Below are 141,658 nucleotides of genomic sequence, written 5' to 3'. Positions count from 1 at the left end.
AAGCCCACGACCAACGTCAATGGGTGTGTCTTCTTCTGTGTTTAGTGCCATCGAACCAGGCAAAGCCTTGCTCTGATACCACTTGACGCAGCGGAATTCACGAGAGATTAGTTAGCGTACTAATCCAAACGAGATAAACAACTCGTCGCAACGAGCAAATCTTGCGCACAAGAAAGAAAGAGAAAATCTCTGCAATATTATTAATCAAAAAGCTTCATAAACTCTAGGTTACAAACCCTTAAATAGGCTGAAACCCTAGAAACCCTAAAAATAAACTTGGAAAATAAAAAGTGCCATAATTTGGGGCTTTTCCTAAAACTGAAAACGGGAAAGAAAAACAAGACTTTCCCAAAAAGAATCAACTTAAAAGGAAATATGGTCTAAGAGTTATTAATGAAACAAATCTTTCCTAAAACGGCAAAATAACGCAATTGAAGGCCTATACGAAGGAATTAGGCCGAAAAGCACCATCGATCATCAACTTAGGGTTAATGAGTATTGACCGGAGCGCGAAATTAAGTCAGCCCACCAAGTTTGGGCCTATTCCGAGCTCGTCCGAATTTAGCCAATTTGGGTAATCTGAAATTAAACACCGTTTGGACTTTCGGGGCTTGGCTCGGTCCAGCTGATCATGGAATTGGGCCTCCACGTGTTCTATATCAGTCCCCTCTTCTTCGAAAGAACTCGACCTCGAGTTCAAGTCTGGATACAGCGGCTCCTCAGCATGATACTCAGATAAATCAGCAACATTGAAAACCTTTGAAATCTTCATGGAATCAGGAAGATCAATCACATAAGCATTGTCACCAATCTTCTTCAAAACTTCATACGGACCATACTTCCTGGGCTTTAGCTTGTTATATGTTCCCACTGGAAACCGCTCCCTGCGCAAAAACACCATCACAAAATCCCCCTCTTTGAACAATTTCTCACGCCTGTGTTTGTCTGCAGCCCTCTTGTATTTCGCATTAGTCTCAGCTAGCTTCTGTTTTACTTGCTCATGCACCTCTTGAGCCTGTTTAGCCATTGCCTCAGCTGCAACGCTAACCCCGGGACCCCGTGAGAGACGAACCAAATCCACTGTATGCTTTGGAGATGTCACATATACCAAGGAAAAAGGTGATTTTCCCGTGGCACTGTGAACTGCACTATTGAAAGCAAACTCAGCTTGCGGCAAAGCATGATCCCACTGCTTCGGTTTGTCACCACAGATACTGCGAATCAAATTCCCCAAACTCCGATTAGTCACTTCAGTCTGTCCGTCAGTTTGTGGATGTGCAGTAGAACTCCTCTTCAGCGATGTTCCAAACATCCTCCACAGAGTCACCCAAAAATGGCTAAGGAACTTCACATCCCGATCAGAGGTAATAGACTGTGGCACCCCATGCAATCGAACTACCTCTCGAAAGAACAATCGAGCCACATGTGAGGCATCCGATGTCTTTCGACAAGCAATAAAGTGCACCATTTTAGAAAACCTGTCAACTACCACAAATACAGAATCTACACCTCGTTGGGTACGAGGTAGTCCCAACACAAAATCCATAGACAGATCCTCCCAAATATTATTAGGCACAGGCAAAGGAGTATAAAGACCAGTATTTTGAGACTGACCCTTAGATACCTGACAAGTATAGCACCTCCGCACAAAATTTCCAGCATCCTTCTTTAGTTGTGGCCAGAAATAGCGCTCCTCCAAACTCGCAATAGTCTTATCCCTCCCTAAGTGTCCACTTAACCCTCCACCATGAAGGTCTCGGATTAAGCCTTCCCTTAAAGAAGATTGAGGAATACAAAGACGATTGCCACGAAACAAGTACCCATCAGTAACATGAAAGTCACTAATAGGCCGGTTCTGAACGCATACTGCCCAAATTTCTTTGAAGTCTTCATCCTCTGGATACAGCTCCTTTAAGAACTCAAAGCCTACAACTTCATGGGCCAAAGTCACCAACAAATCAGCCCGACGACTCAATGCATCAGCCACCCTATTTGACACCCCAGACTTGTGCCGAATAGTGAACGGAAATTTCTGCAAGAACGTAGCCCAGCGCACATGCATACTGTCCAACTTCTTCTGGCTATTGATGAACTTCAGCGCTTGATGATCAGTGTACAACACGAACTCCCTCTGAATCAAATAATGCTCCCAATGTTTAAGAGCGCGAATCACAGAATAGAACTCCTGATCATAAGTGCTCCACTTTTGTCTAGCTTCACTTAGCTTTTCACTAAAGAAAGCCACTGGTCTCTTCTCTTGGGACAAAACAGCCCCAATACCAACTCCACTAGCATCACACTCAACTTCAAAAATCTTCTCAAAGCTAGGTAGAGCTAATACCGGTGCAGTACAAAGCCGTTCTTTAACCAGCGCGAAACTTTGCTCCGCTTCACTTCCCCACAGAAACTTGCCCTTTTTCAAGCACTCCGTGATTGGTGCTACGATAGTACTGAAATTTCGAATGAATCGCCTATAGAAGGTGGCCAATCCATGGAAACTTCTCACTTCCGTAACAGATTTAGGCGTTGGCCAATCACGAATAACTCGAACCTTCTCTTCATCCACATGAATACCTTCAGAACTCACCACATAGCCCAAGAATAATAAGCTGCGAGTCAAGAAACTGCACTTCTTGAGTTGAATATATAGCTTATTTTCTTGCAGCACCATCAGCACTTGGTGCACATGCTCCACATGCTCCTCCTCAGACTTGCTATAAATCAGTATGTCGTCGAAATAAACGACAACAAACTTTCCAGTGAAAGGCCGCAGAACCTGATTCATCACCCTCATAAAAGTACTCGGCGCGTTAGAAAGGCCGAATGGCATAACCAACCATTCGTACAGGCCATCCTTAGTTTTGAACGCCGTCTTCCATTCGTCTCCCGGTCGGATACGAATCTGATGGTACCCGCTCCGCAAATCAATCTTCGAAAACCACTTCGACCCATCCAACATATCAAGCATATCATCCAGGCGAGGAATTGGAAATCTATACTTGATGGTTATTTTGTTGATGGCCCGACTGTCCACGCACATACGCCAACTCCCATCTTTCTTTGGCGTCAACAAGGCTGGAACACCACATGGACTCAAACTCTCCCGAATGTGCCCCTTCTGCAGCAACTCCTCTACTTTCTCCCTCAGAATCTCATTCTCCTTCGGACTCATCCGATAATGTGGTAGGTTGGGCAGACTTGCCCCAGGCACCAAATCTATCGCATGCTGAATATCTCTCATTGGAGGGAGCTCATTAGGCACATCTTCAGTTACAAGCTCCTCAAATTCCTCCAATAATGGCTGTATCTTTTTAGGTATAGGAACTATCAGAATCTTTGCTTTGTCCCTTTCCTCCACAACCAGAGACTTTACCACCATAGCATAAACCTGTTCCGACTCCTTGAAATCTGTCACAAATTCAGCTTCGGAACTAGCAATTGTTAGAAACGAAGACCCTTCTGTTTTAGGTGGTTTGACAGGCTCCTTATGACTGGAAGGAGCCATAACAACCTTACGTGACTCCCAATTAAAACTATAAGTATTATCACGACCCTTATAAACAATATCAACATCAAACTGCCAGGGTCTACCTAATAGTACATGGCTAGCATCCATCTCAATTACATCACAGATAACTTCAGATCTATAAATTTTCCCAATTGAAAGAGGAAGTTTACAAATTTCAGTTACCTTCACCGTAGGGCCTTTCTTTATCCAACCGATGCTGTATGGAGAGGGATGAGGTTCGGTTGGCAACTTCAAATGGTCCACCAGTCTTTTTGCCACAAAATTCTCACAACTCCCACTGTCCACGATCAAGTCACATACTTTCTGATTGATGGAACAGTTTGATCGAAAGATGTTGTGACGCTGATTGGAATCTTCTGCTCTCGGCGCGAATAACACCCGTTGCACCACACAATTCACTCGTTCCCCATCCTCTTCTGCATAATCTACATCATAAGAATTTTCTTCTGGCCAATCCTCTTCAGGCCCATCTTCTTCGCCACCCCCTTCTACTAGGCCCACCTTCCGATCTGGACACTCATTGGAGCGGTGTCCAGGCTTGCTACACCGAAAACACTTATCTCCAAAGGGTTTGGCATATGGATTAGGGGCTTTAGTCACGTTCCTGTTATTGGAGCTACCTGCCTGATTAGCTCCTCCAAATTTAGAACCACCACCAACTGTAACTTTAGGTTGAAAAGGAGGCACTGTTGGCTGTTTCTCTTTCCCCTTATCAGCAGCAGGAACAAACGACTCTCGACGGTATCCTGAATTGGCTGGTTTACGCTCCATCTGTTCGGCCTTAATTGCTAAGTTAAGGGCGTCATCAACTTCCCAAACAGGCTGCAATCCTATCTTTTCCTGAATTGAGGGTTTCAACCCGTTCATGTACCTCGCTACTTGCTGACCTTCAGTCTCACTCAGATTATTACGTTCTGAGAGTCGATTGAATTCAGTCGTGTAATCAAAAACAGACCTAGATCCCTGCGAACAGTTCTGGTATGACCGGAACAGATGTTGGTCATAGTCAGACGGCAAAAACCTCTCCATCATAAGCTGTTTCATTCTGCGCCATGTTGTCACAGACTCTTTTCCTTGCCTCCGTCGTCTCGCCTGCAATTGGTCCCACCAAACTGCAGCGCCGCTCTTTAGTTTATAAGCGACCATCTTTACTTGCTTCGACTCAGGAACTTCCATCATATTAAGGAACCTCTCAACCTCTGAAACCCAGTCAAGAAACTCTTCCATCTGTAAATTACCGTTGAACGTGGGAAGGTCCACTTTCATGCGGTAATCATCGAACCGATGTTGTTGTCGCCAAACGAGACGGTCTTCTTGTTCTTCATTATCCTCAGGTTCGAATTCTTCACTCTCAGCATCATGTATTACCATCTGACGACGACCGGCTGCGCCTCGGGCAAATCCTCCGGCACGATTCCGATCTTGGTTACGAGGTTGGCGATGGGCAAATCCCAACGCGCGATCCTCCTCAACCCTCCCTGGCCTTTGGCGGATTTGTAGAGTCATCTCCTGCAGCATCTCACGGATCTCAGTGAACTGAGTGCGGGTATCCTGACGGATCTCAGTGAACTGAGTGCGGGTATCCTGACGGATCTCCGTCAACTGTGCTTGTTGATCCTCCACCATCCTCCTTAGGTCAGTAAGCCCACGACCAACGTCAATGGGTGTGTCTTCTTCTGTGTTTAGTGCCATCGAACCAGGCAAAGCCTTGCTCTGATACCACTTGACGCAGCGGAATTCACGAGAGATTAGTTAGCGTACTAATCCAAACGAGATAAACAACTCGTCGCAACGAGCAAATCTTGCGCACAAGAAAGAAAGAGAAAATCTCTGCAATATTATTAATCAAAAAGCTTCATAAACTCTAGGTTACAAACCCTTAAATAGGCTGAAACCCTAGAAACCCTAAAAATAAACTTGGAAAATAAAAAGTGCCATAATTTGGGGCTTTTCCTAAAACTGAAAACGGGAAAGAAAAACAAGACTTTCCCAAAAAGAATCAACTTAAAAGGAAATATGGTCTAAGAGTTATTAATGAAACAAATCTTTCCTAAAACGGCAAAATAACGCAATTGAAGGCCTATACGAAGGAATTAGGCCGAAAAGCACCATCGATCATCAACTTAGGGTTAATGAGTATTGACCGGAGCGCGAAATTAAGTCAGCCCACCAAGTTTGGGCCTATTCCGAGCTCGTCCGAATTTAGCCAATTTGGGTAATCTGAAATTAAACACCGTTTGGACTTTCGGGGCTTGGCTCGGTCCAGCTGATCATGGAATTGGGCCTCCACGTGTTCTATATCAGATATTGATTAAAATTTGTGTTTTTTTGTATTTTCATGTTTTGACAATATGTACTCAATTATAATAAAATGAAATTTTATTTCAATTTATTATTGTTCATTACAAGTTATTTTTATTATTCATTGTTAAGACTAAAAAAAAAAAGAAGAATGGATGTAAATGGGAAAAGAAACAAATAAAAAAAATAGAAAAGATTATTAAAATAATAAAAAAAAGGTTCAAAGTGGAAGGAAACAAAAGGAAATAGAGAGAAAAAAACAAAAAAAAAATTCTAACAAAAAAGAAACAAAAGGAAATAAAGAAGAAAAAAGAAGAAAAATTTTTTTTTAATGAAAGTGGGAGGAACAGGAGAAGGGGGGAGGGGAGGGGGTAAAATGGGAAATGGAGTGTGGGGCCGGGGGGAGGAGTAGTAGCCCTCTCACTCCAGCCCTTAATTCAAAATTATATCAAATCGAACTTTACTCTCATTTTACTCCACGGGAGACTCGAAGTTTTAGTCCAATCACCGGACGAGATTTGAGATGTGATTTCCGAAGGCGATTCTGACAGCAACGCCCACATTGATCTGAATGGTTGGTCTCTCTGTCTTTTTCTGATGGTTATTTTTTCAGGGTTTCATTCGTAGTCATAGTTCATGGATTGGGAAGAGCTGTGCATAGGGCTATTTCAATTGCAAAGCTCTGCACATGTATAGACCGTTCATTTCTTTTGCTTGCAGAGAGAGATGTTTCTAGAGCGCTTGGTTGTCAGCTGAAATTGGGGGTTCATCGAAGTTCTTCTTGATCGGGTGAGTGTTATTTTTGATGCAATTCCTGCTATATTCTGCTTATTTGCATGTCGATCGAGCCTTGAGTAAAGGATTTTGGTTCTGAGAAATTTTTATAAATAGGATGTTTTGATGTTGATCTTTGTTTTGTTTGTTTGTTTGAATTTTGTTTGAACAGAACATTTGATAACATCACGTGTCCCATCTACTCTCATTAACGAGCATTATATGTTCCAGTTTGCCCTTTTGAATGAGATTTCAATCTTATATGTACCTATGTAGGCTCGCTTGTGAAAAGTCATATTTGAAGGAACTCTAAAAGTCATATTAGAGGAGGATGTGTAGCATCCTGTTGGAATGCATGCTTACATGGAGTATAGAACCTAGTTTTGGTAGAATCAGACGAGGATTAGATAACAATTGTGGACCCCCTGCCGTGTTTCTGCTTTCTAATGTGTGAGACGTATGATAATCTGCTCTTTTCAGGTCATAAGAGAATAAATACTCATAGAAGCATTGTTGTTCCCGTCAACAGTATTTGTGTATTACTCTCTACTATTGACTTGGGAAATTCGAGAAACTAGGTTTCGAAGGCTTTCATGTCACTGCTTCCACTATTTGTATTCCCACTGTGATGTTTTCCCTAGGCTTTTTTGTATGCTTTATTATCTCTTTTATTTGATTGGAAGGAGTGGAATGATGCTTATCCATTGCATGTTCTCGGGTTGAGTGTGGGTATGTTAACAAATGTTGGAGCCATTAATTTAGTTCTCATGTCTAAGGGCACCATATAGTTTCATGTTTCTGCAGTTTCATGCAAGAGTTTGCTGCTTAAGGTACAAGGATACAGAGAGGAATAGAAAGGATAGAAGTTAACCTATAAATTCTATAGTTTTCTCACATTTGCAACCATTCAAACTGAAATCCCAGTAGGACCGTCATAACAAAGCTAAAAGACTTTGAATTGGTGTGTTCACTTGTCATGGTCTTATGAAATTAGAGACATGCGATGGTCCTTGCAGAAGCCCCAAGGATGAGTGCAACATTTTTTGTCATTTATATACTGCTTGCGCTTGTAAACCTATGCCCGTGAAATCTACCTCTTTGCCCATGTAAGACCACAGAACGGACAAACTTTAGCAAATGGTACAAGGCAGAGAAGATAGAAGCATAGGATACTATAAATTGTACTTCAGAAAAGATGGGTGAAAACTCTTCCTTCTCTTGCGTAGCCAATATTTTGTTATATTAGCATCATGAGCACCAAACGAGGTAGAGGAATCAAGGAAGGAGGTAGAGAGTAAACGAGGACAAGAAACGTCCCCCTAACGTATGCCAAACCCCAAAGAAAATGTTTTCTTTCTGTAATCCTAGATGTGCTTTTAAACAAGAAGCATCTCAAACCTACACAAGTTGTCGAGGAAAAAAGCCGGAAAAGAGAACCGGCGACAGTCATCACCACCACTAACAGTAGACATAGGACATGTTCCATCTTCCTTCCTTGTAATTCATGTGCTTTTATGCTCAGGGTGTCTTTATGTGTGAAAGAACCCTTGTCAAGTGCAGGGAGTGCATGATATAAATTTCTCTGAATACAGAAAGGTTAAAAATTGATTGACTGCAACTCATAAAAAACTAATGCTGTGTTTGGATGAGAATTTAAAATTTTTCTCTGAATACAGAAAGCTTACTCGTATAAAAATTTATGAAGGGGTATGAAATAGTACTTGATTTGGATGAGGTATTACAAAAGGAGAATAAAATAGTACTTGGTTTAGATGGAGTATAAATTGGGGGTATAAGGAAGGGTGGATGATGTAAAAAGCTGTCAAATGACCCTTTTGCCCTTGTGCAATTTCTAAATTAATTATGTATTACATTTTATATATAATTGCAAATTTAATTATTCTTCCACAATTTAAGCCGTAATATTTATTTTTACTAACAAATTAACGAATTTAGTATTATTATTAAACAATTTTTTTTTTTATAAAATTTGGTTTTTTTAATAAGTATGAAAAAATTAAAATTCAATTTTTAAAGTGTTTTTTATGCTGATAATTTTGTATTTTTTTAAGTGTGGATGGGTGAGGTTGTGAGAAACACATGGCACACATGCACATGATAATTTTTTCTTGTTCCTATCGCCATAATAAAAGAGAGAGGGAGAGAGAGAGAAACGGCAGCAGTAGCAGAAAGACGAAGTCGAAGACAATCTGCTGTGCGTTCATCGTCACAACCTGGCCTGGTTCATCTTCCCTCTCTCCGATTTGCTGCTGCTGTTGTTCTTCTTCTTCATGTTTTCCTGCTATAAATCGAAAAACCCTAGCAAATAGGGGGTTGGGGGAGGGGACAAGGAGGGATGAAATTGTCCAATTTTAAGAGAATTGGGAATATAACTTAATAACACTTCAAACCCCAGCCATAACTAATACGCCGCAAGCCCTCTCGACCATTTGGGCCCACCTCCTTACAAGGGCATAACTAATCCCCTTGCCCATCCAGCATCCAATTGGGCCAATACTAAAAAGAAACCATTATACTCGGTGACTTTCAGTCCAAAACAGAACACATTTCAGTGTCAACTATTCATTTCCTCAGCTGAAAACCCATTTTAGTCCAAAACAAAAAAAAACACACATACCCCGATCTCTCTCTCTACACCCCTCTCTATCTCCGCACACTCCAATATCGGTGATCAAAACCCACACCGATCTGAGTTATGTAGTGGGGCTTGTTCGGATTCGCCGAACAAATTCGCAGTGGGGCTTGTTCTGATTCGCGGATCTAAGTTATGCAGTGGGCTTGCCCGTCTCCTCTCCAAACAAATTCGCCGGAGCTTGTTCTGATTTTCCGGTGAGCTGCGTTTTCCCTCTCTGGTGAAATGATGAAATGGTGTACATGCAGTGGGGGTAATTGTGTCAATAGCTAAAAAAGGGAGTTCTTCCCCAGCCAAACCCATGGGACAGGATTATTAATTACCCACCCCCCCCGCCCATGGAATGGTTAATCCGGTGAAATGGAGGGATTCACAATTCCCTCGGATTGCTAATCCGGCCTATCAAAATCAAAACAAACAAAGTTTTTGAGTTCCCTTTCACCTTCGTAATCCTATCGTACCCCTGAATCCGGCTATCAAACACGCCCTGAAGGACCAGCGGGATTCATAGCCAAACCCTCCCCCTACCCCTACAGGGTATACAACCCATATCAAACGTGGCCTAAACGGACTTGTCGCGTATTTTTTTCATAGCTAAACACTTCGGGGACTGAAAAATTATTCAGTGTTTCTAGGGCTCCTTTTCTTCTACTACACATTGAAGTAGCGAAAAAAGGCCTAGGGCACCACGTGATAATCTGTAGTGTGGGGACAAGGCATGGGCGCGGGGACAAGACATATGGGACACCTTGGGGGAATATGACTTTTAGAGGCTTTTTCGGTTGTAACTGTAATACAAAAGAATTGGGGGTAGAATTTGTGAACTAGAAGTATTTCCACTTGATAATCTCTCCCACTCCCTCCCTTTGACGTACTTTGTCCGATTCGAAAATACCCACCGATTTTGGAGCAAATATTTGCCAGAAAACTGACAGATGTTGATTCCCTTCTGCTAATCTTCAATTTTTAGTCAATAGAATCAAGCAAGTTTTATATCCATTGATTAAAGGGTTAGGGTTTGGTTTTATATCCATCCACCAATTCAAGAAATGCATTGGTTTCCAAAGCACTCTTGATTTGTGTGTTTCTTTCATAATATATGAGTCTTTGGTCGTACTGTCTTTTTTTGGGTAAGTTGGTCGTACTATCTTGTTTGTGATGAACGTACAGAAGTTAGAGAACTAGAAAACCAGGTTTGGATGTGGGGTTAAGTGGAACCCAAAGTCGTTTTTGCCGAAAAGTTGAAGTTGAGCTCGAACTTCTATGTCTGGAATATGATCTATCCTCTGTTTTCAAGCTAGACGAAGAGATCTGTAACAGTTTTTTGAACTTCAATTGTTGGTCTTGTGATTGTGACGTTTTTCTATTTGGTCTGGTACCGTGAATGTGAAGAAAAACTTAAAATACCACTAATGATTAAATACGAAGAAACTAAGAAATGCTTTCCGTTAGTTGTACGGGTAGTGCCAAAGTTGAACTTTTCCTTCCATATCTCAGTCCCTTAACTAACCTGCATGCTGGCACATAACTAAATCAGCTTCTACCCAACTCAATCAAAAACTATCCATATTCCTAACTGAGCTGCGGAATGCTAACTAACTACATGCTATCTACCACAAGTTACACAGTTCTTTATGACATGCATCCACTCCATTGCTTGATGGTTTTGACATACTCGTTAATTCTTTCTTTCCATCTCTGAGTTTGTGGATCTAATAATGCATAATCTGGTGTAGGAGCATGCTAGATGGCGTGGCTCATAATTATTGTTTCAGTTTTTGTGATGTGGATTTCTACATTGTGCAAGATTCTCCACACAGCTCGCTCATCTTCTAAGGCTGCATTTTTAAGTAATGGTGGGGATCCTTATAAATGTTATCATACTTATTGTACGTTTAGGCATCCGTTGGTTTATACCGGTTTTCCACCAATTTCAGGTGGATCTTTTCACCAGAGAAACGTCTTACTGGTTATTGCCCATCCTGATGATGAGTCCATGTACGCTTTAAATTATGAATGCCTATCTAATGAAGCATTCTGTGTTTTATTTTGAGTTGTGCAACTTTTATAGGCATTTAAAATTGAGTTTGTGTTTTTAAGGTTTATTCATTCTTCTCTCTTGTGAAAATTATCGTTGTAAACTGGCAATTTTGAGACAATTGTCAGCACTTGTTGAGATTCCACTTGTGAATTTCTTGTCAACAAGTGTTAGTGTTTGTCATATCCAAAAGCTTAAGCTTCTAGTAAAGTCATCTAACACCCTTAGGAGCAATCCCGTTTGCACGTGGAGATGCAAGCATCTAAACAAGCAAAGAAGAAGAACAATCTGAGAAGAAGAGAAATAGAAAGCAATAGGAAACAAATGCAGATGAAGAGATTTGGATCCAAGACTTCCTACAAACCAAAGCTAAGCTTTGATTCACCATCTCAAGTCACCAGTTGTACAAAGAGTTTAAAATGTAGTTGTCCTTGGAATAACTCAAATATGCTGATAGATCTCAAAAACAAATGAAAGGCCGTTACTTATGGCTGGTTCCGTCAATGTGGCTTCTAGGAGAGAGTGACTAGGTGCAGACCAGATTCCTAGAATTATTTGCACAATGTGGCTCCCACAATTTCGTGCCTATTTTTGTATACTTGACAGCCAGTCTATTCACTGTTGGATCCAGAAGTTGCCTCTCACGTGCGTTTTTGCGAACATCATAAATGAAATTCAACTCTAAGATCTGGATGACTGTTTTATTTTTTTTGGTTCAAATTTTATGTTTTGACCTCTTTATTTTTTGTACTTTTTGATCTGTGAGGGTGTATTGTATGAAAGTCATATATTGCAATTCTGCAGGTTTTTTACTCCTACAATAAACTACCTCACTTCCAGGGGGCATAGTGTACACATAATTTGCATGTCAACGGGTAATACAATGTTCCTTGCCCTTTAATCAATTTTAGTCGCATATCTTTCAACTTTACATAAGCGTTCTTATTTATGAAGTAAGCTTGATGTTGCTGGAAAACTTGTATGCCTATCCATAGTTCTGTTTAAGAACTTTCGTGTTTTTATTTTTGTTTTACTAGATCGATTTAATTTGTATTTCCTACGAAAGTTGAGGTAAAGCGTATTACATCTGTCTTCTTCAATGAAATATCTCATTAATAATCTTAATTAGTTGGATTTCATGCGTTTCTAGGCAATGCAAATGGAATGGGAAACATTAGGAAAGAAGAGCTATATCAGGCTTCTGCAGTGCTTAAGGTGGTGTTCGTTCTATCTCAGGCTTTCTTTATCTGCTGGTGTGATGCTGAACTCTGGATTCATTTGTATTCATCAAAGTGTTCTCTTAGTTGTGCGAGGATTCTACTCCGTATTACTTTTGAATATAGTTCAGTTCCTCGAAATACGGAGTTGTTTGGTGCAGACCTTCTAAAAGATGATGGTGTTGCCTCTCGATATTCTGACATAGTGACATTTAATCTGTTATATAGATTCCAGTCCAACAAGTGAAAATCCTGGACCATCCAGATTTTCAGGTTCTTGCTTCAAAGTCTTCTGAAAAATTGTGCCATCTTTGGTATTTTCAAATACAATGTTGACGCCAAATACTGGAAGTAACTTTGTTCTTTTTAGGATGGTTTTGGCAAAGTATGGAACTGTGAATTATTGGCAAGTATAATTGATGAGGAAATTCGTAGTCACGCCATTGATTTGGTAAGATTTTGTTGCAGTATGCACCTAAATTTACTGCTTCATAATTCCTTTATAAGTTTTCCATGGTTGGATTTATCCTCTGCTGGCTTATCTATGTGTGACAAGGGAGTTCCGAAAGTTCCGTTTTTTATGTTGCAACAAAGTGCTCTATGCTTATCATATTGTGGTTGATAAATAACTTGTCTTTGTGGTGTTTCCAGATAATTACTTTTGATAACTATGGTGTTTCGGGTCACTGTAATCATCGTGAAGTGAATCTTGGGATGCGGTAAGTAGACTTTGTTTTGTTCCACTTAGTTTTTTATGAGTTGCAGTCAATCAATTTTTAACCTTTCTGTATTCAGAGAAATTTATATCATGCACTCCCTGCACTTGACAAGGGTTCTTTCACACATAAAGACACCCTGAGAATAAAAGCACATGAATTACAAGGACGGAAGATGGAACATGTCCTATGTCTACTGTTAGTGGTGGTGGTGACTGTAGCCGGTTCTCTTTTCTGGCTTTTTTCCTCGACAACTTGTGTAGGTTTGAGATGCTTCTTGTTTAAAAGCACGTCTAGGATTACAGAAAGAAAACATTTTCTTTGGGGTTTGGCATACCTTGGGGGGACGTTTCTTGTCCTCGTTTACTCTCTACCTCCTTCCTTGATTCCTCTACCTCGTTTGGTGCTCATGATGCTAATATAACAAAATATTGGCTACGCAAGGGAAGGAAGACTTTTCACCCATCTTTTCTGAAGTACAATTTATAGTATCCTATGCTTCTATCTTCTCTGCCTTGTACCATTTGCTAAAGTTTGTCCGTTCTGTGGTCTTACATGGGCAAAGAGGTAGATTTCATGGGCATAGGTTTACAAGCGCAAGCAGTATATAAATGACAAAAAATGTTGCACTCATCCTTGGGGCTTCTGCAAGGACCATCGCATGTCTCTAATTTCATAAGACTATGACAAGTGAACACACCAATTCAAAGTCTTTTAGCTTTGTTATGACGGTACTACTGGGATTTCAGTTTGAATGGTTGCAAATGTGAGAAAACTATAGAATTTATAGGTTAACTGTTATCCTTTCTATTCCTCTCTGTATCCTTGTACCTTAAGCAGCAAACTCTTGCATGAAACTGCAGAAAGAGATATTGAAGCTTGGGAACTAGTACGTCTTCTTTTCCTTCTTTGATATTGATCTGTTAAGTTTGATTTTGTTCTGGTTTCTTACAATCTTGTGTATTCTGTTCTCATTATCATCAGATCAGTAACAATATATTACGGAAGTATAGTGGACCTGTTGATATCTGTTTGTCCCTTGTTTATGTCACAATGTATCAAAATGGAGAGTTGCATTGTCTGCTGAATGAACGTCCAAATAGAAGCTATAATGCAATGGCCCAACACAGGAGCCAGTGGATTTGGTACGTGTGCTTTCTTATCTGTTCCAAAATCCAAGGGAAGAAGGAAAGATAGCCCAACCTTCTGCTTTGTTATATGGGATTGGCTGATTAGCTTTGGCAAGCATCTGTACAAACTTCCAGTAATTAAGCTTTTGTGCTTGGTAGACTTTCATTGCAAACATTATTCGCCATGTTCTAAAGCTGTGATTTTTTGAATTAGCTCTTAACTAAGTGTCACAGGGCATTTTTTCACATTATGGTAGTCTTAATGAGTCCTCTGAGGCTTGTTGACCCGATTAACGGTGTATCCCCTTGGACCGTGGGTTGGAAGATGCTTTTTTGTTGCATCAAGGATCATGTTTGATTTGTCAAGAGGCTTGGGACTATTAGTGCAAAGGGATTGCTAATTCCCCAAAATGGTGGGATTAGCAGTACCACCTACTGCATGGTATTGCCAATCCAATCCCCTTGGACTGCCCACCTCAACTTTTCCAAAACGGTCTAATTTTATCCTACCCTTGTGTTATATCCTATCCCCATTAAACTAATCCCGCAAAATGTCATACGTTATATAGTAATCTTCTGGTAATGGTGTTACGGATCTGGTTGAATCCCTCAAACCCATACATGATGCACAGTTATCAGACATGGCCTAAGGGTAGGTTAACAAACTTAAAGTGGTTTTATTTTCCATGCATCAACCAGTTTTATGTAAAACCATTCCAAGCTTGCTGGTTTACAAAATCCAGTGTATAATTTGTTTGAACGTTTTCTTGTCTATTCTGCAGGTTTCGCAAGCTTTTTGTGGTGTTTTCGAGTTATACTTACGTGAATACTCTGAAGAAGATCAACTAGTATACACTGCATGTGTTCATTCTTTGTTAGCATTTTTCGAGCTTTCTCCAGTAGCTCAATGTGAAAACAGATGGCTTCTTGTTTTATTGCCATCAGAAGTTCCATTCATATTTGACGATGTACCCTTTTCCTCTTTATCAATGCAATAGAAAATATGGAAGATGGAAATTGAAAATCATAAGCTAGTGTGTGCCTTGTGTTTTCTAATTACAGTAGTACTTTGCTAGTTGTATATATCCATATGAAAAATTCACCACTTTTTTATGGGAAGTGATTTTCGTACTCTTTTTTTTTTTAAAAGGCACTCCATTTTTGTCCCTTAGTGAAACTTTTGCGTGTAATTTTTCATTAAAGGACAAAAAGTGTAGTGCATATATCAAAAAAGGAAATCTGAAAATCATTTCCCTTTTTTTATAGTACTAGAAAGAAGACATGGAGCTTTTCTAAATGGAGTCGTGGGCAATGACATGTCCATAATGTAACGTGATTGATATATTGTACAAGATTTTAAAGGGAACGTAATTGGAATCGCTTATTTACACACTGGAAAAAATGCCACCATCGTGACTTACTCCCTCCTACTCCTACTCCTATATTGCGGTGATGATTAGAGGTCCGTTTTTCTTCTTCTGTTTTTCTATTTTTGGTCCCTCCCTCTATCTTTGTGGTTTTGTACGGTACCTTCATGGCCTCTCTCTCTCTCTCTCTCTCGTGTGTGTGTGTGTCTGTTTGAGATTGTTCGGAGTCTTTTTGCCAAAAAAAAAAAAAAGGAGGACCGTACAAATCTTACGAGTGACAGGGTCATCAAGGAGGGAGTCAAATGGCTGTTTAAACAGAATGGTGGCGGGATTTATAATATTCCGAGTCTTTCAAGCACCTTTGGCAATGAAGAAATTCTTCTTAAAACTACTGACACCTGTCCCCTTCCTCTCTCCTGTTTTATTCCCCAACCCCACCTGACCCTAATCTCCCCCTCTCCCTCTCTCTCCCGGACCCCTCTTCTCTCTCTCTCTCTCTCTCTCTCTCTCTAAATTTGATATTCTTTCTCCTCACGCCTCTCGTCGGCCTCCGGTACGTCACTAACCTCCTCATTTCGCATCACACTAAATACTACATTCACCTCTCTCTCTCTCTCTCTCTCTCTCTCTCTCTCTCTCTATTTTTATGACCACCCTGCATCGATCTCTCTTGTGATTATTGCATGCGGTCGTGGTGTTCGGCAGTTTAAGACGGCTCTGCTTCAGCGTCTAGAGCTGGTATTGGCCATTTCTCTGCTCTGCTCTGCTACCTCTTCGTTTGTTTTTAATCCATCCACTTCCACTTTGTTGTCGTATTCACTCATATCTTACACACACAGTTACATGTCAGATAATTTCAGAATCTCGTTCAGTCTTCTTTCACAAAATCCACTCCACCAACTCTGCAGGAGAGAGAGAGAGAGAGAGAGAGAGAGAGAGAGAGAGAGAGAGAGAGAGAGAGAGAGAGAGATGTTTGTGAGCGCGGGGCTTTAATTTGATTCAGAGGGAGAGAGAAACGGTTGATGAGCCGTGACCAGATACGGTCACGCTCATGAGTCATGACAATGGTTCATTGAAGCTAATCTGACTTGGCTGACGAAGCTGAGGGTAGAGTAGTCAAAAAACATGTTTCCCGTTAACTTCCGTTATGACGTCAAGGCTGACCGCCTGAGTTAGGGGTCTCATTATTATTTTTCCTAATCAACAGCAATTGCATATTTGATTCAAGCCAGATCGCGAATAACATCACAATAATAGGAGTGAGCCAAAATTAAGAAAATCTAATACACTAGAACTGCTGAAAGTACTACAAACTACACGTTCTACGACGTGTACTAGCAAAATAGACTAGCAGGAGGTGTCGATATAGGGTCTATTTATGACTTGGTGGTAGACTATCTAGCGGAAAACGTAGCTAAAACTCAACTCAAACCATAGGCACAAAACACTGATGTAATCTTCAGTAACCCCACGGAACTGCTCTCTGAACACATTGCGGGCCAGCTTATAGCGCGAGGAATCACAGAATAAATCCGTGAGCCCTGGCTACCACGAGCAAAGGTGGCCGCTCCGGGGCAATTAATAAACTTAACCTAATAAGGGTGCATAATTTATTAGCGTTAGCGTATCATTTTTCGGAAACCTCAGGAGCGGTTTGAAACAATTAGATTAGAGGAGCTCCCGTACTTTTCACCTTCCAATTTCCGCGCCAGAGCAGTGAGCGACTGAGCGTCGGTAAATCAGGCTCCCGTATTTTTCGAGTGAGTACCCTCCGATAATCTTGAGATGGGGGTTCCTATATTAGGCTATTTTCATTTTAGGATAGGATTAGGAAAATCAAGCTCCGTTGGGCGTTTGGATTGTATATTTCTGAGTTGCTGAGTTCGATTTCATTGTTTCATGGGAATGATTGAGGCATCTTAAACAGGTATAAATCACAGGCATGAATTTCCACGAATTGTAGATATAACCATATGCATATATCTGCACAAATTTACTTGAAATGGATTCTTTGGTCATTACCAATTTGAAAGGAATTTTCGTAAAGAAAGTTGGTAATCGTGATTCAGGACAATGCCTCGAGTCTGGCCTCTCGGGTTAAGAAGACAGATGCACGGGAAATCGAGAGCTTCTACCGGCAATACTATGAGCATTACGTCAGAGCTCTGGACAAGGGAGAGCAAGCAGATAGGTACTGTACTTAATCCCATTGACACATTAGTACAAATTCTTGTCTCAGTACAAAGGAATTGATGTACTGCTGCCAATTCCTTTTCTGTTTTCGTTAGAGCCCAACTCGGCAAAGCTTACCAGACAGCTGGAGTTCTTTTTGAAGTCCTTTGTGCTGTTAACAAGACTGAAAAAGTTGAGGAAGTTGCTCCAGAGGTAAGTTCTGCCCTGTTGCTTTTTCTTGAATTGTCTAATGACTTATAAATCCATTTCATGATTTAATGTTTCTTTGTTTGATTGTATTGGATAGACACTTTGATGGTGCGACGAGCTTATTAATTGTATTTTTCTTTCTTCGTGGGAACAGATTATTGAAGCAGCCAAGGATGTCCAGGCAAAGAAGGAAATCTACGCCCCTTATAACATTCTTCCGCTGGATTCTGCTGGGGCATCACAGTCCATCATGCAGCTTGAAGAGGTATACTTGATATACACACAATTGTATATGACAAATACATGGATATGCACATTGTGTTATACATAACTTTGTCTGTGCTTGTTTTACCAGGTAAAGGCCGCTGTGGCGGCACTAAAGAATACACGTGGTTTAAACTGGCCATCTTCATTTGAGCAGAACAGGCAGAAAGCAGGGGAGTTGGATCTTCTTGATTGGCTTAGGGCCATGTTTGGGTTTCAAGAAAGCATCGTTAATCTAGACAATGAGATGTCAATTGTGAAGAGTCATAGTGTTATTTTTGACAATTAACAAATGTCTCAAGTTTATTTTTGTGTGTACAGAAAGACACTGTCAGGAACCAGAGGGAGCATCTGCTTCTGCTTCTTGCTAATGTTCATATAAGGCTTAATCCCAAGCCTGAGCCTTTAAACAAGGTATGTACGGATTTGTCAAATATCAAAATCATTTATAAATTAGTTAATTATTGCCTTTCGGTATAATGTGATCAATGAACGAACAACTGTTTTAAATACTGTTGCATTTAGATTTTCATGATGATGCATCGGAAGTTCAGAGGTAAACGTGAAGATTACTTGATGTATATCACTATAAGTTCTTTTTTTTCTTTTTCTATAGGTACTCCTATCCCATAAGCCTTTTTTCTAATGGGAGCTTTCTGTTTCTTTTTTATCCCTGACATGTCTGAGATTTATGTTGCAAGAATGTGTTGAACGTAATGACTTGTCATACGCGTCCTTCTCAATTCTCAGTCGCTAATTAAAGTACATGCATCTCTCTTCTCCAGCTTGATGATCGAGCTGTTGATGCGGTTATGAGCAAGCTCTTTAAGAACTACAATACATGGTGTAAGTTCTTGGGAAGAAAACACAGTTTAAGGTGAGATATTGTACCTACATCTACTTGTCTAAGGTGGAATTGTTCCATATACTCTTGCTTTCATTGTTTGAATATGAGCTCCTTATGGAAGTATTTTTAATTTTGTTCATGTAGACTCCCTCAAGGGCAACAAGAAGTGCAACAGAGGAAGATACTTTACATGGGACTCAATCTTCTTATCTAGGGTGAAGCAGCTAATGTTCGATTTATGCCGGAATGCCTATGCTACATCTTTCACAATGTGAGTAGTTCATTCATCTGTGAATATTCCACTTGATTTCTATACTACAATGATTTATCATATCATACCAATATCTTGGCTTGTGTTCAGATGGCATATGAGCTTCATGGTTTGCTGGCTGGAAATGTTAGTATTGTTACCGGAGAAAACATTAAGCCTTCATACGGAGGAGATGATGAGTCTTTCCTGCGGAAAGTTGTATCACCCCTTTACCGAGTAATAGATAGGGTATCTCTCATGCACCCTATTGTTAGGCTTTTGCCTTTTTCTTCTATTTGATACTAAATGTGTGGTTATGATATTCTAGGAAGCCGATAAGAGTAAAGGTGGAAAAGCCGCTCATGCAAATTGGTGTAACTATGATGACTTGAACGAGTATTTCTGGTCTGTAATGAGTTAAATTGAGCAAATTCGAAGGTCATTAACGAAGATTCTGACAGGTGCTTTGGCTTCTTATACTTATCAATACCATTCTACTCCATTTTTTTCAGGTCCACGGACTGCTTCTCACTGGGTTGGCCTATGCGTGATGATGTTGAATTTTTCAAATCAACACATGGCATGAATTAGGTACTTCTATATTCTAAGCAGACGTTACGGCTTTAATTTAATTGAATTTCTGCTTCATTAGCTGGCTATATCAGGGAAGAGAAGCAACTCCTGGAAAGGATAGAAGCACGGGCAAATCATATTTTGTTGAGACGCGATCATTCTGGCACAACTTGAGAAGTTTTGATCATATGTGGACATTCTACATTCTGGCTTTGCAGGTATTCTCTTGCAACAGAACTGTAAATGGGTGGACAATGTCTTTTACTCCTAACTTCAGCTTATTGTGTCAGAAACTAATTTTTTGAATTGTTGTACTGCAGGCAATGGTTATTGTTGCATGGAAAGGTATTTCTCTACTAGATATTTTTCAAAAGGATGCCTTATATAGTCTTTCCAGTATTTTTATAACGGCAGCATTTCTTCGCTTCCTTCAAAGTATATATTCTTTCTTGCTAGCTGCTTTAGTTTTTTGAAGCATAATCAATGAATGTTATTGAAATATTGTTAGCATCCTGTTCCATGAAAATGACTATTGACTACATTGGTAACAAAGTTCTATTTCTATAGGCTAACCTTTTCTTTTCAATTTGGTAAGTACTAATCAAGGAACCCCTAAAGTAGCACAAAAAATCTCCTTAATACATCATTCATTGCTTTTTGTGCCTTATATTGTACCTGACTACCTGAGTTTTATGGCTTCTGTTTGAACCATGCTACATATGGCTGCTATGCAATGACATCTTAATCATTAGGCAGATATGAAAATTCTTGCTTGGCTGCCCTTCATTTTTTATTTTTGCTTTATCCTTGGTATCAAACATGGTTCTTACTGAAATCTCATTATGGTATTAACATGAATATCAGGTATCCAGCCCCTTGGAGTCGTATTCCTGTCAGGTCAAAACCCAAGTCTAGTTTTGCAGTTTGTTAGTCCAATGTGTTTGGGTGCCTTTGCGATTGAACCTGTACCTAGAATGTGTTGGAAAAACGGTGCTGCAAATTCTGAACTGTTGGCGAAACCTCCACAAATGCTGAAATATGCTTCGAGTCACGACTATGTTGCTATCCTAAAAAGACAGTATTTGCCCCCACCAAACGGTATGCAAAGGGTTACAGCAAATCTGCCTTCAAGATAAATCAAAGCCCGAACTCGAAATTCTTTCCGTTTGCATTTGCACTAACGAAAATGGACAGAATATTTGCTAGACAAATATAAAAGAACCAAAGAACCGATATTCTATTTCTGCAGAATAACAGAATACCGGTATGCCTAAAATTCTAGAAAGAGAGTGTGTAGAGAGAGCAATCCAACATGGAATTTTTGGTGTAACAAATGACTTTACAAATGAGCTTTGTGGGCAGCGTGCCCTTCGGAATTTCCGGATTCCGAGACGCGAGACCATCCGGGTCGAGGGAGCGCTTTTTTTAGCTGGACGTCAAGCGCTCGCGAAAATACAGAGTTGCCACTAGGGTTTGAAGGTCCAACACCCAAGGAACCGTATTTCGAAGCACTTGCCGCGCTGTTTGATTTGAAAAAGTTAAGGAACCAGTCCGTCATAACCATATCTGGGTTCGGGAGCCAGGTTCCGAGAGGGGAAGGGTTTTATGGCACCCCTCTCGCCCAATCCGGAGATCGGTCTCTACTTAGGCATTTGCGAAAGATGTTTGTTTACGATTCTGTTTGATTAATCAATTTTTAGCCAATTAGGGCAGGGGAACAGTTAATCGGAGATTTAAAACTGTAACATGTTTGCAAGATGTGAATGATAGCATGGATGAGCAGTTAGTATAGGATGAGAACAGACTGCTGTGGGAGTTTAAACAAACTGGGAGGCCCCTGTTTTGGAGTGACGTGCGCAGGAAGAAACCAGCATGCACCGAACAAGTCACTGCATGCTGTTCACTCCTGCGCGCACAACTCCAAGACACGCGCGTGCCGGTGAGCTCAAACCCACAGCTCTTATTCTTAAACCATCTGGGCTCTGGAAGGACCAGTGCACACCCAGGACAAACCACGCAATTCATATAGCAACATAATATACAGTTTAAAAGAGTTTAAAGCCTTACAAATTAATAAAACACCCCATAAACAGTGTGGGGACAAAATAATGACCTAAAACTAAGCTACCCATGCAAGGCCACTCACTGGTCAGAGGCATACTGTCGCGCGACGGAGCCAGTCTGGCGCGCGAGGATGCGCCTTGGCGCACTGTCGCGCGATGGAGCCAGTCTGGCGCGTGATGGTGAGCCCTGGCGCGGACCAGTATTTGGTTTACACATTTCTAGGTTCTGGGACAGGTCCAGAATGATCCCAGGGGTACTCCAAAACAGAAGACATGCAAATTGAACTACGGCTAGCAATTTCTAACAAAGGAAAGCAGTAAATTGGTTATTAACATGCTCAACAGAGTGATCTATACACAAAATAAAGCACAAAACAGTAGGACACCAATCCCCACGCGGTCCATCTCATGCAGCACCGGAGTGTCGCGCGAGAGAGTGGGACCATCGCGCGCTGGTTCCTACCATAACGGTTTTTAAAATCTTGCCAGCTTTAGGACCAGAACTGGTATTGATTACCAGCCTTGGCCCTGCCAGCCCCCCTCAGAGATCAGAACAGAAAACAGAACAAAGGTAAGCTATACCTTCGGTTTTGAGTTTTTGAGTTTGAAAGGTGTTTGAACTTTGATGTTTGAAGGCTTGATTGAGGAGTTTGAGTGGTAGAAGCAAAGAACAAGCTTTGTTCTTGGAAGGTTGAGGTGTGAAAATGGGGAATGGTGACCCAAAGTGTATTCTTTTGAAATTCTTGAACCCTTTTAATGGAAGAAGAATGGGGGTATTTATAGAAATTCTTGAACCCTTTTAATGGAAGAAGAATGGGGGTATTTATAGAGAAGGATGGAGGTGAATCTGGTTGGTGTAATGAGAGGAGCTCAACCAGTCCACGAGGCTGGTTGAGGTTTGCTTGGTGGCTAAGCATCCCAGCTGATAAAGGTGATGGGGACAGCTTTGACCATCGCGCGACAGAGTGAGTCTGTCGCGCGATGGTGCGCCCTGACGCATTGTCGCGCGATGGAGTGAGTCTGTCGCGCGATGGTGCGCCCTGGCGCATTGTCGCGCGATGGAGTGAGTCAGGTGCGCGATGGTGCGCCCAGGCGCGGGATGGTTGCGCCCTGGCGCGGACCAGTAGGGTTTTTGGTTTTTGAAGTGGCTTAGGCTAGGTTAGGTTCAAGGGTTTCGCAAACACTCAAAGCTCAAACACGCAATCATTCCCAGGGTGTTCTTGATCCATTTCATCATCGGGGAATCAAAAATCGTAAGTAAACTAATCTGGAAGCCCAGATTGGGGTGTCTACAAGCTTATTTATAGACTTGTAGGCACGCTTTGGTAAAAGGTTGTGTCTTTAAAAGAAACACACATTACGAAGGGTCGTGTCTTTTAAAGACAGTAGTTAGGAAAAGTCATGTCTATTGAAAACAATTAATTAAAAGGACATATGCCTCTTAAAAGGCACCCTTTCATGAAAACATTAGAAGGGTCATACCTCTTGGGGGGCACTCCCATATCTCGCATCCTTTCCTAACAATCACATCCCTTCCTAATAAACACTTCCCAAACTAATGGGTGTTATATCCATTCATAAAAAGTCACACTTCATATGAAAAGGTATTGCAACCTTTCACAAAACAAACTTCTCTGAACACCTTTTCAAAAATAACCCAAACTAAAACCCATTATTTTGAAAATCTCTAACAGAATGGTGGCCTAGTATTTTTTGGTAGACAAATGAATATGGAGATAGGCAATTCTAGATTCTCGGTAGAAAGCACAACGAGCATTGTATTCACTACTTCACAGCCTATAGACATCCATACGAGACTCAGAGCATCTCCAATCCTTACATCTTTTACAAAAATGCTACTGGTACAGATTTTTTATTACGCATGCCCAAAATTTCAGTACAACGTCATACCCATTTGTCTATTCATTTTAAGTTCTACCAATTTCCTCACCCGAATTGAGAGATACTCAAACCCATATCTATTCTTTCACTTTCTTTTCACTCTCATTAATTACAAGTGTGACCCAAATCTCTACCCAAATTTGGGTGAAAAAATTGGTAAGAGTTGGTGATGCTCCCGACATTGGGCCAAAGTTTGTGTCACAACCTGCTTTGAGGGCTTGAGAGTGGTTTAACTCTTCAAACAAATACAGAAGACTATGGGTGTTTTCCACTAACTAAAATAAGTAGTGTGATGTATTAGAACGAGAGAATGAGTTGTCTCGTAAAACGAAAAAATACATACTTAAAAAATAAGAGCCTTATGCGGCCTTATGTGGATATGTATGAAGATGATTGAAGTGAATTTATTTTATGAAAATAGAAATAGATTTGGTCACATTGTATTGAACCCATTTTATGAAGGAGCTTGTGGATTTTCATCCCGCTCCACAGGCTACAGCTCACAGCTGAGGAAGTAAACGGAAGCAATCGATGGGACTTGTCTCGCTGCCATACTAACAGGTTTCTTCAAATCTTCCTTTCTTAGCACTCTTAACTCAAACAAAACCAGTCCACTGGGATGTCCATTACGTATAGCTTTCGTTATTCTTGGATAATACATTGCACATGATGAAGAACTGCTCACGATCATTGCGTTTATATGGCATTTCATGGTCATTAGCAATGTGTAGTGGTGTCTAGCGATTTTTAGAACGTTGGCAATGTGTAGTTCTTGCTTTTTCATGTGTGGGTTTTTTTGACATTCCAAACATGTGACACGGATTCAAATTAAGGTTCATCCAAAATCTGGCGTGCTTTATTATAGCTGGAGCAGATGGGTTCATCTTGAACCCGTCTATTCATGACGCGAAGTTTGAATGAAACCTGGGCAACGTCATTTGAGGAACCTCCGGCGTTCAAGATGCGAGGTCCCAATGAAATCCGTTCGACGTCAGACCAAGACATGAGTAAACCTGCCTACAACAGACCAAGACTAATGCATCTAGTGTCTTTTACCTGGCAACTATCAGCTTTGGTGTTCTCCTCGTGGAAATAGTTACTGGGAGATGCAACATGAATAGTCGATTACCTATCGCAGAGCAATATCTTCTCGAAAGGGTACGAAGTTTTTCTACAAACTTGGTCAATATTTTCATACGAAGTGGTGATTAGGTGTGTCATTTAATCTAATGATTCCATGACGACAAAAAGTAATAGGGAAAAACTTGGTGTAACGGTGATGAAAAATTGAACCGTGTAGGAAAAGTAAGCTGTGGCTAACTTTCGCATTTTTATGTTCTGTGTAAATTGTACATCCAGTGCTGACAATCATCTCATGAAAGGAAGATATGGTGGTATAACCTATGTATGGGTTGGAGCTACAGTATAATAGACGTCAAACTTGGAGAAACAAATTCATATTCCTGTCTATATATTCAGCATTGTCATCATCGTTTCTTTGCACATCCTTGGAATGAAATCATTGTTCTTTTCCAGCATGATTCTTTAGAATTAAGTATGACCAACAGGATAGAGATACCATAAGATGTAGGAGTTGACATTGCCTATGGTAGCAGAAGGTTGTAATTTCTGCATTCCTAGAAATGCAGGTTCTGCTTGATGAGTGCTGTAAAATTATTCAGAATGTAATGTGTAAATTTTATTGCAACAGACATGGGAACTTTATGAGAGAAGGGAGCTTGTGGGATTGGTAGATACGTCATTGAATGGGGAATTCGACGCTGAAGTAGCTTGCAGATTCTTGAAGATTGGTCTTCTCTGCACCCAAGACTCTCCAAATCTCCGGCCCTCCATGTCAACTGTGGTCAAGATGTTAACGGGTGAGATTGACATTGAAGGGAAAGAGATTACAAAGCCAGCCCTAATTTCCGATTTCTTGGACCTCAAGGTCAAAAGAACCCCCAAAGCTAAGCCTGAGAAAACCAACAATTCCTACATTGATACTTCTAGCTCTGGTAACCTCGAGAATTCACTGTTGTCATTGGGAATGACATCTGTTCCAACCATGACCTTTACTGCAATATACGATCGGAGCAGCGAAGAATAAAAAAGATAACACTGAAGTGATGAACTCATCTAAAACGAATCATTCCTCCCACTCTCCCAGCATTAGTCTCCTAATAATGAAACAGATACCTAAAGGTAGACCGCTCTGGTTTGCTACAGTTGCAAAATGCCCAGCTTAAAACCTCAGAATTGTTGAAGGAGAAGCCTTTTACTGGTATCTAAATCATGGAAATTGTAGAAAGAGAAAGAGAGATAGAAAGAGTTAACAGCAATAAACAAAAAAGGTTACTGATACAATCACTGTAGATTGCCCACGCTCACGAAAATACGTTTGTTGCTAACCCTGAAATGTTCAACTGACTTGTACCAAAGATACAGGTTCTTCCAAATGATCAAACGGATTCTTACCAAAGATAAAGGTTCTTCAAATGCCAACATAAGGGCAAAGCATGGACTAACAGGGATTTCTTTCACCTTCATGGCCAACTCTGGAACCAAACTTAAATCTGTATGAGATAACAATGGCAGAATGGTTAAAAAGTAACCTGTGCTGTTCCCTGAATTCATAGCAAATCAATCGACAGTGGTGCAATAATGCCATAAAAGTGAGCTGCAAAAATTCAAGGAAAAAGAAGCCATCTTCAGTTCCATGGCAGATGCAACACGTTGTCCCATGAGAGCTTCAAAAGAGTGTTAGATCACTTCAAGTGTCACTTTAGAGGTTTGCCTATTTCATTCGATATGGCTTATCGGCCGAGAAATCTGAATTCTACCCCTTGGGATGGGCTTGAAAGAGAACATTTTATCTGTTAATCACTGCTGCATTGGTATGTATTGCCAAGTTGATATATTTCAATGCCATTTTCAGACCAAAGCTTTAAGGACCAGTTCAAACTAGCCTTCGCCTGGTCAAATCCAAAAAATAAGCAGCCATTTCAGTTGAATCTATTGCCTTCTAAATGAGATCTGGGTAATGTTGAGTGAACTCCTCAAGATCACTTTGTCATTCATGAATGGTCAAAAGTCAAATTGTTCCCAGTGAGAGGTCAATCGTCAAATGTGATCTTTGTTATATGTAATTTTCTAAAATCTAAACTGTACTTGTTACAAGGGAATGACCAAAAAAATATGGCAATGGTTGATCAATTGGAAGAAAAGATTAAACTGACATCCGTGTTGTTGGGCAACAAGTGAAATGTGCACTCATGCGCACACTGACCCAACAGCAAGAATAATCAAGTGATCACAGAGAGACCAGGACACAAAGATTGAATACGTGTTTTGGTAAGACTGTCTGTGTCCATGGGCCACATCAGTTTCCACCCTCCACTATATTCTGATGAGTGACCCAACAATGCAAACTATCTTCTATGATGACTTACTATATCATTTACCCAATTGGATCACGAAGTCGAAGGATTTATTAAGCAGATAAAAAGAAGGAAAATCATCATAACGAGAGGCGGTGGTCATCCAGTTACATTAGCAAACCTAGGTGAAACTATATTTTTGTCAGATGCAACCACGCCCTATAAATGACCAAGATATTGTCCATCTGAACCTGTCAACGACCATGAATTCTCATCATCCAACCACTCCAGCCTCCCAACACCAACCCCAAACTTTCTATCCACTCCTGCAGAAGAGTAAAGTGGGCAGATGAGAAAACTGGTATATGTTGGTGTCGAGCTCTTCAAGAAGCATTTCAATTGAAACCGATGTGATCGATACATTACCTAGTTCATTGCATAATGCCCTGCAAATAGAATTCATTCCTGGGACACCCACATATTTCTTGATTGGTCCTTCCTGAATTAAACTCAAATTAAGATAAATTGTGCCCCAACAAGCAGAGATGACATACATACTTGATACTTGCAACAACTATCTGTTACTAGCATTTATACCAACCATTAAAACATGTGTGCAAATGAAATGCACTGGATTACAAGGAGGAAAAAAATTGGCCCAGCGTAACACATTGCCCAGGGATCATGATAGCGTAAATGTATTGCCTTAGGATAACTCATCTTCAAGAATAATTATGAGAAAGATAAGTAGTACGGATAAATGGTACAGATCACTTCTTTTGGGCTGAAAATGGGTCATAGTTGTCAGGTGACTACAAGGGGCTATTGTATCTCAAACACAACAGTACTCATCATACAGACCCATTTCAGCCCAAAAGAAGTGTTTCTCATAATGACATGGATGGGCGTAGCAATGGGCAATGCCAGAACCAGGATTTTTATTTAGGGGATTTATGACAATCTTAAATGCACGCAATAATCAGTTGGGATTTACTGTTTCATCCCACTGACCTTAGATGCACATCAAAATCTCATATGGCTAATATCCAGATGGTCGGCCATGCACTTAATAAATTCTTTGCCGGAACCAATCACTTTCTATTTTGACAACATTACACAATTGATATCCTTTTTACTGTCTAATTTGACAACATTCCACAACTGATATCCTTTTTCTATACTTGATATGCAACAAAAGTCATCGTTTAAACTCTCAGCAGAAATAAAGGACAAACAATAATATGTATGCAAAAGAAATCTCATCTCTTTCTTCCTTGACGCAAACACAAACTTCACCCAACTTCTTCAATAGTCTTCTTGAAGCATAGGTCTAGTGGCATTTGTGGGTTTAAGGTCTGGATCAGTCGCTATGCTTGTATTTGTACATGAGCTATAGTGGCTATACTCATCTTTAGAACCTGGAGTATTAGCAGTTATAAAACCTGTCACTTCATCAAGTTTCCAGTCAGTCAAGTATCCAGGCCGCAAAATATCAGAACTAACTTCGATGTCTCCTGAAAGCATTGCCACTGCACGTGACATGGAGGGGCGTAGCTGTGGGGATGCCTGGGTGCACAAAAGAGCTACTCCTATAACTTGTTTTACTTCCTCCTCATTGAATTCCGATAAATTGGCATCTGCTAACTGAACTGTGTGGTTGCTTTCATGGAGATGCCAAGCCTATAAGGAGCAAAGAATAAAATGTCATAAGATCCAAGATGGGAGGAATTTTACTAGCACTGAATTATGTAATTGGATGGGCAGAGCCAGAATTTGTGGGTTGTGGAGTCAAATGCCGAGATTCATATGATTAGGTCGTGTGTGGCAATAATAAAGGGGACAGATTATAATTTCTTCGGGCAATTTGGCAATATTGTTGGGTCCTTTGTAGAATACCAGTCAAGAATCAAGACAGTAACTATTTTAAGGGGTGTTTCCAACTCAGTAATTGTCACCAGCTGCCTCTGAGCATTTGCTGTAAATCTCAATGGCAGAGGCGCAGAGCCATGCTATGCATTCAAATTTGCAGAAATATTGAAATGATAAGGGATGTTTTTTGCCTATAGCATTTGAACGAATTGCATTGTTTTCATAGTGTTGAACCAAGGAATGTAATTTAATTTGCACACTAATATAGAATTTGGTAAGCAAGAAAACTAAAGAAAATGGAATTTAACCACCTTATTATAACTTTATATCCCCAATCTAAAAAGGAAAATGCTAATCTCCGCCCATTAGGCGTAGGATAATGGATAGAAAGTGTATCGATATCCGGAAAAGTGTATTAATATCCGTGAAATGTGTATTGATATCCAAAGTTATTTGTCATTGTATACTTATTATCTTCCGCCTAGTGGGCAGTGGTTAGCAACACCGTTCCTTTTTTATCTTCCCATTTATTCCTTCTGTTTATACACTTTTGCTGTATAATTAGCTGAGGGAAAACTTCATATCTTGGTGCAAAAGAATTAGCAAAGTGTCCAGTATGTAGCCTCTTAAATTTTGCTACATTTCACTAACACTGTTCAAATGGGTTTCGAAAAAGTACTTTTTCGCTTTTGAGAGCAATACCTAAGTGATTTAAAACTTTAGTGACTGTACCAATAACCCTATCTGCATGAGCAAATGATGGACATGTAAAGGATATCCCATCTGAGGAGGACTCCAGCTATGATGCTCCCAAGTGGTTTGGGAGCATTGTGCTCCCAAGTCGTTTTTTCCTTATTCTATGGTAAGTGTTGACAACAACGTGGTAAGTGCCGTCAACAAGTATAGTAAGTGTTTCTTAAGGAATTGTAGCCATGTAACATAGTAAGTGTTGCCTTAAGGAATGATATATACAACCTGTTTCAGTGGTAAGTAATACTATGTTTTTTTGGTCAAAAATTCTTAAAAGCATCTCGATTTTAGCAAATCCACCCTACTTTTTGTGAGTGATTTTGATCTAAGGACTGTAATTTACCTACTTTTCAATCTAAGGGTCCATATTTAATTGGAGTATCATGCTCCCATACTACTTTGGATTGGGAGCATTGTAGAAGTTTTGCTGAGGGAGCCAGTGATTTACAACATTTGTTCACAAGGAGATGTATACTAAAGAAGTGAATGATTCAAATGGATGTATACTAAAGTGAATATGTATGCAATTGCAATGTTCCAAAGAAATAATATTTATTGGAGCAAAACGGAAGTAATGAAGAATCCTGTTTTTTCTTCTGTTGCTTACTAAAAGAAGAGTTATTTCATACCCATTCAAGAAGACATGTCTTTTCTTCTTCCAAGCTTGAGTCAGAATTTTGCCTTCCACTGACTATCTCAAGAGCTACAACACCAAATCCATACACATCAGCCTTTTCTGTAAGCTGCCCCCGCATCGCATACTCAGGTGCAAGATACCCACTACATCAGTAACCATGAAAAGTTAATTGCTGCTAAGATGTTACTTCGGCTATAAAAACCAAAAGATACAAGCTAATCAATAAAAGGAAAGCATATACAGAGATTGACTGCTGGGATTCTTACATTGTCCCTGCAACACGAGTGCTTATGTGTGTCTTTTTGTCATCATAAAGTTTGGCCAAACCGAAATCCGAAATTTTGGAGTTGAGGTCAGAGTCAAGAAGAATATTGCCGGCTTTCACATCTCTGTGTACTATGCGAAGCCGTGATTCCTCATGAAGATAAGCAAGACCTCTTGCTACTCCCAAGCATATATTGAAACGCATGGGCCAGCTAAGACACAAACTTGTCTTCCCTGCTTAACATGTGCCAAACAGTTAAATGCATCAATTATTCACCATATTCTGACACTATAATTTACATCGACAGAAAAGGTGATGTCCTGTACCAAACAATGCTTGATCAAGACTCTTGTTTTCGAGATACTCATAAACAAGCAGTCGTTTCTCCCCCTCAATGCAGCATCCATACAATTTCACAAGATTCCTGTGTTGAACAGCAGATATTGTAGCGATCTCTGCAACAAATTGACTCTTTCCTTGGTGGGATGCCACAGACAGTTGTTTGACAGCAATAAGCCTCCCATCATTAAGTGTTCCCTATAGAACATGAAATAATAAAATTTTGAGATAAACTGTCTAGTCCCAACCATGGTTTCTGATCTGATGAAAAGGTAAAATGGTATGGCTATGGACCAGTCAATCGCTGTTCTAAGCAAACCATCTACAACAGCAAGATTTGTAGTTTCCATAGTCTTATGCTAACAAAAATCAATGGCAGAAATGTCATGGTACAATAAAAAGGAAAAAAAAGAAGAGGTGAAGTGGCAGACTTATATCCAAGTGAGCCAGACGATTGGTGCTCTTTCATAAAAGCAATATGAAATTGTTTGACGACAACCTTTCTTTTATTAGAAGGATGCTTACCTTAAAAACGGGTCCAAAGCCTCCCTCCCCAAGTTTGTTTGCAGGATTAAAATCTTCTGTTGCAGCCTGTAGCTCAGCATAGCTGAAAGTGTAGGGCCTAGCTTCAATCCCCAAGAGCTCTGCAAGTACAGTAAAAATCCTTGTTTGTGAATATCCAAGGAAGTTAATACTCAAGCTTGTGATAAGTGACCTAAGCATTTAGCAACCCGATGCTGAGAGTAAAACAAGTATACAGACAAAGGCACATGCAATTTAAAGCAGCATTCAGAAATCATTTCCACTAATAGACTAGACTGTAGAGCCACAAATGGGACAATAATGATTATGTTGGGAGGCAAAAATCAGACTGCAGTAATAAATTAGGTAGGCTTTCTTTCCCTCTTTCTAATTTTACCTTCATCCTCATTCTGGCGTGCCCTTCTTTTCCGATGAACGAAACAACATAATGCAAGTGCAGACAGAAAGCATATAACTCCAACAGGTACAGAAATCCCAACGATCAAGCCAGTCTTGCTCTTCTTACTGCTGGTTGGAGGTTTGTTACTAACAGTGGGGATGAAGTCTGCTACAAAAAGATTAGTTGTCATAACTTGGCGTCAATATACTCAAATATCATGAGTAAGTTTCTCAGTAGCATTTAATGTTTTTGAATCATATTACCTGGGGTGGCAATGATTGCTGAAATAGAAGGTCCATATGTACCTTGACTAGGCACACAGCAAGTCCCTTTACCAGCCCAAAAGAGATGGATTTCAAGGTAGTTTTCAGATACCTGCGCCTTGAATTCCTTCTGAACAGCTTGGAAAGAGGTTCCACCTGCCTCCTTTCGTATGTCAAAATCCTTCCACACCAAATTCCCCTATAATGACCAAGTTCAGCATTAAAAAGGAAAAAAAACAAAAAATATATAAATAAGAAGTAGAAGAGACAACATGAACAAAAAAAAGACTAACTAAAGTTGGATAGACACAAAGCATATATCACAGACCTGGATGTATATATCAAAAACACGCCTTCCGACACTTCTCCAATTTGTAGGATTGAGGATGGATATCTCTGCAAACTGGAGACTCACGTTATAATTTCCATTCTCAAGCCCTAGCCCATAGTATCTCAGTGATCCAGCAGATATTCGTGCTGTTTGGAAAAGCTCTGAGTCCAAGGTATTTGCGATCTGAGATGAAGAGTTACTCGTGTACAGGGCATTGTTGTTCTCGCCGAAGCGTCCAACACTACTTACTGCCCACCTTTTTGTACCAGTCACGTAATATGTAGCCGGACCCAGAGCCTCGTTATCCCTCTCATACACAATCTGATTGATTCTGGATGTAATCTGTGGACCACCACACTTAATTGACAAGTTGTAATCTGTAAACAAGGGGAAAAAAAAAAACCTTCAGATTGAGTTGTACAAACAAGAGTTTTTGGTCAAATGGACTGAAAATGGTGTACGACCACAACACAAGACAGAGTGCACCGCGAACAAAGCAGGGCAACAACACGATAACTGTTAGCTAAAGGCCCCAGCTATGTATATCAAGCAATCTAACAGTTACTAGTCCTAGTTGACCAACTTCTAGAATCAATAGCATATGGCCATTAATATTCTCCTCAAAGGAACACCATTCTAACATAGACAGTCCTCTTTTTACCTCATGTTGTGGATGTAAATGTTCTAGTCTCTAATCACGACAATGGGAAGTTCTAAACTGCACTTACAGATTGGCGAATTCCGATAGCAGGGAAAATTTCTTTGAAGACAGCTAAATCCTGAAGGCAGAACCCTGAAAGCAGAAGAAGAATGCATATCAATTACAAAGGTAAGATGTCTGATAAATCTAAGCAGTATCAAGCTCTAGAACTTTCGTTAGATTTTTTCCAAAACGTTACTGATGCTAATACGTACGGCTGAAATGTTTAATGGGTTCAACAGAAAACAGGCGGTCTCAAAATGTAAGTTAAACTTTTTGTTGGAAACCGAGACGAGTGTTCAATTCATAGATGTTCTTCAATTGGATAGAACTTGTGATATTGAACTGTGACTTCGTGTCGATTGGCAATAACGGCCAATGGCTAGACTTAGTGTCGTGCTCTTGACTTCGTCTTCGTGTCAATTCATTGGCTTTATGCCAAATTGATGACTTCGTGTCTAGATACTGACTTTGTGTTGATTTATTGACTTCGCATCGATTATTTTCTTACGCTTATTTATTGGTGATATCGGATTTACTGAGGAACATCCATGTCTCATATACACTCCTGGAACTCGTTCTGGGTTCCAGTTTTACGGGTATAAGTCGGTGTCCACCACAGGTCATGTTGTGCGGTTGTAGCTTGCTCGGGGAAACGTGGTTGAGGCCTATGGGAGTCTTGTCTCCCGGCCAGTAGTTGATGTGTATAGGCATATTCGGCTTACTACACGAGGGACTATTCAGAATCTTCCAAAACAACTGCAGTTCCCTAACTGTACTTTTGCCAAGTGAACCAATTTCTTTAACATCGTGGAAAGCCAATTAGCTTCATCTCTAGCAATATGGCCTACTCACAGACTCAAAGTATGTAGATTTCAAACTTAGTTCAGGACACAGAAATGAGGTTAGGCAATTGTACTAGTGGCGCTGAAAAGATGGTACCATGGTAAATCTGTTGAGTTATTGGAGTATACTTATTACCGGGAAAAGAAATCTCTTACAGACATGAATTCTGTGCTTTTGAAGGTGAAGAGAAGATGTTTTTCAGACCGAGGTAAATGGATTATGGACGTACAAATGTGGACATGCATGGGTGTCTTTAGTTAGTGGATAATCATACAGTATATCACATCCAACTCACACTATCATTACTCCAGAGCGCAGAACAGAAGTACAAGGTACAAAAGTTAAAAACCACAACTATGCACTACAATCTCATTGAACTGCATACGGGAAGTGTGGGAGAATAAATAAACTTAGAACATCGATAAGATCAATGTAATATCCCATATCTTCGCACCAGAAAAAAGATACAACCACAATACGCCGTTCACGTTTAGTACGTTATGCCAAAATACTATAAACACTCTCAAATATAATAGCACTATCATACATGTTTGACTAGCTCATGGTGCTCAACACAAAAAAAATCATGGGATATCACTCAACTTTAGTTTACCATCATTGAATGTTCAGATGTTATGGAGTAACATGAAAACATGTACAGCAGGGAGGGAATCACCTGTTGTTTGAGCTTTCAATTGTGAAGTTATTCGCAACCAAGTTGCTACATATGACAACCCAGAAAATATCAATGTTAGCTTCGAGAGAGTAATATCAATGCAGAAGATTTTAAAAAATAGAGAATGTCATCTAAACACCCTATTACAGGATGTCAGCACGTGACTTGTTTTGGAAATAGGAACACAAACAGAAAGAGAAACAATAAACATACAGTTGCAAGTCTTGTTGGCTAATCCAAGAAGGAAAGCTCCCAGACAATTCATTGTATGACACATCTCTGCAGGAAATTACATAATAGAAATTTCAATCAATCTTCCAAAACCTATAGAACAGATCACTTGGTTAATCTCAAACCTAAGCACCGAAGTCTTGGAGTTTATCCAAAGCCTTACATACTAACGCAATTACATGAATCATTATCCACCAGTTTCCAAAACCACTTCGTCCAAATATAGAACCTCTCTAGTTGTTACCTCATGTCTCCCCATACGCTTCAACACAGTAAGAAAGCCATCATTACCCCCCAAAAAAATAAAAAACCCTAGAAATAAAGAGACTTGCTTACACAACCTTTGTATTTTTATGGTTGCCTTCCCTAATATAGCATTTTCTAGCATGTGATAGCAGGGTTGTAAAACAAATGTCACTCCCAATAGAACTTTATGGCAGCAAAGAATAAATTCTTCTGATTTTACAAAAGCATGAAACTCTTAGAAACTTTATATTTAACATGAAAAAAAAATCCTCCATGATTATTACGGACCACAAGCGGAAAGAACTTCACCACTTGCATACATTCTAATTGGACTGTGGACCATTATGTTAGATTTACTTACACATTCAGAAGAGACGTACTCTTTTGTGCAGGAAGGGGGCCAGTCAATTTATTATTCCCAAGAAACCTGAATATGCAGAAATTAGTTCAAGCAATAAACAGTAGATGTTGGAGAGATTTTCCACAACCGAGCACAAGATGTTTATTACAAGTAAGAGAGGGAGCTCAAATTGAATAGTGAATCAGGAATCTGTCCAGTTAAATTGTTGAAGCTCAGATCCCTGGAACGTTAGACAAAACATGGTTAAGAAATATGAAGTAAATTTCGTAATGATAAATGTAAAGAACCAAAAATAATTTGGGGTCTGGTTTCGACTCCGTCTTCCTCAACCTGATTATAAACTTGGCAGGTTGAAGTATAGCAGAGCCAACCCAAAATTAAAAGCTATAAGCAACATACAGTTGTGACAAACTTCGGTAATCTCCGATATTGGATGGAATAAATCCAGAAATGTTGTTATTGCTCAAAATTCTGCAGGACAAGAAACCACATGGTCAATATATAGTCTTGTAAAAAACAGTGGAGGAGCATGCCAATGAAATATTAGTACAGAACAGATTCGTCAGCTATAACCATATCATCTTACAAGACATTCAGAGACTTCATATCCTTAAGAAACGCCAGTGAGGAGCTTCCATTAGATAAATCACTAATTCTCCTGTTGCATTTTGTAACACAAAAGAGAAGATTCGCTTCATTATATCCAGCATATGCTAAATCTGAACAAACACTTTTGAAAGAGTACTTAGTACTCACAAGTTCTCCATCAAGGTTAGTTTGGAAAATGATGATGGTATCGCACCTCCAAAGGAATTACCCTGAAACCTCCTATAGAAATCTCAAGTATAATGGATTTATTTAGTTCTAAAACAAAGGAACCTGAGTATCATTATAAATGGAAAAAAAGAAATACATCTTAGTTACCAGGCACTGCTATTTATTTAGCTTAAAGTGATTTAGCTTAAAGTGATCCTACCATCTGAGTATGATAATTGAAATAGAGAAGATTGCTTACAAGCTTTTAAGGTTTGACCAATTCCCAATGAATTCAGGTATGCTGCCTGTAAGGTCGGTGTCTGAAGCCCACCTGAGATCCCCAATGTTTTCCCTTGGTAAAGTAGATCACAGAAACTAGCCTGGACAACCTATTTGATTTTCTCAGATAAGATGAAAGATAGGTCAAAAAGCTCTTACATTGTTTGCAGGTTTCGTAGAGAAGAAAATGTTGAAGGTATAGGTCCACTAACTCCAGAACTGTCAATGTACCTGTCAAGGTGGGCACATTGACAATGCTATGCACATTTACGACAATTGGGGGTAAAAATGTGATCAATGGGCAATGTCTCAGCACTTACAATTGCTCTAACTTTCTTAAATTCCCAAGCTCTGATGGCAGACTGCCAGAGAAGTTATTCATGTCAAATGACCTGGGAAATTAGAAAGTCAAACAACATGACAACAATGTAAATAGGTCACATAGGAATGGTATGAACGAAACAGTAATATCTTCCAGTTATTTGTATGATTGATTCCGGTGTTCGATGGAATGAGGTCCTGAATACCACAATATATAGCAAAGGACCGAGATATTGAATACCAGCGAGTAATAGTTGCAAACTACAAACACAAATTAATAGCATATATATGTGTCTGTGTGTATACGGGGATTACTTTGCCTTGCGTTCAACTGAAAATCGACACAATTAACTTGGCCTCTTAAGAACTTATGAAGTCAAGAATAACATACAGTGATCTTAAATCTGTAAGTTTTCCAAGTTCCTTTGGAACCTGCCCCGATAATGAGTTCATACCCACGGACCTAAGAACAAGAAATGAGATGTCAGAAACTTAGAGGAGCATATACAAATCATGCATATAATATGTATGAAATCTATTTTTTTTTTTTTAAAAGAAGTGATCTCACAGGTACTGCAAGAGAGTTAGGTTGCCAATGGATGGTGACAGGGTGCCTGTCAAGTAATTTTGGCGCAAGTCTCTGCAATAAGTGGAAGAAACTTAGTATCATTTATCAAGGGCTTATTGATGGAAACTATACAAGCATATACTCCGTATGCAATAGTGCGTGGCACATAATCCAATATATGATGAAGTTATGCACCGTGATTTCAAGGTTGCAGTTTGATAGCAACTGGTACAAACAAAAGAAAATGGTACGAGTAGTAAGGTAAAAAGGGAAAACTTAAGGAAGGTACCATACATATTATACAGGTAATCCAAAGTCCATAGTTCATCTGGGATTCCACCAACAACACTCAACGAATAGACTTTCCTGTAACAGAAACGGAAAAGAAAGCAGACTGTGAATGAAAGATTTTAACATCACAGTAGTACGAGCTCAAAGTTTTGAACTTCGATTGCTGCATAGATTGATTCCCTCCAAGCATTTCAATTACAAGGAATAATTCATTGCCTTTAACCATCAGCTAAACATATGGGCATTTGGGTAGACTCACAGTTGGACAATGTGGCAAGTAGTAGCATCGCATTCGCATTTGATGAAGGGATTGTAATTTGTATCGACGAAGCGGGTTGTGTCGATGGCAGCTCCACTGCATAGTTCTCCACTTATGTTCCATTGATTCGATGGGGCCGATAAACCCCATTTGCCGAAGATGGAATTCAGAGCACTCACTGCCAACCAAATCCAAAACTCCACGCATTACTTATCCATAATTATCTCCCGCCCTTAATAAATGATTGTCAGACATGGAGCGAAAATGAAAGAAATGATAACCAAAATAAGTGAAACTGGATGATCATTGAAGAGTTTTTCTTTCAAGCATAGGGTGATCGGTTGTATTTTTCCTCTTAGATCTTAGATTCGATATCCCGTAACTGTTAATCTGCTCCTGGTAGTAAACGGTGGAATTCACTCCAAAAAATTAGTCCAGTTGTACGTAAATTCATCCGAACATACTGGATTTAAAAACTGGATTTAAAAACAATTCTTTTTCACCAAATCTCTCAAACAAACAACACCAAAACAGAGCCATCATCCATATTTTCCAAATTCCAATACTGTTGTGTCTCTGTTAGAACAAGTATTGTGATTAGTTTGACTTTGTCTGATATAATTATGATGAATTCTGTAACGTAAGTTAAGTGCTGCTGGGCTTATGTGAATATATTCTTCCTAGTAGACAAAAAAAAACAGAACAATAAGAAAACACACACACCAAGAGAGAGAGAGAGAGAGAGAGAGAGAGAGAGAGAGAGAGAGAGAGCACCTTCAGAAGGAGGAGTAGTAGCATTGGAGGTCTGATTTTGAGCTCGAGCCATATGAACAAGGCCCAGGACGAAGAAGCAGCAAAGAAGCTGCCAAAAGGCCAAGGCATGGACTGATATTGCTGATCCCGCCATTACTTCCACCTTCCTTTTTACGTCCAGATTTTAAGTAAGTATTAGTTGATGGATGGATTCATTTTCTAAAAATAGCCAAAGATGGAGCTCTCACCTGGATTCGACAGTTGTTCTTTTCCTCGTAGTCTGAGGCCCCGTTCCGCAACGGGAAAAAAGCCTTTATTTTTTAAGAAGGCAATTTTAAGCTCAAAAATTATGAACTTATTGAAATCAAAAAATATGCAATATGGATCTTATTTAAAAGATATCATCGAGATCTTTTATACGATGCAAAAAAAAATTGAAAATTTATTTTTCATTTATATTATTTTTGAGTTTGAAAATGTGAAATAAGCTGCTTATTTTTTAAGAAAATTTCTGGAACGGGGAGACATCTATATAACAAATCAAGGGAGGAATGCTTGTTCGTTTGCGGAATCCCCAATAAATTTTTTCTATTTATTTTTTTTCCACGCATTACATTTAAAAATATCCCTCAAAACCTAAATCAAATATGACCAAGATGCAAGTAAAAAGATACTTTCAATCTCAACCCTCCAATTCTATACCTCCAAGGTCCAAAAAATGTCTCTCATAAATGAACTTTTGGATGGCATTTCTATAAATACCAAGCATTTGGAGGGTTCATATTAATGGCATATTGGAGGGTTCAGATTAATCTTGAAATTGGAGGGCTGAGATTACAAGCTCTCAATATACCACTTCACGAGAAATTTTTGGTTGTCGGGTGGGTACCACGTCACCCGGCTGACGTGGTGTCCGAGCAACACATCCGAGCTATCCAAAAGTGTATTGGACGGCCCGGATTGAACCACTCTCTCTCCTCTCACCCCAACACTCTATCTCTCCTATTTCCTCTCTCCAAATCCGAGTGTTTGACGATTTTCTAGTCCTAAATTAATGGGTTGTCCCAAGTGTAGGGTAGAGACCGACGTAGCACAATATCCGGTAAGACCGGAGTCGAATCCACAAAGACTGTGATGTGTGCTGACTAGAAACTCAAGTTGTTATTAATTTAACAGACTCTTAGGTAGCCACCCATTGTCGTTTTGATTGCGATTAACTAAAACTCAAGGAAGGAAACAACTGTCCGTTTCAAATAATTAAAAGGAGGTACGGTCGTAGGGTTCATAGCACTCGTAACCAGTTCGGATTAACCTGCTCCATTCGGTGTTCTTAAAAACGTTCAACTTTAGATCGAAAAAGATACCCTGTAAGATACGAGACCCTATGGTCGCTATTTACCCATGCGAAGCGGAGAATGAGTTTTGGACCTCCATTCCCCTGTTTACATGGGCTCCGACTATGCCCGGGTTCGTCTACGGAAAGTATTTTTTTCCAATCTAAAATTATTTTTTTCATTGTTTGAAAATAGGAGCAGTGCTCGAACTGGCCACGGTGTGCTAATCACCCCGCGACCCTACCTGAACGACTACTCACTGATCATTAAATAAGAAACAAAAGAAATTCTAGATTGAAACATGCTTCTATTATGCGAGATATAAAATTAACACAGGATCTAAGTTAAACAATAACAAACGAACAATTTTGATAAATAGCAAAAATCAATATGAATTATCGAAGTGTGAATAATTAAATAAAATTTCAAATAACATGAAGAAAAGAGGGCTCAAAGAAAATTGAACAAGGAAAATTTTAAAATCAGCCCAATGGGCTGACGATAGTAGGTGTGTGAATATGTATTAAAAGATGTAAAAAGTGTACAGAAATATGTATTTTTTTGTCTTTTAGTATGTTTATCGTCAGCCCAATAGATTGACAATAACAAGATTGATTAAACAATATTGATAGCAGCCCCCGTTCTTGGATCTCTCGGCAGCCCCGTCCTTTTTTCCTCTGTTTCTTTTCGTGTGAAAAGTCGTCCCCATAAAACCTATTGAAAAATAAAATATATGCCGCAGCCCCTCTTGTCCTCTTTTGTCCGTGGGCAGAAGATTCCTCCAGCAAAAAGAAACCCTCGCTCTCTTTTATATTTTGGACTTGAATAACCACTTTGCTACTCAGTACTATTATTCTCTGGGCCCACCCAATGAACAAAGTGCAGCCCAATTTTCTTGACCAATATTCCGAATCGGTAATAGTACCCGACTGTCGATGGACCCATCAATTGAAACTACTTTGATAATGGACGTTGCCTGGACATCAAATAAAGGCTTCGCATGCCAATGATAAACATCATGGGACTCTGATATTTTGAGTTTTACCCTCATCAGGACATCTAAAGTTGAACACGGATGGCTGCTTCTATGAGTCCACCAATACGGCTGGCTTTGGAGGAGTGATCAGAGATAGCTCGGGGAACTGGATCCTAGGTTATTATGGCAAAGCAACCTGCACCAGTAGCTTGGAAGTAGAGATATGGGCTATTTACAGAGGTCTCATGATCATTTTGGAAATGGGCATGTCAAATGTTACCATAGAGTCTGATTCGAGCGTGGCAGTTGGTTTTTACAATGAAGGACCACCTGTTGATCACCCTCACCGTCACGTAGTTGAAGAAGCTCAAAGAATTGCTGCCCGGACAAATTCATCGGTCGTCCACATCTATCGTCAAGCCAACCAAACTGCCGATTGCCTGGCCAAACTTGGATCACAGCAGAATCAAAATTTAGTAGTCTCTAGCTTCATTCCTTTTGCAGTTAGGGAATTCGCCTTGGGCGATGCTATGGGTGTTGGCCATCTTAGGATCTAGTCTACGATGCTCGTAGTTTTTTTGAACCTTTATGAATGCCGGTTATCTGGCTTGTAGACTTTGATCGTCTAAGTTAATGTATGATTTTCTGCTTGACCAAAAAAAAAAAAAAAACTCAACTTTGCACTTTTTATGAATCAAACCCTTCAAATATCTATAATACAAAAATAAAGCATAAATCTCCAAGTAATAATATAAAAACAGACTTAGCAAGGATAAATTAAGGAACGCGTATGTGAATATTTACGCGCCTATCACCGAGTTATTCAAAACTGAAATGAACGGTCCAGATTCGGCGAGCGGGCACCACATGGTACCCGCTCGACACTGAAAATCTTCTCGTCTTTAACCAACTCCCCCTTCATACAGAGGTACATGAGGTGAATCTCTCTCACTTGCCCTAATTTCTATGAATCCCCGAATCAGCTGCTTAAATGTGATTTAATAATTTAATGGGTGTTCGAAATGGTTGCTTTAATAGTTTATTGGGATTTCAGATTTAGGGGTTCTTCAAGCTACAATCCATGTTTTTACATAACCATGCTAGAAAGGATTTTTATAAATCTTTAAGGCATGTCTTTAGGATTAAAATTACATGTAGTTGATTGAAAATGCATAAACAGATTTTGTAGAGCAAGTGTATCTTTTTTGGAATAAAGATTTGTGGGATTTGAATTTTTTTTGCGAAATTAGTTGTGGGCACTGGATTTGTAGAGGAGGTGTGTTTGTTTAGGACTAAAGCTTTGTGTGTTTTGTATCATTCTGTTGTGGGTTTGTAGGACAAGTTTATAGTATTTTTCGACTAATTTGTGGGGTTTGAATCCTTTTTGCGAAATTTATAGTAGGTTTGTGGAGCAAGTTTGTGGGTTTTGAATCATTTTGTGGAATTTGTTGTGGGTTTTGTAGAGCAAGTGTTTTTGTTGATGATGTTTCGGTAGATAAGCGGCAAAAGAGGGGAAATAATTTTGGTAAGTCTTTCTCGCCTTCTTTGACTCCAGATTTCAATGGGCATGAATTGATTTGAATGATTAGAAGCTCAAATAGCCAATAGTGCCTGGCATAGCTTAGTTAGACATGGAAGTCATAAAATGAAACTTTAGCCAATTCTGAGTAGTTGTCCGGGATTGTATAGTTGGTAAGGCCACCAGGTTTTACATGAATAACTTGGAAGTGGCCTGATTCATGCTGTTAGCATGATGATGAAATCTGGGAAAAAAATGTTTGGAGCAGTGCGATGCGCCCACTTTCAGCCGCACGGAGGTTATTGTTATGCCCTTTTCGGTTAATTGTTGCTCTTGCTGCTTTATGAATAAATGCTTTATAAATAAATAAGATGGACGGATGGATGGATAATGGAATGCAGATTGGGCTACTGCATGTAACTAAAATTTGATAGTGTGGTTATTAAAATTTAATAGTGTCGGTTGTTGATGTTATGTTGCATTTCCTTTGAACTATAGCTCTGAATACAAAAAAGAGAGCTCTTTTTTGTATTCATAGCTCTTGAGTTTTGAGCAACACTGCAAATCATTCTTAAGTTGTTTCATTTCTCATTTTCGCAGGCGTAACAGAGTTGCTTCTTACTAATTCCTTAAAAAAAAAAGGGTATACGGGTAGGAGAGTTGAGAAAATTAGACTCGGGTATGATGGCAGCCATTACAGAGATCCTTCTAAAATTGGTCTTGCATTCCCGACAACAAAAATAGAGGAGGTACGGTAGATTTCAAGTTTCATGTTCAATTTCAAATCAATTGTGTAAGAGGTTTAGGTATAATTGGCATGTAAAACTAGACGCAAATTGGAATTCGAGGTGCCAAGTGTGTAGGTGCCATGTAAAACTAGACACAAACTAGATGCAATTTCAACAAGGATGTAAATACACTTGGATTATTAGGGCTCCATTTGTTTAGGCGTAAAACAATTTACAATGCAAAATGTTTTTCTTGTAAAATGATTTTTCAAAAAATATATTTTTTCAATTTATTTTTCGGTGTTTGGTTGCATATGAAAAAAATACTGGAAATAAGCTTTTGTGTGGGGCCACTGTTGTGTTCATCCTTCCAAGACAACTTCCCCATTCTAGTTCGAAAAGTCAATAAAAGAAGAAGAGTCTCCTGGGGGTCGAGGTAATAAAGAGAATAGAAACAAGACTGCAGGAAAATGAAAATAAAAATATCGGGAGTTGGGAAGGGGGGAGGAAGTTGGGAAAATGACTTACAGGGAAAATTAGAGGAGAACATTTTCACCCCAATGGTGGAAAACATTATACGTAGCAAAAATATTTTACTTCTTTTTTTTCAACCAAACACCGAAAAACGAGTAAAATATTTTACTGGAAAATATTTTACGTCTAACCAAACGGAGCCTAGATGTGGAAGCTAATGTATTTAGTTTTAGTTTAGATCTCTGGATAGCTATAGTACGTAACACAAAAAATTGGAATTGGCTCAATCATTCTACAACCACACCTATTTTACACTCCCAATTACACACACTCATAAAAGCATTGGGGCCCATAAGACTTCTGTTGTCGAAATTTGGTAAACTATCTTTTGTTGCCAAGCATATAGTGAACCCATTGGAAGGTCGGATTAGGTCATAAAGGGAAAGTAGTTTGGGTTTTAGATTTGAAGAGTGAAAGAGAAAAGAATTTGCTATTTTTATTGTTGCCTTCAACTATGTGAATACTGCTTTATCATTTCAAACTTTCGGTTATTTGGCGATTATCATTAATTTATTATATTTTTTTGATAAGTTTTGGAAATTATCATTAATCATGAAGTTTTCCGTCGTTTAGTTTCATCACCAAACATAGGGGAAGATCCACAGTTTCAGTTTGTGTCTATCTAACTTCTTTCTTTCTGTTTTAACTGTCATATTGTAGGGGACAGCACCAGATATAATTAGTGTTATGGTGAAGTTTTACATGTACCGTGACACACTGGGATTGTTTATAAACCATGCAATTATGGTGGATAGAGAATTTAAGTCTTTAATATATACTAATCTTTTGGAACACGTTAGATGGCCTAAAATGTGTGATTTTGCATCCTAAATGCTCTTTTCCCCCCTCCATATATGCAATCAATTTTTAGCACACATGAGCCCGACATTCAAAGGTAGAGATCCCTTTTCAACATATACTGTCGGACAGTATGAAGAAGTGGGATTAAGTTGTCGGACAGTATGATGTGCGACACCATTCTATCTTCTTGATCAACTCCCATGTTAGCAAGCCTATCCGCAACTTTTCGGTCTATCTGTGGTTGCCTCTATTAAAAAGTGGGAATTCCATTTGATTATATATGCATTTTTTTTCTTGTGGTTGCTATTAGTATTTGTTCAATGAAGAATTGATTAAATGTATTCTTGAGATCAGATAGTTTTGGATTGATAATTGTTTAATGGTTTGGCTAAAAGGTGCCTCAGGGGCAGTTCATTAGACGCAATATATATACTTACATACATGAGTTGTGTTATTGGAAACTCACAAAACATAACTTTTCACCACTAATGTTTTCTATACTAGTTATAAATGCTCCTAATACTTTTTTTTATGACAATGTTACCCCTCAATATATATTTCCCTTGCAGAAATAGGTGAGATCCTAAGGAAATTGACTTCAATATCCACGTACAAGGGTCGACTTCCACTTCCAAGGTTTTTTATTTTTTTTTATTTTTATTGGCCGATGAACTCGTGAAAGCATTAGTAGGAGACAATCAAATTCTAGCTATACCTAGAGCTAGATTGTCTTCATATCATCGTCTAACGGTATGAATGAAAATATTTGACACGGAAATTCTTCTATATACTAAGCAGGAAGAGGCTATTGAAAAAGAAATGAAAATGACAGTAGTACAATAATATCACTATCTACAGTAGTTTGATATATGGGCAAATAAATAATTTTAATGTATCATAAAAAAACTGAGAAATGGAACAATATTTGTATAATATGGAAAATCAAACTATTGGATATTACTAACCCAAACAATTAAATAAACCCATGAGTCTCAACTTTCAATGTCTTTAAGAGAGAAACAAAAATCATAGTTGCAGAAAAATAACAACAATTCTAAAGTAAAGTACCAAAAAATAGTTCCCGAAAAAATAGTACCAAGCTTTCAACGTCTCAACTGTGGTTTTTTCTAGTAAAAATAGAACCCCCAAAGGGCCAAAAGAATCTTTATCTAGTATAAAAAGGTATACGGCAATAAGTTGAAAAAAATATTAATTCATTTTTTTTTAATAACTGAGGAACAGCCCTACAGCCGAGTCACAATTAGACCCGACTGCGCAACCCAAACCTCGGGAGGAACTAGCGCGGCTACACCAGTTACGCCCCCCCACTTACTATCAGGGTACTCATCCGGTAGCGAATCAAACCCCTGACCAAGAGAGTTCTCCCAAGTCATTCGTCCTTACCACTGGAGCAACCGTTGGGTGTGTTTAATTCCTTTGTTTGCTTGGTTGCACAGGTAGGTTTTGTTTGGTCGAGTTCTCAAATTTTGTTGAAGTCTTGCAGAAAAATGCCAGGCAATACGTTTCCACCATTTCTCATTTTCCTTTTCTCATCTTAAAGATAGATAAAAAATGAAGAGTAATGGTCATTTTTGTCCCACAAAAATACCGTTGAACTTCTTTTGATGGAATTGATTTGTATTCTTAATGTCATTTATTGTAGATCTTGGAATGGGCATAACAAATGTAATTGCCTTTCTTCAATTGGTTTTATAGGACTGGATTTGTACTCGGTTGGGGCGTTTGTGAACCTCTTTTTGAATTTTTATTTTAACTTTTTGATTTTTTGATGTTTTTGGATTATAGTCAAATTATATTTTGAATCTGGTAGAATAATTCGAGAGATATGTGCAGAATGTATTTTAGAACATAAGTAGTGTTTGGTAGATGAATGATGAAAATGAATTATAAGTTGATTTTTTTACCATGTTGCCCTTAGTTCTTTATTATTGTATTAAAAGATGTAGGAATAATTTTTTTTAGTCATTTAATTAAATTTATATATTATGAAATATTTTTTGGGGTATTGTGCTTAACAAATCCATATATCCCATAATTAAAGGTCCCGATTTTTTTTGGTATTTAAGAATAACCAAATATTATCATCCAAGTAATATTCAAAATAAGAAAACCATTAAATAACGATTTTTTGAACAGACTTAAAATAACGATTCACTAAAATCAAAATAAAGACAATGAAAAAGTACAATCCATCATTATATTTGGAAAACAAACAAAAGTACAGAGAGAGAGAGAGAGAGAGAGAGAGAGAGAGAGCAGTGCTATTTTATTCTAACCAACTGAAGCAAACAAAAGTAAACACCCAAGGACCACGTATCCGATCACACCTCTCTCATCGTTTTGGTACACAATAATGCTAGTCATATAATAATTTACACAATTTTTCACATATATATGGGGCCTATACATACTAGTATGTGTAAAACCCACATATATGTGAGAAGTTGTATTTGGTGTTGTGTTTGAATTATTATATGAGTATCATTTTTGTTCGGTAGTACATCCTTCCATGTTATGTTGGTCAGGTGGTTGCCAATTGGAATTTGTACTGTGTTAATATCTACTGAAAAAATAAAGCAAACACAAGTTGAAAATGAACGAAAGGGATGAAAATCTTCAACCATCGATGTATCGACATGATCGATGCATCAAATATTTCCTAATTATAATTCATAAGTTGGGTTAGTAAGACAAAAATTTTAAGACAAAGAAAGATAAATTCTTTGATTTGTTGGAGAGAGTTTTACAATAAAGTCTAAAGAGACTATTTATAGGAAATAAAAATGTATAGGAAATAACTTCCTAACTACTCTTCATTCTTTTTGCTTCTACTTGTTCAAATAACTTCCCTTCAATTTCCAAATGTATAGGAGCATGTCATGTGTCCTATACTTTATTAAAAGTAAGAACAAATAATAGAAATACTAATATTAGTTATATTTATTAATACAAATTAAAAATAATAACATATGAAGCATTCTCATTATTGTCACCTCTCTGTCGATATTGACAGATGGTAATACATGGTGTAAATAATGCCCTCCTTATTCATTTGGGTTAAGGGCTAACCCAAGTGAATAATTTATTAGCACTAGTTCAATTTCACATTTTTGTCGATATTGACAAGTAATAACTAATGTTATATGGTGAAAATAATTTGCCCCCAAAATTCATTTGGCAAAAAATCAAATAATACTGGGCAATTATTAATACAAAATTTTCACATATTTTAAAACATGATAGAGCGCCTTTTCATATTCGACTGATACAACAAAGCCTTCCTGGCTTAAACCAACTTTCGAAAGCCAAGTGTTGGAGAAATTATTCGTTGCCCTTGGGGTTACACATCATTTTTGTCAGGTGGTGACTCTCACCAATTAAAACATACCCCATTAACAGATTGTCAATACTTTTGCCACATAAATAACCCTCCACTTGACGGATAAACAAGGCAAAACAGAGTGCAACGGCATTAAACTTATTAAAGTCTACCAAATCCTGTCTTTCCCTCCACTTGACGGATAAACAAGGCAAAACAGAGTGCAGCCGCGTTAAAGTCTACCAACTCCTTACTTTTAACCCAACCCTTGTATTTTTATATTTTTAACTTGGTGTCAGTACTTTACCTCTGTTTCTCTCTTTTTTAGGAATAATTTTTTGCTCGGCAACTCTGTTCAGAAATGAGAAATTTTTGGGTGACGGATGGGTATCATGTGGTGCCAGCTCAGAGCTGGACCATCTAATTTGGTATTGTTTGATTTAGACTTATAGAGAAAGAGGAGGGAGAGTGGTGGGGTGAGAGAAGAAAGAAGATTTCAATCTGGACCGTCCAACACACTTTTGAACAGCCCAGATGAGCTGTTAGAGCACAACGTGGGTACACCCACGTGGTACCCAAAAACTTCTCGAAACGAAACTACTGCTAGTGTAGTTGGTTATCTCACTTCCCCTCCGTGGAGATCTCGGTTCGAATCCCATGAGAGACGAGCTTTGGGAGCTAGGGCTATAAATAGTCTCTTGACCCCCATGTGCTAGCCCTAACCCTCACTAATGTTTATCGTCTGACAAAAAAAAAAAAAACCTTTATTTGTCTTTGAGGGGCTGTTATCACTAACCAACAAGTTGTGAACCATAACTTGCGGATCAAAATAAATAAATAAAAAAACAAGTTGTGAACCATAACTTTTTAGTTTTGTCCTGATTTAATTTTTTTTGTGTTTAATACTTTTGTGTCAAACTTTTATGTATTATTAGTTCGTTCTGACTAGAGGAATTGAAAAAAAATAACTTTTATACAATTATTTCTAAAAATATCTTAGAAAAAGTCAAAAAATTAATTTTTTGAGGTTTTGCTTGGATATTTCGTCATACTTGTGTAAAAGTTATAATTTATTACTTTTTGAGTTCTCTTGTTGAGACGAATTAATATTACGTAAAAATTTGGTATAAACCAACAAATGCCAAAAAAAAATTGAATAAGGACAAAATAAAAAATGATGGCCACAACTTGTTAATTAGTGAAAATAAGAGACAAATTTTGATGGTTTAATGGCATTTATTTATAGGCAGAGGGACCCATTAGGCTTGTTTTGGCTCAAAAAGTTAAAAGGATTTCTTGTCTTAATTAAAAAATTCACATTTGTTAATTTTGTTTTAAACTTTTGTGACTTATTGATTTGTCTTGACAAGAAAAATAAAATAAATGAAAAAATTCACAAATTTTTCAATAAAATAATACTCCTATTTAATGTGTCAAACCGTGGTGGTTTTGTTCGTCCGTCAAGTGAAGGTTGTTTAAGTGGCAAAAGTACTAACAGTATGTCAATGAGACATATTTTAATTGGTGAGAAGTACCACCTGGCAAAAATGATGTGTTGCCCCAAGGGCAACGAATAATTCCTACCGAAGGAAAACATGAAACAATGAAACATGGTCTTATTATCCATGGCAAAACAATACACTGCCACGCCCAAAATATGGATTAATTTCCCACAATTGGCCATTTCTATTAGTCCTCGACAGAAAGTCTTCTGCTAGCCAAAGATCAATTGTGGGACAAGTGGCATAAACCGACACTTGGTGTTTTTCAACTAAAGCCAATAGAAATGGCTTCGAAAAATCCATCCCTCTGAGAATAATTTGTAGCCATGATTGGCTTGAACTCATACTCCATGGACAAGATTTCACCATTCTTAACCCGTATAGACGGAGTGGAGGGATCATTTTCGACTTCGAACATTTATTGTCTAAATTGAAAAACTCAAGTCAAATGATTATTTTCATGACTCGCCTGCTTTGAGTTCAACGCTAAAGCCATTTTCTTTGCATAATTAGGCTAAGATAAAGATGAGTTTGCCCCATTCAAACTCGAAATCAAAAGAGGGCTATTTCTCATTCATAATTGGCCAAATATGTACGTTCTCATTTCTTGTAAAATCTAGAACGAAGATATGATGATTTAGCCATTAGCCTTTGTTTGACCAAATATGAGTAAATGCCACTTTCATTATTCGCCTTTTGTTTTCTCCATGAAAACCACATTTATGGTTTTTCACATCTCTGAACAATGGATAGGAAGCCATTATCATAATTAACGGCATTGGAGGCAGTAAAATCTTTCTGGAAGAATCTCTTTCGTTCATCTTCAATTTATAAAATAGAATCTCTCTCGTTTCTTGTGTCGATTTCATTCTTGAAGATCGATATGCCTTGCATCAACGATATTTTTTTTTTATGTGTCGATATACTTCATTCGTACTATCAATTTCCTATTTGACTCGATTGCCATTTCACATCCGATGAAGTCCTGAAATAAGGAGAGGAACCACGGATTTGCCTTCGGAGACAAGCCCCATCGCCCTTATTATTTTGTTGTTGCCTTTATTTCCTTTTTCTGTCAAGTGTCAACTGCTTCGTGCTCCGGACAAATAAAATATTGGCAAACACGATGATGATTGGTAATTTAATTTAGTTTAATTTTGGTAGTGGGTGAAGAGAGAAATAAGGTAATAATTGAAAAGAGGGGTAATGATTGGAAAGAGATAGAGAGAGATGAGAAAGTAATAATTGGATAAATATGGTAATGATTGGAGAAAGAAGTATGGTAATGATTGAAAAACTAAACTAAAACTAAACAAAACTATGAACCGAACAAAACCGAAGGCATTTTGAATCGGTAGTTTTTCTTTGTTTTGGAGCCATTCATTGACGTGGACCGTGAGTGGGCTGCAACTTTCCAAGTGGAATTAATGGGTCAATGGACGTGAGTGGGCTGCAACTTTTCAAGTGGAATTAATGGTAAATTTTCGTCACGATAGATAGTGAAGGTATTTTGAATCGGGTAGTTTTCTTTGTTTAATGGGAAAATGACAGCCAAATATGTGTTTTGATAATTAATACCCGTCAAGAATATGCTAAGAATATTTGTCAATACTGAAAATGTCCTTGGCGGGTATTAAGGCCCCGTTCCAGAAACCTTCTTAAAAAATAAGCAGCTTATTTCACATTTTCAAACTCAAAAATAATATAAATGAAAAATATATTTTCAATTTTTTTTGCATCGTATAAAAGATCTCGATGAGTTCTTTCAAACAAGATCCATATTGCATATTTTTATATTTCAACAAGTCCATAATATTTAAACTTGAAATTGTCTTTTTAAAAAATAAAGACTTTTTTCGCGTTCTGAAACGGACTCTAATTATTAAAATATGCCCTCAACTGTCATTTTCCCTTGTTTAATTTGGAGCCAGTCATTGACATGGACGTGAGTGCGTGGGCTGCAACTTTTCAAGTGAAATTAGTAGTAATTGGTTGATTAAGAAGTTGGTATGCATCGAAAAAGAGACTCGAGCTGACAATATTGACGGAAGTAGGGGTAGTTTTTCTTTGTTTTGCTGGAGCCATTCATTACCATGAATGTGAGTGCATGGCCGGCAACTTTTCAAGTGGAAATAGTAGTAATTGATTAAGAAAGTTGGCATTGAAAAAGTTGGCATTGAACCGATCCCGAAATTTTCTATGACGTTAATTAAAGTAGACCTTAATTATGTGTTGATCGGTAAATTTTCTTTCTTCACGATAATGAAGGTATTTTGAATCTTCTACTTATATATGCATGTGGACCATGTGGTTAAAGTAATTCTTCTGGCACTGTTCCATATATAGATCAAAGTTCACGAAAGAATCCAATCCAATCCAATCCAATCCAATGGGAATGCTAGCTAGGACTTTAGAATCAACCCATTTTGGAACATATATATATAGCTTAATTTTAATGTTTTGCCAAAATACTACTACTACTTTATTAGCAATTGCGGCCTGACGCAAGGGGTGAGAAAGGTAGGTAGGAAGTTTTTCTGCATTGATGATACACCATAATTAATTCGCTGGTACTGACGCAACGGAAGGCAAGAAAAGAAATTAATTGAAATATTTACCTTGAAATTCTTGAATCAGCTAGAATCATAAGTAAGTAGTCTCACACACATACGATGTGAATGATGTTGTTGGGTTCTTCAAAATCCTCAAATGGAAATGGGTAGTGATTTCTTTTACTAGTAGTATTTTCAACATGTTTTATGGATGATTCTTGCTGAATTTTCTCGAATTTTCCTCAACCTAAGCCATTTGGCGTGCGCATGTGCGTATATCTGTGTGTATGTATACATACAAAGTGAATTCTTCCCGTTAGCCTTCCTTGTTCAGTTCCAAATGGTTCCTACATTAGTTAAGGTTTCGAAGAAACTCCAAGGAGCTGGCACCCTTTCTGCAAATCCAATCTCAAATAAATTCGGATATTCGCCATTCCTCTATTATTAAAAAGTTAAAAACCAACCACTAGAGAATTTGACCACATTCTAACATCCTTTTTCTGTACAAGCTATACTACAAAATGTGATAAGCTAAAATTCTCAACAGCAACAAACAAAAAACAAAAATAATCTTCTACAGAAAAGAAATCTCTCATCGTGTATTCTTGTTAAACTAGTATCTGTTTCTTCCTTGGTTTGCTTGGGGCATTACAAAAACTAACAAACTTCACCGGCTTTCTCTGATGTCCTCTCGGAGGAGTGGTCTACTGCAATTAATCGGTGAATGTCCCGGATCAGCTGCCGTGCTTGCACTTGTTGATGTTCCGAATTGGCTATGTTCGATTTCTGCACTTGGAGTATCCGCAGTCATAAAACTGGTTGTATCGTTGAATTTCCAGTCGGCAAAATATGCAGGCCGTGAAGTAACTGAACCAACTTCAATGTCTCCCGAAAGCATTGCCACTACACGCGACATGGAGGGCCGTTGTCGTGGGAATGTCTGGATGCACAAAAGAGCTACTCCTATCACTCGTTTTACTTCTTCCTCGTCAAATTCCAACAAATTAGCATCCACTAGCTCAACTTCACGGTCGTTTCCACATACATGCCAAGCCTAAAAGGAGGGAAGATTGGAATGTCATAAGAATCATGTAACCGGGGTGGGAAGCACATTTTTGGCTGGGTGAGAGGATAAGTGAATCATGTAAAAAAGGCACGTTTTAACACCAAAAAAAATCAGAATTTGATTTCAAAGATACGCAGGATTGATAAGTTTTTCCGTAGTATTTGCACAACTTATCTTGTTTCCAATGATGCTCAAGTAAAACATCCTAAGGTTTTCAAGATAGAACGACCCTTCCTTATAAAGAACTATGCAAAGATGCAGCCCAATCAGTAACCATGGTCATAAAACACAGTGTACCCACAACCAAATGTGCAGCCAAATCAGTAACCATGGTCATAAAACACAGTGTACCCACAGCCAAATGTGCAGCCAATTGGAACTTTTCAAAGGATCAAGAACTAGTGCCTAAAAGAAAGTGAAACATACCCATTCCAGAAGATACATCTGTTCTTCTTCCAAGCTTGAGTCAGAATTTGGCCTTCCACTGACAATCTCCAAAGCTACAACACCAAAGCTAAACACGTCGACCTTTTCTGTAAGGTGACCACGCATAGCATACTCAGGTGCAATATACCCCCTGCATTAGTAACCATAAAACGCATTACATGTAAGTTAATATTTCAGCTGCAAACAAACCAATATTGAATATCGAAGCCAATAACAATTGGAGAATACATGTAGATTGACTGCTGAGAATCTTACATTGTCCCTGCAACACAGGTACTGATGTGCGTCATTTTGTCATCGTAAAGTTTGGCCAAACCAAAATCAGAAATTTTGGGGTTGAGATCAGAGTCGAGAAGAATATTGCTAGCCTTAACATCCCTGTGTACAATGCGAAGCCGAGATTCCTCGTGAAGATAAGCTAGACCCCTTGCCACGCCCAAGCATATATCAAAGCGAATGGGCCAGCTAAGATACAAACTTGTCTTCCCTGCTTAACAAATGCCGAACAGTTAAATGTGTAGCTTATTCACCATATTCAGAAACTTTAATTTACATTGACAGTAAATGTGATGTCTTGTACCAAACAATGCTCGATCAAGACTCTTGTTTTCATGATACTCATAAACAAGCAGTCGTTTGTCCCCCTCAATGCAGCATCCATACGATTTCACAAGATTCCGGTGTTGAACAGCAGATATCGTAGCGATCTCTGCAACAAATTGATTCTTTCCTTGGTGGGATGCCACAGACAGTTGTTTGACAGCAATAACCCTCCCATCATTAAGTGTTCCCTATAGAACAAGAAATCATAAAATGTTGAGATAAATCATCTAGTCCCAACCATGGTTTCTGATCAGATGAAAAGGCAAACTGGTATGGACCAAACAATAGCTGTTCTAAGCAAACCATCTGCAACAACAGGATTTGTATTTTCCATAGCCTTGTGTTAACACAAACCGACGGCAAAAATGTGATGGTACAATGAAAAGAGAAAAAGAGGTGAAGTGGCAGACTTATATCAAGGGAGCCAGAGTGCCAGACGATTGGTGCTATTTCATAAAAGCAATATGAAGTTGTTAGATGACAGCCTTTCTATTATTAGAAGGATTGTTACCTTAAAAACGGGTCCAAAGCCTCCCTCCCCAAGTTTGTTTGCAGGATTAAAATCTTCTGTTGCAGCCTTTAGTTCAGCATAGCTGTAAGTGTAGGGCCTAGCTTCAATCCCTAGGAGCTCTGCAAGTACAGTAAAAATCCTTGTTTGTGAATACCCAAGGAAGTTAATACTCAACTTACATATTTATTATGCTTAAATGATGGTCATCATCATTTTGTAGCACATTGGTCAGTGAAAGATAGCACAGCATTTGCAAAAATGCACATTATAAACATACTAATTTTGGGCAGGACACTAAGGGCAGTGCCAAAAGCTTTTAGCAAGCCTGACGCTACTAATAACACAAATGTACAGCGTCGGACCCATACATCCCAAAACGACATTAAAAAAGAATGTCCATTACAATAGTAGACAAAGTCATAGTCCAATAACAAACTTGGCTAACTGTTTTTCTGAGTATTTTTCACCTTCATCATTGTCCCATCCTGGCCTTTTTCTGCGCAGAACAAAACAATATAGCGCAAGTACAGCTAGACAGCTTACAACTCCAACAGGAACAACAATCCCTGCAATCAAACTGGTCTTGCTCTTTTTGCTGGTTGGAGGGTTGCTACTAACAGTGGGGATGAAATCTGTGCCAAAATCTTAGTCGTTAGAAAATGGGTACTAACTTTTGCAAACTTGCATCAATTCAGTAGGAATGTATCACCTGGGATGGCACTGATTGCTGAAACAGAAGGTCCATAGGTACCTGGAGCAGGTATACAGCAAGTTCCTTTACCAGCCCAAAATAGATGGATTTCAAGGTAGTTTTCGGATACCTGAGCCTTGAAAACCCTCTGAATAGCTTGGAAAAGGACCCCACTGGCCTCCTTTTTTATGTCAAAATCTTTCCAAACCAGATTTCCCTAGAATGAAGAGGTTGATAACTTAAGAACCCCCCCACAAAAATAAAAAAAAATTAAGACAAAAGGATGGGTATCTACAAAGCTATTTTTTGCAGAAATATATGTGAAATGGAAATAAAATTATGAGAAAATCAAGGTGGCAGTTCTTTTATCCAATGTCCGGACAAAGAATTCATGCAGTATTGTGAGCTAAACCGATGCCCTGAAGGGCCGGGAGGTAATTCGTGATGACCAACGAAGTGCTGAAGGCTCGGGGTGTCGAGGCGGAGGAGAGAGCCCAAGGCCAGATCATAGAGAGAGGGGTCAGTGATATGAGGTGTCAGGTGGCAGGTAAAGATTGTGACATCTCAAAGGTTTCAGTAGGCTTCAGTGGGTAGGTTTAACACGGATCTCGATGAAGCTTGACCTTCGGCCAGCATATCTGCCTCTCTCTCTCTCTCTCTCTCTCTCTCTCTCTCTCTCTCTCTCAGACTAGTCTGAGGTCTTTAACCCTGAGGTGGGTTTAGGCCCTTAGATGATCCCTCGAGCTCAAGCTTCCATTCCACATTCCTACTTCGGTCCCGAGCGACTTGGGCCCTGTCTCCAACCCAAGTGTAAGCCACTGACCTTAGGAGAGGGTCGCCTTTTAGGCCGGCCTCAGGGTCGCCCTTCGGCCATGACGACCTTTGCTCCTGAGGTCACCTTGTCCCCTTCAGTCTTTAGGACTGGGTGCAATGTACCCACAAATATAAGAATAGAATACTGGAAAGGGAACACATTAGGAAAACAAGATGCTTGTGGCAACACTTTATAAAAGAGTTAGCATCGCTTATGGGTGAACAACAACCAAAGTTTCGATATGAAACCCAGTCCACCATTCCCAACAATTTGGGTAAGGTGATCAACATTAGGGGATGGCTTATTGCACGTTCCACCCTGCTATTTATAACTCTTAAATTAATTAATAACAAACTTTAAAGTTGTGAATACACTAATGAGGTGGAAATCTAAAGAAACTTGTCCAAGTGAACAAAAAATGAGGCAAGAAAGGTTTGGACTAATACAGAAACAAAAGGGGAAAAAAGATCATGGTTTAAAATCCAGTTTTGATAACTCAGCACTGACCTGGATGTATATATCAAAAACACGCCTTCCAAGACTTTTCCAAGTTGGGGGAATATTGAATGCTATCTCTGCAAACTGGAGAGTCACGGTGTAATTACCATTCTCAAGCCCAAACCCATAATATCTTAGTGATCCAGGTGATATTCGTGCTGTCTGGAACAGCTCTGAGTCCAAAACATTTGTGAACTGAGATGGAGTGAAACTCGAATATTGAGCATTGTTGTTCTCGCCGAAGCGTCCAACATTACTTACTGCCCACCTGTTTGTACTAGTCACATAATAAGTAGCCGGACCAAGAGTCTCGTTATCCCTCTCATATACAATCTGACTACTAGATGTAAACTGTGGACCACCACACTTAATCGCAAAGTTGTAATCTGCAAACCATCAGGAAAGAGGAATACATAAGATTGGAGTTCAAAGTGCAATAAAAAACAAGATCAGCCACATCTCGTTGATCATGTGATCCATCTTCTGTGTTTACTGCACTTCTGGAAAGTAGAAATTTACACTTCAGAAGACGAACTTTGAGGTGATGCATTTTACATGTGAAGTTTTGACACAAGAAGGAAAGGAAACTTCATCTGACAAAGTACAAAAATTGTCACATTGAAAGAAGAGAAGAAAAAAAAAACATGGTTTCATGGCCTTTCATTGGGAAAGGGTATTGAGAGATTGGTACTCAAAAAATAGGCCATTGACTAGCAACAACCCTTTGTTGATGTAAAAACAGAAAAAATGGGAAGGAGCAGTAAATGAATCTATCTAGGCTTCAAATCTCAAAGGTACAATCGAACTCAACGCAGTGCACTCCAAACAAATTAACACATCAAAGGATTTCGCTTAACCACATACATAATAGTGGAAAGAAACCAAAATATCGAACCTATGTCAACTATGTAACACCCCACGCCATGTTTGTAATACCCCAAGATTTGGGAGAAGTGAGTTTTTAGTCCCACATCAGAAGTCTACATGGGTGATCTTGGGCATATGACAAATCTTGTGGGCTACTACTAGTACCTTGGGCTTAAGCTTTTAGGCCATGTGGTGTGGCTTGTGCATAATAACAACTAACAAGGGAACGAACAGAAGTTACAGGACTTCATTGGCACTGAGGACCTCTAACACCATGAAGTCACCATTTAGTCCGAACGCTAAACAATTAGGAAAAGATCCCAACACTGTGCAGTGAGTCAGCTAACACTTACCAGTCTAAGTTGACCTACTTGTAGAATCAAAATGATTTCATGATTCAAAGAAACAGTAACTCAAAAAGATTCTCTTTCCAACATCAAAGAATAGATGTGTATAATCTCAGAATCATGGGCAAGGGGAGGTTCTAAATTGCACTTACAAATAGGAGAATCGCGAAAGCAGGGAAAGTTCCTTTGAAGACAGCTCAATCCTGAAGGCAAAACACTGTACGCAGAAGAAATATGGATATTGATAATTGCATGTTGAATTTGCCATACAAGTAATGCATTAAAATAGAATGATTCATCAGATACCGTCAGTCAAATCTTTTGTCGTAGCACATAAGCATGGAGTGAAACTCATCAATTTTTAAATTTTCGACTGTTATTACTCCAGTACTTGTTTGAAGGACATGTATCATGGATTCTCCACATATCTTTAGGATGCAAGGTGTGAGCTGTGCTTATCAGGATTCTGGAGGAGGACTTCATAATCACACACCATTGCAATGTTCTATATCTTCAGTTGCCGTGGAAGAATGCTTCCCAAAGTTGCCTAGATAACTTCTTACATAGGCCTAATTTGCTGCACCTCTAAAAAAAATTTCCCTAATCACATTGTAAAAAATTGCATCTATTCTTTAGAAAGTGCAAATCAGATGCTAACCAGTTTCATCTCGATTCCGGTTCCATTACACAGGAACACTGAAGAGAAGTAACAGATACAAAAACTAACTGGTAAATCCCATTGAGCTGAAAACTGAAATTGTGGGTGAGGAAATAAACTCTAGAATGCAGACAAGATCACTGCAGTTTATGATATCTGCACAACGTGAATTATATACGTATTCCCTCTACATTTAGGATCATACATTATTATTATTATTATTATTATTATTTTGCCGTTCGGATCATACATTCTGTAAAGCTAACAAATTAGTGCATTCAAACAGAAACATCATCATGTGGTTCAACGCTTGAATTGAATATAGGAGATTACACAACTTTCTTTCAGCATCACTAAATGTTCAGAGGCCACAGGATACCATTAAAAACATACAACACTGAGAGAATCACCTGGTGTTTGCACTTTCAATTGTGAAGTTATTGGCAACTAAGTTACTGCATATTACATCCAGAAAAACTCAGCATTAGTCTTGAGAGTTAAAAAAAAAAAAATGCAGAAGTTAATCAAATGATACAAAATGGAACTGTGGGAAAAATATAAAATCAGTTGGAAGTAAAACTATTACTCGAAGCTGGATGGTAAACCACAAATTTGCAACAAAAACTGAGGAGATACATAAAACTTTTACATACAGTTGCAAGCCTTGTTCGTCAATCCAGGAAGGAAAACTCCCAGATAATTCGTTGTATGACACATCTCTGTAGGTAAAAAAATAATGAAGATGCTTAGTCCAGATTTTCATTCTACTAATAACCGATAGATTGTTTTGTGCAAATCCATGTCTCCTTGTACGCTAAAACATAGTAGCAAGATGATCATTAACAAGAAAATTTTCCAATCAATAAATGAAGGACTCACTCACAATCCTACTTGTTCCCTTTTTACGTCCAAAGAAACTATTGATACAAACAATGCGACCTAATAGTTGTAAATAACTTACTCTATAATGATTCGCCTAAACTGAACTTACACATATCAATAAGTAAGCAAATCATAGGACTATAAAATGTTGTGTTATGCTTTTGAAATCATCTAACCACATTCTAGAAACTTCAAATTCGATTAGATCTTTATTATATAGGTATGATCAATAGTTACCATAAACGAAATAGTACCACTTGCATACATTCTCATTGACCTGCAAATGGTTATGTAAGATTACTTACATATTTAGAAGAGACGTACTCTTTAGTGTGGGAAGTGTTCCATTCAATTTGTTATTCCCAAGAAACCTAATCATACACAAATAAGTTCAAGTCATAAAGATTCACATTTTCTAAATATGCTTTAAAAGAAAAAACATTGCACAACATGTTTATCACAAGTAAGAGAGAATGTTAATTACAAGTAAGAGAGAGAGCTCAAATTGAAGAGAGAATTGGGAATCTGTCCAGTTAAATTGTTAAAGCTCAAATCCCTGGAAAATTAGACAAAGCATGGTCGTTACTCGCTAGTTGTGAAGCGTTAAAATCTAGATGTTTACATCAAAGAGATGTTGATCCCACCTTCATCAACCTGATTATCAACTGCCAAACTTACAGGTTGAAATGTATGGAAGCCAATGCAAATTTAATGGCAAAAACTTACAGTTGAGACAAACTTTGATAATCTCCAATATTGGAGGGGAAAGAACCAAAAACATTGTCGTTCCTTAGAATTCTGCCAGGCATGGAACCACTTGGTAACATTAATTTTGTTAAACAAAAAATACAGGATCATAAAGACGAAAATATTTCAAAATTGATTGTCAAGTATAACAGCATTGCCTTACAAGGTAGTCAGAGACGTCATATCTTTCAAAAATGCCAGTGAAGAGCTTCCATTAGATAAATCGCTTATTCTCCTATATAATCACAAGATACTTCATAAAAGAGAAGAGTACATCATTCATATGCAAAATATGAACAAAGCTATTGAAGGAGTTAGAACTCACAGGTCCGTCAATGAGGTCAAGTTGGAGAACGATACTGGTATTTGACCTTCAAATGAGTTTCCTTGCAACCTCCTACAAATAAACTAAGTACAGTAAGTTTACAGAATATGCGATAGAGGTTACTGAATTGAGTAACAATATTTACCTATGTAAAATCATCTCAATTAGCTAACATGATATCTAGCTTAAAATAAAAACATGATCAGAGTACTTTTGTCAAAATAAAGAGGACACAGCATACAAGATAGCTTACAGGACGCGAAGTTTTGACCAGTTCCCTATGAATTCAGGTATGCTTCCAGTAAGTTCATTGTCCGAAGCCCACCTGAAATCCTCGAAAAAATTATTTCTTCATCACAGAAGCAATTAATTTGAAAAGCATGCTTAAGTTTACCAGATAAGACAAAGGATTAGCCAAAAAGCTCTCACACTGTGTCCAGGTTTTGTAGAGCAGCAAACGTAGATGGTATAGCTCCACTAACTCCAGAACTATCAAAATAGCTGTCAAGATGGATAATTTTATAAGAATGGTGCTCCAATTTTTTGCATGCAACAGTAACACCAGCCTTATATAGGTTACACTTCATGATGTCAACAGGGAGAAACTTAAGACTACATCAGGGATACTTCACCGTAAAACAGTCATGGAGAAAGAGAGAGTCTTAGCTACTCTAAATAGAATTTTAAGCAGCCATCAGTTATAATATACATATCTTCACTTCTATTAGCGGTAACTTTTCTCTTTTAAAGAAACTGAAATTATTGAAGTTTCTCTATTAGGAACTGGGTTTGGTGCAATTCCTATAACTTTGGTTAGACTTTAGTGCTTATTTACAATACATATGTGGTGATTAGTTTGACAAGATAGCAACAAGCATCTTTTCTTTTCTTTTTTTAATTAACCTCCTACTTTAGTTCTTTGGTCTAGATAAATTGAAAAAGAACAAGAACAAGAAGATTTTTCCAGCATGGATTCCAGAAGTTGTAGAGAAGTTGCAACTGCCTTAATCACTGGTCTTGATAATAGTGACCAAAAGTGCTCATCTATGTCAAATATGTACTTCTCAATCATCTATTCAGTTTCACTCAACGAAATAACTAAGTTGGGAGTCTTGACACAGATGAAGTATTCTAACCAGACTTTCACAGTTAGTGCTGTTCAATATATACTTCATTCCTAGAAGAGCAATGCTAGGAACACAACTCTCGAACAAAACTCCACACACAACTGTGTCCGGAGCCGTTCGATAGTTGTGTCCAAAGTTTTGTTCTAAAGTTGTGTTCCTAGACTTTTTGTTCATAGCAATCTCATAACAAGTGCATCGCCTCAGCATCCAAAGGTAAGGTCAAGACAGCTAGGAACCTCACCCAATTAGCCTAATTTATGGATATGAAGCACAACTAAAGAAGGTACAAGTAGAGCGAAGTAAGTAGAGGGAAGTCAAAGACAGTATTTTGTGAGCTTCCAAATCTAAGCAGTGGGCAGATGGGGACATCTTCCAGCAGAAGATTCTTGTGTAATGGCAGTGGGCAATCTGCGGTACCACATGCTGCCCAACAAGAAAAGAAGCATTCTTCTGGATAATCAAACAAGTGGGCAGAATGTCTCAGCACTTACAGTTGCTCTAATTTTGTCAAATACCCAAGTTCTGATGGCAGAGAGCCAGAGAAGTTATTTGAACTGATGCTCCTGCAAAATTAACAAGTTAACAACAACAGAATAGTACAAATAAGTAACATGTGAATGTTATGCACGAAACAGGCTTGTCTGTCAGTTAGTATCATATATGTACGAGTGAGTCAAATTTTCAATGGAACAATAACAAGGATCTGAATACCACTGCAGCAAACAACTGATTTCTATAAGAACAAATCCACAACTACAAAATGTTATTGTGATGACATGGTTGTTGACACAAGATGAATACACTTGGGCAGACTCGTACTCGTTGGCATCAAGTTGCACTGAAGTCAATGGACAAGAAGAAGATTCAATCTATTTAGCAGACATGAAGTTGCCACATAAAGACGTAAAAATCAAGAATAACATACAATGATAACAGATTAGTCAGTTTTCCAATTTCCTTTGTAACCTCCCCCGATAGTGCATTAAACCCCAGGCTCCTGACAGCATTAAAGGAGGTGTCAGAACATTAAAGGAATCTAGCCAGACATGGATAAAATGTTAACCAGCTGCAAAATGTTAATCAAAAAATAAGGTGGCTTACAGCCACTGCATTTGAGTTAGATCGGCAATGGATGAAGACAGGGGACCTGTGAGGTAATTTTGGGCCAAGTTCCTGCAAAATATGGAAGAAACTTAGTAGAGTATAGTTTGATGTGAGAGACTTTAGAATGAAATAGCAAGGAAAAGTTTATTTAACGATGCATTACACATGTAGATATGTAGGGAGGAGCTGCATCATATTTGATAGCACTTCACATAGAGAAAACAATAGTGCAGAAGGAAAATGAAGCATTATTGAAACAAAAACGCTAGTTAATCCCAAGCACCAAAAAAAAAATTAATTAAAATGCTAGTGGGGAAACATACAAATTGGAGAGGGAAGTCAAAGACCACAGCTTATCCGGGATTCCTCCAACAACATCTAGCGCATAGACCTTGCTGTTACAAAATGATAAAGAAGGCAATCAGTAAGTTGAAGACTTCAACAAACGTATTAAGACTTCGCGCTCATAAATCAAGGTCCTAACTTCAACTGAAAAGTAAATTATGGTAGCTTGACTTCAAATTGAATTCCTGCCACTAACGGCCAATAGAAAACAAACTGGTGAGCACCACATTCAACTCAACTCAAAACGCATTTGTACTATTTACTGGGTTTGGATAGCCAGACTCGATTTCCTGTACTTGGTGCTATGAAACACAATACTCCAATATTCTTGTTACACTGAGGGCCGGCCATCCTATTGTTTTTTAATTGCCTCAACTCGTGCTCTCCTTGGTCTTCTTCTCTCTCCTCTACCACCCTTAATATAATTCAAAAATCATCCCAGCTCAAACGATTTTCTCTCATTCGTTGTCATTCAAATCACCCCTCAATTGATCTACATTGCAAATAATCATCCCATTTCAAAAGGTTATCTACCATCCAATCTTTAATTGTTCTCACTCCTAATTAATCCATATTACATGGATGTCTTTCACTTTAGACAAAATTACATGATTTATTGAGAAAAAGTACCAATTAGAAATTACACAGAACACATAGGAAGCGTGGAGAAAAGTCCTAGTATTTTTTAGTAAGACTTACAGGTGGGTAATGTGGCAAACAGTCCCATTGCATTCGCATTTGATACCAGGATTGTAATCTCCATTGGTGTTCTCGATACTGGTAGAGTCGATGGCGGCTCCACTGCATGGTTCTCCGCTTATGTTCCATTGATTTAATTTTGCGGATATTCCCCATTGGCTGAAGACGGTGTTCAAAGCACTCACTGCCAGAAATTCCAAAAAAAAAGGAAAGAGTTTTGAGCTAACATGGTAATCTTGTTTCAGAAATAAATACTAACATTACTACAACGCAAACAAGTCAAAGGAGTTAGAGTTTGGATGTTGACCCAATTTGTTGAGGGGCGCTTCCACTTTCTCCAAAACAAAAACCAAAAAAACTTTTTGAAAAAGAAAATAATTTTAAGGTCAAAATGTATTTATGTTTTTATACCAATATGGATCTTATTTAATATATTTTGTTAAGATCTTTTAAATAGTGAAAAAAAATTAAAAAATTATTTTCGTTATATTTTCATTTGTAATTACCTTTTTTAAATTACCTTCTGTTTTAAAAAAAATTTTTTTTGAGAGAAAGTGAAACGGTGCCGCGTGAAGGAAACTAATACGGAATAAATTTTTTGAAGAGCAGGTGTGGAGTTGACTACTTGACCAATAATAATCACCCAAAAGTACAAGAAAGTAAAAACCCATGTTCTATACAATTCTCATCTGCACTAAGAATTTATTAAATAATACTAAAAGAAAAATGAGCATGCAACCTTTCATCTACCTGTTCACACCCAAGGCGGCCAAATGGTAAAAACGCTTCCACAGAAGACACGAAGATATCCCCTTTACGAGCATTTTTATTTTTTTATTTTTTTTCTGAATCGGATCATCTTACACGCACTTGGTTAACCAAATTTTCTCCTTCCAAAAATCTTTTTCTGCGAAGAACTCTCAGAATTTTGTTTGGTCTTGAAAACCGAATTTGGTTTAAGAAAGGACGAAACCGTCTATTACTCTGTGTATTATAGTAGTTGAAATCTTCAAGAGATGATCCAACAGTTGTAAATCCGAAAATTGATGTGATACGCCCAAAACAACCTTGTCCAAATTTTGTCAAACAAAGAACCCCATTCGAAAAATGGCATGCTTTAAGTTAGGTAAGATAGACTGGAGAATCTCTCGAATATGAATTTTCGTAATTTGAAGTAGGATGCCATCCAAAAGTGTTCCTTTTTATTTTTCCTGTTTTTATGGGAAATCAGTTTGCAAGTGTTCTTTTTGTGGCAAAAAGAAAATGAAGTAAGAGAAAATTCATCGTCCTATGGAGAACGAAAGTGGGAAAAGCTCTGGTTCTGGTTCTGGACCCAAATGAAAAAAGCCATGTTTCCTAACTTAAGAGGCAGAGGAGCACTCTTTCATTCAGTTGAATTAAAATCAGAAGACATGTCCCAAACATGGAGAGAGAGAGAGAGAGAGAGAGAGAGAGAGAGAGAGAGAGAGAGAGAGAGAGCTTTTCTTTGTTAGTACTTAGTAGGGAGTATTACCTTCGGAAGCAGGAGTGGTGCCATTTTGAGCTCGAACAATCTCAACCGAGGCCAGCAGGAGAGACACACAGTAGTAAAAGGCCAAGCTGGCACAAGGAAGAGATAGTGTTGGTGATACACCCATCTTTTCCTCTTCCTACGTAGATTTGTGAGAGAAATGGATTGCTGATCGATGGAACTGGAGATCCTTTTAAGCCCACCCCGTATTTCTGTACCAAATATTGGGTATATATATATATATATATATAGATATATATATATATATATATATAGAGAGAGAGAGAGAGAGAGAGAGAGAGAGAGAGAGAGATGGATGATGCAATTGGAGAATTAAATTTTGTACACAAACTAACGGACGTATGTGAATTAAATGTTAATCTCAAGAGAGTAGACCTTTCCCTCCATCTTATTGGTTGAAATGATGTGAATTCCACAATAAAGTGATGTCATGCTCATCAAAGAGTGTATTGCAACAATGGGATCTACACTATTTCAATCAATAAGAGGGAATGTAATATTCACATTTCTTTAAAGAATGTGAACAAAATTACACTTCTTTTTAAATTACAAGTAATTTATTAGGAGAGAATAATTTGTCTTGTAAATAAAAAAATAATTACTTAACAAATAAAAATATTTCAAGGAATGGGGCCTGTTTTTTTTTTTTTTAACAGGAATGGGGGCTGTTTTAACAAATCTCACTCGAAGAGATTTTTTTTCTTGAATCTTCTCTTACCTTTCTTCCTAAATTTTTGTTTTGATACAGTATTTTTTTTTTTTGGCAAATGATAATGCCAAAATTAAAATTGATGGTGATAAAACTCAACCATGTGAAATGACTTCTTTGCCCTCCTCCCAATCTCACTCTACTCTCTCTCCCTCCCTCCTGAAAAAACCCAGTCTCCCAACTCAACCTCACCACCTCCGCCGCCGACGCCAAAGTTTTCTGTAAAATCCGGTTCGGTTCGCGGAGAAGAAGAAGATCCGGAGGTGGGCCGGTTTGGACGAGACGCAATCGCAGTCGCGGTCGTACTCGGCCATCATGTGCTCGAGGTCGTCGTCGTCGTTGATGACGGAGACCAAGGCGTCAAGATCCTCGCCGGGCAACTGGTACTTGAAGGAGACGACGTCGTCGTCGGGTGCGGCACCGGAGAAGGAGGTTAGCTTGGCTAGAATGTCGGAGAAGGTGACGCGGCGGTCGACGGCGAGAATCTTAGTGTCGCCGCCGGCGTAGGTTAGGTGGTGGTCGTGGGGGCGCGGCTGGATCTTCCCGCCGTAATTGCACATCAACTTCACCTTGTGGCTGGGCAGTTTGGAGTTGTCGCCGAAGGAAATGGCTCTGTTCAATTTCTCCATCGAGAGAGAGAGAGAGAGAGAGAGAGAGAGAGAGAGAGAAGTTTGTTGGAATTGTGGTTGGTAGTTGAGTTGTGTGATGATTTTACTGGAAAAGAATGTTTCGTTTTAGGACTCCATATCCATATTTGATTTGATTTAATAGAGATGTATCTTCTCTCCTTTTTTTTCTTCTGTCTTTTTTTTTAGGACCTCAATATTTTTTCGAACAATTTGGGCAATCGTTTTACAGAAAAACATTGGCGCGGCGGCAGAAGTGGAGTTGGGAGACTGGTTTTGTTCAAGAGGGGGAGAGAGAGAGTAAAGTAGGGTGAGATTGGGAGGAGGGCAAAGAAGTCATTTCACACGATTGAATTTTGGCAGCATCAATTTTGGTTTTGGCATTATCACTTGCCTTTTTTTTTTTGTATTAATCATTATGGTGTGCACTGTGCGCACAAACACTCGGAACACTTTTTCGCTCAGTAAATGGAACTACTTGAGTAACTATGCAAGTAATAATTGCCTGGGTGAATCAACCAATGGTGTTTGCAAGAACTGTTACTTTTTTTTTTGTTTCTTAGTTGTTGTTGATTTACCATATTTCAGCACCGTTTTTTGTTTATCGCAGGTTTGAGCCGGGGAGTCGTTGGGGTTCTCTACTGCCTAGACTTAGATTGATTTTTAATTTAGACGTTTCATCGGTTCTGCTTCTGTAGGGGGTGCTTATGTCGAAGTTTTGATAGTTTTGGTTCATTCTTGTATCTTTTAATGAAATTTATATTGCCTTCGGGCTTTATTATGAAATGAATTTGACATTTTCAAAAAAGAAAAAAAATACAGGCCATTTTGGTTTTTTTGAATTAAGCTTCTTTTCCAAGGTTTCTCAAACAAATTTCTTCCTTTATCTAAACAGTAGGGCAGAATCAACCAACTATTAGGTTATGTTCTGGAGGATTGGCGTGTTGCTTTGCGCCACCGATATTCTTTTGAACTGTGCAACACACACAGCAATATGTGCACAATCGATTTCATTGTGGGGCCCACCACGGGTCTCGCACAAATTATCCGAGCCGTTCATTAAAATGTAAAACATTTTTTCAAGAGTTTCCGTAAAAAATAAGCTCAATCCAATACCTATAGATGCTTCATCCAACCATCTAACTTTTCATTCAGATTTCCGGATAATGAAAAATTATATGATTGGATCGAGCACCTATAGGTATTGGATTGAGATTATTTTTTACGGGGACCCTTGAAAAAATGTTTTACATTTAATAAACGGCTCGAATAATTTGTGTGGGACCCATGATAGGCCCCACAATAAAATCTGTACACAATCTATGCAAAAATTGTATGTGTGTGTAGACTTTCTGTATTTTTTTATGGATCGATATTAATAGAAGTATCTTTTGTTAGTATTCGGTTATTGTTCTCTTTTTTTTCTTTTAATTTAGTTATTGTTCATGCTATCAATTTTGCATTTGATCCAATTTTCACTTCACATTTGATGGTCTTTAAACAAGCAAGGAACCCTGGATTCATTTTTAGAGACAAACTGCATTGCCTTGTTTGTTTTGTTGTCTTTATTTGCATTCTCTATCGCCGCTCCTGAGAAGAAAAATATTGATAAACAATTTTGGCTTTAGAAGGAGGCTAGGACAACATTACTAAATTGAAAGTGATGGCAAATATCAAATGTGGAAACGAAAGATTAGCATGTAATTAAGGCTTAGAAAATGTATTTGTTCAAAGAAGATTATTCTTTGCCCAATTCTTGGACTAATCTGCGGTGACCAATTTTCATCAATTGACATTGTTATCTTGCTTTATGGAGACTAGGTGCATTGTGACGTGAAGGCACGTCTGTCATGTCCATTGTGAAGAGCGATTTGAATGCTTTTGAAATTATAAATATGAATGAATGTAACCAAAGTTGTACGCATAAGTTTGATCAAGTGTTTGATATACATAAGTATGTCATCTACATTAACTGCACGACTTTGGTTATAGGTTTATATATGCTTACAAAAGACCTAGAGTAGAGTTCGTGCGAGTTAGAGAAAGCAAAAGTATTTAAATTGGAAGTTATAGATGCCAAAAGGTTTGTTATCCAGTTGTGGTTGATTTCCTCTGAGGCTGGTGCAAGAAGTTCAGTCTTTGTTCTTGTTGCGGACGTCTTTGCTGTCTTGGTTTACCAATCCAGTACCTACTTTACAGTGCCATTTAGTTAATGACAGATCCGCTTTGGCGTACTACCAGTTGGCATGTGACACTCTCCTTCCTTGCTTTTTCATGCGCTTGTTGGGCTGGAAGATGATGAGCTTGGATTGTGGTCGCTGCCATAATAACATGAGCAAAAAGTTGAAGATAAGCTTAAATTAAATGAATGCATCAATCATAGCTAGATAAAAACCAAGTCATTGATTGAGCTAGCACAATACTCTCTCCCGCAGGGCTTGCCAAGCAAAGAAATGGCTCCCATTTTCTCAACAAAAATGAACTCGAGATGTTTATCATCACAACCTCTCATAGTTGAGGAAAAATGCCCAAAAAACTGTGGACAACTTCTTTTATGTGTAGGAAGTGGATACACACAGACACACCTGATTAGAACCATCAAATGATTGAGAAAAATAGATCCCAAAAACATAATAAGGGCTGACCACAATCATCTAAGAAGAACCAAGTAACTAACCAGAGAGAACAAACAAAAGGAATTAAGGAACAGAAACTGAGTCGGTCCACTATCAATTATAATGCAAGTAATGAGCGTAATAGTTCATAATTTCAATGCAAGAACTTTTTCGAGAAGGAACATCAAGAAGGCTTACACTCCTACTGAATCATTACCCACAAATTTATCCCAGCTATGGAATAACATTGCAGATGAGCAAGTACTCATTCGTTCAAATGATACCAACTTTTGTGGGTAAAAGAAATCAATGTGGCTTTCATCAAATACCTATAGTTCATAAAGAGAATGCCAATTTCATACTAAATTTTAATTTTGCAACACCCAATTAATTAACGAGGATTTTTTTTTGAATCCAAACCAGAATCATTCTGAGTCTCTGAACTTTTGAAGCTTAATCAAAAGGAAATAGCAAACTACAACTTGGTGAATATCAACTTCCAATAACCACAATATCCACAGTGATATGTCAATGATTGTGGGTATGTTCATCAGGATATATCCATATCATGAACGCATTGAAAGATTGGTCTTAGCTCAATGTCAGTTGAGATTCAAGGTAAAATATTTGCACATTCCACATAAACATGACATTAAGTTCAAAGTGGAAATACCATTAAAGTAAACAAATTAAAGATTGTGATTGCATAGGCACATCCAATAACTTTTTGAAACTGCAGATGAGAATAAAACATCTAAGCTTTGACTACTTACTAATCATGTATATGATCACAGTACATAAGGTTAATAGATCAATAATACTACCAACCTATACTCCGGTTGTTCAGAAAATTAGGAATTTAGTTCGATGATGATGAACAATATCCAATTACATCAAGTTTCCCTTCAGTAAAACCATCTACATGCTTTATGATCTAAATGCATTCCAAGGATTTGCGATTCATAATTCATGGGTTTCATTTGCCAACGAAGCACTCCAAAACCAACATGACTGATCTGTTAAGTATAGTAACACACAAAGTTACACATTCTTGCCCCCAATGAAATAGAAACTCAGACTCTTAAAAAAAACAAAATAAGAAGCAACAAAAAAACTCTGGAAAAAAGAAGTGTCAGAGATAACTTAAGAAAGAGAAAAGATCGTACCCACACATGTATATTCTCTATCGAAAGTTTATATTACTTGGTAATAAATGGAAGGCTTGATTCTAGGTATATAACCCACCTATATGTAAAATAAGAACATTCACCAAAAATCAATGGCTAAGATACCCAGCCAAACCATACATAAAATGAATCAGACTCTTACTCCTAAAAATCAATAAATTTCAAACCCTCGTAAGTCGAAAACTCATCTACATAAACGAAAACCATGCAATTTGAAAATCAAAAACAGTATCAACTTACCTGGGAATATGGGGGACCAAATCAAGTGTTTTTTTCCACTTTTAGGATTACCAAGCTTGGTTATTTACAGTTACTAAAAAATTAAAAAATAAGCCAAAACTTGTCAAGTCTTCCCAGACTACGAAAACTACTCATAAAACATATTCCTCCCTCCAATATACTGTATTTGCAGAAAATGAGCACAAGCCCCATCAATTTTTAACAAAATCCATTTGAGATACAATATTTAGGGTTGATTGAGAGTTTCAATCATCAATAGGCTAGGGTTTTGAACATCAGTAGTTACAATGGAAGTCGATTTAGGGTTTTGAGGTATGGATGAAAGTTGATCTAAAGTTTTTGGGTATGGATGGATGTCGGTTTAGGGTTGCGAGACGGAGGGAAGGTCAGGGAGAGTGACAGATGGGATCATCGTCTTTCACTCGGAAAGAGAGAGAGAGAGAGAGAGAGAGAGAGAGAGAGAGAGAGAGAGAGAGAGAGATACCTGGTGGAAGAACGGACCTGGAGAGATCTAGATCGAAGTCATCCTCGATGGCGAGTTGCTTCAGCTTCCCGGTTTTAGCATCTCCAGCAGAATTTCTTATCCCTCAACCTCGCCTGTTACCCGAGCAAAACCCTCAAATCCGCCTCCCAGTAGTCTCGCGTCACACCTTGCCATGGCAAGCGAGGTGCGGAAACCTCGCTAGGACGAGCGAGTACGGAACCCTCGCTTGGCTTCTCTCGCTCTCTCCCTCCCTTTGTCACTCTCGCTCTCTCTCTCACGCTGGGTCTCTCTCCGTCCTTCTGTCACTCCAAATCGACGGCGAAGGCTATGGTGGTGGTCAGGTTTTGGCCGAAAACCCTAGATTGAACTGTGGGTTTTGGCCGGAAACCTAGATTGAACTCTTTCACGCTGGATCTGGTCGTCGCCGTTGGGCCGTCTTTAGGCGTTGTTGGGGTCGTCGGCAAAGGTATAAGAACAGTTGCCGTCGTTGGGTGTCGTTCGGGCCGTCAGTGAAGGTAAGAACAGTTGCCATTGTTGGGCTTTGATGGGTCGTCATTGGTTGCCGTTGGTCACAAAAACAATGGTTAAGGCTGGAGAAGATACAAAAGCCGAGAAACAGCTTGAGTTTGCTGGGAACCTCAACATTTGGTGGCTAGCTTAAACTGCTTTTTGGAGGATTTCCTAGTCAATTAACCGAGAAAGAGCTTGAGCCTCCTGGAGATGCTTGTCGGACTTGGAGACTTGTTTCTTCCCGCGCTTGATTTGGCTGCAGATGCGGATAAGAGAGAGAGGCCATGGGAGGAAAAATCGCAGAAAGATAGAGAGCGGGGAAACTGGGGGGGGGGGGGGGGGGGGGGGGGGGGGGGGGGGCGAGATCCACCCACCTGGGCTATAAGCCCTGGGACAAAATTATCATTATGGACAACCGGCTAACACTGCAAGCCCAACAATTAAGGGGTATAATTGTCCAAACTGCACAAAAATTGGCTAGCGATCAATTACCAAAACTGGTTCTTCTTTTAGAGGAGAGAGGAAATGGTTATTATATTGCAAATGTGTTGGTCAAAATTTATGTTGAAGCCCTTTGTACTTTCTATTATTTATTATTTTAACCTCTGATTAACATGTTGACAAAAAAAATCACTGATTAACAAAATTTTCTTTGAAGTTTAAAAAATTAAAAAAAATTACTTCATCCGTCCCTAAATAAGTGTCTGGCGTGCAAATCTAGGCCTTATAAAAGATGCATGTTTTTCGTTAAAAAATCTAATTTTTTTTCCACAATCTATTAAAACTCATTGCTATCTATTATTTGTGAAAAAAAATTAATTTTTTATTTAGGAACGGAGGAAGTGTGTTGAAACCCGGAGATGGTGATTATGAATTGGACTCCAACATCGAATTTGATGTTCCTGAATTTCGATTTAAGATTTGCAACCAGACTGTAGAGCTATTATAGTATGCTAAATAAAAAATAACCCACTTTCTACATGTTTCTTTACCATTTTTAAGAATAGAATTGAAACCATCGATTTTTAATCAACCGAATTGAATTACCCATTCTGTTTTTGATTTGCAGGTAGAGTGAGCAAAATTATTGAGAGATTAGGAACAGAGTCAACTGGCAAAAGGGAAGTAGTTGTGCGGTGGCTGACGAGAAGAGAGGGCATGGTGTGACAGAGAGATGGGAATTAAAGGAAGAAAGAACATGAAAGTCATTTTACAAGTTATGTTAAGAGTGGTGAACATTACAATAGTCAGGAACCACATGGTGGTTAGGTGCTGATAAGCAAGCAAATGTGAGGGGCAACCTGCACATGAGACCCAAATTGCATAGGTCAAACTGAATTATCCCCCAAAAATAGATTTGAGCATATTCAATGTGGTGAAAAAAATTCGAACTTTGACATATGGAATGGAGCAATGCTAGAAATCACTTTAACCACATATATACATACATACAAGATTAAAAGCATCAAAGGGGCTGCCACCTAATCCAATCACAAATGAATTGGGATATTCGGCATTCCTTTTGGTAACGCTTAAGCACATTCCTTCACGACAACCAACCACTGTTGAATTTGACAACATTTTCTGACTAACACACAAACAATAATTTTATATAGAAAAGAGATCTCATGTCATGTATTCCTGTTGAACTAACCACTGTTTCTTCCTCGAAAAATTACAGTAACAAACTTCACCTACCTTCTCCAATGACCTCTTCCACTTCATGAACTGAATTAATCGGTGAATGGCCTGGATCAGCCGCCGTGGTTGCACTTGATGAACTGAATTGGTTATATTCGTTTTCCACATTTGGAGTATCAATCGTCATAAAATTGCTCGTATCGTCGAATTTCCAATCGGTCAAATATCCAGGCCGAGTAGTGACAGCACTAACTTCAATGTCTCCTGAAAGCATTGCCATTGCACGTGACATGGATGGGCGTAGCTGTGGGGATGTCTGGGTGCACAAAAGAGCTACTCCTATCACTCGTTTTACTTCTTCCTCGTCAAATTCCAACAAAGTAGTGTCGACTAGCTCAACCTCGCGGTCATTTTCATGCAGACGCCAGGCCTAAAAGGAGGGAAGATTAAAATTTCATAAGAATCATATAATGGAGCAGGCTGGGTGTAAGGATGAGTGGATCAGATATTGATTGTGTTTAATGCACATTTTAAAAATACCAGAATTTGGTTTCAGAGAAATACAGAGATGACAAGTTTTTTCGTACTATTTGGACAAGGAATTTTGTTTTCAATGATGCTCAAATAAAACATCCTAAATTATTCAATATACAACGATCCTTCTTTCTTTTTAAAGAACAGCACGAAGATGCAGCTGAATCACTAGCCACGGTCATAAAGCATACCGTACCCGCAACTATATATGCAGCTCGTAGGAATTTTTCAAATAATCAACAATTATTGAGTGCTAAAAAGAAAGTCAATCATACCCATTCAAGAAGATATTTCTTTTCCTCTTCCAAGTTTGAGTCAGAATTTGGCCTTCCACTGACAATCTCTAAAGCTACAACACCAAAGCCAAATACATCGGCCTTTTCTGTAAGGTGCCCACGCATAGCATACTCAGGCGCCAGATACCCACTGCATCAGTAACCATTAAAAAGTCATAACATGTAAGTTAATTCTTCAGCTGCAGGCAATACCCAAATTTTATGTGATAACCAACAACAATACAAGAATATATGGAGATCGACTGCTGTGAATCATACATTGTCCCTGCAACACGGGTACTGATGTGGGTCTTTTTGTCATCATAAAGTTTGGCCAAACCAAAATCAGAGATTTTGGGGTTGAGTTCAGAGTTGAGAAGAATATTGCTGGCCTTAACATCCCTATGTACAATGCGAACCCGAGATTCCTCATGAAGATAAGCTAGACCCTTTGCTACTCCCAAGCATATATCAAAACGAATGGGCCAGTTAAGAAACAAACTTGTCTTCCCTGCTTCACAAAAGCCAAAAAGTTAAGCATGTCGTATTTTAGCCTCATTAAGAAATAATAGTGTACATAAACATTAAAGGTGCTGTCCTTGTACCAAACAATGCCTGATCAAGACTTTTGTTTTCAAGATACTCATACACAAGCAGTCGTTTATCCCCCTCAATGCAGCATCCATACAGTTTCACAAGATTCCGTTGTTGAACAGCAGATATCGTAGCGATCTCTGCAATAAATTGACTCTTTCCTTGGTGGGACGCCACAGACAGTTGTTTGACGGCAATAACCCTCCCATCATTTAGTGTTCCCTATAGAATATGAAATTTAAAATTTTGGTATGGACTAACAAATCACAGTTCTATTCAAAATATGTCCAACAGAAGGGTTTGTATTTTCCATTGTCTTATTTTCACAAAATTGCAGACGACTGCCTTTCTCCATTGCAAAAATTTGATGGTACAGGTGTACGACTGCCATTCATAATGAATTTATGAAGGAAAAAAAACGGGGGGGGGGGGGGGGGGGGGGGGGGGGGGTTGAAATGGCAGATTCATATTTAAGGGAGTCTGAAGAGAGGTGTCATTTCATAAAGCAATATGAAGATGATGTTCGCCAATGGCATTACTTTTTTTAGAAGGATGCTTACCTTAAAAACCGGTCCAAAGCCTCCCTCCCCAAGTTTGTTTGCAGGATTAAAATCTTCTGTTGCAGCCTTTAGCTCAGCATAACTGAACGTGTAGGGCCTAGCATCCATCCCTAGGAGCTCTGCAAGTTCAGTAAATCCTTGGTTGTGAATGTCCTAAGAAGTTAATACTCAACTATATTAAGCTTAAATGATGGTCATTATCATTCTGTGGCACATTGAAGTACACGAACATACTAATTTTGGATAGGACATTAAGGGGAGTGCCAAAAAGTGTTTCTTTGACAATGTGTTAACCTCTTTTCCATGATGATCCAGAGCATTTAATGTACTTACAGGTGGAAAAGAAAAGACAGGGGTGGGCTGTTTTGTCATGGGATTGCTGGTTGGCCAGAAAGTGGAGTGTTTAAGAGAACATTTACACATACCTCCATCATGTCTGAACACACTCTAAAAAAAGCATATAGCATGCCTGACACTACTAAGAACACGAATCTACAGCATCGGACCCATACATCTTAAAATGACATTTCCAATACAAAGTAGACAAACTCATGGAGGGCTAACAAAGTCCGCGTACTGTTTTTGTGAGTATTTTTTTTAGCTTCATCATCATCCCCTCCCGGCCTTTTTCTGCGTTGGGCAAAACAACATAGCGCAAGTACTGATAGAAAACTTACAATGCCAACAGGAACAACAATCCCCACAATCAAACCAGTTTCACTCTTTTTGCTAGTTGGAGAACCTGGAGGTTTGTTACTAACAGTGGGGATGAAATCTGCGCAAAATCATAGTCGTTAGAAAATTGGTACTAGCTTCAGTACACTTGCATATCAAATATTGAGGTAACCTATTACCTGGGACGGCACTGATTGCTGAAATAGAAGGTCCGTATGTTCCTTGAGCAGGTATACAGCAAGTCCCTTTACCAGCCCAAAATAGATGGATTTCTAGGTAGTTTTCTGATACCTGAGTCGTAAATGCCTTCTGAATAGCTTGGAAAGAGACACCACCAGCTTCTTTTTTTATGTCAAAATCTTCAAAAACCAGGTTCCCCTAGAATGAAGAGGTTGGAACTTAAGAACCAAAGGATTGGTATCAATGAAGCATAGATTTTCTCGACTTTCTTTTACACAAATGTACATGAAATGGAAATTATGTTACATAATAAAATTCTTAGAAAAATCGAGGTCACAGTTCTTTTATCCCATGTTCGGAAGAAGAATTCACGTAATATAGTATCTAGGGAATTCACTTAATAAGAAAGGGAACATATTAGGAAAATTCATTTCCACCAAAAAAAAGGTATTAGGAAAACAAGAGCTTGTGGCAACATTTTAGAGAAGTGCTAGGGAATTAATCTCTAACAGCTATTGGATGGCCGAACAGTGAAAATACGATCGCAAAGGGTAATAAGATACAAGCTGTCGAGGAAGTTAACATGGTTTAAGTCTAAAAGGATCACTTAGGTGCAAGGAGAAATGAGGTTAGGATTTCAATTTTCAACCCCTCAAGGTGCTAATTTAACTATTCTAAACATACAGAATTTCAAGCCAAAAAAACAAAAAACAAAATTAAGATATAGAACCCAGTCCACCATTCTAGCACTTTGGGTAAGGAGGTCAACAATAGGGGATTGCTATTGCATGTTTCACCCTGCTATTTATAAGTAACTCTTAAATTAATGAATAAAAAACTTTGAAGCTGTGAATACACATAATGAAGAGGAAATCAAGAGAAACTTGTCCAAACAAACAAACATATTTGCACTAATAGAGAAACAAAAAAGAAAAATCACATTTAAAATCCAATTTTGATAACTCAGCACAAACCTGGATGTATATATTAAAAACACGCCTTCCAAGACTTTGCCAAGTTGAGGGATTTGGGATTACTATCTCTGCAAACTGGAGAGTCACGGTGTAATTACCATTCTCAAGCCCCAGCCCATAATATCTTAGCGATCCTGGTGAGTTTCGTGCTGTCTGGAACAGCTCTGAGTCCAAAGTAGTTGTGAACTGATGCGAAGAGAAACTCAAATATTGAGGATCGTTGCTATTGATGAAGCGTCCAACATTACTTACTGCCCACCTATTTGTACTAGTCACATAATAAGTAGCTGGACTAAGAGTCTCATTATCCCACTCATATATAATCTGATTACTAGATGTAATCTGTGGACCACCGCACTTAATTGCAAAGTTGGAATCTGCAAGCCATCAGGGAAGAGGAATTCATCATATTGGAGTTCAAATAGGTAGTGCACTAGAAAAAACAAAATCAGTCAAATCTCGTTGATCATGTGATGCATCTTATCGGTTAATGCACATCTAAAAAGTGGAAATTTACACTTAACGAATACAAACTTGAGTCAATGCATTTCACGTGTGAGGTCTTGACATAATAAGGAAACGAATTTCCCACTTCATCTGACAAGTACAAAACTAGAACATTGAAAGAAGACAAAAGAAAGAAAAAAAAATGTTGATGGTTTCTTATGGCCTTTCATTGGCAAAGGGCATTGTGAGATTGGAACTCGAAAAATAGGCCATTGACTAGCAACAATGGTTGGTTGATATAAAGACAGAAAATATGGGGAAGGAGCATTATATAAATCTGTATAGGCTACAAATCTCAAAGTTAGTATGACAATTGAACTCAACGCAGTGGACTCCAAACAAATTAACCATAGGAAAGTATTTTGAATAACTACATTCATAACAGTAGACAGAAACCAAACTAACAAACCTATATCAAACTATGTAACACCCCTGCCATGTCCGGCCCAGTCTTAGATATCAAAAGGCAAACGAAACTACACCGAATAAGGTGCACCGATACACACACAGAGAGTGCATAATAACACATAACAAAGGAATGAAAAGAAGTTATGAGACTTGGATTGGAACTTAGGACTTCTAACACCATGAAATCACCAATTATTCCGAGAGCTAAACAATTAGGAAAAGCCAACAGTTACCAGTCTAAGTTTACCTATATTTAGAACAAGAAGGGTTCGATGGTTCAAAGGAACAGTAAACTCAAAAAGATTTTCTATCCAAGATCATTGTGTAGATGTGTCTGATCTCAAATTCGCAGGTAAGGAGAGGTTTTGAATTGCACTTACAAATAGGAGAATTGCGATAGCAGGGAAAGTTGCTTTGAAGACAGCTTAATCCTAAAGGCAGAACACTGTAAGCAGAAGAAGAATGGATATTGATTAGTGCAAGTTTAATTTTCCGGATAAGTAATGCAATTAGAGTAGAACGATTCATCAGATACTGTCGGTAAAATCTTATGGAAACAAAGAACAAGAGCATGGAGTGTATTAAACTATTATTGTCTAGCTAACTTTTTACAAAGGCCCCATTTGCTGCACCTTTGACAATAAGTTTGCACTAATCACATTGTAAGGATTTTCATCTATAGTTTAGAAAGTGCAAATCAGATGCCGGCAGCCAGCTAGTTTCATCTCGAGTCTAATACCATGACACAAGAGCGCTGAAGAAAAGTAACTAATACAAAAACTAAGCGCTAAATCTCATTCAACTATATACAGAAACTGAGGGTGGAAATAAACCCTAGAATGGAAGACGAAGATCGATGCAGTATGTCATATCTGCATACCTTGAATAATATCCCTATTCCATTTACATTAAGGATCATACATCCTCTAAAGCTAATAACTAGAGCATTCAACAGAAATACCATCGTGCTCTTTAACACTCCAATTGTATATAGAAAATTATACAACTTTCTTTTAGTGTCATTAACTGTTCAGACTTCAGAGGCCACATAATACCATTAAACACATACAGCACGGAGAGAATCACCTGTTGTTTTCACTTTCAATTGTGAAGCTATTGGCAACTAAGTTACTGCATATTACATCCAAAAAAACTCAGCATTAGTCTCGAGACTATAACAAAATCAACTGATACAAATTGGAACTTGTGGGAAAATATAACAAATCAGCTGGCAATACAACTATCTGGATGTCGGACAGTAAACCAAAAAATTGCAACGAAAACAGAGAAGAGAGACATAAAACTTCTACGTACAGTTGCAAGCCTTGTCCATTGATCCAAGAAGGAAAGCTCCCAGATAATTCATTGTATGACACATCTCTGCAAGCAAAGACATTATGGGGATGATTACTTGAGATATTCATTCTACTGAGAACCGACACATTGATTAATCTTAAATTTGAGCGTTGAAGTCTCAGGTTTAGACTGTTTAGTCAATAGCTCACATATCAGTACCAACCACTTTGTTATGATACAGGTTCTCATAATTGGTATCCATGTCTCCTCCCGGGCTAAAACATAGTAGCAAGATGCCCAGTAACAGGAAACTTTTCCCAAGTAATAAATGATTGTTTTCTTTTCTTCGCAATCCTACTTGTTTCCTTGTTATGTCAACAATCAATACAGACAATGCGACGGTGTAGTTGTAAACAACTTACTCCATAATGATTCGCCTAAACTAAACCAGCACATTTTATTGAGTAAAACAAATCATATGACCATAAAACAAAATAGTACCACTTGCATACACTAGCATTGAACTATTAATGGTTTCGTAAGATTTACTTACATATTCAGAAGAGGCATACTCGTTAGCGCGGGAAGCTTTCCGTTCAATTTATTATTCCCAAGAAATCTGAACATACACCAATTAGTTCAAGTCATTATGAATCATACTTTCTATAATTCTTCTAGGAAAAAAAAAACATTGCACAACATGTTTATCACATGTAGGTGAGAATGCTTATTACAAGTAAGAGAGAGAGCTCAAATTGAAGAGAGAATCTGGAATGGGTCCAGCTAAATTGTTAAAGCTTAAATCCCTGGAAAATTAGACAAAACCAATTGTTACATGTTAGTACTAAAATGTTAAAAACCAGATGTTTACTTCATAGAGGTGTTGGCTCCATTTTCATCAACCAGATTATCAACTGCAAAACTTACAGGTTGAAACATATGAAAGCCAAAGAACATTTAACAGCAATAACTTACAGCAGAGACAAACTCGGATAATCACCAATATTGGAGGGGATAGAACCAGAAATATTGTTATTCCTCAATATTCTGCCAGGCATGAAACCACTTTGTTAGATTAAGTTTGTGAAAAATAATGGATGATAATAGGGATACAAGTATTTCAAAATTGATTGTCAGCTGTAGCCGTATTGCCTTACAGGGTACTCAGAGACGTCATATCTTTCAGAAATTCCAGTGAAGTGCTTCCATTTGATAAATCACTTATCATCCTAAATCTCACGGTATGTTATAAAAGAAAAGAATATATCATCCCTATTTTAACACAAACAAAGCTATTGAAAGAGTTTAACACTCACAATGACGTCAACTTGGTCAACTTGGAGAATGATGGCGGTATTGGACCTTCAAAGGAGTTTCCTTGAAACCTCCTACAGATAAATTAAGTACAGTAAATTTACAGCTTGTAGATAGTACATACAATAGAGGTAACTCTATGGAGTATCAATTTATAGAATAAAACAAAAAAGCATCTCAATTACCAAACATTGATGTGTGGTTTAAAGTAAAGCTATGGTCTGAGTACGACTGCCAAAATAAAGAGGACACAGCAAACAAGATTGCTTACAGTTCGCTAAGTTGTGACCAGTTCCCTATGAATTCCGGTATGCTGCCTGTGAGTTCATTGTCCGAACCCCACCTGAAATCCTCAAAAAAATCCTTCTTGATCACATAAACAACTAATGGTTGGAAAACATGTCCAAGTTTACCAGAAAGGATAAGCCAGAAAGCTCTTACACAGTTTGCAGGTTTTGTAGAGCAGCATATGTAGGTGGTATAGGTCCACTGACTCCAGAACTATCAAAGTAGCTGTGAAGGTGGATAATTTTGTAAGTGTAATGCTCCTATTTGCAGCATGCAACACCAGCCTTATACAGGTTACACTGTACAGGCCTTGATGAAAAACTTTAAGATGTTTACGGGGTGAAACTTAAGACTATATCAGGGTTCCTCTATTGTCATATAGTTATGAGCAAAGAGAAAAATTAGAATATATGTGTAGAAACTTTATGTCCATCTCAAAACCAATTGGCAATGAGTGGAGAGGTCTCAAATGTTATTAAGTGATTACCCATTCCACTCCCAAGCAATGTGAGACTCTATTTCCTTAACATCCCCCCCCCCCCCCTCCCCCCCCACGTGCAGCCGCGTTTGAGGTCTGTCACGTGTGGCCACTTTTGAGTTCTATCATCGTGCAGCTTTTCTGCTGGTCTGTCATCGTGGGGAGTGGATTGTAAATTTTTAAAATGTGGGATGGAACGGGCCCCGCTCTGATACCATGTAGAAACTTTATGTCCATCTCAAAATCAATTGGCAATGAGTGGAAAGGTCTCAAATGTTATTAAGTGATCACTCATTCCACTCCCAAGCAATGTGGGACTCTATTTCTTTAACAATATGTGCCTGCTAATCCAAATAGAATTTATAGCAGCCATGATATTATTGTTATACATATCTTCAGTTCTATTAATTGTATTTTTTTTCCTTGTAAAGAAACTGAAATAATTGAAGTTTTGCTATCGAACTAGGTTTGGTTTAATTCCTATAGCTCTTTGATTGGATTTTCGTAACTGCTTATTTACAATATATACATGGTGATTATTTGGCCCACATAGTTATTAACTTCTCATTTTGTGATTGATCTCCTCTTTAGTTATTCACTTAGATGAAAGATAAAAGAGGAAAGAAGAGAACAAGGACAAGAAGAATTTTCCATCATCAATTCCGAAAGTTGAAGAGAAGCCGCAACTACCTTAATCATTGGTCTCGATTATTGTGACCTAAAAGAGATCATCTATGCCAAATATGCAATTCTCAATCATCTATTCTCCTTCACTAAAAGAAATAACTTGTGAGAGTCTTGACGCCGATGTTGTGTTCTAAACAGACTTTTGCAGTTAATGTTATAGAATGTGTACTTCATTCCTGGGATATCTCATAACAAGTGCACTGCACCGCACCGCGCTTCACTCCTGAGAGAATAAGCGCAGGGCAGCATCTCCAGGTATTAATTGTTGTTTCTTCCTACACCTGTTGTAATACTAATACCTTTCAGTATCCAAAACTAAGGTCAAGGCAGCTAGAAATATAACAACAATTTGCCAAATTACTGGACACAAAAGCAGAGACTGAAGAAGGTACAAGTTAAGCAAAGTAGGAAGAGGGAAGTGTGGAAGTATGTTGTGAGCTTCTAAAATCTAAGAAGTGTGCTCATAGGGACATCTTTCAGTTGTTAAGATAAGATGGTTGTGTTATGGCAATGGGCAATCTGCGGAACCATTTCTATAAAATGCTAGCATGTTGCCCCCAAAAAATAGCATATTCCGGATAATGAAACAAGAGTGCGGAATGTCTCAGCACTTACAGTTGCTGTAATTTTGTCAACTTCCCAAGTTCTGATGGCAGAGGGCCAGAGAAGTTATTTGAACTAAAGCTCCTGCAAAATTAGCAAGTTAACAACACTAGAATAGCACGAAGAAGTAACATGTGAATGCTATGTAGAAAACAGGATTGTACATTTCAGTTATGTGTACAAGTGTCGCAAATTTTCAATGGGACAAGGAACTGAATGCCACTGCAGCAAACAACTGCTTTCAATAAGAAAAAATCCACACTTACAAAATGGTATTTATATGGCACGGTTGTTTACACAAGATGATTATACTTGGGCAGACTATACTTGTTGGCCTCAGGTTGCATTGCAGTCAATATAAAGCTAAAATATGAAGTTTCCACTTAAAAACGTGAAAATTCAAGAATAACATACAATACTATCAGAGTCCTTAGATTTCCAAGTTCCTTTGGAACCTCCCCAGATAGTGAATTAATCCCTAGGCTCCTGACAACATTAAATGAGGTGTCAGAACATTAAAGGAGTCTAGCTACACATGGATAAAATGTTAATGACCAAATGTTAATAAAAAAATAAGGTGGCTTACATATACTGCATTTGAGTTAGATTGGCAATGGATGAAGAGAGGGGACCAGTCAGGTAATTTTGGGCCAAGTTCCTGGAAAAATATGAAAGAAACTTAGTAGAGCATTGTTTGATGAAGAGAGAATTTTGAATGACATAGCAAGTAAAACTTTATCCCATGATGCATTACACATGTAGATATATTGATAAGAGCTGGATCATAATTTTAAGGTTTCAGTTTGATAGTATGTCGCATAGTGTAGAAGGAAAACAAAACATTATTTGAACTAAACCGTTGTGGGGAAACATACAGATTGCTGAGGTTAGTCAAAGACCATAGCTCATCAGGGATTCCTCCAACAACATTTAGCGCATAGACTTTGCTGTTACAAAATGGTAAAGAAGGCAAGCATTAAGTGGAAGACTTCAAAAAAGGTACTAAAAGCTTGAGTTCATAAATCAAGGTCCTGACTTCAGCTGCATAGTAATTACTTACTAAATCATGGTAGCTTCACTACAAAATGAATTCCTACCACTAACAGTCAATAGAAAATGTACTTATGAGAACTACATTCAAACTCAACTCAACACGTATTTGTATTAGTTACTGAGTTTGGATAACCAATTCAATTTCCTGCACTTGGTTCTATGAAAAAAGATTAATACAGCAAGTTATTCCGTTACTGTAATAATACTTGTCACACATAGGGGGCCATCCATCATATTTTCTATATTGCCTCAACTCGTGCTCTCCTTGGCCTTGTTGTTTCTTAAATTTTTGGGCCTAAAGCGGCCGCATCTCGGGCTTTAACCCAGTGCCGACCCTGAATGCAAATAATCATCCCATCTCAAAAGGTTATCTACCCTCCAATCTTTATTGTTCTCACTTCTAGCTCATCCCTAACCCGTTCTCTTCTCATGCCTATGCCCTATCTTTCGCCTTGACGCTTTGTAGCATTACTGTAGGATCGTAGTTCCACTAGACAAAATTACATGTGTTGAGAATAGTAGTACAAATTAGACATTATAAGGAACATCTGGGGAGCGTGTACGGGAGAAAAGTCCTAGCAGTGATTAATTTAATTTCTACTAAGACTTACAGTGTGATGATGGTGCAAGTGGTACCATCGCATCGGCATTTGATACCGGGATTGTAATCTCCATTGGAGATCTCGTGGCTGGTCAAGTCGACGGCTCCTCCACTGCATGGTTCTCCACTTATGTTCCATTTTGTTACTGAGTCTGTTGCTGATATCCTCCATTGACTAAACACGGAGTTCAAAGCACTCACTGTCCCAAATTTCAAAAAGAAAGAAAAAGAAGGCAGGTTTTTGTTTAGCTAACATGGTAATCTTGTTTTTGAAAATCTTAGGCCCTATTTCTTTCCTAAACTAAATGAATTAAATGGACTAAAAGTCTAAAACTCTTGTTTACATAGATTTTAGACCAGTCATTCTTTTCATTTATAGTACCAAATAATTTGATATTTAAGGAAAACAACTTGACTATTGTCATCGGCATAAAGACAAAAATTTAATGAAAACGCAACCTAAACTAAAGAATGGAATATTACTATAAAAAAAAAACAATGAAAAAAATTTCGATTGCCAATACAATTCTACAGTTCCGAACTTTAGCTAACATGGTAATTTTGTTTATGAAATTCCTAGACGCCCGTTTTTCCTAAACTAAATGAATTAATGGACTAAAAATCATGTTTACATGGATTCTTAGACAAGTCATTTCTCTCATAGACGCCAAACATACACCAAAAGATTTGACATTTAACCAAAACAACTTCACTATTGTCATTGACTTGTAGAAAAAAAATTTAGGGACAACTCACCCCATTTCCAACAAAGGTAACAAAAACAAAAACAATATATTATTTTATTTTTATATTTATTTATATACACATATGTTTATTTTATACATATTAATCGTATATTATGCAATTTTGATACTCCACTTTTTGATAAGCAGTAGAAGCCTAAAAAGCTATTCCTATGAAGATTTTTTTTTTTTGACGGTTGCAGGTGTTCGGGTGAGTGTAATTTTGTTCACGCTCCTTAAAAGAGGACGAACGTTACCCTCCCTCTTATTGGTTGAAATAGTATAAGTCCCACTTTTGCAATATACTTTTAAGTATGGGCACAAATTCTTTAAAAAAACAATTAAGATTAAGCATGATTATGTGAAAATATAACTCAAAATCTATCAATGAGTTAAAAACAAGTAATTGAATGAAAGATTAAATTTTCCATACTATCAAAAGATACATCAATACCCTAAGCTATTACAAAAAATAATATTAAGTCCAATTTTTTGTTTAGTCACAATTCAACAATTAAGATACACAATTATTTTCGATATAGTTTATAAATTACTCCTTTTCAGGTAAGTTCTAATATACATTTGTTTGGATGGAAACTTGAAAAAAAAATTCAAACTAAAAAAATAGCCATTACTCATACTTTCAATAATTACTCTTATTTCTCTCTTAACTCTTCAATTATTATTCTTATTTTTCTCTCTATTTCTCTACACTCAATACCTTTATCTCCAATTATTACCTTATTTCTCTATCCACTCATTACCCAAAGACCAAATTCAAAACTTTTCAAAAATCCATCCAAACACAAACCTTTTCAGATTTTAAAAAAGTTACTACAATTTTCAATCTAAAGTTCAATCAAAGGCCCGGTGCCCGGTGGTGATGTGTGTCAGTGAGAGTCAACGTCAAGTCCAATCAAAACTCTTACGCATGTGTGTGGAGAGAGGGGAAAAGAAATACTGTAATACTACTCCAAAAAGTGGAGTCTGGTGTATCTAAAGGATAGCAGCAGAGGAACGAAACCATAACAATTGTTTACATCAAATGAGCAAGCACACTAGACGAGTAAAAATATATTTTTTATTATTTTATTTAAGAGAAACATAAAAAATAATTTATATCAAATGAGTTAAAAAAAAAGCTAAAATGCATTTGTGAATAGTTGTTCGTTTTTTTTTTTCTATGCACTATTCATACTCCTTTCTTTTTTTATTATTTCTTTCTCTCTTTCCTCCCTCCTTTCTCCTCTCTTTAAACAATAAAGATAATAGCGGATCAAAAAAAAAAACAATAAAGATAATAAAAAAATGAGTGAAAAATATATTTTTTAATTGTAGTTAGGTAAAATAGATAATATTAGTGTAGTGTTGAGAGAGATATGAGTAGGTAAAATGAAAAAAATGTACTGTTTATCAGCATTTTTACATTTTCATTGGTGTACATACTCTTAGTGCTCATACAAGAGCAACAGAAGGAAAAAACCTCTGGGTGAGTGGAGGCACATGACCCATGTGTCCTCACTTGAGTTTAGTGATGGACCCAAGAATCTGACATGGTGGGGACACCAATTTTCTTTGTAACCATAATATATGAGTTACCATTAAGTACATTCACACCAAAATAATTTTAGTATTTATGATAAAGTAACAATTTTAAAGTATAGACTATATGTGTTAAAGAAAAATTAACACAGGTTCATCATCTATTTTCCTATTATTAACTCTACAAGTACAAATTTCAGAGACTAAAAGTGTACAAATGTAATGTGCGGGTTCATATTGAGTACTACACAAATGATCAGAGACATTGGAAGAGTAAGGGAAAACCTTGATTTTGGCTATGGGAGGATAGATTTCTATTTTTTTTGTTTTCCTCCAAAGTGTGCACTATTTTCTAATGCCGGGATTTTGAAAGAAAAAAAAAAAAAGCTTAGGAGAATGGAAGGATTCGAACACGCACACTTATTCACAAAACCAGCACTTAACCACTACACTAAATTTTGCTTACTTGAACATTTTCAACATATATAATATATATACATAATCGAAATGAAAAATTTAAAAGAGCATGGAGGCACGTGACCCCATGTATCCCAAGGTGAGTCTGCCCCTGGTACTACTAAATTAGGTTTTGTTATTACGGTCCAGTTCTGTTAAGAAAAATAAGTATTTATTTTTTAAATAAGGATAAATACTTATTTTTAAAATTAAAGATGATGTATTGTGAGAGAATGACCTGATTTGTAAAGCGAAAAATAAGTATTTAAAAAATAAGAACCTTTAGCGAAACGGTCTAATTGTTTTCATTTATTACAAAATTCCTATCAGTAACAAATCTTCTTTGATGGTAATTGAGAAGTGCAGATTATTGAATGGCATCACAAATCAAAATTTTCATTATTAATGATAAATTAGATTTTATTAGTGATTGAGAAGTGCAAATTCATTTGTGTATGCGGCATATGTTATGACTTTAGGAATTGATATTCACATACCTTTTTTTTGTTATTCATGTTTTTTTTTGTTTTTTTATTTTTAAGGGGTGAAGAACTGTATGTATTTATTTGCTAAAAGACAAAAGAGAGAGTGTAAATAAGGGAGTGTGAATATCAATTCTCTATAACTTTACAACAAAATTATATCAAAATTTTTGAAGTCGCACTGCCCACTACCTAAATAATGTTACTACAAAACACAATGGAAACAAGTCAATTGTCAACCCCAAGGGATTTTGGTCACGTAGTTGTGATAAAACAACAAATGCTCCTTCATGAGTTCACAGGTTTCATACTCATAGAGGTCAAACATTTCAAACATTTGAGCCACTGCAGATTATGCCATGTCGTATAAACTGGCCCGACATCCGGTTATCAACCAAAAAAAACAAGTCAATCGCCAATACGTACAATTCTTCGGTTCCCAACTTTGTCCAAATTACTTAGACAAGGTCAAAGGAGTTAAAGTTTGGAGGGCGACCCAATTCATTGAAGATAAAAAGAAAAGAGGAAAATTTGAGAGGATGGAAACAAGTAATTTTGAGGGGCAGATCCCGTCAAGTTTCCCCCTACCAGTTTCGTCTATTTTTTTCATCGGGGCCATTCAAAAGTGTTTTAAATGATCCAGATTTGCTCGGGATATTTTGGATATTTAAAAAAAAATTATTTGAACAAATCTAGACCGTTCAAAACACTTTTGAATGGCCATTATTCACAAAATGAACGAAATTGGTCAGGGGAAACTTGACCAGATCCGATCCCACAATTTTGAAGGGTGGGTCTGGAGTTGACCAATGATCATCCAAAGTAAAGATAGAAAAATAATGACCAAACCCTGGCCCAAATTTAAGGGAAGTACTCTACCCACACCCCCATTTTTATAACTAAACTTGGAATCGATTTGCCTAATTAGCATATAGACTTCATCATTTTGATGATGAGAAATGTTTACCTTATAAAGCACATCGAAAATAGCAAGAGTTCAAAAATTGATGTTTACAGAATGTCGATAAATACATGATCAGAACAGAAAAAAAAAAATTAGCTCACACAGAAGATAAATGTGTTCTAATCATACATTATCAAATTGAGATAAAAATGAACTTTGGGGTGACTAATATTTATGAACGTTTCAGATTAACAAAATGATGAAGCCTATATGCTAAGGTATAAATCGTTTGTGGGTCTAGTTGTAAAATTGGGGTGTGAGTTGACTTTTCCAAAACTCTAAGGGTGCGTTTGGTTGGATGAAATAGAATGTAAATAGGAATGGAATTAAGAATGGAATAGAATTGGAGGAATTGAGAATGGAATAATCATTCCCATTCTCATGTTTGGTTGTGCTTAGAAATAGTCATTCTCATCTCCAATGAAATAGTATGGCAATAGTAATTTTTGGAATGGTAATAGTAATTTTTAGAGTGGCAATAGCAATTTTTGGAGTGGCAATAGCATTTTTGGAGTGACAATAGTAATTTTTGGTGTGGCAATAGTGAATGTTGGAGTGACACTAGTAATTTTGGTGTGACAAAGAAATGGAATAACAATTCTTTAGTTTTTTTGGATGGAATGACAATTCATTTACTAAGGTGAATAGTGATCCTATTTGGAATCATCATTCCATTATTCAATGGTGAACCAAACATTAGGATGAGTAAGTCATTGGAATAACTATTTCATTCCAACCAAACATACCCTAAATAACGAGAAAAAATGACATCCAACCTTCCTCCCTCTCTCCCAAAAACCGCCCATGCATTCACACCATTGCGACCAAAATAAGAACACACATCCATAGTCCACAGATAACAGAAGACACGATAATATCCTCTACGAGTATGTCTTTATATGAACAGGGTTTTTTTTTTTTGGTAAAAAAATATATCCTCTACGAGCCTTAGACCACGGCTATATGAACCAAGTTCGAATCAATTTATGCGCACTTCATTTAATTCTAAGAACAAATATCCCGTCCACTGATACTGTTTTTTATTTCTCCTGCCAAAACTCTCTTTAGGCAAAAGAGCTCTTAGAAGAACGTTCAACTACTCCTAATTGTCCGGCAAATTCTAGCCAGAAAATAAATTGTCAGTTGTTGAACTGAAAATGGTTTAAGAAATGCCAAACCACATCAGTATCTAGTGTATAAAATTATAGTTCAACTCTTAAAGAAATGATCAAAGTCCTACAGTTGATAAGCCAAGAAACAATTTGATACCACTTGTAATACAATCTTGCCAAATTTGTAAAACATAGAACCACGGTCTAAGGCTCTGTTTGGAAAAAATTTTATTTTCAATTTTTTGTTTTTGTTTTCAATATTTTTTGAAATAGGCACCATAAACATGTAGTATGTGTTATTGTTCTTGTTTAAAAAATACATAATCAATTCCACTAGTTTACAGAAATTCTAGAAATACAGAAATTACATTTTCATTTGTTTTGAAAATATTTTCGACAGCCCAAAAAATAAATAAACAAAAACTATTATGGTCAGCAAACATGTTTTTTGTTTTTATTTTTAATAAATAAACAAAGACACATTTCTTGTTTTGCATAAACGAAAAATAAAAAAACTAACAACTTTACCAAATAGAATCTAAAAAATTGACTAATACCATATTGGTGGAAATACACACAATCATTAATAAGCTTGAAAAATCACAATTACATCTTGGACAAGAAGGTAGAATGGTGGGATCTGGGGGTGCTGTAGTGCACGTGTAGGGCGGCACACAGTCGTCGATCTCATCAATCAACAGTCCACATTAAAAAAAATATGACTGGTAATAAATGATTCTTATCAGTCATAATTAAAAATCATATCTCAACCATTCATTGTCAAGATCGATGGTCCCAATCCAAAATGGTGAGTCTCAGATCCCATCCCATTAACATTTTTTTCACTTTTTCTACTTTTTTTTAAATTTTGTCCTTATTCAATTTTTTTTGCGCGTTTGTTAGTTTTACGCCTCACTCTTTACTTTTTCGAGACGAATCGAAAAAATAAAAAAGTAAGGTATAAAATTAACAAACGTGAAAAAAATTCAAATAAGGACAAAACCCCCGAAAACCTTAAAAGTCCTAAAAGTTTCTATTAGAAAAAGTTTCTATCGGAACAAGTTCTCAAATACTCCCTCCCAAAAATGATGACAATTTTTGAAATTTGTGTCATTTTTCATCGCTTATATATTTCAATCTATAATGTTTTTCATGAGTTTGAAAACTTTGTTTAATAGAATTTCAAGAACTATCAAACAAGATCTATATTAGATATTTTTTGAGATTCATTTTGAAAGATATAAGGAATTGAAATTGACACAGATATAAAAAATTAACATCTAATTTGAGACGAATGAAGTGAAACTTTTGGATGCCATCCAAAAGTGTTGCAAATGAGGAATCAGTTGAGTTGAAACGAACAGAGGGTACAAGTACAACCGTTCGGAGCCGGGGAGCCGCCGGCTCCTGGTCCTGTTTGCGAAAAAACTAGAAAATGATGTGAGCGAAACCTCGTCGTCTCTGTAGAGAACAAAAGTGGGCCGGAAAAGTTCTGGTTACGGTTCTGGACCCATATGAAAAGCCATGATAAGAGGCAGAGGGACGCCACTCTTCCATTCAGTCGAATTAAAATCAAAAGACATGCAACTACCCCACCCAGGGATCTCCCAAGCTTGGAAACAGAGAGAGAGAGAGAGAGAGAGAGAGAGAGAGAGAGAGAGAGAGAGAGAGAGAGAGAGAGAGAGAGAGAGAGAGAGAGAGCTTGTTAATTACCTTCGGAAGCAGTGGTAGTACCATTTTGAGCTCGAACAATCTCAACCAAGCCCAGGAGGGAAACATAGTAGTAAAAGGCCAAGCTGGCACAAAGAACTAATGTTGCTGATCCACCCATTACACTCCTCTTTCCTGTGTTAATGGATTGGTAATCAATTAATGGAGATTCTCTCAAGCGTAGCCTATGAGTATATATACGAGAGAGAGCGAGAGAGATGGGTAGTTAATTATATATACAGACCTGAGGGTAGTTAATTAGATTAGTCTAACAAATCCAACTCAAAGAAAGCATATATATATGGGTATGGTTATGGTTATAAAGACAATAATCAACACAATATAAGTATAAAATTAATTCTTCAAAACTATTATGAGGATCGAACTTTCATACTCGATCATATTCTCATTACCTTATTTATGTATTTCTCTCTGTTTTTCTCCGTTTTACAAAGTCCATCAACTGGTGAGAATTTATAGGCCATCAATACAAGCAGGACATAAATGAACAGGGTGGTGCTAATGCTACGAATGTTTTTTATTGTGCCATGACAATTTTGGGTTTTTGACAATAATAACCTTAAGTTTTGTCATTTCTCTCTCATTTAATTCCAGTCTCTCACTCCACTTTCAGCTCCATCGAGAAATCATCCCCTCGCGGAATTGAATACTTTTTTTCTCGGCTCATCTCCTTGTCTAAATCGGTGCAAATTTCTTCAATATAGTAGATTGCAGGAACAAGCTTTTGTTTATACAGCATTTTTAAGAAATGAGATAAAGCATCTCCATGTGTTTACACCCGTTTTTGGCACCCAGTCCTGAGCAAGCGTTAGAATGCCATTTAATTATCTTTTAATTAAATTGGACCAAAAAATAGAGATGAATTGGGTTTAAATTAATGGGCCAAGACAAGGGTGATTGGGCCCAATTAATTTTAGTTTGGTTCGGGCTCGAGTTTGGAGGTTTTGGGCCTATTTGTAAAAGAATTCAGCTAGCCAAAATGTTGATATGGGCTAAATATGTTAGTAGGCCATTTAAATTAAATGGCCCGTTACTCAAATGGCCCATGAAAAGTGGAGTAAGGAGAAATGTTGTTGCTTGATAAAGAAGCCATTTGACTGAGTCAAATGGCCTGTGATTTTTGCAAACCCACGAAAAAAAGGATGACATGGCCCATTATTTGTCAACTGCCCATGGAAATAGGAAGTGGAGGAGAAATACATGGCCCATTATTCTCCTAACCGCTCATGATCAAGAATTTACACATGGGCAAATTGATATTCACTTCTATTAACTCCTCTCAACCGCCCATGATCCCATGATCGGAAGATACATGGGACATTTGTCATTGCGAGGAGAAAGGGCGGGAAATCCATTTCCATGCAAACTCACAAGAAGCCATGGCCTATAAATACTAGAAGTCAAGAGGAAAAAAGGGTCCACACATCAATCAAGCTCAACGCTTAAAAAACCAAAACCTTCCCAGCAAAGCAATTATCTCACTTTTCTCATCATCACTCAATTACTTCTCCAAGTAATTCGAGTTTTCTATCTCTCTTGTACCCCAACTTTATTATTACGACATAATAAAGTTATTCATATCTCTCTTGCATCCCTGACCTTATTATTACGATATAATAAAGTCATTCTACGTTGCTACTTCTTTTCCTACACGGTTAGGAAATTATTAAGTCCTCGCTCGTAGAGGCAAAACCACGAACCAACACTGCAATCCAGCCCTTAGGTTTGTAGCACTATCGCCCTCACGGTTAAGAAGTCAGAAAAGGGACGCTTAGCCCTTTACGTTAGACGCGACAAGTCTTGGCACGCCCACTCAGTCCTTGAGCCATTTCGGAGCCGAACACCATGCCAACAGGAAGTAGAACCAACATCAACTAAACCCATTTGACCAATTTTACATCTCTCTCTCTCTCTCTCTCTGATATATATATATATATATATATATATATCAGACAGAGAGAGAGAGAGAGAGAGAGAGAGAGAGAGAGAGAGATCGGTGATGAAAATAGAAATTTCAATAGAGGAGTTTGAGTGATCGGTGATGGGTTCGAGCAACGGCATTGTGCTTAATTCAAGATCACCAACGCGATGACAAGAAGGGCAATAAGAATTTGTTATTTTTGCAGAGAGGTGTGGTCTAGATATGAGAAGTAATGACTGTGAATCAAGCAGAAGAAAGAGATAGCATGGTTTGGATTCTCCTTTCCAATCGGCAAACGGTTCAGGGAGAGAGAGAGAAGATGGGGCGGTGGCCCGGTAGCTGCCTCTCGGTGGGGAAGCTGTAACTCGTGAGTGGAAAGAAGAAAGGTCAATGAATTGAATGAGGAGAGAGAAATGCCAGAGCTTTAAGGATATTATTGTCAAAGACCCAAAATTATCGTGGCACAATAAAAACACTCGTGACATTAGCGCCACCCGAATGAAAATACAATTCTATTGACTATGAACAGCAGTCTATGGATGGAGTCTTCCATTGTGGACATTTATACACACAATTATTTCATGGATGAGTCTTCCATTGTGGACATTTATACACTCAATTATTTCAAAGTTCCACCAAATTACTATTCTTTATTTTGTTGGTGTTCGTCCACTCTAAAGAGTATATTGTAAATTTTCAAATAAAAAAAAAAGAAACAAAAAGTAGAATGTCAACAGCTAAAAATGGAGTGTTAAAATCCTTTTAACTATCCTAATCCTAATTACATAACCCCGGTAGTGGAAACCTCCTGCCAACCACTTAAAGTGTGGGCTCGTCTGGGATTTGATTTTATGCCGAAATCCCTCCAAGTCGGAAAATTATTATGGCAAATCATTTTGGCACTCCATTTTTTTATGAGACTTTTTAAAATTTATTTTTTAGTCTAAAAATTATACATAACAAAGCACACTAGCTAAAAAATAAGTTTTGAAGTACCATCATAAAAAAGTAAAATGCCAAATTAATTTTTTATTATTATTTGCTGTTTTGTACGAGATTATACAAATGTGTGGTTGAGAAGACTCTTAAATCATCACAGGACGATAAGGGGAAATTAGAAAGTTGGGAATGTCTATTTCATTCCTAGTACTCCACTAACTGATTCCACTTTTTACAAAGATGAACTCTTCTTCTAGAATTCTCCACAGACGTCACTGCTAACAACCTAACCAACCAACTGAGTGTGTAGAAATGATTCAGTGTGCCAGATACTATCACAAAGATCCCCCGGGTTATGTTTTGAACTTGAGGACTGAATAAGGTTATTGGGCCTTTTAACCCGAAACCCGATTTCAAAGAACCAAAACGAAGAGATAGTTGGTTTTAAATTTTTTGATCCCACCACCCAAAATCTCTTGATCCGCCTTGGATGACGTGGTTTGTATCACAAAGTATCGTTATTGTGGTGATTGGATTTGATCCGTGGGGCGGGTAGCTCCGCTTGTCCTCCTCTGCCTAACCTGCAATAAGTTACTAAGGCTAGTGGCAGCCTAGATTGCCTAGTGACCTTTTGATGATCAAGTAAGGTTCAGGAAGAGAGAGGAAGGTCTGACCAAGTTAGGGTGAAAATGGCATACCTCTTTAGGTTTACATCCCTTCTTTTATATACGTCTCGCTTAACTTGCCTACCAAGTAAGTGCGTGGAAGGTACATTCAGGTAACCGCCTTGGATGACATCACGTATGACGCACGGGATAAAACAGTTACGGAACGCATAGCCAAAGTTGGCCGCAATGATGATCAGGGCCGGCTGATAGCATAGGCGGAAGGAGCATTGGCTTCAGGCCTCCAAAAAATGCTAAAAATGAGGGCCCCAAAATTTTAGGACTCTTATATATATGTATGTATATATGGCCCAAATTTTTTTTGCACTAAACCTCCTTTACACAAAATAAGCCCAATTAATACAACATATCTTGAGACCCTCTTTTGTAATGGTTATTTTTTTTTAATGAAACTTTGTGCAGACCAACTTTTATATGAAATATATAGGGAGATCTTATTCAAGAGGTTCGCTTCCGGCCTCCAAAACTTATGAGTCGGCCTTGATGATGATGCACATGCTGTAGCCACTCCAGCCTACGTTATGATTGCATACATGGCCAAGTGGTTAGGCGCATGAGGACAAGACCTCTCTTCTGAGTCATAGGAACCTTAATACCTGGATACAGTTCGGTGTTCCTGAGCAAACTCGTCGGCACATCAAGTTACTCGTACGCCGATCAATACTGTGTTCATACTCATAGGGCCATAATCCCGAGCCCCGAGCCCATCTCGTCAAGATGGCGTGGTCAAGTTTGGGGAACAAAGCTCGAGTATGGTCCGAGCCCTGTTATTCGAGCCACTACAATAGCCCTTTAACCTACTTCTTCTGACGTTTGATGAGCTCCGGAGGAGTTGACAACAAGTGGTGGCCGAGCGCCAACAGTTGACAACAAGTGGTCCAACAGTCGAAAATTGATGTGATACGACCAAAACAACCATGTCCAAATTTGTCAAACAAAGAACCCCAGTCGGAAAATGGCCTTCCTGGTTTTTCCGAAACCAAAAAGCCATGTTTTTAGTTACGCAAGGATAAAAGGTCGTGTCAAGTTTTTTATTGTCCATTCCCGTCCATTTTCAATTTTTTGGGCCGCATTCTGAACTCGCAACCATGATCAGATCCATTTATTTTGTAGAGCTCGTCGAGACTCTTTACAATGCAAAAAATCATGTTTGTTGGTTACCAATCCAAAAAATCATAATTTGAAGTAGGAAGGCATCCAAAAGTGTTCTTTTTTACTCTATTTTTTCTGTTTTATGGGAAATCATGTTCTGTTTGTGGCAAAAAGAAAATGAAGTGAGAGAGAAAATTCATCATCTCTATAGAGAATGAAAGTGGGAGAAGCTCTGTTTCTGGTTCTGAACCCACATGAAAAGCCATGTTTCTAGTCGGTTTGGCTTCAAAAGTCATTTGACTTCTTTTTTTTTAATCTTTATTCAATTTTTTTCGTATTTGTTAGTTTTACATCAAATTTTTGTGACTTATTGATTTGTCTCGACTAGAGAAATTGAAAAAGTAAAAAAAAAAAATCTTATTGACTTATTTTTGTCTTTATTTAAAAAAATTGAGTTTCAATCAAATTTTTTTACTTTTTCAATTCTTCTTGTTGAGACGAATTAATAAGTCACAAAATTTTGATGCAAAACAAACAAACACAAATTTTTTTTTGAATATGAACAAAAAAAATAAGTCACTTAACTTTTTAATCCAAACCCATTCTTAATTTAAGAGGCTGAGGGGCAATCCATGCAAGGGTGTCCCAAACATGGATGGAGAGAGAGAGAGAGAGAGAGAGAGAGAGAGAGAGAGAGAGAGAGAGAGAGAGAGAGAGAGAGAGAGAGAGAGAGAGAGAGAGAGAGAGAGAGAGAGAGAGAGAGAGAGAGAGAGTGAGTTATTAGTTAAGGCCTCGTTCTCTTGAATTTAACTTAAATCTGCAGGAATTTGTCTTTATTTGATTTTTTTGTTGTATTTGTTAGTTTTGCACCAAACTTTTGTAGATTATTGATTCGTCTTAATGAGAGGAATCAGAAAAGTATTTTTTTTTTTTTACTTTTATCCAAATATTTTGAGAAATAACCATTTTTTAACGTAAAAATGACATTTTTTAGTCTGGAGGAGTATTACCTTCTGAAGCAGGGGTGGTGCCATTTTGTGCTCGAACAATCTCAACCGAGCCCAGGGGTGGTGCCATTTGGTGCCAAATTACGAGGTGTTTGGATAGCTAGTATTTTTCATTTGGCTTAAAGACTTATTTGGTCCTTACAAATAAGGCTCGGTTTCAATTCGTCCTCCTAAAAATTTTCATTTCAATTTTACCCTCATAGTTTTAACACGATTTCAATGTTACCCTTCTCGTTAAATTTGGATGGAAAATGCTTGTGTGGCAAATGGTTGGGTGATTGTGGGACATTCTTTTACACGGTCATCCTCCACTTGTAAAAGAAAAACCCCTAAAAACCAAAATCCATTCCCTACTCTTCGTTTCCCCCCAATTCTCGTTCCTCTAGCGACTAAAACCTAAACCAGTTGCACCCAAAAACTCTTCTCTCAAATCTCTTCTCCCACTAAATGCGATCCCCAAAAACCATCGTGAACCTTACCAAAAACCCTCACCATCACAAAGCAGATGCATCGTCAACCTCAGTAATGGCTACCTCTTCATCAAACAGCAGTGCAAGCAGTCGAAGGGATCGGGTTTGCAAGTGCGGCGAGAAACCAGTGTTGGCGATTTCATGTTACAACTAATGCAGTGCACTACATTGCTAACCCCATGAACCATTGATCAATCAAGGATCAGAAAAAAGTAGCAAAATTACATTCCAAAATCAGCTTGCACCACAAATCTCCATAATGATTGACAGAGCTAGTTACCATAGCAGAACCAAATCCATGTCTTTTAACATGGCTTACCCCATGAGCCAAATCCAAAGCAGAACCAACAGCAAACAACAATATAGTAAAAAAAAAAGTCAGCACAATGGTAACAGATTCAGCAAAAAAAGCCATCACACAAATCAAAGTTGCTGTAACATAATGGTACCAGATTCTCATTAGATTCAGCATCATCACAGTATACCAAAAAGACACTAAAACATTAGAGACACAACTTCAATAATTACCCAAGAGAAGTCATTTCATAGCCAAGCTTGCTCCAAAAGTCATTACATTACCAAATACTATTAAAAGCCAACTTCAAGTTTGTGGCCATTACAATTAACTTCAATAATTATCCAAAAGAAGCCAACTTCAAGTTTGTGGCCGTTACAATACCATTAATTTCAATAATTTCAATAATTACCCAAAAGAAGCCAACTTCAAGTTTGTGGCCGTTACAATACCATTAACTTCAATAATTACCCAAAACAAGCCAATTTAAAGTTTCTGGCCATTACAATACCTACTAGGATTGCATAAACAAAAAACATTGATTGGGACAACATATTTAACAGTTTGTACAGCCTAAACTGTCGTTTAGGTCCAGTCATAAATGTCCTTCAATCTGACTTTGTTAACTGATAAGTGCCAAAATATATATATTTTGGCCCTCCAATCTACATTTGTTAGTCATTTATTTTTGTTAACTGATTTTTATTATGTGTTTTTATGTTTATAGGTTGCTCGAGTCTGTTGTCCTAGACTTTGGGTAAAAAGAAGAATTTATAGAAGTTCTGAATCAAAATGCAAAGTCCTTTGAAGTTAAATGGCTAATGTCTTATAATGTGAAGTCCAAGCACTACAAGAAATTACACCATTGCCGACTAAAATTCCTGACTAAAATAAATTTAGTCGCCTATTGTTGGACAATTACCGACTAAATTTATTTAGTCGGGAAATAATAATCTTTGCCAACTAAAACAAATTTTAGTCGGGAAATAATAATGTTTGCCGACAAAAAAATAAATTTAGTCGGCAAATATAAATTCTCCCCTAATTTAAAAGACAATAAATGAAAAACATTTTTCGACTAAATAATTTAGTAGGGAATAGGTAATATTTGCCGACTAAAATTACATTTGGTCGGCAAAAATCAATTTTCCTCTAATTTTAAAAAAATCAATAAATGAAAAAACATTTCCCGACTAAATAATTTAGTAGGGAATAGTAATATTTGCCGACTAAAATTACATTTCGTCGGCGAATATCAATTTTTTTTCTAATTTACCAAATCGATCAACAAATGAAAAACATTTCCCGACTAAATAATTTAGCATGGAATAGGTAATATTTGCTGACTAAAATTACATTTGGTCGGCAAAATCAATTTTTTCCCCCTTTTACACAAATTTCAAGAAAGGAAATATTTGTTCTGACGGACATTGATCACGATGCAACCTTTCCTGATCTAAACCGTTCTTTTTTTTTTTTCCTTCTTTAATCATAAGATTTTTCGTAAATTTTTGGCTCGATCGGGTTAAGGAAAGCCGTCTATTAGCATGCAAATTCTTAAATAAAAAGAATTTTGTTGTCAGATCAAGTGTCTATTCATAGGCGATTAACTTCATTCTTGGTACGAATGATCTAATTTGTATTACGTCAAAAGAGATGATTTGGATTTTGCCAAAAAAAGACCTCAAGCATGGCTTGGTTAGTGCACTATAACACTTAAACATCTCCGAATGCATTAAATATCTTTCGATCTTAATTAATTGAAAAGTCGCACGGACTCCCAAAAATGACTAAAAAATTAGAATTGAGGAAGTAATAATTAAGGACTGTGCGCAAAAAGAAAGGGTTGGATCACTAAACTCAAACCGAACGTAGTCGCGTTTCTTGGGAAGGAGATAGTAGTTGGTGTTGTTGTACGGTGTGGTGGTTCCGTTCTGTGGTCTTTGCTGTCTCTTGGCCGCCCTTGACATGGCGGTAGTGAGGGTCTTGATCAACATTTTTGGGCGGCTAAACTTAGGGCTGGGCGTGGATCTGTTGCTTGCTCGTAGGTTTTGCTTTAGTTTTTGCTTACTATTTTTTTTTTGTTGGTTTTCTTCCCCTGCATGGGAATTTCTCTCACTCCTTGTGTGTGTTGTTTTGGTGCGTTTTCTACGTCGTCTTGATGGCTTTTCGAGGTCGGAAACGAGTCTTGTCCTGAATGTTCAATTCGTTTGTGAGTTTAGGTCTCTTTTGTGGTTGCTTTCCTTTCTCCTTGGAGGTGGCTACCCGTTCGGCCGTTCCCGATATATGTTTTTCATATCAATGAAAATATCTCTAAAGTTTGACCAAAAAATTAAAAATTTGGTAAGAACCCTAGCCCCGTTATATATTTTAGCAAAAAATTAAATAGACATCCTATCGAAGTTATCATGGGTTCCACGGAGTTAAATGCTAAGTCTTGGTCGTTGGATGGTTCTGCCCATTGTCTTGGTCGATGTCGATGGTAAGCCCTTCATATTCCCATTGACTTGGGCATGCTTGTCTTTGATCCAAAGACTCCACACATACTTATGGGAGTAGTCTTTTCTGCCTTTTTCATTTTTGTCCTCCTAGCTAGCCTAATATAAGCGTACAAGATCACTCTGCCCATCTATATTATGCTCGTCTATTTTGGTCCCCATTTATTTACTGTTTTTTGTCCCACATATACCAAGTAATCGCTTGGACTAAACCAGTCATGCATTGTTTTCAAAATGTATCTAGTCTTTGGGACCAATTAATTATAAAGCAGAAATACATTTTATAAGTGCATATCTATTTTATAAGGGAAAATTTCAAAATAGCACCTGACCTTTCGCACAAATCACACACAGGCACCTGACCTTTTAAAATTATCAAAAAAACACCTAACCTATTTAAAAACTCATCAATTTTACACCCTCTGTTAACTTCCCATCCAAAACAAACGGAAATGCTGAAAATGTGCATTTTGGCAAAACAAAATTAAGGATCATTTTGGCAAAACACAATATTATACTCATAAACATGATTAAGGCTAGATTTGGCTTTCAAAGTCAATTAATAACTTAATTTTTATCTTTATTCAAAAGAAAAAAAATGCATTTGTTAGTTTTAAGCTTGACAAAAAACATAGAATAGTCATGCGTAGGCGTGAAAAGTGACAAGTCATGGTTATTTAATTACTAAATTAAGCTTGACTATTCTATAGTTTTTGTTTTTGCCTTTTTCCTTTGTTTAATACAGAGTAATCTTATTTGGCTGCATAGTTATGGGTATTTAATAACTAAATTAAGCTTGATTCCTTATTTAGGGTGGATTTGGATTGAAAAGTTAAGTAATTTTTGTGACTTATTGATTCATCTTGGCGCAAACTAACAAATGCGGTTTTTTTTTCTTCTTTTGAATAAAGACAAAAACTAAGTTATTAATTGACTTTTAATCATTAAATGAAATTGGCTTTCTTATTGCAGTTACACCCTGAGGTTGTTTAGTATAGAAATTTGGTCCAATTAAGTTTTTAACTTGAAACAATTAGGCCCTTAAGGTACTTACGTGCCCAGTTTCGACCCCATTGTTATATTATCACTTATATGTTAATCCAATACAAGCCTACACATACTAGTAAGGGAACAAAATTAGTTTTCTTTATTAATAAAGATTTTCGTTATTAATATTAACTTCTTAACCATACAAGATTAAGGGCAATAGCTCATTCATAATAAGTTACGTGATTGCATTGCTTATTAATTGTTTTTATTATTATTGATTAATTGTACATTGCACCGATACTTGATTTGAATGCTAGATTGGACCTTAGAGACATGGGGTGGTATTGCGAAATAGAATTCATCTAGACGATGCTAGATAATGGATAAATTGGAAAGTTTTTATTTTTAGATTGCCTGCAGGCGTGATTTTAAGATGTGAATGAGATGATTTGAAATTGGTAAAGTAAGCCCAGTGTTGATTGATGAATTGAAACTGGCAGGTGTCCAGTGGTGAATTGATACTGGCAAAGTAAGCCCAGTGATGATTGTGGTGATTGTGAAGTGGTGCATAAGATAGGCGAACCCTAGTTATGATTCGAGCATGATAAGCTTCCTTTTGTTGTAATGAGAGGGATACACGCTAGGTACATAACTGAGGTGCAATCCGCGACAACAAAAGAAAGTGATCTCATGGGACAGGGCATGACTAGCGGTTGGGGAGAAAAGATCTCGCGGAGAGATCTTAGATTTCACATTAGAATAATGAATAGTAACAAATTGATGTTTGTGAATCTTCGTTTTACTTCTTCGTACCATATTTATCCTGCTGCTTGCTAACTGTAAGGTAAGAGGGGTAGTTGGGTTGGATTATTCTATTGGGTGATTTATCACTCACGGATATGTCTGTATCCTAGTAAATCGATTGCTTCGGCGATCAATTTGTCAGAAGGCGCAGGATTCAATGGAGGAGCGGTCGGACACAAGAGGAATACCAGGGACAGAGATCGAGTTCGCTTGGAATCTGTATCAAGCCTAGAGTCAGCTCTGAAGTTAATATATTTTGAATCAGTAAATTTATCTTGTGATTGTAATAGATAAACCTTTATCTTGAAAAATTATATTTATTTAGCAAAGTCTTCTTAAGACAATATTTTATTTTGCTCCCGAAAAGTCGGGGCGTTACAGGTACGGCTTGCATGTTACCTCTGTCTGTGTTGCTTAACTTGAAAATTCACCAGGCAAGTCTTTATTGCGTCCAACCAATCTCTATTGTGGCCTTTGTTTTTTCAACAAATACAATAAAAAAGATGGTGTTTAAAAATAAAAATACTATAATACTAATATTTGTTGCCCAAGTATTAGTTAAGATAGATTTAGCCAACAAACCAAAAACCTGAATACATTGATTTACCTTGGCTTTAGCGTGTACCACTCCTATTCGAGTTGTTAACCCCTGCGCATTGATCTTCTTCTCTTGATTTCGCCAAGATTGTCGAGTTAAGGGGTGGGTTTCAGCGGAAACATTTAGGGAAGGTGTTTGTTCGTTGGGTTTGGAGGGAAATGATTTGGGGGATTTAGGTTTAGGGTTTTTAGTCGCTAGGGGAAAAAAAATTGGGGGGAAACAAAGAGATAGGGAATGGATTTTGGTTTTTAGGGTTTTTTCTTTTATAGGTGGATGATGACTGTGTAAAAGAATGTCCCACAATCACCCAACCGTTTGCCACACAAGCATTTTCCATCCAAATTCAATGGGAAGGGTAACATTGAAATAGTGTTAAAACTATGTGGGTAAAATTGGAATGAAGAATTTTAAGAGGACGAAATTGAAACCGAGCCTTATTTGTAAGGACCAAATAAGCCTTTTCTTTTTGCATTTTTTAATTTTAGGTGTTTGGGTGGAGGTACCTAAAATGAGTTATGGGAGAATGAATTTTTGGTTTTTGGGTTTAAAGAAGAGAAGTACCAAGGAAGTAGGGGGAGATGAGTTTTTTGACTTCTCATTTTTCACATTTTTTACTTTGGTTAACAAAAATACCTACAAAATGTATTCTGCACATATCTCTCAAACACTAATCATGTTGCAAAATTATATTTCACATATCTCTCAAATACTCTACCATATTCAAAACAGATTCTGACCAAAATTCAAAATGCTAATACACTTGTTGGTAAGTATGACATTTCTTTGTGGTAGGATTCACACAATTTTAACCAATAGGAAGGAGGGTAATATTCACTCTCTTAAGTGAAGGGTGAATAAAATTAAATTCGGACCGTAGTTGTCCGCTTTGGAAGCCTCAAGTAAAGCCCGTGGGTCCGACCTGTAGAATTAAGTGTTTTTGATCCAATAAGTGTCTTTGGTAATTTTGTTATTTTAACTATAAAAAATAGGAGGCATTTAAGTATTTAATTAGGTTATTTTAATGTTTCCCTTTATTTCCATTAGGGTTATGAGTCTATAAATAAAGACGTTCAACGATGTAATCGTTAGACTTTGATTAATGAGAATTTGAGAATTAGGGTTTTGACCCTTGTGTGTGTCTCTTTCCTCTTCTTGTCCGGCATCAAGTGGTATTAGAGCTTAGGCTCGAGATCCATATTTCCCTCCCTTTAAGTTCGTTTTTTCCTATTTTGAATTTTTTTGCATTTGTTAATTTTGCGCCAAACTTTTGTGGATTATTAATTCTTCTAGTTGACTTATTTTGCTAAAAAATGGTTATTTCCCAAAATGCTTGGATAAAAGTAAAAAAAATTTACTCTTTCGATTTCTCTCGTTGAGACGAATTAATAATCCAAAAAAATTGAGCTCAAAATTAACAATGCGAAAAAAATTCAAATAAGAACAAAACTAACTAAATTTCCTACGATTATAAGTTTAGAAAAACTCACCTTGAGTCAAACAAATCGAACTCCAATATACTCTATATTTTATTCTAAAATTTTGTTTTGTCTCATTCTTCCTAAATTTTTGTTTTGATATTTTTGGATTTTTTTTGGATTAATTATTGTGGTGTGCGCACAAACACTCGATACACTTTTTTGCTCACGAGTAATAATTGCTTGGCGTAAGAAGTCGCCACTATGGATAAGAATAGCAAAAATGCTAGAGGCACATCACCTCAACCACACCCCTCTCACCTCTCTAAGAATAGCGGGTCACATACGGGCTGTTTTATTGGACCGTGAGAAATGGTGCTTACCACTTCTTCTTCTTTTTGAGATAAAAGGGCAGCCATTGCTACTGGATTATGCTTCGTAACAAGATTTCTCCAACAAATCAGACAAAATTTCTTCCTTTCATCTTAAGAGTAGGGCAGAGTCAACCAACTATTAGGTTATAACTAGGAGTAGGAGTAGATGTTTCTGGAGGATTGCTGTGTTGCTTTGTGTTGCCGATTTTCTTTTACAGATCGATATTAATGAAAGTATCTTTTGTTAGTATTCAGTTATTGTTCATGCTATCAATTTTGCATTTGATCCGATTGTCACGTCACACTTGATGTCTTGCGAAAAACCCTAACTTGCCTAAGTTTATAGATTTGCTATATTTCAAACTTTTCTAATAATCAACTCACAATCAATATATCAACTCAATCAAACAAACGAATGCAATAAACAAAATACTCGTAGAACCAAATATACGTAGAAAACCCCAAAAAAAGATTGGACACGTCCCATGTGGCATTGTCCAATACGTATTTGGACGTGTTGCACTTTTGGAGTGACAGTGATTCATAGATTGTTATTCCTCAATATTCTGCCAGGCATGAAACAAGTTTGTTAGATAAAGTTTGTGAAATATATATATTTTAAGTTTGTAAAAAACAATGCACGATAATAGGGATAAAATTACTTAAAAATTGATTGTCAGCTATAGCTGTATTGCCTTACAAGGCACTCAGAGACGTCATATCTTTCAGAAATTCCAGTGAAGTGCTTCCATTTGACAAATCACTTATAATAATATATCCTATTTAATCACACGGTATGTTACTGTATTAAAGAGAAGAATATATGTGCCTGCTACTCCACATAGAATTTATAGCAGCCATCAGTTATGATCCCTACTATTGTTATACAGACCTTCCGTTCTATTAACTGTATTTTTTTCCTTGTAAAGAACTTGAAATAATTGAAGTTTCGCTATCGAACTGGGTTAATTTGGTTTAATTCCTATAACTTTGGTTGGGTTTTCGTAACTGCTTATTTACAATATACGTACATGGTGATTATTTGGCACACATAGTTATTAACTTCCCTTTTTTGATTGACCTCCTATTTAGTTCCACTTAGATGAAAAATAAATGAGGAAAAAAGAGAACAAGGACAAGAAGAATTTTCCATCATCGATTCCGGAAGTTGAAGAGAAACCGCAACTGCCTTAATCACTGGTCTTGATTATTGTGACCTAAAAGAGATCGTCTATGTCAAATATGCAATTCTCAATCATCTATTCTCCTTCACTAAATGAAATAACTTGTGAGAGTCTTGAGGCCGATGTTGTGTTCTAAACAGACTTTTGCAGTTAATGTTATAGAATGTGTATGTACTTCATTCCTGGGATATCTCATAACAAGTGCACTGCACCGCACCGCGCTTCGGTCCTGAGAGAATAAGCGCAGGGCAGCAATGCAGCATCTCCGGGTATTAATGGTTGTTTCTTCCTACACCTGTTGTAATACCTTTCAGTATCCAAAACTAAGGCCAAGGCAGCTAGAAATATAACAACAATTTGCCAAATTACTGGACACAAACAGAGACGTCTGAACAAGGTACAAGTTAAGCAAAGTAGGAAGAGGGAAGTGTGGAAGTATGTTGTGAGCTTCTAAAATCTAAGAAGTGTGCTCATAGGGACATCTTTCAGTTGTAAGATAAGATGGTTGTGTTATGGCAATGGGCAATCTGCGGAACCATTTCTATAAAATGCTGGCATGTTGCCCCCAAAATATAGCATATTCCGTATAATGAAACAAGAGTGCGGAATGTCTCAACACTTACAGTTGCTGTAATTTTGTCAACTTCCCAAGTTCCTGATGGCAGAGGGCCAGAGAAGTTATTTGAACTAGAGCTCCTGCAAAATTAGCAAGTTTACAACACTAGAATAGTACGAAGAAGTAACATGTGAATGTTATGCAGAAAACATGATTGTACATTTCAGTTATGTGTACAAGTGTCACAAATTTTCAATGGGACAAGGAACCGAATGCCACTGCAGCAAACAACTGCTTTCAAAAAGAAAAAATCCACACTACAAAATGGTAATTATATGGCACGGTTGTTTACACAAGATGATTATACTTGGGCAGACTGTACTCGTTGGCCTCAAGTTGCATTGCAGTCAATATAAAGCTAAAACATGAAGTTTCCACTTAAAAACGTAAAAATTCAAGAATAACATATATACAATACTATCAGATTCGTTAGATTTCCAAGTTCCTTCAGAACCTCCCCAGATAGTGAGTTAATTCCTAGGCTCCTTACAACATTAAATGAGGTGTTAGAACATTAAAGGAGTCTGGCAGCTCTGGCTACACTTGGATAATATGTTGATGACCCAATGTTAAATAAAAAAATAAGGAGGCTTATTGATACTGTATTTGAGTTAGATTTGCAATTAATGGATGAAGATAGGGGACCAGTCAAGTAATTTTGGGCCAAGTTCCTGCAAAAATATGGAAGAAACTTAGTAGAGCATTGTTTGATGAGAGAGAATTTTGAATGACATATATTTCAAGGAAAACTTTATCCAACGATGCATTACACATGTAGATATATGGATAGGAGCTGCATCATAATTTTAAGGTTTCAGTTTGATAGTTTGTCACATAGTGTAGAAGGAAAACGAAACATTAGTGAAACTAAAACGGTTGTGGGGAAACATGCATACAGATTGCTGAGGTTAGTCAAAGACCATATATAGCTCATGATCAGGGATTCCTCCAACAACACTAAACGCGTAGACTTTGCTGGTACAAAATGATAAAGAAGGCAAGCATTAAGTGGGGAAGACTTCAAAAAAGGTAGTAAAAACTTGAGTTCATAAATCAAGGTTCTGACTTCAGCTAGCTGCATAGTAATTACTAAATCATGCATGGTATAGCTTGACTACAAAATGAATTCTAACAGTCAATAGAAAGAGAATGAACTTATGAGAACTACATTCAACTCAACTCAACACGTATTTGTACTAGTTACTGAGTTTGGACAACAGATTCGATTCCCTGCACTTGGTTGGTTCGATGAGCAAATAATACTACTGCTCAGGTTAATGCAATAATTCTTGTCACACTCACACATAGGGCCGGCCAGCATATTTTCTTCATTGCCTCAACTCGTGCTCTCCTCTGCTCTCCTTGGCCTTCTTGTTTCTAACCCATTCTCTTCTCATGCCCCTAGCTTTCGCCTTGACGCTTACTAATTTCTAGCATGACTGTACGTACGTAGAATCGTAGTACCACTAGACAAAATTATAGCATGTGTTGAGAATTAATAGTACGTGTTTAGGATAGTCTCATATTGCTTGAGAGTAGAAAGAGTGATATAATAACACTTGAGACCTATTCACTCATAACTAATTGATTTTGAGATGGATATAAAGTTTTCACAAATAAGATTTATATTGTATTTTTTTTTAACAATATACATTAAAAATATATGCTATTGAAAATGACATGTAAAAAATGTAGTGGACACTTAAAAAACGACGAAAGAGTGCATTGAATACCTTCAAGCACTTAAACTTTGACATTTGAAGCTATCAATATGCATCTTGGCAATTGAAGGAGATATGAGGGTAGGTCTTATGGGGTGGAAGAACCTTCCATGCTATGAGGAAAACGTACACCAGACTGGGCGCTACCTGGAATATGCCTGCCTAGCACTTGGGTATCTCGTTAATTAGCTTGAGCAGTACTAGTTTGTAGTAGGCTCTGTTCTTTCATTGTATTCTTTGTACAGGCTCTCAAGGATCCTCCCTCCCTTGGCCTTCGGTTTTGGTAGTGTTCTAATAAAGAATTACTTTACCAAAAAAATAAAATAAATAAAACTTTGACATTTAAAAGTCCTGGTATACTCTAGGAATTGATTTGGGAGTGGCGAGGAGCTTTCAACAGTTTGTTCCGTTCCGATGAGAGAGGGTTTTGTCCCAGAATAACACTTGTTCTGTCGGGTCATGAGTTGACCCAAAATTTTTCACTTGATTAAGGGTTTTTTTTTTTTTTTTTTCAAATGATAGGATATTAAGATCGAGTTAGTTGTTAGTGAAAATAACGGGAGTCAAACCAGGACTCCAGAAAATCATTAGTGTTCAAGCATGCGTGTGCAAATCGAATTTTAATAAAATTTGCCAATACCTTTCCGTTTAATATTTGATCGATTTTTCACAATTTTTTTTGACAAAATCCGACTTGCACACGCACTGCATGTGCCCTAACCTCTAGTGCCTTTGTATAGACTACATGACTTAGCGACTAAGAAACTAACCCACTAGAAAACATGAATAATAAAAAAATTTAAACCAACTAAGAAATATCACTAATGAAACCTACAAAACATGGTAACACAATATTTTCTGCTACTCCTATTATGTTTGTAACACGTACTGATGAGCAAAAGAACCCCCTAAATTATGGTCACCCCAGGGCCTCCCAGGTCCTCCTGCGCATAATGACCGTTTCCTTGCCCTTGTAATACTAATAACAAAAGTTACCTTTAGGACCTGGGAGGACAACCGTACAGATCGAGAGAGCAGAGACTTTTTCCTTGTCCTTGCAATAATGGGTGGAGTAATATTCTGTACGGTTGGTCAATCAACTCCAACCCTGCCGCCTCATTTGGTTCATGGGTGAACGTGGACGTAGTAAAAATATTGAAAGTTTCTGTGAGAGTCTTGTAAAAGTCTGAAGACTCTGAACTCAAAATTATTTATTCAATGTAAACTTCCTCGCTTTCTCCCCAATCGAAGACCAACGCTTTAGTTAATTGAGAACAAAACAAATACAAGTTCCACATTTCTCACTCATTTTTTTTGTTTTATTCTCAATTAACTAATAAACGCGTTTATTGATATTGGATTGAGATGATTTTTTATAAAGATCTTAAACAAAATATTTTAAACAAAATGAGCGGTTCTGATAATCCTTACAGGATCCGAGATGGGTGCAAAAGCCATCTGTATACAATTGTTGTACAACCTTTTGCTGGACGTGCATGTAGCAGCTCTCTAAAACTGGGGTATCCATAGAATAATACTCCTACCATCTCAGTGTGAACATGAAGTGGAACATGGAGTATGGACACAGAGAGTAGAGACCTTTTCCTTCCTTGCAATGATTAATCAGCTCCAAAGTTTATTACTCCTACTATTAATAGTAATATTCTGTACGGTTGGTCAATCAACTCCAACGCTGCCGCCTCATTTGGTTCAGGAGTGAACATGACCCCAGAAATAACATTGAAAGTACTTTTTGAGAGTCTGAACGCAAAATTATTCAATGTAAGTTCCTCGCTTTCTCCCTAGTAGAATACCAAAGCTTTAATTCAAGTGAATAAAAAATGGGTGATAACTTTCTATTAAGAGTTAGTCGTACATCACATAAACCAATGAACTCCAGAAGTTATGGAAATCGGCATCATATTTCCATTAATTTTAATAATTGGTTTGTTTGAAAATTCTTTTTTTTTTCAAAATTTTACACCGAATGTCCACATGAAATTATAAATTAATTTACATAAGTACCTTAAGTTTTGCATTTTTTCCATATGTCCTTTTTATTTTTTGGTATAAATTGTATATATGATCCTTCTTGAATAAAAAAAAAAAAGCTCCGTGGAAAAAATAAAAAATAAAAAACAAGCTGAGAAAAGACTACTAGAAAACATATCAGTCTCAAAATTACAAATAAACCCGAAACTCTACATAATTGTGAGAGTTTACGAGACAATCGAACTCAACATCTCAACCAATACAAAAAAAAAAAAAAAAGGCCCATCATATATAGGAAAGAAACAAAGAAAGAAAAAAATATGCCCACGTATGTGGAGATATTCGAACTCAACTTTTAACGAGATGCAAGAATTAATTCTGACCAGGTAAGCTTGCCCCGGTTATTTGAATGAACCTGCTATTGGTACTAATGAATAACCTATCGATGGGGTACCGATGGGCACACGGAGCCCACTTCGGGTCCCACACAACCAATAATCCAAGCCATTTCAATAATTTAAAAAAAAAAATTTGAGTGAGCCCACGGCAAATTAGCTCAATCCAATATGTAGGTACTCGATCTAATTTTCCATTTTCTCATTCAGATTTTGGATCCTCGAATTTGAATGAAAAAATTATTGGAAGATTGTATTAACCACCTACACATCGGATTGAACAGATTATTGAAGGGCTCAGATCATCTGTGCAGAATTCGAAGTGGGCCCCAAGCGTTTGTCGGTACCCCATCGGTTCCCGTAGCATTATTGTAATTAAACTCCCATTGCAGCACGACATTGTCCACTTGGTCATGACTAGGGGTGCTCAAGAAAACTGTCATATTTGATCTGGTTCTGCAGTTTATTGGTAGTTTATTGGTCAGGTTATGGTTCAAAAAAATAAGAACTATTAATTCTTATTCAGTTACTAATTTTTAATTAAAGATCCGTGGTTAGAACTGAACCGGACTGTTTATAACCTATATATTTGGTAAGTTAATCCTTTTCCTGCTAAAGTTAATTTATTTATAGAAGAAATCTCATTTTTAGGAAAGTTTTTAATATATTAGTAGTATATTTATAATTATAGGAACCCAAACCATTAAAGATTCTCCCAAACCATTGGATTCTTAAGAGTATTGAGTATACCCAATTTTAAATTTTCTATTTGAATATTTATCCATTCCCAGATTCCACGATTTATTTTATCCTACCAAACTCCTAATTTATATTCTTTCAATTTTTTTCTTCCTTCGTTCTCTATTCCTGCATAATCCTTACTTTACCATGCCAAACCCCTAATCAAAATTGGATAATTAAAAGTTGTCACATCATCTTTTGATTATTCATTTAATGAGTTGCTATGGTTAGCAATGTAGAGGTGGTCTATAATGGTATAATCAAAATTGGATAACCAAAATTTGCCACATCGTTTTTTCAAACTAAAAATATATATTAAAAACTATTGATACAGAAAATTTTTATTTTAATAGTTTTCAAACTAATAAAAATTATTCATTAGAAATATAGAGTAGTTTTCTCAAAAATATTTTTGGAAAAAAATAATTTTTTTGAAAACTTTTTTTGAAAAAACTAATGTTTAAAACAATTTTTTGACAATAAGGTTAAGAGAGAGAGAGAGAGAGAGAGAGAGAGAGAGAGAGAATGGAGGAGATGTAAAGTTTTTGTGTCATGAGAGCATTCACAGTGGAATAAACAAAATTCTAGAGTTGCTAAAATTAGCTATGTTTTCTCAAAAAAGTATTCACAGTGGCATAACCAAACTTAATAATTTCTTAACAACTCATCAAATTTTGAACCTTGGAATATCAAAACTAACAACCTTTTACCAATAACCAATCATTCTCTCTCTTCCATCTCTCTCATTTTTTTTTTTGCAAAAACAATAAAATTGTTTTTTAATAAAAAATATTTTTTTAAAACTATCTTCTTCTTTTTTTCAAAAACTGTTATTTGAAAAAAAAATGTATTTTTTTCGAAAATTATTTTTTTTCAAAATAAAAGTTTTCAAATTTTTTTTTCTATTTATAATAACCTGTTTTTATTAGTTTGAAAACTATTTTAAAAAAACTATTTTATATGATGACAATTTTTAGATTTTTATAGGTTGAAAAAGTGACGTGGCAAGTTTTGATTATTCAATTTTGATTATGTCATTGTGGACATCTATATTGCTAACCTTAACAATTAAATGGATAACCAAAAGATGATGTGATAACTTTTGATTATTCCATTGTGGATGCTATGATAAGTGTACTTGATTGAAAAATATGAGGTTTCCTAAATTTGATTATTGACAAAATGTTGCTATTTTTGGTTATTCAAGTGTCAAAATTTAATTAGTTATTAAGAGGTTGGTAAATTTGAACATTTTTTTGAGCAAATATTGCTAATCTTAACAACATTTTGATTTTGATTAGTCCACTGTGGATGCTCTTAGAGGGACCCGCTTGCTGACTTAACTAACTACTCCAAAAGCTATTTTAGTCTTTCTAGTAGGATTGCTAAACACTTGGCTTAACACTGGTGATTAATTTGTGCCAAAATTGTATGTTGTTCATGCTAATCAATAAGTTTTGACATTTTAACATATTGTTCACACTATTTCACTCATAATCAACAATCGAAATTGCATATTGTTTACACTAATTTATAACTTATTGATTAATGTGAACAACTTATAACTCATAATCATCAATACCCTTATTCATTAGTTTGAACGGGGCAAAAAGTGGGTTAACTGTGTAGTGGAGCAACTAATGAAGAGAGAAAGACAGAAGAGAAAGAAAGAGGAGAGATAGGATTTTGTCTTCTTTTTTTTTTTCCCGGTCAAACGGAATAGCTAGGATTCTGGTCTATGCTCCTGGACAGCCAAAAACGGAATCAAGATTTTATCTTAGCAGTGGCAAAATGTATATTAAAAAAATCTAGTAGTAGCAAAACTATATAAGTTGGACATAATTTTTTTTTACATATAATAATTATATTTTCTAAAATTCTTGTCGTGGCGATCGCCGTTACTAAATCCCTGGTCCCATCCAGGACAGCCTTTGACAGATTCTAATTGGCGCTTTTGCCGACAGAGGAGAGACAGTTCAGAAAGAGAGATAAAAGGGCGTCGTGGGAAATATTATTTTTATATTTTTAAAATTTTTACTACTCCAGCACACATCTTAATTATACAACTATAATGCATATTTAATTTTTAAATTTATGTACATTATTTTTTTTGTCAAGCGGAAAATCAATTTATGTACATTATTAACACACATAATTGGGATCCATTTTTTATCCTTTTATGTCATATAACAATACTAAAACACTCACACCACTAGAGATGCTCTAAAGTATTTGTATGCTAATCGGATAGAACCAGAACCAGACCAAAATCGGATCGATCTTGCGATTTGGTTCTGGTTATGTGCCACACATATTGGTATAGATTTTGATTCTTAATTTTCTGGAACCATTTGGAATGATCTGGTTATTAATTTTTTAGAGCACCAGATCAATCCGGATCGTGTGCACCCCTTGATGCAAAAAATGGAGAAATTTTTCAGTGCCTGCTAGGTATCACATAGTGCCCCACCCCCTCGCCAATCTTTTTTTCTCATCCATCTCCGACTCCTTGAACGAGGGGATGAATGAGCATGAACTAATGTATAAACCGATGAACTTATCTGAGAAATAAGATTGGTTAGCAGCTCCCTCCCAATATCGGTTCAATAGAAGGCATCGATTACGATCTTCAAACTATCACCTTACCGCCCGGCCAGACATCCCTTCAAGGACAATTTTGTCCCGCGGGACGGAGTTAGTGGTCGAGTCGTTTTGATAATTGACACCCGTCGGCGGTCGCATTAGTTTCAATTCATATGTTACCATTCATAGTGAAAGCCCTCTTTTTGATGTCTAATTGCGCTATTTTTTCTATCAAAGTCCGTCTTCGTCTATACCTCGGGTCAGTCCCCCATGGTCTGCCTTGATTTTCTCGAACAGTGCTGGTCCGCATCAGGGGCTCTCATGCGAGCCATGCAACGTTCCTAGGCAGGAACTGCTCCTTTCCTTGAGCTCCCTCTTTTTAGGTATCGTTTTGTTTGTATCTCGGTGCATCCAGGCTGTTCATTTTGGTTTTTGAACGGCTCGGATTTGGAGGAAGAAAAATGAGAGAGAGAGAGAGTGGTGGGGTGAGAGAAGAGGAGAGAGAGAGTTTTAATCTAGACCGTCTAAAAGTGCATTGGACGGTTCGGATGTGCTGAACGGACACCACTTGGGATATACCCATCCGGCACCTAAAAATTTCTCCAAAAAATGAAAAAAAATATCCAGTGGCATTTACGCGCCAGACCCAGTCCACGGACCCGGCCTATATAATCGTCTCTCCCTGTCTTTTTGTCCCTCAAATATTTGGTACGCGGACTTTTAGACAAAGAACAGTAATAGCAATTCCTCGTAGCCTCTCTCTCACTCTCCCCAGTCCCCTCTTGCTTATCTCTTTTAGACAAAGAACAGTACTAGGATTTCTGAATTCATAGCCTCTCTCTCTCTCTCTCTCTCTCTCTCTCTCTCTCTCTCTCCCCTCTTGCTTATCTTTTAGACAAAGAACAGTAATAGAAATTCATAGCCTATCTCTCTCTCTATCTCTGAACAGTAATAGGAATTCATAGCCTCTCTGTCTCTCCTCTTGCTTATCCAGCGCACCTCTTTGCTCTCGAAGGCTCACCAACCTCTTTCTCTGGATTCCGAGGTACATTTACACCTCGATTTATTTCAATTACGTCTGTTGTCGTGTACTGTGTTGCCTTCGGATATATAGACTCATAGAGTTGACTTTCAGTATGGGCTTTTATGTTGCTTGTCCCACGTTTGTGTGGAAGTAAAATAAAATATTTTATCTATTTTTCAGTGTTCGATTATGTAAAAAATTAAAAAAATATTTTACATGTAAAATTTTTTTCTTTAATTGGATGAATATGATTTACATTTAAATTTTTCAGAAGTTATTTTTCAAAATGAACCCGTTGCCTTCTATTGTAATTTTTATTACTCAGTTTCCTCGATCGTCAGTTCTGATCCACGTTATATTCCAATAATCTCAGATTTCTCCATCGTTTAAGCTTCCCCCTCTCTCTATACTATTTTGTTAATTTTTGAAAATATTTTTTCAAGTGCCAATCAAATACCGAAAAATAAAAGTTTGAAGTTTATTTTGTAAAAAAATATTTTCCATGAAAAATATATTACATTGTAAAACATTTATTATCAAAACAAACGGAGCCTTAATGCTTGATGATTTGTGAGAAATTAAGGTCAGTTGGCTCACTAGTCTGTGCGAGTTCAAAATCCCATGTGTTGAATAGCAGACACTATACACTTGACGTATCTGAGAACCTTATGATATCTATTCGGTTCCCTAATTCAGTGCTGAACCCTAAGGGCTCGTTTGGATGCGAGATAAGAATTTGAGGTATTACTTATGAAGGGGGATAAAATAGTATGGAGTATTGGTTAATAAGGAATGACCCACATTGATGTGATGTTTATAGAGAGAGATTAAATAGTAGCTGGTTTAATTTGGATGAAGTATTAAAAATTGGGAGATAAAATAGTATTTGGTTTGGATGAGAGTAGGCCTGTCAATGGACCGGATCCGACAGATCTGGATCCGGATCCGATAAGACCAAATCCGATCCGGATCTGATAAGACTCAAATCCGATAGTGATAATCCAGATCCGAATCCGAAAAATCCGAATCCGATCCGAAAATCTAAATCCGATCCGAAAACTTTTTTTACTTCAAAAATTTTAGCAAAAATATATATATTTTTCAAAAAAATACAATTTTTTTTTCAAAAAAAAATATTTTCCGAAAAAAATTTAAAAAAATTAAAAATAAAAATAAAAATAAAAATACAACTTCTTAAACATTTTTTTTTTCAAAAAAAAAAATTACTATTTTTTTAAAAAAATTTAAAAAATAAAGTTCGGATTCGGATTGATAACGGATTTAATCCGATCCGATCCGGATCCGATCCGGATCCGTATTGAATTACCGGATCTGGATTATCGGATCGACTTTATCGGATCCGGATTAGATCCGGTCCATTGACAGGCCTAGATGAGGGATAAAATAGGGGATAAAATTATTTTGTAGTTGAAATGAAGGGGAAGGGGGTAGGGTATTAATTAATAACACCACAAAACCCACCCATAAATAATCCCCCTGCAGCCCCTCTTAGCCGGTACAAGAGAAGAGAGGGGAAACCTAATACCCCTGCATTTTTTAGTCGCCAAACCAGGTGATAAACCTAGGCCCACGGTCTTAGGAAGGAGGAAAACTAATACCCCTTCTCAATATCCCATCCAAACAAGCCCTAAGTTTTGTGGACCAAGGGTGACAGCAGAGTAGTGCGGCTCGTTGGGCTAAACATGGAGTACATGTTCATGATCTGAACAGTTTATTTGGTAGAACCTGCTGAGCACATTGTATTTGTTGAAAATTAAGTTGATTGGACATTTGTAGCCAACCTGACGGGTATATATTTATCTGACTAAATCATAATGACCTTATTTCTATGTTGTCCAAGTTTCTTAACTATGTGGCAACAAATGTCCGATAAACTTAATTTTTCATGAAAAGAACATATACTTGGCGTGCTATACAAAATGAATGGTTTGGATCATGATGACGTGCTCCGATCCCCATTTAGCCCAACAAGCCACACTCCACTATCGTAGTGCATTGGCGCAGTGTAATTCCAGAAAATCTATCTTCAAATTTGATATGAATCATATTCTTATAAGATTGGCAAAAATAGAGGTTTATACTTTATATATATGAGCCTAGGTTTGCTTAGACTTCTTTTTGTAACTCTTGAAATAGAATCTTTGAAGTAGGGAATTAGAGGAGCTTATGTACCCCAAATTCTACCCTAAAAATGAGGCAGTTATGGGAGTTTTGTGTTGTTATTGGAATCAGGAACGAACATGCTTAAAATTTGTGACGCTATCAAAAGAGAAACTCCAACTGAGAAACAAAGAAAATTAAGCACATGCAAAATCACAAACATTTACAGTATTCTGAGAAATTCTGATAAGCTTTTCGGCAACCAAAGGTATTCTGAGAAATTTTTTTTTTTTTTTATCAGAGTATTCTGAGAATTTGAAATCCTTTTTTGAAGGTTTTAACGTTTTCATTAGGTGGAGTACTTTCCTTCTTGGATAACATGTATGTTTATGATTCAGTTTGGCAGGTTTTGATATTGGTTTAATCTGAAGCAGTTACAGACAGTGGGGTGGGGAAAACAGGTCACCGGTATATATATCGCGCAGTTATGACTTGTTTCTCTTGTTTGTTCGGCAGGAGAGACGGATCATCAACAAAACGATCTACAGAATTGGATGAAGGTATACTCTTAGCTGTTACCGATGGACATAATTTTTTGAATTCTTTTTCTTGAGATGAAGTTTAAAAAATATTTGAACTGATAGCAGATGAAGTTCTCTCCTTTTTCATATGGTTTTTAATTTCTTAAATGACCTGTTTATGTTAAATACTTGTCTAGGAAAATATTCACCTTAGTGTTAATTCTGTGATCAGTATCTAAAGATCCTTATATTTTGTCATGAGCAGAGCTTTCAAGCGTCCACAATCTCAATCTCTTCACATATAAAGAGCTAAGAATTGCCACCGATGATTTCTGTCCCACCAATAAAGTTGGGGAGGGTGGTTTCGGTTCCGTATATAAGGTAATTGAACATATAACCAGGGACGGATTCAGAAATGTCGTTTAGTGGGGACACTTTGTTAATCATAGTGGCGAAAATTTATTTTTCTAGTTAACCACAATAAGATCATTACATAATTAAGGCATGCAATACAAACTACAAAAATATTTAACACATACTTTCACTTAAATTATGTAAAAAAAAGTACAAAATCTCAGACAAAGTTTGATAGTATGTTTTACATGAACATCGACAAGTTTTAGAATAATCGAATAAATTTTATTAATGATATTATTTTAAAATATTGCTCTTAGACGGTTAAAAATAAGTACAATGAAAAAATAATCGATCTAAGTAGACAAATAGTTTGAAAATCAATAAATATAAATGCACCATATGGCGAAATTAAAATATAAAACTAATTTTATATGTATATTTTCAAGATATATGCACTTGTTTATGTGTAATAGCACACTTAATTTTATAATTTTGCAAAATATAACAAAATTATTTTAGTTTTGAGCGGGGGCACGTGCCCCCCTTTCCCTCCGTCCCTGCATATAACATGTTATTAAACAATGGTAAATTTGTGTATTGCGTCACTAGACTAACTAACGTTTACTTTAAATAAAAATAACTTGTAGGGGAGGCTTAAAAATGGAAAGATTGCTGCCCTAAAGGTTCTTTCAGCTCAATCAAAACAAGGAGTAAGGGAATTCTTGACAGAGATTAAAGTGATTGCAGATATAGAGCACGAAAACTTAGTCAAGCTTTATGGCTGTTGTGCGGAAGGAGATCATAGGATTCTGGTTTACAGCTACCTTGAGAATAACAGTCTTGCTCAGACTCTTCTCGGTAATTCCATTAATTTATTCTTGATTTTTTAAGTTCTTGAATATTATTGAGGCTTTCATTTCGAAAAAAAAAAAAGAAGAGAATATTATTGAGGCTTTTTGCTTGGTACGATGGGGGAATATTGGAAACCTTATAGAAATGCTGCTTAAAAGCTACATAATAGTCATTCCTTATGGAGCATACGAAGCTTTTGAAAATTTATCCGTACAATGAAGAAAAAGATACTTTCAGTTACTAGAAAAGTTATTTCCAGATTAGTGGATTACGGATTACCACAAGGCCTGACAAAATCCTTCCTATTTTGTGAACGCATTCTTAATTCACTGGATTGCCGTAAAGCTCAAATGTGGCATTTTCATTTTGGCATTCAAACATTATCATCATATCCAATGATGTTGAGTAATTAAACATATTCTATACGATTGAAGTTCTGTTGAATCAGTTTGACTACAATGATTTAACCCTTTGGCTTGCAGGTGGAGGTGACAGTAGCATGCTGTTTGGTTGGCGAACACGTACTAGAATTTGCATTGGAGTTGCGCAGGGGCTTGCCTTTCTTCATGAGGAAGTGCGGCCCCATATTGTTCATCGAGATATAAAAGCTAGCAATATACTCCTTGACAAAGACTTGACTCCCAAAATTTCAGATTTTGGTCTTGCAAAACTTATCCCAGCCAACATGACTCATGTCAGTACTCGCGTGGCAGGAACGATGTAAGTACTAACAAACTTGTTTAGATATTGCATCCTTTTGTTGTTTCATATATAATCATAGGAGTTCATCTTGATTTTATTCTTATAGACTTTCCAAATGTAACATTCATGTATTCTTACCTGGGACAGAGATGGATTGCGGGTTGGTATCAACCAATTCCACGCCCTGCAGAAGATGTCTACAAAGAAATGGCAGCTTAAGTTGCCATATAAATCATTCTACTTTTGACATTTTCTCAATGGAAATTGATTTTGGCACACTTCAGTTTTAGCCACTGGCACTCCATTTCATGTCTTGATTATGTGAGTGTTAGACTTGTCCTACATCGCTCATCTAAGCCACCCAAGCTTGGTTAATAAATTCTAGAGGTTACTCTACTTATAGCCAATTGGTTTTAGGTTGGAACCCTTCAAGAAATCTAACATGGTATCAGAGCTAGGTTTTGGGTGGCCTCACCTCGCGTGGGAAAGTCTCTGTCATCTCTGTCGCCCGAGTCACTCAGTCAGTCAGCTCCTGGTTTTAGGTTGGAACCCTCCAAGAAATCTAACATGGTATCAGAGCTAGGTCTTGGATGGCCTCACCTCGCGTGGGAAAGTCTCTGTCATCTCTGTCGCCTGAGTCAGTCAGTTAGTCAGCTCCTGGTTTGTCACCTCCACGTGCATCTGGGCTGCACGTGAGGGGGAGTGTTAGACTTGTTCTACATCGCTCGCTCATCTAAGCCACCCAAGCTTGGTTAATAAATTCTAGAAGTTACTCCACTTATAGCCAATTGGTTTTAGGTTGGAACCCTCCAAGAAATCTAACAGTGAGATGGTAAAACAAAAAGTGAAGTGCCACTGGTTAAATATGGAGCGCCAAAATCACATCCTTTTTCAACTGCTAATGACCTGTTGTTCTTTCAACTGCTATAATCATTGGAATCTTGCTTTTGATTATGCTGATATGGCTTCCAAAATCACACATCTCTCTCTCTCTCTCTCTCTCGGGTAGGTACTAAGAAGTACCAACAGTGCTATTGTGAGAATGAGATAATAGAAACAGGGATCTTAGCAAACAAATAAATGCTGCCAGGAGCTTACGACTTTAGATACAATGTCCACAACCGCCCTTACATGATAAAACTAACCATTCATATAAAAAAAATCAATAGACATGAGTAAACCCACCTACGACAGACCAAGACTAACACGTCTTGTGTCTTTAACATCCTCAGTCCCCGAAAACCTACAACTGAAAGGAAGAATTAATCTTGTTTAATTTGGCTTATGACGCCAAATGGTATGCCTGCAGAAGGAACTTTGCAAATTACAAGTATACGTTCTATTTAATTTGGCACTAGCCCATTGCCAACAAATTCAAACCATTTGGTCTTTTTGAGAGGTCATAGTTGATGTGAACTGAGACCACATCTTTTGTTGAACTGAACGTATGGGGGATCATTGGAATTCCATTATCCTCCTGTACATAATAGAACGGCACACAAAATAACAAATAAAACATTGATCTCATCATTATAAATCAAGTTATTGAATACAGAAAGTAGTAAAATCCAATAAGAACACTCCTTATAGAATTTGGATTCAATTCTTCTTTGATGTTTCAGTGGCCATGCAAGTTTTACCATCTTGAATTTATACTTGCATTTGTTGTTTCAGCGGTTACCTGGCACCAGAGTATGCAATAAGAGGGCAGTTGACACGTAAAGCAGACGTATACAGCTTTGGCGTTCTCCTTGTGGAAATAGTTACTGGAAGACGCAACATGAATAGTCGATTACCTATCGCAGAGCAATATCTTCTTGGAAGGGTATGAAGTTTTTCCACAAACTTATCAATATTTTCATACGAAGTGGTGATTAGGTGTGTCAGTTAATCTAATGAATCACCTAATTCCGTGATGACAAAAAGTAATAGGGAAAAACTTGGTGTAACAGTGATGAAAAATTGAACTGTGTAGGAAAAGTAAGCTGTGGCTAACTTTCCTCACTTTATCATGTTTTTAACCCTGTTTTCTTCCCTTTAACAAAATTGAAAAAACATCAACAAATGGAAAATTTTGTTCTTTTCACATTTTTATGTTCTGCTGTAAATTGTACATCCAGTGCTGACAATCATCTCATGAAAGGAACTTATGGTGGTATAACCTATGTATGGCTTGGAGCTACTGTATAATAGTTGTCAAACTTGGAGAAACAAATACATATTCCCGTGTATATATTCAGCATTGTCATTTGTCATCATTGTTTCTTTGCACATCCTTGGAACAAAATCACTGTTCTTTTTCAGCATGATGCTTTAGAATTAAGTATGACAAACTGAATAGAGATACCATGAGATGTAGGAGTCTACACTGCCTATGGTAGTGGAAGGTTGTAATTTCTGCATTCCTAGAAATGCAGGTTCTACTTGATTAGTGCTGTAAAATTATGCAGAATGTAATATGTAAATTTTATTGTAACAGACATGGGAACTTTACGAGAGAAGTGAGCTTGTGGGATTGGTAGATACGTCATTGAATGGGGAATTCGACGCTGAAGTAGCTTGCAGATTCTTGAAGATTGGTCTTCTCTGCACCCAAGACGCTCCAAATATCCGGCCCTTCATGTCAACTGTGGTCAAGATGTTAACGGGTGAAATTGACATTGAAGGAAAAGAGATTAAAAAGCCAGCCCTAATCTCTGAATTCATGGACCTTAGGGACAAAACAACCCACAAAGCTAAGCCTAATAAAACCAACAGTTCCTACATTGATACTTCTAGCTTGGGTAACCTCAAGAATTCACTGTCGTCATCGGAAATGATGTCTGTGCCAACCATGACCTTTACTGCAATATACGATCGGAGCATTTAATATATTTTTTTCAGGTCATTTGAGAGAGATTGGTTGATCAAATTTCGTTGTATTTTTTTCTTGGCTTTTATGGGTCATGTAATCTTTTGCAAATTGTACGGTAGGTAAACCACAGCCAGGAGAAGTAAAATGTATATTTTAATGTGTTAGTTCGTCTCTTAATGTAGTTTTTGAGCAGAGATACTTTTGTAAACTAGTAAACTGACACGTGCGAAACATGTGAAGTAATTAAAATAGATTTTCTGGAACTATTTTTCAGGTGGATGCGATCAAAATGGTCTCAAATAGCATTAGAAACTACGCAATAAGAATGTCAAATGTAAATTCAACATTTAATCTTTAGTGCATTATCATTTCCCAAGAACAACTTCAAAGATCCATTGCTCCAAGTACATTTATTTTTCCAAGCAATATTATTTGCTAGTTCTCAATAGATAATTAATTTTCGCATCAAAAGTGACCAAATAGAAAACCATTAGAGATCTTCCCTACATTTTTACACATTGTGTTAATGTGTTGGGCATAAATACAAATGCGTCTAAGTTCTACATGAAGTTTTTTTAATATGAAAAGACAAGAACATCGTTACCAAAGATGAACAATTTTACAGGAAGTTTATTTTCACACCCTTATTAGTCAATGGATATATTATTATACCTTGCCAAAAAACCAGTACACATTGAAAATATTAGTACAACACATGCCAAAGCTTATAAAAAATTGAAACCTCCTACGAACAATGAAGTAAGTTGTCCACTTCAAAGGTTCCTAGCCACCACATCAAGACTGAGTATTATCCAATATGCAAGAGTATGACTCAAAAGGTCTGCAAAAAGGAAGCACCAACCAAGTTATGACCCACTTGTAAAAAAAAGTTCGTACTTATTTAGGTAACAAATGTATTAATGTAGACTCATAGCAACTTCAAATTCTAGTAAAGAGAATGAGAACAACAAAGCCCAATTATCAACAACTCACTCTTCTTTTTCGTCAAATGTCACAACCTAGGTACCTTTAAGAGTATTCTTCTGAAGAACTCAACAAACCTACAATCTCATCAAAAATCTTCAGTGGCTGAACCTGGTATTCCTTAAATGCGAACAAGGAACCCTCCAATAGTTTCCATGTTGTCTCCGTAGCTATGACCATTGTCCACATATGGCCATCAGGAGATATATATGTTCAAAAGCTTAAAGAAAATATGCGTTATTAATCTTCATTCTATAACACAAAAGAAGATTCCATAGACATAAAAATATCCACACACAAACGCAGACCCCAGCATAGGAGCATAATACATATTCACACAAATGCTTATAGATATGAAGTATGAACAAGAAGAATAGATCTTCAAATACATCAAAGGGAAGGAAAATTTTGCTGAACGAAATCACATGTGCATGCATTTCTTTTATGTATCCAAACAAATTTGAAAGTAAGAGAACTTTTTAGCGAACAAAACCAAAAACGAACAACCATAACAAACTGATGAGACAAATTCAAAGCTGGCAAATTCAATGATCCAAATCAAGATGAGACAAACTGATGTTTTGTGATTTCATGCTGGCAGGTGCCAAAAAGATACCACAATAAGAAGGATAAGACACTATATCCAAAACTTTAAGCTTGTGAGTTGTCATCTAAATATTCCAAAGTCAAACTAAAGAAAATGACTTTCGATCTATTGCGTAAGAAAATCTTTAGTCCACCATGGCCATTAGGACCTTATGTCTGCCAGGCCCATTAGTACCTTATGGATAAGAAGATAACTGCAAATGTCAAAACCAATGCAAAACAGAAGTCATGAACTTCAGTATCTAATTCACAAAATAACCATGAGGGAAATGCATCCAGATTCCAGAATGAATGCAATTCTAAAACCAGTTGGCAATCATAGAAAATTTTGGCTAACGAATTTAATCGAACTGTTGGGGTGAGTAGAGATGTTAACATTTGAAAACAAAGGATCTGTGCTTCAGCATTGCCTACTCAATTTCAAAACAAAAAATTCACTCCTAAGACACCATTGGTGGAGAAAAAACACGGTCGGTTCAATCAATTAGATGGTATAACTAACATGAGTACATGTGTACTTGTTATGAATTTGGGGCAATGGAGTCGGGCTTGCTTGATACGAACCCAAAACCCAATACCATTATGTAACTAAAACTGTCTAATTTGTGGTCACTTAGCACCAAGGGAAACTAATGCCCTTAATCCAACACCCAGTAATGTTGAGTAATTCCATCAACTATTTGGTGTGCATAACATCAGCATATATATCAGTTTTTTTCGTAAAGGGACGTCAGTTTGATGTTGATGGTGGCATCCATTTGGCAGCAGAGATAAATGTTGCCAAAGTTTCTACTAATCTAGATGTTTACAATCTATGAAGATGGAGGCACAGAGGATGAGAAAGATTGAACTTACTATGCAAATATTGTTGGCATGAGTAACTTTGGCAGTCAAGTGGGATTCTTGTATCCATGAGAACTGGATGAAGGGCTCAATACGGATACCAGGTTCGTCTGAGATGAATGTCGACAGCAGTCCAAAAACGCATTAAAGGTCGTAGAAGAATATGGAGTGAGAGTCAGAGGAAGAGGGAGGGGACAACCATTGAAGCGGTTGAGAGAGCGTTTGAGAGATGGAGAGAGCCGTTTGTAGATCAACTCGATACGTTGTTTGGGGGTTAAGGATATGTCGTTTGGTTTGGGGGGGCTGCGTTGTTTTGGGGGAGGGGAAGTAGGAAGGGTATTTTGGGAATAGACAGATATAGATGAGAACGGTTGAATGTATGTGATAGAAAATATGAAAAAGAAAACTCTATTGGATATGGTCTATGTAGCATCCACACGTAAATTTTAGAAAATTGGTGGACATAACATGTGGAGGGGCGCGTTTTAAAACATAGTGTTGTTTTACACTATTATACGAATATAGAATACAGATATAGTCTATCTTTTAAATCTTACTTATTATAAAAGTGTTTCATCACGTATCTTCGTAATCAATAAGTAATACATTATCTGCCGCACAAAGAATAAGACTTCTCTGGATTTTAATTGAAGTATACCATTTCGTTTAACACCCCCAACTTGCGAAGGTATCCCAGGAGTGTTTAGAGTATTTCTTGAGTGTCCAAATGAAAAAAAAAATAGACAAAATAGGACACTAGAATTCAAGTGTCCGACACCAGCATTTGACGAAGTGCATGTGCTACCGAGGATATGATAGTACATGCCCTCCCATTTTTATGCACTTTCTTCTAGTGTTTCGCTTCGTGGACCTGTTTGACTAAATTTGCACTCCATCCCGTCGTATTCCTGTCAGGCCAAACCCCAAGTCTAGTTTCCAGTTTATGTATAACTTTCGTTGTTCTTGGATACATTGCACACGAGGAAGAACTGCTCATGATCATTGCGTTTATATGGGATTTCATGGTCATTAGCAATGTGTAGTGCCTAGCAATTTTTAGAACGTTGGCAATGTGTAGCTCTTGCTTTTTCATGTGTGGGTTTTTTCTGACACTCCAAACGTGTGACACGGCTTCAAACTGAGGTTCATCCACAATCTAGCGTGCTTTATTATATGTGGAGATCTATTCAAGATGAGAAGTTTGAATGGAACCTACATGGTCGACGTCGTTTGAGGACCTCCGGCATTCAAGATGCGAGGTCCCAATGAAACCCGCTTGATGTCGTTTTGTGCAACCTCGCGTCTCTTAAATGCATGTGAGTTTGAAATGGGTGCTGATCGCCCGAAATGTCCAGCTAACCCTTACACCAGTCGTCTTCCCCGTTTATCTTGTAATTGATTCTAGCCCTCACATAGACAGCTGTTGGCTGCTAAACAAGTAGTCTGAGCTAAATTGTTAAAAGCTTATTCAACATTGATTTGTTACTTAAAAAATAAAGCTTGCAAGCTACTCTTCGGCTCATTATCTATAAAATAAAAAATTCAAGTTACTTGAGATAGGCTCGTGTTTGGTTTGATTAAAGCTCGTTTAAGATTAGCTTGTCTTATAAACAAGTTAAGCTCGAACATATTTTTTTAAGGTCCTTAAGTTTTCAAGCTTAATCAAGTACATGCTCGGCTCGTACATAGAACAACAACAAAAGCTTCTCGAGAAGTGCTCTTGCTTATTGAGAGATGTTGGCTCCTTTATCACCCCTACTCACATATAAGATACGCAAAAGCTCAATTTTTATCCTAATCGAATACAATTCGAATCAAGCTTCTGATTACTTTGTTTCATGTTGCCTAATTTAATTCAGGTCGTTCTTCATTTTCGGTGCTTGGATTTTTTGGACAATTCTTGTCTTCATCACAAAAATCTATTATTTTGCTTTCTCGAATGTTTGGATAAGTTTCTGTATATGCGAATTCCGATGTGTAGAATCCATGTGTTGATTATCTGGTGGATCTTTGGCCGTGGTCGATTCTCTCGTGACAGAGCTCAGAACTCGATTAGGTAGAAACCACTTGCCAATTTGGAAGCTATGGCTTCCACTGCTCATTCATCCCCACCCTCAAATTTTCAACCACAAGCAGTTATTTCATTTGGCTTAATAGTGAAAGGAAAACCCTTCGGTTGGTCATTTCTTTGTTTATGCTTTGCTAGATGTTAAGAAGCATGGATACTGGCATTGGACACAGACACGACAAGTTCCTTTTTCAGAAAAATTAGGAGATAGAAACGTTGGGAACACGTTGAGTATGTGTATGTGTTGTATAACTTAATCCTGTTGGTGAATTAAGCATCCATGATGATTATTTTATCCACTTCCTGGACTTATCTGTCTCTCTCCCTCTCAGTTGACACTCTGCACTCAATTGCATTAAGTGTCTGAGACCTGTTTTGGATTTAGGATTGCTGTCAATACCATCAAGCAAAGTATGGAGATGGATGGGTTGAATACAAAGGCTCATCGGTATTTGGACGGCCTCAAAAGGTCTCCTTTCCATGGAAGCTTGATTTATTGGTTCTATTGATCCTTGTTTATTGAGTTGAATTGCTTCTCAATTTTCTATTACTTATTGTAACATCTCGAAGTTTTAGCTAAGATTTCAAAAGGTGCTGAGGGTGTCCTCGTGGCTGTTAATTGGGGCCCAAATGTTCTCTACAACCACATTTCATTTTTCGGTTCTAGTAAATAGTTAGAGCTGCTTACTATTGGTTTTGTTTTAGGTCGAAGCCTGAGGTTTCTGTCATAGAAGTTTGAACATGTGTTCTCAACTTGAGAAAACCAGTCCCAAGAACAATACTTTTTCGCCTTTTATTTTCTGAAGTGAATTAAAATTGGGTAATATTCTTTTGTCGCTGCAGAAACAGGGAAATATTTGCCATTTTGTTACTATTAATTGGAAAAAAGATGATTCTTCCATGTTTTCTAATGGAAGTACAGCTGTGAAGAAGAATTTTTGCTTTTGTTCTGAAGACTAATCAAATCAAGAAAGTTGAGCTCCGAACTTGTAAGATTCTACCAATATGGTTTTCTTTCAGTTTTATTGCTGGTTCTGTATGGAGATCATCTGTTTTAGCATTGATGTTGGTTCCATATATATATTTTTTGTCTGTACTTAACTAGCAAATGTCATTTATGGATCCTTTAGTTTTCTTGCTGTCGTTTAGCATGGAAGGCTGATCTTCAGATTATCTATACAGTGTATCGACCCTGTTGGTTATCTACTTATCGTGGTAATCATTCTTCTTTGTTTGTGCTGAGAGCAAGACACTTGATGTATCAGAATGGGCTATTTTTCAGGTCAGTTTTTATGTACCCATCTCCCCATATATAGGTGCTGGTTCTGCCTAATTCCTTGTTTGAACATTGTACATATTTTGATTGTTGCTACATTATGGAGTCAATTCTACCTGACATCGAAGAACACAGATTTCTGAAATGGATAAATTTTGGAGAGGAAAAAAAGCTTGGAGATAGATAGTTGCTTCTATACCTATTTTCATCTTTGATAAAGTCCAAAGTAAATTCAAGGGTCCAAGCATCTGGAAAAGTCGATGCTTTTTGGAGCCTAACACCATGAACCTGTGATCCGTCTGTTTGGTTCACAAAGTCTGAGGCAAACAATCTTGTGCTGGTGTTGTGAATCTAATTTCTAGAAGAATTATTACTTCTCTTCTGCAATTCCATCTCTGATACTTAGAGCTCAAAGTAATCCAAACAGGGAATAGCTTGTAGGCCGAATACTCATCGACCCAGTTTCCAAGTAAACATGGTTGGGCTGGAGAAAACAACCCAGAGATCCAACACAAGCAGATATCCATGGGATTTGGATGCAGAGATGTTGGATGAAGAGGAAGAGTTTGAACTATGGTTACAAGAAGCCCTGGCAGCAGGTATCTTTTCCGAGACATCCAGGACTCAGAAAGAGTTGGAACCCTTCGAGTTGCATGATTGCATCAAAAGAAGGTAAAGAAACAAGGGCGAAGATCATCTACATAACTCCAGAATAGTAGTTGTTGGTCCGGAAATAGATATGCAGACCTACCGAAAATGCCTATTAATTTTGTCAAAGGGGTGGGAACATTAGATAACCAATGATACTTATCAGCCTGCATATGTACATGAGATAGGTTTCTTCCCTTGTTATCAGTTTCTTTGAAGGTCCACATGTGAAGAGTAACCCGGTGACCAGAAATTGGGTGCCGGCTTTGTCTATCGAACCAACTTCTTTAAGTTCTACGCTGCTGTTGTGAAAAGTAAAAAAGAAAAAAGAAAAGAAGAACGAGTACTGCATGTTTAATGGTTAGTTAAGTTGTTTATTCATTGGGCCAGCAAATGATCTTGAATTGGTTGGATGAGGTTGGCCTGTCTCATTCTAGTTGTCCTTATTATATCGTAACTGCAGATTTTGAGATTAGGTAGTTGGAGAGGAAAGATCATAAAGGAGATATACAAGGTATCTTGTTTAGTTGGCAAGAGTGGAAATAGAAAATTCAAAAGTTCTTCAAGTTGGGTTGAACGAGTTTATTTAAGTTGGGTTCTTTCCTGATTTAGTTATGCTCATAATGGTAAAATTATGCCAAAAATTACGGTGTCCCCAAAATGACCGGAGACACCATAGCATTATCCCTTTTTTATGGGAGAGATCAAAAAACGTGCCATTTCTGCCATGTGTTTATCTTTTATTAATGTTATCACTGGATTCTTCCGTCTCAAGTTGGAAATTTTCCATGTGTTATCAACTCATTTGGAGTTAATTCGTATGGCGTTTTTTTCCAGCTTGAGCTCTCCGTAAGTGGGCGGTTGGATTGGATTCCCAAGATTGGTCGAAGTGCGAGTAAGTTGGTCCGGACACCTGGGTTATTAGGAAAAATGTTTTTTTTTTAATCTTGGTGCGTAGGACAAATTTTTTTTTAAAGACACCGTAGGACAATTTAAAACAAAAGGTTTAGAGCAATGCTAGAGACACAAATTCGATACAAATGTGTCTAGAGACTCTAGAGTTGTTCACATACGTGAGATTCTGTTTGTACCACAATTAAGATTTCTATTTTTACCCGTCGATCAGGTGACACGTGGCAGGGGTAAATATGAGCAAATGTGAGGATAGAATGGACTTAACTTAATGATTCAGAGTAGAGGTGAATCGATGGTGAAACTATAAAAAGTCTTGTCCATCGATTGGCCTACACGTGGCGTATTCTTGTGGCATTTTGGACCGTCGATCGGGTAACAGGTGTCAAATGGACGTGGATCCCATGTTTCCACGATTGAAGAGGATGGAAACCGCAATCAACGAGACAATGTTCTCAACGTGGGCATGATCGGCAGTTGAATGAGGTTCATAATCAGAATCCGAGAAGTTTTCAACTGCCACTTTGGGGGGGAAGTTTTGAATTCAAATGTAATGTAAGGAGGCCTATTTAAGTACAAGTTAGTAGCAGTTTCAAGGACACACAAACAACGCCAATCAGGCCTTTATCTTTTCTTTTCTAGGAGTAGAATTAACTTGTAATTGTTCACTCAATCATCTCGATTGATTGTTCTTCTATTTTTTAGGGTTAATAAAGTCCATTTTGTTAATCTTCTTCCATACTTCACCCACTTCATTGTTTGTTTCCAAAGAAGTCTTGAAATACGGCAAGGAACCAAACTCCACTTTTCACACCCACATTCCAGCAAACTTACAATACGATTTTCCGTCGATTCTCCGTCGATTGGAAAGAAAACGAGAATTTTGATGACAGATTCGCACTTCATAGTGCATTCAGGAGACTCGAGTGTGACATTCTAGATACATTCTTGTCCAAACATTGGTGTCCCATGCTAAAATGCATTGGAAAAGAAGGTTAAATAAAGGGTTGCATGCTACATGACATTGGATTCCCTTGGTATGAAGGGGCATAGATAGGGGCATATCTATCAATTAGACCCTCATGAGGATGCTGCCGATGGTTTTTAGTGTGGGCGGTCATGACTTTATGGAAGTTTATGAGAATACTTATTTTGACTTTTGTTATTCTCTGTTTGGATGATTGACTTGTGGAACACATTTATAATAGGTGAGTAAAAGGTAAAGCAAATAAAATAAGTCTAAATTATTTTCATTTCTTCCACTTCTTGATAGGAGTAGTAAATATTTGCACGAAATGAAGGGTAATAAATCCGATTTTTTTTTTTGGGGATGGGGGACTGTTATAAATCACTGAAATATTGAAACATGAAATTGTCATATTTTGGTGCTGATAATGCAAAAAAATTTTTGTTACACAAGTCTTGTACTTTACACATGGTACAATTATAATAATTTGGGTTCTGATAATGCAAAGTTGTTTCTTCTGATGCTGAAACGCCAGTACATACGAACTTTGTACTTCACGCAATTAATGTTGCAACGTCAGCCCATACGGGGCTTGTATTTTACAACAGTACAAATGTTTTATGTACTAAAAGCTTTGACATTTAAAAAAAAAAAAGAGTAATGCTATAAATACCGATGGGAGTGTAGGGATTTCGTACCGATCGGCCTCGCCGGACCGTCACCGGCCACCGGACGGCCGATCCGAGCCGTCCAAAAATTTAAAAAAAAAAACCGAGGGGGCCCTTGAGGGAATTAACGGCATCCGAGATGTGTAGGGTGCTTGATCCGAGCACCCTTTTTTCGTGTATATACACGTATATACATATATACACGAAAAAGGGGTACTCGGATCAAGCACTCTACACACCTCGGATGCCATTAATTCCCGCGTGAGGCCCCCTCGGTTTTTTTTTTTTAGAATTTTTGGACGGCTCGGATCAGCCGTCCGGTGGCCGGAGACTGCCTGGCGCAGCCGGTCGGTACGAAATCCCTACACCCTGTCGGTACCTCAATCATTTTCGAAAAAAAATATAGGTCGTCATTATCACCATCCTTTTTATAACTTACAAAAAATACATGCCTTTACCTTCTGGGCGTCTCGAAGAACTGGACGTTGAAATCTGGATCATTTTGTTGGGAGTTCTTTGGGTAGTTGACAGAAATAAGGAAAAGAGCCAAGAGGAATAGGTCCAACAACGTGCTAAGAAAAATAGAAAATTACTAACTAAGGGGGTGTTTGGGAGCCAACTTTTTGGCTTTTCATTTTTCATTTTTTGGCTTTTTGGCTTTTGGGATTATGACCAAAATGTATTTTGTATTTGGTAAAGTGTTTGGACGATATGTGCAGAATGCATTTTGCAGTAGGAGTAGTGTTTGGAAGATATGGAATGAAAATGAATTATGAATTGATTTTTTACTATGTTGCCCCCGGTTATTAATAATGGTATATAATGTATATAAATAATGTTTGGGCTCAATTTAAGTAATACTAACTGCGTTCTTATAAACTTATTTGTCCACAACTTATTTCGGTATTTCTTACTTTTTGTTTAGCTTTTCATTATGATTTTTAAAATTAATCATTAATCAAAAAAGTATAAAAAAATAGACCGATGTTAAATTTTTTTTTTTATATAAGACGACGCTTTAAAAAAAAACATAAGAGTTGAATACTTTTTTTGCCTTTCTGTGGACTTTTTTTTTTTTGTTCATATGTGTCAAACTCTTTTCGTCGAGACGAATAATTAATTCAAAAAATATAATACAAATATGACAAAAATTCAAAAAAGACAACAAAACAGAAAGAATAAAAATTAAGTTAACAAGAACCCACCCTAAGCAATGATACAGAACAATCCTTGATTTTGGTTCTCAAAATGGATCTAAGAAGAGCATCTTAAACTTTGCAGCGACTTTCAATAACCAAAATTATGAGTACTTTCTTTAAGAGAGATGAGAATGATAGGAGTAATTAATCTTGCATCGTTATCACACTAGAAAGAAAACAAGGACCAGGAATTTCCATCCCCATCAAGCTGTTACCATCTCCGCCAAGAGGGCAAGAACCCGGGCTCTAAAGTGGTAAATGATCAGCAAGAAAACATCGCTGCAAGCCTGCAACAATTTGCAGCCTGTTCATTCCTCATCTGCACCACTAATCGTGAAACTTGAGAATTAAAAACCAAACCACTCATCAATTTAAGTTCAGAGCATTCAATTACCACTCTAGTTCTAGTACTAACATTTGAAACGCATCAAACTCAATCAAAATTATGGCAAAATGGGAATTATCTGAAAAGAGAAAGGGTAGCCTTGTCTTTTTGGCATGGCAAAATTCGAAAATGGAAAAATTGGAATTGAAAAAGCTCCTTTTTGTAGATTATCTGTTTTGTTTTAGAAACAAGAAATTGGAAAATGGATTTTACCCAAAATCTACTTTCCCTCTTCCTACCAAACACCCAAAATCCAAAAATGGGAATTAGAAAATGCAAAACCAGGCCATCCAAACACCCCCTAAAAACAGATTCACAACAGCGTTGGATTCGGCCATTCAACGCAACCATCCGCCAGTTGCCAGTAATATGCAACCATCCACCAGTAATACGCTATGGGCCACCCTTGACTTTGAGACAAATCTCACCTCCATCCCCGTCTTTCGAGATCTCTTCAAATTCGACTTGGTGGGTCTTGCCGAAGTATTAAAATATTGATTTGAATAGTTCGTATCTTACCAGTTTGCAAGAGAAATAACTTTATGAAAATAAGTTTGATCAGATATCGATAGAAAAAAGCTTCTCTTATTTGGTTGAATCTTAAAGATGATTTAAAACTTATTAAGTCCAATTAAACTCAATTTTTTTGGGAGAACCTTTTTCTTTTGTGTCTTCTAAAATTTGAGTGGGATCTATGTTTTAAAACTCCATTTGTAATTCACATATCGACTTTTGAGGTACCTTGAGTTGTGTGTGGGGGTAAGGAGGTGGGGTGCTTCTTTGGCTTGTCTGAACAATTTTTTTTTAATGCGTATATCTTATTGTGTAATTGTGTGATATTAGCAAAATTTTGTCTCATGCATAGTCACACAATCCTTGAGTAGAATTCTTTGCCATTGCTTTCTATCGCTATGTGCTCGTGCTATTTTTTTTATAGGCAAAAGGTTTATTAAAGAAATTTGACAATGGGTATATTAAATTGGGGAAGAGGGGAGAAAAATCCAACCAAGAGTTGGATAAAAAAAAAACACTTAGTAGGCCGAGGCCCAAACACTTTTTGGGGCAAAGCTCGATACCATGTGTTCGCGCTATTTTTTTTTTTGCAAATTTTAGTAGTTTAAGATGTTTTAATTAACTTTTTACGCTCTTTTTTGCTCTCCACGCGCAAACAAGTATTATGTGACATAATCCATGACAAAAACTTAAAAAGAAAAAAACCCAGAATTTTCAGTCTAAATATCACTATCACAACCAGGCATTATTAGAAATTACTTAAAAATAAAGAATAAATAAGCATAAAAGAAGATGTCCAAAATCTACTACCCTCACCTACTGTGCTCCCCTCTCTCTCTCTCTCTCTCCAAAATCTACTACCCTCACCTACTGTGCTCCTCTCTCTCTCTCTCTCTCTCTCTCTCTGTTCAAACTTCAAACCCTTCCTCCTCAATCCTCATCTTCTCCATTTCATTTTTCACTAGGGTTTTGCTCTTTGTTCACCATGTTCTCTTCAATCCTTCCCTTCTCTCTCTTTAATCTCATTTCCCTATCCCATCACCTCCAAAGTCTTTGACAAAACCCCAGTCTTTTGATCTCAATACAATTAAAAAACTTAACTCAAGTAGAATATACTATCAAGAATCAGATGGGTAAATGCTACTCGGTGTTGGCCAGTCCCAGAAATGTAAAGCAAAGAGAAGTAAATGGTTGGAATAGCAAGAGGACGGCCGGCGATTTCACTTCTTTTGTTGGCAAGTTTAACAGCAGCGGCGGCGGAGGAGGTGCGGCGGCGGCAGTGGCGGCGGACGGGTTGCTTCAGATTCCAGGGAGGCTGTTTGGCAATGGGTCTTGTAGCTTCGCCAGTTTGCACACGCAGCAGGGCAAGAAAGGAACCAATCAGGACGCCATGATCGTTTGGGAGGTTAGATAGATACACCAGTTATGCTTCTAGATGTAGTAGTTTGATTCTTTTTCAGGACCATGTCGGTTTAAGTGATAGAAGATGTTCTTTTTCAGCATCTGGGTATTCTGGTTCTGCGCCTAGTGAACTATCTGTTGGCAGGAATGGGGTTTGTGAACACAATTTGCCAAATTAATGTTAGCTTAGGTTTTTGGTGTTGGGTTTGTGAAGCCTGGCTGAATATTCAGGGTTAGACTTGCCCGGTTAGGTTGCATCGTTGGGGTCCAGGGCAGCGACCCCAAAACCTAGACAGGAGTATTTCAGTGCTTGATGGTGTAAACCTTAAGTTATAAATACTCCGATATAACTAGTACTCCATTCTTCATTCGATACATAGTGGAAACTCGTGTGAGCTGTAAATGTACTCACCTACACAGTTGGGAAATCACGTAAAATCTTCCTGTGTCTTACATTCTCTATTTTTTTTTTTTTTTTTGATTGTTCTCCGCACGTTGTTTGTTTGTTGGTTTGGCAAATTTCTCAACATATGTTGCCCATTTTATTGGGGTAGAGATGAAGAGTTTGCACTTGAAACCTCCCTTATAAGAGCTTCCTATGTTTGCATAATTTGTATTCGAATGTAACCAAGTGAAACCAAAATAAGTCTTGTGTGGAAACTCGTGTGAGCTGTAAATGTACTCACCTACACAGTTGGGAAATCACGTAAAATCTTCCTGTGTCTTACATTCTCTATTTTTTTTTTTTTGATTGTTCTCCGCACGTTGTTTGTTTGTTGGTTTGGCAAATTTCTCAACATATGTTGCCCATTTTATTGGGGTAGAGATGAAGAATTTGCACTTGAAACCTCCCTTATAAGAGCTTCCTATGTTTGCATAATTTGTATTCGAATGTAACCAAGTGAAACCAAAATAAGTCTTGTGTTGCAATAAATTGGGAACTTATTGAATTATTTTCACCGTTCTTCTTTATCGCAGAGTATGTAACCTTTATCACATCATCAGATTCTTCTTAGTCTTAGAACACATACATCTTGATATCCACATTTCAGCTGCATTGATTTTCTTTGTATTGTGTGTTAGTTAGCCAGTATATCGGCCCGTGTGGATAAATATATTCCTGCATCATAAGCATTTTGAGTAGTCTAAAAGCACAAGCATGATGTCTTGTTAATTTGTTTATTAATTTAGCTTTAATATGTACGTAATTTTAATCTTTTTTTTTTGTCTCTATTGGGTCAGTTTATGACAATTTTCTTGGAATGTCTCCGCAATAGAATTTCAGCTCAAGAGGTGATGAAGTATTTTGTGGAGTGTTTGATGGTCATGGTCCTTATGGTCACATGGTTGCCAAAACAGTTCGAGATTCTCTTCCTATTTTGCTGTGTTCTCAGTGGATAGCTAATTCCCACAGTGACCAGGATAACAGAAGCAATTATTTTGAGGAAGGCATGGATGGTGATTGGTGTGACTCTCTAGAGGTTGAGGAGACTGAAAAAATTCCTGAAATTTATCTTCCACTAAAGAAGGCAATGTTGAAGGCTTTCAGAATGATGGACAAAGAATTAAAGTTGCGTTCGGCCATCGACTGTTACTGTAGTGGATCAACTGCTGTCACTTTGGTTAAGAAGGTAATCTTATCTCAGTGGTTCAGGTTCATCATCAATTGTTTCATATGAAAATGCATGCATAAATGCATGGTTAGATCAAACATCGCTTGTGTTGCTCAAAAGAAAGAAAAAGTTCCAAGGGAATGAACAAAATACTCTGATAGAGGTCTTTGAAGTTTCTAAATTTTGTTTAAAACCAGTTTTGAATTTGCTAACCATGGAGCGTTTTTGAAGAAATCCGTAAGAAAGGCATTGACCAAGATTAGACCACACGGGACATTATCCTCAATTAAATCCCGCATACCTTCTACACAATCTCTGGCTTTTGTACTGTGAACCAAAATTTGGGCAAATGACAGGATATGTTGTGGAAGAGCAAGAAGTGTTAGTTGTTAGTGGGATTTGACCCTTGCTCTTGTGCATGGGGGGTACATGTTGCCTACCAACTTGGCTACCACCCCTCTTGCAGTGACAGGTTATGTTTCTACATAGAAATCCAATATATACTTTTGATAACAATGTTTTGGAGCTTGAAGTGTCTTGATATTGGACATCTTTTTGATAAAATTTGCACATTCACATTGTCTTGATATTTCTGTACCTTATTCTCTTGTCATTTCCTACTATCTTTTTTCTTCTCATAATCATAATTTGTAGAGCATCCTATGGAATCATTGCATCTGAGCCATGATTATATGCAGTTTCTACCATAATGGCCAGCATTCGTTGAGTGTTTCTTTAGAAACCAAAATCTAGTCAATCTAGTAGTGGATGATGCTCATCTCCATATTTTGTTTAGCAACGGATGGAGTGTCAACATTTAAACTGAAGAAGATTTGAAATACCCTTAATCATGTTGATGTAAATTGTTAGGCAGTGTTTTGCTAGGGAATAGAGTGGATAACCCAATTGAAATATCTGTTGGTTTGAAAGAAAGATTGTCATGTTGAACGCATGCGAGATGAGACACTGGAGAAACCTTGTCAAGTTGGTAGCAAGCTATATATGTCACCTACTTGGGAGCCAAGGGTAATACAGGATGGTAGGTTGCTAGTCATTATATGTGCATAGTACTAGACCAGGCGTGATATATGGTGTTGGTGGTATACTCAGTAGTCAGGAAGTTTGTACATAGGTTGTTTATTTTTCGTTGTTTTTATTTCTAGATTTATGTTCCCTATACGAGCTTGAGGTAGTATGCTTTGAGCATCTATCCTTGTCATCCTTGTCAAAGTGTACTCTGTAAAATATGATAACTGATGCTATTGAGGCCAGAATGAGTAGAACATAGCATCTAAGAGCATCCACATCAGCCTTTCTAAACTTCATCCTAAACCAAATTGGAGAGGGAAACCCCAAAATCTACTCTTTATTAGACTCCTCTAAATGTTTCAACAATTTGTAAGAGTTACAGTACCTCCTCAAAAATGAGGATGCAAATCTACTCTTTATTAGACTCCTCTAAATGTTTCAACAATTTGTAAGAGTTACAGTACCTCCTCAAAAATGAGGATGCAACGATACTATTCACTCACTTCCCTTATTTTATTTTGGTGTACGATTATTTGGGGGATCAGAATCTTTTAAAAACTGAATATGCTTAAAACCCAATTTTTTGATAAAATCAGTTCAAATAACCTCACTAAACAAGCACTTATTAGATAAAAATAGTCAAAGACTTGAGATTAATGTAAGACAAAATAATCATTATCTTTGAGATTCGAGTCCAACCATTCGCAATTCATATTTCCACTATCTTTTGGAAGACATATTTGACAGTTCATGAAACTGTAAGCTTTTCTCTACATCTACAATGACAAGCTTATATTTGAAAACATAAACCTCCATCATACGTTGCAGAAAAATTCAACTTGGGAAAACTGAGCAGGAAAAGCTGATGTGGGTTCCCTATTCAAGGAACCCAGTTTACCCAACCATGATTTTGGGCATCCTTTACCAATCCCTCTATATCAAAGCTAATGAGCGAGTCTAAAGTCCTGTGCTGTGCTGTGTTAAGTGTTGTGTTAGCTACGGGTGAATGGTTGAGTCAAATTGATGTCCATGGGGGATAGTTTGGAAAAATAGCATAGGATAGAGTCTACCGTGAAGGTATATTAGACATTAACATTGACTGAAATCGTATTTAAAAGTTCTATGATGTTTTAGTTTGATCTCATCAGCCAATTTTCGTTCTTCAGGGTCAGGATCTTATACTTGGGAATATTGGTGACTCTAGAGCAATACTGGCAACAAGGGATAAAGACAATGCTTTGACTGCTGTACAGTTGACCACTGACTTGAAACCTAATCTTCCAAGTACTCCTCTCTCTCTCTCTCTCTCTCTCTCTCTCTCTCTCTCTCTCTCTCTCTCTCTCTCTCTCTCTCTCTCTCGTGCATGTACATAAATAGTCAAACTTGCGCTTTCTTCTATTTAGGGGAAGCTGCTAGGATTCAACAGTGCAAGGGAAGGGTCTTTGCATTGCAAGATGAGCCTGAGGTTGCCCGTGTGTGGTTGCCTAATAGTGACTCACCTGGTTTGGCAATGGCTAGAGCTTTTGGAGACTTCTGTCTAAAGGACTTTGGTTTGATATCTGTCCCAGATGTTTATTATCGCCGTCTCACAGAGAGGGATGAATTTGTTGTTCTGGCCACCGATGGGGTACTCTTTATGTTTCATGTTATTACAGTATAACTTCTGCTTTTGTTTTTTATTAGGTTTAGGTGGATATTTTGCAGTGGTAAAAAAATTTCCTTTCACTATGTATCGCTTCTCTTTCTTTCCTTTTGCCCCTCTTTGTTGAGTTAGTTCTGCAATTCTTTTTTCGGTTTGGATAATTTTTAGTGAGTCATGCAATTGTGCATTACATGTGACAATCCTTCCACAAGGGTAGATTGTAAAAATGTAGATCTAGTTTCTAAAATTGAGGTGATACTGCTATTACAGGTTTGGGATGTCCTTTCAAACAAAGAAGCTGTAGATATAATTGCCTCAGCGCCAAGTCGTGCAACAGCAGCTAGAGCGCTTGTTGATTGTGCTACCAGAGCATGGAGGCTCAAATACCCTACATCCAAGACCGATGATTGTGCTGTTGTATGCCTTTTTGTGGAGCAATTACGAGCACCCAATGCAGCTCCAGCAGAGAATGGGTTAATGAATGGGGACACCAAGAGTTCAGATTTTAGCGAGATTTCAGCTTCTGATGCTTCTGTTGTTGAGGATTCAGGCACTTATAAAGACAATGGTGAGATTGTGCCTGTTTTGGAATCACCTGCGGACAGGGCTCCTGAGAGGGGCATAGGCCGGTCCAAGAGGAGCCTAGCTGAGTGCCTGACAACCGGAGAGGAAGAGGAATGGTCAGCACTTGAAGGTATAACAAGGGTCAATAGCCTGCTAAGCATTCCCAGGTTTTCGTCTGGCGAAAGAAGTTCAGTTAGCTGGAGAAAGTGGTTATAAATCACTTATAGTGCTATCGTGATCTTGATTTTGCATGCAATCCAATACAGATCTGTAATTATTTTCAAACTCCGATTGAAACTGTCTCTTCCTCAAGTATTGCATTTCAAAATAGTTGGAGGATGTAGCTTTTTTGTTATACCGTGGCACAAATAGTTGTTCAAATAGAGTTGTGTGTGCGTCCCGATGAAAAGGGCAGCTGAAGATTTTGTTGCAAACCCTGGAGCATATCTAAGATGTGTAATTTTGTCCGGTGAGAATGGGATTTCATTCGTGGATTTGAGGCTGTTATTTTCATGACCAAATTGTTTCCTTGCTTTCTGGCGCAGACAAAGGTGAACAAAATGGTATTTTGGCAAAAGGAAATAGGAGAGGCTGATTTATACTTGTGCACCGTGATTGATATGATTGGAGCGGCTGTTATTATTCTCTCTTTTAGCTGGAACTACGCCTACTAGGGCGTGTGATGCATTACCTGAGTTGTCGCAAACAAACACCAAAACCCGTCTGCTCAACAATGAGCCAGCTCAATTACACACTACGAGAAACCTCATAGTGTGTACGTTTGCCCAACGGTACGTACATGCTGTTGCAAAAAAAAAAAAAATCCCTTGAAATTGTTATTGGGGTTTTATCATTAATGAGCAAGATCAATGGGTTTGGTTGGATGGAGCAGGGATTGAAATCCAGTACCGCACCGGTCAGCATATACGTACTGTTTTTGATCAAATCCGATACTTTTAGAACGGCCACAAACACTGGCCAATACCGGAGGTTTCCCAGTATTTTATTTTTTATTTTTTAAATGTATACCTGATATTAAAATTTTCAATGTGAGAAACAAACACGGCACGGATGCTTCCTATATCAATAATAAAACAGATACTCAAGCCGGTACGAAATCCGTGCCTACCGTATCAATAAAAAAATAGATACTCGAGCTGGTACGAATATTCTGAGCATGCAATGGAGACATGGAGTACTTCGATGGATTTGGATACTCTATGAAGATTCTTTCATGTGAGGATCGTGTAAGAATTTTCATGAGATCCAGATTGTCCTCTCTTGAGATCACGATCCCTTTGATTGACCCACTTGGCTACCGGCCTTTCTCAAAGGAAGAATGCGTCATCCGTTGACAACATTATAAAACAAAGTTTGATTATAAAGATTCTAGTTTTGAAAAAAGTGTTTTCTAGTTAAGCAATGAGTTAAATTTTATTCACGCGTTTTAGAAGAGCATTTCTAGTCCTTACCATAGCTTTTAGTACAAATCTAATTTGGTACGAAACACTCACATGAATAAATACAAATCTAGCATAAATTTAAGCAAACATTTTACTCCCTCCGTCCCTTTTTAAATGTCCTGCTTCGTAATTCCAACTTATTAAAAAAACATCATCTTTATACCTTTCACATCAACTTTTTCCTCCACTTTCCCTACTTACCCATCATCATTACACTTTTACTTACTTACTTTTCAAAAAGAAATCTACTTTTAGGGATAAAATAGACAATGCACAAACTTTTACCCACTAACTTTACAAAATGGACACTTATTAAGGGACAGCCCAAAATAGAATACAGGACTATAAAAAAGGGACGGAGGGAGTAATATTTTATTAATGAGTAGTTGTAAAACTTGAGTGAAAAAATCCAATTTCCACAAATTGAATAAAACTCACTTCGATATATCAAGAACCGGAGTG

At 37.5% G+C, this 141,658-nt stretch overlaps 9 protein-coding genes, 4 long non-coding RNA genes and 1 pseudogene across 35 annotated transcripts; 7 read left to right on the top strand and 7 right to left on the bottom strand.

The window, feature by feature from the left end:
* Window positions 1-6,257: 6,257 nt before the first annotated feature.
* On the top strand, window positions 6,258-15,385 carry LOC131329750 (uncharacterized). Of its 12 annotated transcripts, none has more exons than XM_058363109.1 (12): window positions 6,258-6,404; window positions 6,551-6,619; window positions 10,997-11,113; window positions 11,195-11,255; window positions 12,100-12,170; window positions 12,446-12,510; window positions 12,741-12,785; window positions 12,883-12,963; window positions 13,164-13,231; window positions 14,066-14,117; window positions 14,213-14,373; window positions 15,141-15,385. In XM_058363109.1, the coding sequence occupies exons 3-12, from the start codon at window positions 11,005-11,007 to the stop codon at window positions 15,205-15,207; spliced, it is 780 nt and encodes a 259-aa protein (XP_058219092.1). In that variant the 5' UTR covers window positions 6,258-6,404; window positions 6,551-6,619; window positions 10,997-11,004; the 3' UTR covers window positions 15,208-15,385. The 12 variants fall into 12 exon arrangements, with proteins under 12 accessions (XP_058219092.1, XP_058219094.1, XP_058219086.1 ...); XM_058363111.1 differs by having other exon boundaries at window positions 10,994-11,113; window positions 14,069-14,117; XM_058363103.1 differs by having other exon boundaries at window positions 10,994-11,113.
* Window positions 15,386-17,265: 1,880 nt separating this feature from the next.
* On the top strand, window positions 17,266-18,609 carry LOC131329779 (uncharacterized). The gene is made up of 5 exons (XM_058363162.1): window positions 17,266-17,652; window positions 17,795-17,916; window positions 18,014-18,110; window positions 18,262-18,372; window positions 18,463-18,609. The coding sequence occupies exons 2-5, from the start codon at window positions 17,799-17,801 to the stop codon at window positions 18,464-18,466; spliced, it is 330 nt and encodes a 109-aa protein (XP_058219145.1). The 5' UTR covers window positions 17,266-17,652; window positions 17,795-17,798; the 3' UTR covers window positions 18,467-18,609.
* Window positions 18,610-18,689: 80 nt separating this feature from the next.
* Window positions 18,690-20,480, top strand: LOC131329790 (uncharacterized). The gene is made up of 8 exons (XR_009200841.1): window positions 18,690-18,785; window positions 19,157-19,248; window positions 19,363-19,489; window positions 19,580-19,717; window positions 19,797-19,873; window positions 19,981-20,059; window positions 20,134-20,259; window positions 20,362-20,480. It is a non-coding gene; the product is annotated as an uncharacterized LOC131329790 (long non-coding RNA).
* A 3,855-nt stretch (window positions 20,481-24,335) lies between these two features.
* Window positions 24,336-26,186, top strand: LOC131329772 (cold-responsive protein kinase 1-like). The gene is made up of 3 exons (XM_058363153.1): window positions 24,336-24,567; window positions 24,840-25,164; window positions 25,718-26,186. The coding sequence occupies exons 2-3, from the start codon at window positions 25,120-25,122 to the stop codon at window positions 26,111-26,113; spliced, it is 441 nt and encodes a 146-aa protein (XP_058219136.1). The 5' UTR covers window positions 24,336-24,567; window positions 24,840-25,119; the 3' UTR covers window positions 26,114-26,186.
* Window positions 25,944-28,457, bottom strand: LOC131329783 (uncharacterized; annotated as a pseudogene).
* On the bottom strand, window positions 28,458-39,325 carry LOC131329674 (probable LRR receptor-like serine/threonine-protein kinase At1g56140). 7 transcript variants are annotated; one of them, XM_058362968.1, is made up of 25 exons: window positions 39,295-39,325; window positions 39,068-39,213; window positions 38,294-38,471; window positions 38,038-38,109; window positions 37,744-37,815; window positions 37,567-37,638; window positions 37,175-37,246; window positions 37,014-37,085; window positions 36,835-36,906; window positions 36,576-36,647; window positions 36,406-36,477; window positions 36,219-36,290; window positions 35,968-36,039; window positions 35,820-35,885; window positions 35,195-35,260; window positions 34,982-35,026; window positions 33,488-33,552; window positions 32,757-33,136; window positions 32,429-32,627; window positions 32,163-32,333; window positions 31,769-31,887; window positions 31,231-31,441; window positions 30,906-31,140; window positions 30,632-30,782; window positions 28,458-29,063 (listed from the first exon to the last, which is right to left on the bottom strand). In XM_058362968.1, the coding sequence occupies exons 2-25, from the start codon at window positions 39,198-39,200 to the stop codon at window positions 28,689-28,691; spliced, it is 3,114 nt and encodes a 1,037-aa protein (XP_058218951.1). In that variant the 5' UTR covers window positions 39,201-39,213; window positions 39,295-39,325; the 3' UTR covers window positions 28,458-28,688. The 7 variants fall into 7 exon arrangements, with proteins under 7 accessions (XP_058218951.1, XP_058218952.1, XP_058218953.1 ...); XM_058362969.1 differs by having other exon boundaries at window positions 39,068-39,209; XM_058362970.1 differs by lacking the exon at window positions 39,295-39,325 and having other exon boundaries at window positions 30,906-31,137; window positions 39,068-39,288.
* A 13,416-nt stretch (window positions 39,326-52,741) lies between these two features.
* On the bottom strand, window positions 52,742-65,816 carry LOC131329673 (probable LRR receptor-like serine/threonine-protein kinase At1g56140). Of its 3 annotated transcripts, none has more exons than XM_058362964.1 (24): window positions 65,577-65,816; window positions 64,064-64,247; window positions 63,343-63,414; window positions 63,017-63,088; window positions 62,841-62,912; window positions 62,407-62,478; window positions 61,218-61,289; window positions 61,042-61,113; window positions 60,789-60,860; window positions 60,627-60,698; window positions 60,443-60,514; window positions 60,201-60,272; window positions 60,022-60,087; window positions 59,488-59,553; window positions 59,245-59,289; window positions 58,329-58,393; window positions 56,972-57,348; window positions 55,669-55,867; window positions 55,427-55,591; window positions 54,960-55,078; window positions 54,426-54,636; window positions 54,101-54,335; window positions 53,825-53,975; window positions 52,742-53,386 (listed from the first exon to the last, which is right to left on the bottom strand). In XM_058362964.1, the coding sequence occupies exons 1-24, from the start codon at window positions 65,698-65,700 to the stop codon at window positions 53,000-53,002; spliced, it is 3,114 nt and encodes a 1,037-aa protein (XP_058218947.1). In that variant the 5' UTR covers window positions 65,701-65,816; the 3' UTR covers window positions 52,742-52,999. The 3 variants fall into 3 exon arrangements, with proteins under 3 accessions (XP_058218947.1, XP_058218948.1, XP_058218950.1); XM_058362965.1 differs by having other exon boundaries at window positions 54,101-54,332; window positions 65,577-65,815; XM_058362967.1 differs by lacking the exons at window positions 64,064-64,247; window positions 65,577-65,816 and adding an exon at window positions 63,183-63,225 and having other exon boundaries at window positions 63,343-63,358.
* Window positions 65,817-66,491: 675 nt separating this feature from the next.
* LOC131328769 (protein PAL OF QUIRKY-like) lies at window positions 66,492-66,932 on the bottom strand. The gene has a single exon (XM_058361665.1). The coding sequence runs from the start codon at window positions 66,930-66,932 to the stop codon at window positions 66,492-66,494; it is 441 nt and encodes a 146-aa protein (XP_058217648.1).
* A 1,867-nt stretch (window positions 66,933-68,799) lies between these two features.
* On the bottom strand, window positions 68,800-72,378 carry LOC131329793 (uncharacterized). Its single transcript, XR_009200844.1, has 2 exons — window positions 71,456-72,378; window positions 68,800-69,247 (listed from the first exon to the last, which is right to left on the bottom strand). It is a non-coding gene; the product is annotated as an uncharacterized LOC131329793 (long non-coding RNA).
* Window positions 72,379-73,371: 993 nt separating this feature from the next.
* On the bottom strand, window positions 73,372-107,031 carry LOC131329671 (probable LRR receptor-like serine/threonine-protein kinase At1g56140). Of its 4 annotated transcripts, none has more exons than XM_058362960.1 (24): window positions 91,646-91,833; window positions 84,644-84,833; window positions 83,855-83,926; window positions 83,566-83,637; window positions 83,394-83,465; window positions 82,992-83,063; window positions 81,365-81,436; window positions 81,195-81,266; window positions 80,926-80,997; window positions 80,767-80,838; window positions 80,585-80,656; window positions 80,344-80,415; window positions 80,163-80,228; window positions 79,628-79,693; window positions 79,400-79,444; window positions 78,694-78,758; window positions 77,399-77,775; window positions 76,424-76,622; window positions 76,173-76,344; window positions 75,570-75,690; window positions 75,021-75,231; window positions 74,695-74,929; window positions 74,416-74,566; window positions 73,372-74,036 (listed from the first exon to the last, which is right to left on the bottom strand). In XM_058362960.1, exons 1-24 carry the CDS (start codon window positions 91,761-91,763, stop codon window positions 73,656-73,658), a joined length of 3,117 nt encoding a protein of 1,038 aa, XP_058218943.1. In that variant the 5' UTR covers window positions 91,764-91,833; the 3' UTR covers window positions 73,372-73,655. The 4 variants fall into 4 exon arrangements, with proteins under 4 accessions (XP_058218943.1, XP_058218944.1, XP_058218946.1 ...); XM_058362961.1 differs by having other exon boundaries at window positions 74,695-74,926; window positions 91,646-91,832; XM_058362963.1 differs by lacking the exons at window positions 83,394-83,465; window positions 83,566-83,637; window positions 83,855-83,926; window positions 84,644-84,833; window positions 91,646-91,833 and adding an exon at window positions 106,966-107,031.
* A 10,201-nt stretch (window positions 107,032-117,232) lies between these two features.
* Window positions 117,233-122,664, top strand: LOC131329726 (cold-responsive protein kinase 1-like). Its single transcript, XM_058363076.1, has 7 exons — window positions 117,233-117,397; window positions 117,528-117,689; window positions 117,916-118,031; window positions 118,655-118,865; window positions 119,342-119,579; window positions 121,236-121,386; window positions 122,041-122,664. Exons 2-7 carry the CDS (start codon window positions 117,617-117,619, stop codon window positions 122,428-122,430), a joined length of 1,179 nt encoding a protein of 392 aa, XP_058219059.1. The 5' UTR covers window positions 117,233-117,397; window positions 117,528-117,616; the 3' UTR covers window positions 122,431-122,664.
* Window positions 120,633-125,120, bottom strand: LOC131329789 (uncharacterized). The gene is made up of 4 exons (XR_009200840.1): window positions 124,861-125,120; window positions 122,326-122,404; window positions 121,243-122,188; window positions 120,633-121,038 (listed from the first exon to the last, which is right to left on the bottom strand). It is a non-coding gene; the product is annotated as an uncharacterized LOC131329789 (long non-coding RNA).
* Window positions 125,121-128,143: 3,023 nt separating this feature from the next.
* Window positions 128,144-129,135, top strand: LOC131329796 (uncharacterized). Its single transcript, XR_009200847.1, has 2 exons — window positions 128,144-128,198; window positions 128,620-129,135. It is a non-coding gene; the product is annotated as an uncharacterized LOC131329796 (long non-coding RNA).
* Window positions 129,136-134,287: 5,152 nt separating this feature from the next.
* On the top strand, window positions 134,288-140,227 carry LOC131329704 (probable protein phosphatase 2C 66). The gene is made up of 5 exons (XM_058363030.1): window positions 134,288-134,889; window positions 136,163-136,516; window positions 138,694-138,811; window positions 138,931-139,154; window positions 139,440-140,227. Exons 1-5 carry the CDS (start codon window positions 134,614-134,616, stop codon window positions 139,947-139,949), a joined length of 1,482 nt encoding a protein of 493 aa, XP_058219013.1. The 5' UTR covers window positions 134,288-134,613; the 3' UTR covers window positions 139,950-140,227.
* The last annotated feature ends 1,431 nt before the right edge of the window (window positions 140,228-141,658 follow it).

Source organism: Rhododendron vialii, chromosome 6a (assembly GCF_030253575.1).
Source record: "Rhododendron vialii isolate Sample 1 chromosome 6a, ASM3025357v1".
Classification (NCBI taxonomy): Eukaryota; Viridiplantae; Streptophyta; class Magnoliopsida; order Ericales; family Ericaceae; genus Rhododendron; species Rhododendron vialii.
The sequence above is the reverse complement of the archived record's forward strand: the minus strand, read 5'-3'. Positions and strand labels throughout refer to the sequence as shown.

Excerpts from the sequence above, each read along its gene's own strand:
- LOC131329704 (XM_058363030.1), top strand. The coding sequence starts at position 134,614 with ATGGGTAAATGCTACTCGGTGTTGGCCAGTCCCAGAAATGTAAAGCAA. Across the intron at positions 134,890-136,162 it reads ACGCCATGATCGTTTGGGAG|AATTTCAGCTCAAGAGGTGA; the intron begins GTTAGATAGATA and ends TCTCCGCAATAG. Across the intron at positions 138,812-138,930 it reads CTTGAAACCTAATCTTCCAA|GGGAAGCTGCTAGGATTCAA; the intron begins GTACTCCTCTCT and ends TCTTCTATTTAG.
- LOC131329750 (XM_058363109.1), top strand. The coding sequence starts at position 11,005 with ATGGCGTGGCTCATAATTATTGTTTCAGTTTTTGTGATGTGGATTTCT. Across the intron at positions 12,786-12,882 it reads TGGACCATCCAGATTTTCAG|GATGGTTTTGGCAAAGTATG; the intron begins GTTCTTGCTTCA and ends TGTTCTTTTTAG. Across the intron at positions 14,374-15,140 it reads CACAGGAGCCAGTGGATTTG|GTTTCGCAAGCTTTTTGTGG; the intron begins GTACGTGTGCTT and ends TCTATTCTGCAG.
- LOC131329779 (XM_058363162.1), top strand. The coding sequence starts at position 17,799 with ATGCCTCGAGTCTGGCCTCTCGGGTTAAGAAGACAGATGCACGGGAAA. Across the intron at positions 17,917-18,013 it reads AAGGGAGAGCAAGCAGATAG|AGCCCAACTCGGCAAAGCTT; the intron begins GTACTGTACTTA and ends TGTTTTCGTTAG. Across the intron at positions 18,111-18,261 it reads TTGAGGAAGTTGCTCCAGAG|ATTATTGAAGCAGCCAAGGA; the intron begins GTAAGTTCTGCC and ends TCGTGGGAACAG.
- LOC131329673 (XM_058362964.1), bottom strand. The coding sequence starts at position 65,700 with ATGGGTGTATCACCAACACTATCTCTTCCTTGTGCCAGCTTGGCCTTT. Across the intron at positions 55,079-55,426 it reads AGGATGGGACAATGATGAAG|AGCTCCTAGGGATTGAAGCT; the intron begins GTGAAAAATACT and ends CTGTACTTGCAG. Across the intron at positions 54,336-54,425 it reads TCTTGATCGAGCATTGTTTG|CAGGGAAGACAAGTTTGTAT; the intron begins GTACAAGACATC and ends GCATTTGTTAAG.
- LOC131328769 (XM_058361665.1), bottom strand. The coding sequence starts at position 66,932 with ATGGAGAAATTGAACAGAGCCATTTCCTTCGGCGACAACTCCAAACTG.
- LOC131329674 (XM_058362968.1), bottom strand. The coding sequence starts at position 39,200 with ATGGCGGGATCAGCAATATCAGTCCATGCCTTGGCCTTTTGGCAGCTT. Across the intron at positions 31,141-31,230 it reads TCTTGATCAAGCATTGTTTG|CAGGGAAGACAAGTTTGTGT; the intron begins GTACAGGACATC and ends GCACATGTTAAG. Across the intron at positions 29,064-30,631 it reads AGACATGTCTTCTTGAATGG|GCTTGGCATCTCCATGAAAG; the intron begins GTATGAAATAAC and ends TGCTCCTTATAG.
- LOC131329726 (XM_058363076.1), top strand. The coding sequence starts at position 117,617 with ATGACTTGTTTCTCTTGTTTGTTCGGCAGGAGAGACGGATCATCAACA. Across the intron at positions 118,032-118,654 it reads GTTTCGGTTCCGTATATAAG|GGGAGGCTTAAAAATGGAAA; the intron begins GTAATTGAACAT and ends AATAACTTGTAG. Across the intron at positions 121,387-122,040 it reads AGCAATATCTTCTTGGAAGG|ACATGGGAACTTTACGAGAG; the intron begins GTATGAAGTTTT and ends TTATTGTAACAG.
- LOC131329671 (XM_058362960.1), bottom strand. The coding sequence starts at position 91,763 with ATGGGTGGATCAGCAACATTAGTTCTTTGTGCCAGCTTGGCCTTTTAC. Across the intron at positions 83,466-83,565 it reads CTAACTCAAATGCAGTATAT|GAGCCTAGGGATTAATTCAC; the intron begins GTAAGCCACCTT and ends TAATGTTGTCAG. Across the intron at positions 78,759-79,399 it reads ATTGAAAGTGAAAACAACAG|TGTTCTGCCTTTAGGATTAA; the intron begins GTGATTCTCTCC and ends TTCTGCTTACAG.
- LOC131329772 (XM_058363153.1), top strand. The coding sequence starts at position 25,120 with ATGAATAGTCGATTACCTATCGCAGAGCAATATCTTCTCGAAAGG. Across the intron at positions 25,165-25,717 it reads AGCAATATCTTCTCGAAAGG|ACATGGGAACTTTATGAGAG; the intron begins GTACGAAGTTTT and ends TTATTGCAACAG.